At 37.6% G+C, this 144,179-nt stretch overlaps 1 protein-coding gene across 2 annotated transcripts; it reads right to left on the reverse strand.

Annotated features, from left to right (window-relative positions):
• Positions 1-60,407: 60,407 nt before the first annotated feature.
• Positions 60,408-104,566, reverse strand: GPR63 (G protein-coupled receptor 63). Of its 2 annotated transcripts, none has more exons than XM_069488283.1 (2): positions 104,387-104,566; positions 60,408-62,019 (listed from the first exon to the last, which is right to left on the reverse strand). In XM_069488283.1, the coding sequence occupies exon 2, from the start codon at positions 61,867-61,869 to the stop codon at positions 60,610-60,612; it is 1,260 nt and encodes a 419-aa protein (XP_069344384.1). In that variant the 5' UTR covers positions 61,870-62,019; positions 104,387-104,566; the 3' UTR covers positions 60,408-60,609. The 2 variants fall into 2 exon arrangements, with proteins under 2 accessions (XP_069344384.1, XP_069344385.1); XM_069488284.1 differs by lacking the exon at positions 104,387-104,566 and adding an exon at positions 70,024-70,076.
• Positions 104,567-144,179: the final 39,613 nt, after the last annotated feature.

The raw sequence follows: 144,179 nt of genomic DNA on the forward strand, positions 1-144,179 counted from the left end.
TTTTTAGAAAACCAGCACATATAATGACATTGGCTGGCTACCCGCCAAGGTCACTAGACAAAGTGGTGAAAGGATGGGATGAGCTCAGGGATTTGATTTCCCAGCTGAAGTGTTCCACAAGTGACCTAAAGGTTTCTATGTGTGGCCTGAAGAAGAACCTTATCTCCTGTAGCTGAAGGGTTCAGATTACTGAAAATAATATGCAGAATCTCATCCAGGAACTGGCTGAATTGCAATGCAAGTTGAACCGCCAGCCTCACAGGGTAACCTACTGTTAAAGTGAAGGTATTGATTGGGAAAGAATAGGATTCTGTAAGTTGCAAAAGGAGATGTGTAGGAAGAACTTGATGAATCTGGAGACATTGAGCTTCTAAATTCTGAGGAGTCTTCTTTGCCAGTGGTAGCAATCTCCCCACCCCCCGTGGAAATGGCTTCCCCACCCCTAGTGGTGCCCTTTGTCTGAGGGGATTAACTGTGCATTGCTCAAGAAAACTGTAATGGCATCTCCTGAGGCAGTTGCCATACAAGACAATGCTGATTCTCCTTAGAACCCACCCATAAGACCCCCTTTACTTCCAGACCCGTAACTAGACTCGAGTTCCAGCAAGTCTCTGAAGACGAGGTGCCAAGTATAACCCATAAGAAGGTATACTACACTGCAAAAGAACTACTTGATTTTTCTAATTTCAGCAGACAGAAACCTGGAGAACATGTATGGGAATGGATATTAAGAGTGTGGAATTATGGTGAAAGAAAGAAAAAGTTGAATCAGGCTGAATTTATTGACATGAGCACACTAAACAGAGATTTCTGCATGTTATATTGCATCCCAGAAAGTTAGAAAGGACTGTAACTGGTTTGTTGTTTAAAATGTGGACCAAAAGGTGAGAAAATTGGAAATGTCAGACATTTAATCCAGAGGGAAGGATTTAAAGGCTTGGGGAGATTAGAATGTTAGAGTAGATCTGCCTTTAAAGACCTGCTCACCCACCCTGGGAGGACCAGAAGACATACCTTTCACCAATACTATGAGAAATAAATTTTTGAGACAAGCCCCAACATCCTTGAAGAACTCTGTGATCGCCCTTCTCTGTAGGCCAGACCTTACAATGAGAATTGCAGTCACTGAATTGCGAAACCCAAATGCTATGGTATAATTGGATTCTGAAGTGGCTGGGCTAAGTGGCAGCACTCAGCCACAAAGGTAAGACGGGCATGGTTACATGTCCGTGTCATGGACAGCAGAGTCAAAGCAGCAATCGGAATAGTCTGTCTTGTGCAGACCTATGGCACTGGCTAGTTGATCACAGTGTTTCTAAAAATAAAATTGACATGAAGTTTACTGAATTCTTACTTGAAGTGAACATAACTCTAACCTGAATCATAAAAACAGAGATTAACAGTCCCTCAATCAATACTCAAACTTGAGCCAGTTCAAACCCAGAACCCCTTGAATGAAGGGGAGGCTGGGTCCCTTCAAAGAAGGACCCAATTACACTAACAAAAATTTATACTGTTAATCTTTCTCCCAGACTTCTCCAAGGGACCTTTGGCCTTTGACCAGGGGTAACTGTACATTGGGAAAAAGGAAATAATCAGAGCTTGGGGGATTATTGGACACTGGCTCTGAACTGCCCCTAATTCCAGGAGACCCAAACATCACTGTGACCCACTTATTCAGAGCAGGGGCTTATGGAGGTCAAGTGATCAATGGAGTTTTAGCTCAGGTCCATATCACAGTGGGCTTGGTGGGTCCCTGAACTTATCCCAGAACTGGTTATTTCTCCAGTTCTGTAATGCATAACTGAAGTAGATATATTCAGCAGCTAACAAAATCCTCACACTAGTTCCCTGACCTGTAGAGTGAGAACTATTATGTTGGGAAAAGCCAAGTGGAAGCCAATAGAACTGCCTCTACCTAGCAAAATCGTAACCTAAAAGATTAGTACCACTGTCAAGGACTTGAAGAATGCAGGGGTAGTGATTCCTACCACATCCCCAATCCAATTTGCCCATTTTTTGTGCAGTAGACAGATGGATCGTGGAGAAGGACAGTGGAGTATCATAAGCTTAACCAAGTGGTGACTCCAATTGCAGCTGCTGTGCCAGATGTGGTTTAACTATTTGAGCAAATTAACACATCTGGTAGCTGTTATGTAGCTGGTGACATGGCAAATGACTTTTTCTCCATAGCTGTCCATAAGGCCTACCAGAAGCAGTTTGCTTTCAGCTGGCAAGGCCAGCAACACACCTTCACTACCCTACCTCAGCCCTCTCCAGCCCTGTGTCAGAATTTGGTTTACAGGGATCTTGATCACCTTGTCCTTCCACAAGACATCACACTGGGCCATTGCATTGATGACATGCTGATTGGACCTAGTGAGTGAGAAGTAGCAACTGCTCTAGGCTTATTGATAAGAAAGCCAACAAAAATTTAGGGGCCTTCCACCTCAGGGAAATTTCTAGGAGTCCAGTGGTATGGGGTATATCAAGATATCTTTTCTAAGGTAAAGGATAAATTATTGCATCTGGTCCCTTCTATAACCCAAAGAGAGGTTCAATGCCTAGTGTGCCTGCTTGGGTTTGGAGGCAGCATGTTCCTCATTTCCATTTACTGAGAAAAGCTGCTAGTTTTGAGTAGTTCCCAAAACAATAAAAGGCTCTGCAACAGGTCCAAGATGCCATGCAAGCCGTTCTGCCACTTGGACTATGGTGCCTGAGGTGTCAGTGGCAGACAGGGAGTCTATTTGGGGCTTTTGGGAGACCCCTACAGGTGAATCGCAGCATAGGCTACCAGGATTTTGCAGCAAAGCCTGGATCCTCCACAGATGACTCCTCCCTCCTGTTTTGAGAAACAGCTCTGGCTGTTGGTAGAGACTGAATACTCAACCACGGGCTACCAAGGAACCATGCGACCTGAGCTGCCCGTCAGGAACTGAGTGCTGTCTGGCCCACCAAGCCACGAAGCCAGCACACACAGCAGCATTCCACCATCACATGCAAGTGGTATAGATGTGATCAAGCCTCAGCAGGCACTAAAGACACAAGCAAGTTACAGGAAAAGTGGCCCAAATCCTCCTTGTTTGGTAGCCCATTCTCTCTGGTTAGCATATCTCTTCTGGGCCGTGTTGCCTCTACTCTGGTGTCACTGAGCAGAATTTTAATAGTTCTTTCAACCAAGGCCATAGAGTCTTCATTATGACTTCTTTCAGGTACCAAAGGATTATTTTATATCTGTTAATAGAGAGATTTTAAGTATCACTGAGGAAAATTTTTGCCAGCGAGAAAAAAATATGCGCTTTTATTGTTCCCCGTGCTATACTACACAAGCAAGAGCTCATTTGAAATATGCTTATATTCCTCTGTCTTTGTAGTATTCTGGAGTGTCCTACAATACAACATCCTTGCACAAGGGGGATTCTTAAAACTAGCCGTCTTTTGAGATTGATGAATGAATGATAAAGGTTGGTGAGAGACTGAGGGAAAGAGATCAGGCAGCTGGCAGCAACTGGAGTGCTACACTTTAACCCAACACACTGGCTGTCTTGCAATGGAGAATGGCAGTCGTCAGAACATTGTGTGTGCTTATTGAATGATAAAAACCATAATTTGTGAACATTATTTTGGCTAGAGCAGACTATAATTTAATCTGAAAAACCTAGAGGAGGACAATGAAAGAGTTAATGTTTGGAAAGATATATGCTTTGCAACTAAACTACCAAACAAGATTAATTAGCCAGCACAAAAAAAGCAATATAAATAAATTTATGAGAGTCAGAAAAATATATCCATTTTCTCGTTCAACCACTCCATAAATTCCCAAAGGCCCCATTAAGCTTTTATAATTAAAAGTGAAAAAAACATAAAAAATAATTTTAAAAGGTAAAAAGCAATAAAGTACGTTTAAAGTAAAAGGAGCTAAAGAACAAAATAAATGATTTTTTGGACAACAACATCATTAGATCACTTAGATACTGATGACAATGAGTCTTGTTGGCTTGTAACACAGACAGCTGTTAATATCATTAAATTATTAATTTTACTGGTATTCACATTATAGTTCTAATACAAACAGTTCTTTGATTTATCAGTATGTTCAAAAAGAGATTTTACCATGTCAAAATTATTTATTCAGTCTTAAGAGTCTTAAAAAGTAATAAAAATAATCATCTTTTATTATTTAATTTTTTAGGATTTTTTAGAAAAGTATGTTACCAAAAATTTTGAAAATAAAGAAACAAAATAAACACTGAGAGTACTTTCTGCTCCAAGAAACCACTATTAATATTTTGATGTATTTCGTTTTACTCTTTTTTTCCTATGTAATTTTACACAGATGCAGTCCAATATATAAATATAAATATGTATAACCTGAATTTTCTATTTCTAACAAAAGCAGTTCCCTACATTTCTTACCTTCATAATCAGACTTTTTAACTTACAAAAATTCCAAAAAAAGATTATATAACACTCTACTTTTTTTTTTTTTTTTTTTTTGAGACAGAGTCTCACTCTGTTGCCCAGGCTAGAGTGAGTGCCGTGGCGTCAGCCTAGCTCACAGCAACCTCAAACTCCTGAGCTCAAGGGATCCTCCTGTCTCAGCCTCCCGAGTAGCTGGGACTACAGGCATGCGCCACCATGCCCGGCTAATTTTTTCTATATATATTTTTTTAGCTGTCCATATAATTTCTTTCTATTTTTAGTAGAGATGGGGTCTCGCTCTTGCTCAGGCTGGTCTCGAACTCCTGAGCTCAAACGATCCGCCCACCTCGGCCTCCCAGAGTGCTAGGATTACAGGCGTGAGCCACCACGCCCGGCCTATAACACTCTACTTAATCATGAACTTGTTTTCGGACTTTCGTTAGCTTAAGGCATTAGAATGGTTCAGAGTACATGCTAATGTTTAAGAGCGATATCTAACAAACTTGTTTCTACCACTAATTAGCTCCATGATATTAAATATACTAATCAATCTTTCTCCAGCACCTCACACGGAGAGACACAGGGTAGGTGCTCAGTCACTATTTGTTGAATAAACGGATGAGCCTCTGGTATGGGCTGAATTGTATGTCCCCCTGCTCACACACAAAATAATTCATATGCTGAAGTCCCGACCCTCAGTAGCTCAGAATGTGCTTGTATTTGGAGATAGGATGTTTAAAGAAGTAATACATGTTAAATAAGGTCATTGGGGTCGATACTAAGCCAATATGGCTCATGTCCTCATATGAAGAGATTAGTACTCAAGCATGCGCAGAGGGAATTCTGCCAGCAAACTATCTTCAGACTGGAGCTGCAACTCTTCCCTGGGTTCCTAGCCTACTGACCTACCCTATCCTAAAGATTTGTGATCCAATTTTTTTTAAATATACATAAACATATATATGTGTGTATATATGTATATATACACATATGTATATACATGTATGCACACACATATATGTTTATGTATGTTTATTCATTTATACCATCCTACTGGTACTGTTTCTCTGTAGAATCATGACTAATACAACCTCTCTAACCCTTAGTTTCCTTACCTACAAAATGAGAATAATATGGTGCTGACCTTGTAGCACACAGTAGAACTTGCAAAGTTCTTAGCACAGTGCCTGAATCTTGGTAGATACTGCTCATCATTATAAATATTACTGCAATGGACAAATTGATCTATTTAAATTTTTCTAAAATTTCTACTAATTTTTGATAGATTCCTGGCCAAGATTATTTTAGGTATTGATACATAGAAAAAACTTGTTTCAAAGGATGGTGCTTTTGAGTACCTGCCAAAGCAGGATCACTGTTGAAGCCAGGCCTAATGTCTGCTTTTTGGAAAATACACAATGATGCACATATTTTAAAACTGAAAGTATTTCAAAAAACAATCAAAAAGTTATTTAATTGTCCCTTTGTTCTCTCTGCAAAACAATATTACACAGCATGCAAGTATTGCCACATTGATTTAAGCTGTGTGGTTATGAAATTTCTTTCTTTTTTGTACGTCCAACATAACTGGACCCTCAAAATCGAGGTTCAATTTGTCACCTGGAAGATTTTTTTCAATCTCTTAAAATTCTTCTAGGAAATGTGATTGACAACAAAGACACCATGTCACTTGAGGCATCATTAAACCACAAACTCGCAAATAGTTTGAGTAATGCTTCCATAATGGCAGTTTGCAAGTATTACAAAGTTTGAGAATGCTTATTGTTATAATGATGCAACATTTCTTTCTGAGAAAGATGCATCGAAGTCTTTGTGGTAGCTAGTTAAGAATAACAAAGGTGATAAATTTTCTTCTCCCAAGAAAGAGAGAAAATAAATATACTGTGGGTGTTAAGAAGACTTCAAACCCAAAAAAGAAATTTAACCAAGGTCTCCTGGAATAACAGTAAACTTTGAACATACTGCTTCTAGTATTAGCTATTGTTAATTTCAGAGAAAATTAATTTAATACTAAAATATTATATCTTTTTATTTTTGACTTGCATTTATTTGATTCTAATAAGATTCATCGTTATCTATGAATTTACTAACTACAGTCAGCGCTCTATATCCAACAGTTCTGCAGCCAAAGAGTCAACCAACAGCAGATGAAAACTATTTGGAAAAAAATTAAAAATAACACTATAACAATAAAAAATAATACAAATAAAAAATTAATAACTATTTACATAGCATTTACATTCTATTAGGTATTATAAATAATGTAGAGATGACTTAAATCTGCGGTCCCCAATCCCCCAGCCTCAGAATGGTACCGATCCATGGCCTGTTAGGAACTGGGCTGCACAGCAGGAGGTGAGTGGCAGGGGAGCCAGCCAGTGAAGCTTCATCTGTATTTACAGAGGCTCCCCGGCTCCCATCACTGCATAAGCTCCGGCTCCCGTTAGATCAGCTGCAGCATTAGATTCTCATAGGAGTGTTAACCCTACTGTAAACTGCACATACTGGGTATCTAGGTTGCACGTTCCTTATGAGAATCTAATGCCTGATGATCTGAGGTGTAGCTGAGGTGGTGATGCTAGTGCTGGGGAGCAGCTGCAAATACAGATTACCATTAACAGAGAGGTTTGCACAATAAATGTAATGTACTTGAATCATACCAAAACTTTCCCTCCCCCCCCACCCCGGGTCCATGGAAAAATTGTCTTCCATGAAACCAGTCCCTGGTGCCAAAAAGGTTGGGGACTGCTGATTTAAAATATACCTGAGGATGTGCACAGGTTATATGTAAATACCACGCTGTTTTATATCAGCATCTACAGGTTTTGGTATCCACAGGAATCCTGGAATCAATATTCCATGGATACTGAGGAATTACTTTGTACATATTTTTTAACTTAATTATCTTCTGACCTGGGGCATTTTTATCTTGTAAAGTCCTAGTATCTTTCTTATGGTGTATAATCTGTTTTTAAATAGCATTTTGTTTGTGAGCAATTATCACTAACAAGGCACTCTTTGTAAAGCAATCTCTGAAGGTCCAGGGAGATGTAGAAAGGCCCTGCATTTGTGGTTAGGCAGCCACAAGTCATAATAATGAGTGTCATGGAGAAGTCACTTAGCTGCTCTGAGCCTTAACTTTCCTGTCTGTGGAAGGAAAAAATTGACTTAAATGACCACAGAGTATCTCATTAAGGACAATTTATTTGCAAAGAACAGAGGTTGCCTCAAAACAGCTCAAGTAGAAGGGTGAGATTCTGTCAATGTGTGTTGAATCTCAGAGCTCCAACGGTGTTGTCAGGGCTCTCTGTCTCTCTCTCCACCACTCAGCTTTGCTGGTCTATGCTTCTGTTTGTATTTGGCCTCTTCCTTCTACCATAGGCAACCTCTCAACATACGGAAGAAAAGAGCTCATTTGGAAACCTGCATCCTTCATAGCTCATGGTTTAAAAGGAAGAAAAAACATTTTTTTTTCCTAGTGTTCATGTACCAGATCTGGGGGGAATTCTCACTGGGCCATAAGCCCATCCTTGGACCAAAGGGCCACGGGGACACTGTAATTAACAGCCCCACCAGAGTTCATAAGTTGGGGAAGAGATAAATAAGTGCTGAGGAGACAAAAATGGGGAAGGGGGTATCCACCACACACTTAATGGGGTGTAAAGAGCAAGAACACAAAAACTGGGAAATTTTCAGGCACCTACTTTCTCTGCGGGTCAGTCTCTGAGTCAACATGTGCTTTCATTTCTACTCCTCTTTGAGCAGCTGCTGCTTTGTCCTCTCTGAAACAAACGGACAAACAAAAAAGCCTTTTCTTGAAAACTTCCGTTTCTTGGCCCAGTGACCTTGGCTCACTGACTCTGCTGATGCTGACACTGGCCACACAATGTGACAGTGCACCTCAGCTCCCCACTGTCCCTGACTGCCTCAGATTCTGTGTCACAATCCTAAATTTCCAAGGGAAAGAATCTGATTGACTTAAATTGTGTCAGGGGTCTGGTTAAGTTAAATTTACCTCTCCAGTGCTGTAGATGGCTAGGATATTCTGGGAAAGGAAACGTGTTTCCTATCTACCTATTCTACTTGCAGAACTCACATCCTCTTTCACTATGATGCAGACAAGCACACTCACACAGGTACCTTGCAGATTCCCCCAAGCACAAGCTCTCTTCTACCTCAGATCTTTCCCTGTGCTGTACTTTCTGCATAGAATGCTCTTTCCTCCAAAATTTTTATGACATACAATCATGTACTACACAATGACGTTTTGGTCAATGACAGATTGCATATACAACAGTGGTCCCATGAGATTATAATACTGTATTTTTACTGTACCTTTTTTATGTTTAGATATGTGTAGACATACAAATACTTACCTTTGCGTGACAATTGCCTACAATGTTCAGTATAGTAACATGCTGAACAGGTTTGTAGCCTAGGAGCAACAGGCTATACCATACAGCCTAGGTGTGTAATAGGCTATAGCATCTAGGTTTGTGTAATCACACTCTGTGATGTTCACACGACAATGAAACCACCTAAGGATGTATTTCTCAGAACTTATCCTCATCACTAAGTGATGCATGACTGTATTTCAATGCTTCCTTCAATTTTGATCTTAAATATCACTTTCTCAGGCAGGCCTTTCTTGCTTACATAATTCAAAGATATCTCCTGAAATTCTGTACCATTATACCCTTGTGTGTGTGTGTGTGTGTGTGTGCACGCACATGTGTGTAAAATCTGTTTATTGTCTTTCTCTTCCTCTCTCCCTCAGTGGTCTGTAAACTTTATTCTTTCTGAAACTTTATTCTTTTTTGCCTCTATTCCTCCAAGGAGCAGAAACTTAACCTCAATTTCCCTAGAGTTGCATCCATGCACTGATGGGGCGTGGGGCAAGAGGGAGGCATTGGGCGGCATCAGCTCGCCCTTGATATTGTCACCTATCCACATTGGGGTCTTGTGGAGAGGGTTTATTCAAGTCTGAACTTTAATCATCTATTCATTTCACTGCTCTACCCAGCCTAACTTCCCTTTGCAAGTTGTCTAAGACGGTATCTTCAAAATTAAAATTTTTTCATGAAAAATGTTTATTTAGTAACAAGCTACTTTTCTAGATTGAGAATAAAGAAAATCATTTTTTGTGCATCATGAAAATTATTTTCTTTCTTTGAATGGCTAGTAACTGACACCATTAAAAAGGATGTGGGGGGACCTCATGTAGCACAAGAGTTGGTCCATGGATTGCATTTAAACTGTATAATTTTTACTAAAGCAAAAATTTTGAAAAAAGAATGAAGTACTATGAGAACACAGTACGAAGTTGTCAATGGCAACAAAGATTTTAAGCATCTAATGCTCCCCAATGAAGTTTCATACAATCTAAATTTCTTTTGCAATCAATGAACTATTTAAATAGATTATATTTGCCTGCCTTGTACAACAGTATTTCTGTCAGCAAGTTGCTGCAATTAATTTGTTTTAATTAGGGAGAGTAATGGGCTGTCATTTATTTTGCTTTTCATATTATTCTCAACTCATTCTGTATTGACAGTCCTTTTAGGGCTTCCTAAAGTTGGTTCCTATGATGACACAAAGAAAGGACCTTCCTTTATTTTCAGACTACATTTGAATGGCATATTTAGGTACCTTTAGCAAAGGATATATGAAAGCTCAGGGTACTAAAAAAGTTAATATTTTTTTCATTGTTATTTTTCTTATTTTTTTAGCTTACTGATGAGCAGATCATGGTTTTATTTTAATCTATAGATATTATTTACAAAATTTGATGACCAGGGTCTTTTTTTAGGTTATGAGGTAGGTGGGGATATATGCTCCTTCAAATTTGGAAGTTGATTTTTTTTACCCAATTCTCTCTAAACAATGTTCACAATCCAACTAAATAATAATATTTAAAATAATGCGTTTGGTCTTCTAATTAGGTTACAATGTTATTTCTTAACCCACCTTGAAAATAAAACACAAATGGTTAATGATGAATCAAAATATTAAGTCTTTCATAATCAGCAAGAAGCTACACCAGACAGAGAGCAAAGCTGGCCTCTTGGTTTAACTATCCTTCTTATGAGAAAGCTCATTCTTTTAATAACAAGAAAAAGTATTGTTATTCTGGCATTCTGCAAGGTGAGTTAGTAAAACATGGAATTTAGATTCAAATATCCTGGAGTTGACTCTTATCAAACTTCTGGGGACCACACAGTTAATACGGTGATCAAGTGGTGCTTGTATTGAAAGTACCTACAAGAGCACCCTGTGTATTAAAAGTCCCTTCCTAGACCATAGCACCGGGGAACAAATGCCAGCATGGAGGCAGTGGAACATCAGGATTCAACTCTGAGCATCTGATTGCCCTGAATCAGACCCTGCCCTCTGCACTCACTGGCTGTCAAAACTCAGAAAGCTTAACTAATGTCTCTCTGCCTTAGCAGTTTTATCAACTATAAAATGAAAATAATAAAATAGTACCTCCCACATAGAGTGGTTGTGAGGATTTAATGAGTAAATTCACATAAGAGTCTGAAGATTTTGTGTGGGATACAGAAAGAATTAAGTGAATACTCACTACAATTACAATGATGCTGATGGACAAATGGTACCATTTGGTGCTGAATCATCCTTCATTTCATTTCATTTCTGCTCTATGGTTCTTCCGATTGCTGCTCCCCAAAAGCCTCCTACACCTTGTGGTTCCTGCTTTATGGATTGTGATTGATGACTGTGGGCTAACCTGTGTTAAAATTTATGACATTTTACATGCTAATTGTAAAGGGGTAATATATACTTGCAGAAAATTATTTCGGTAAAATTAATTTGTATAAAATTAGTAATTTATATATAGTTAACAAACTAGGGTTTATGCTTTATATATTTCTTTATATATGTTTTTCTAGGCATATAGATGGATGTTTAAATTTGCTTTGTTTTATATATACACATACATAGATTTGTATCTTGATTTTTTTAATTTAAACTTTAATGATGAGCACTGCTCCAAGTTGTTAAATTTTATTCAAGATTAATGCTAATATCTACATACTATGCCATCATTAGAATTAATTCACCAGTATCCCACAGTTAAATATTGAGGTTATTATCACACTTTTGGCTGGAAGAGATTATACACTAAGAAATATCTTTGTGCTTAAATATTTGACCACATTATGACCATTTACTTTGACTATATTTTCAGAACTGAACTTAATGCATTAAAACACATTAAAGACCTTGATTGAAATACTTTCTAGAAATTTTATAATCCTTTTTTACTACTTCAGTGGAAAACCGGTATCGTTATTTTGATTTTCAATTATGTGATTACAAGTGGAGTTGGACAGGCTTTCAGCTATTTATTTATACTTTGGATTTCTTCTGTTAATTGTCTATGTCTTTTGCCTTGTTTTCTATTATCCTTTGCCTAATCAGCACCATGGTTATTGTCTTCCTTACTGAACTGTAAGTGTGGGCAGGTTCCTTCCCACTCTTGCTGGTTCCCTCTGTGTGGGTGCAGCTCCACCACCTGACACCCTGGCTCTCTCACCCCATGGTCCCTCTCCCCACTCAGGAAAAGGAACAGCTGACTGGTAAGTTTGGGATAAAGAAGTAGGCAAGTACAGCTTAACATGCCCCCCGGTGTCCCTGTCCCTCCATTATAGATATTATAGGCAATTGCCTCATCTGCCCTTCTTTGCTGCAAGTTTTAAAGGGACAGCTTGATTTGGGAGGCTGAGAATTCCAGGGCTGCCTGGCACTCAGTATACAGGTCTGCCTAATTCTGGCGTTCAAAGTTAGAAAGCCTCCTGTTGCCACTCACAGAGGTCACCCCAAACCCTTCATCTGCAACAGAGGTAACATTTTGCTTTCTACTTGCCACTTCTCTGTCTCTCCCAATTGGTTCAAATCTTGGGTAGAGAAAGCAAGAGTATCTTTCACTGGGCCTCCTTAAACTCCAAGATCTGTTTGAAACTAGAGAAAAAGATACAAAGTTGAATTTGAGGGACAAAGTAATAATAAAAGATTTGGAACATTTGAGCAGGGAATGGGGAGATTAAAGCTACATGGATTTGTTTTTCCTTGACATGTCACTGAAGCTTATGGCAATTTTGTTCACAGGCAAGTAACTGTTTTGAACATTTTCACTGGGTTTAGGAAAATGCAAGCAGGTGTCAGCAAAAAGCACAGGGTGCCTTGGTCTTTTCATATCTCAGTTTCCTGGGCTTCTGGGCATCAGCAAGGGCATAGGCCTCAGAGTGCATATTGCTGTTGCTTAACAGTGAAACTACACAGGCACCAGCCTTGGCACATAATGCAGTTTGCAGGGTGGGGGAATCTCAGCAAATGCAGGGGGACCGTGGGGCCATAGTAAGCAAATGATTTGATTATAGAGAAGTCTTTCCATGTCAGGCTTTTTAGATATTTTGGGGTCATGTAAATATTTTGTGCTTTCACCTGGGTTTTTTATTGTGTTTTCTTTTGTTTGTATCATTTTGCCAATTAGATCAAATCTTAAATTATTAATACAACTATGTGCTGTAGGAATTACAGAAAAATAGGGTGTGGATTTTACCTTTAACTTGTTAATGTGAGGCCTAGGTAGAGAGTGGGATACAGTTCTCCAAATTCTGCAATGTTTTATGTCATTTTGAACTTTACTTATGAAAAATAGGAAGCAGTGGAGAACCTAAGCTTGGATACAGTGGCTTGTACAAAAACTCTTAAAAATCTACCCTCAACATAATCTCAAATTGGCTCTAGATTTGTTAATTGCTTCAGTTCTGAAATGGCTTAAAAGTTTTTGCAAGGCCTAAATTGTGGCTAAACTCATAGAAGGGTGGTTTATTTCAGTAATAAATAAATAAAAGGAATAGGGCCTTTAATACAGAGACAAACTCTGCCTTCTTGGGGTCAATGAAATACTGCAGAGCCAAGAAAGAAGGTGATTTAGAAGGCCTGTACTTGGAACACTTTGCTTCTAGGAATCAAGTTTGCTCAGGAATCAAAGAGGAATTGAGAGCTGTTTTTTTGTTTTTTGTTTTTTTTCTTTTAAATTAGTTCAGTCTTACTTTCAGAACAGGAGTACTGGAAGCATGACAATAAATCAAGAATGGCAGGTTGATTAAACTGGGGGATTGACAAGATTTCCTCAGGAGAAAGCTTAAGATCTGAGGAAATGAATTTTGTGGATATTAAAGGAAACATAAGATCTTGAAGGCCAGAATAGATCAATAATGAGGAGAATATAATAATAAACGATATCATATGTAATAAAGTAATAATAAAAGATCATTATGCCCAGTGTTGTGTGAATAAAATGAGTTAATATATGGAAAGCCCTTGAAGCCAGTGTCTGGGGAAGAAAACACCAGGCAGGAAACACTCAGCTCTGCAGCTAAGCTGAGTAATAGAGGAGAAGACAGCACACGCTATGATGTCCCCAGGTTAGATCAATGTAGTCTTCCCTTTTCTTCCACAGCATTTATAACACTGTATCAATGCTATAGTGCAACTTCCTTGCAAGACTTCCTCTAATCTTGCTAAGGATACTTGTCATCAGTTAAACACAGAGGAAACAATGTTTAATGTTACTTTGTAGATATTTGCTAAAGCTCAGGAATGGAAAGAGAATCACAGGAAAAATAAATAGACATTCTCAGGACTCCAAAATATGGGAGTTCAGGGTTTGAGGGAGAGACAAAAGAGTTACTATCCAAATACTTGATCTTTACAATACTGAAAAACCTATATCAATAATTTTTTGGATTTTAGATGTCCTCTTCATCTAATTCTCCTGTGACAGTTTTAAAACTTGGCCACAAATTCTTTGATCCTTCTGTCATCAAGAGGTGGGGATAGATGTCCTCTCCCCTTGAATCTGGCTAGGGTGGCTTCTTTGACAAATAGAATATGTAGAAAGTGACACAATGTGACTTTTGAGGATGAATCATAAAAGACCAGGCCATTTCTGCCTGGTGTGCTGGAAACCTCACTTGGGGGCCCTAACCTGCCAGAAAAGAAGTTCAACTACCATGAGGCCACTATGGAGAAGCTACCTACAGAGGCTCAGGTAAACAGACCCAGCCTTTGAGTCTTTCCAGAGGCGGCCCCAACATCAGGAAGGGAAGACAAGCCTTTCCTGTAATGCCCTGTTTGAATTCCTGACTCACAGACAGCATGAGCATAATAAAATTGTTTTATGCCACTAAGTTTGGGGGTGGAGCTGTGATTTGTTATGCAGAAAGAAATAATTGGAATATTACCAATACTCTTGAGTAGTAAAATAATATTTATTTTTATGTCCTCTATACCCAAGCTGCACATACACTCAGGCATGCAAACATTCATTATCTGCCTCTTTCCTTCTGAAGAGAAAAGAAAAGAAAATATGTTTTTGCTGATGAGTTTTCTCCACAACACTTTTGTTATTGTTGTGTTGTTGTTGTTGTTGTTGTTAGGAACAAATATTCAGGGCCTTGAGAACAATCATTCCCTAGGAAGATAAATAACCTATTCTTAAGGAATACATTTTATTCAAGGACATGTTTTGGCCTTGCAATGGCACTCAAAGGTTAAATTAAAAGATTATATCATTAAACCCCTACAAGATGGGAATCCAACACCCACACACTCTTTTTCCATCTGTCTGCCTTTGCCCTACTCCTCTCTGCCTCTCACAGCCTTATTCAAAGATCATCTGTCACCCCCAGTTCTGCATGAGGTAGACATTCGCTACGTCTGATGCTCAGATTTGGAGCTGCAAATCTTTTTTACTATGAACCAAGCAGATGGTATCTGCAAATCCAAAAACTAGACAAGAAATGGTTTTTATGTAGAAAAATCACTTTTAAACTATACTATATATCATGTTCCTGTGGTTCAGTCACTTTCTTCCAAAAATTCTCAGCAATACCTTCATAGATCAATTTTTAAGAAAGAACTGAAAGCATAATTTCTTTTCAAATTTAAGCCCAAGATAGGTGACTCAAGACCCAGATGATTCTATGACTTTGCCTTCCCATTTTATATTTTTTGAAGAAATATTTTTAAAGTAAAACAAAGATCTTTTGGCTACTTAAAAATTTATACATAAGAATATATATTCCTAAGGTTTATTCAGAACTACCAGATGTCAAAAAAATTGTATATTCTAAATTAAAAGGTGTTGATTGCTTTCCTTCTTGAATATTAAGTATATTATTAAAGGAAGTTATATAAAAATAATCCATGTTTCACAAAGGATTTATCATATCTCTGTAACACATAAAGAGAAAAGTAAATCCAGGGATTAAACATTCATAAATAAGAAAAGAAATGAAGTTATTTTACTGGCATCATATTTACTAGTAAAAAGACAGTGCTAATGGGTTTTAAGTAGCAGCTTAACTTAACTTATTAATTTGAAACATGTAATGGTGTTGACAATCCACCTCAACCAAGTTCAACTCTAAATCAAGCACTCAAGGCAGGGCACATGGTGTGTCCATTACGGGTTGGGGATGGGCACTTCCAAAGCACAAATGAAGAGTCAGGGATGGGCAGGACCTCCACAACCCCTGCGATGTTTCCCTAGACAAAGAAGAAAGTGATGAGCTCCTGCGAACATATTCTGACCCATGTGCCAGCATCACTTCCTGAGCCTGAGCCATCAGAAGAATGTGGGGTTTCTTGCCTTTCAAAGTTCTCTAATCATACTGAACAGACTGATCCCTGAAACAAACAACCCCTAAATCTCAGCAGCTTAATACAGTATTTCTTGCTCATGTAATAGTGCAGTAAGGGTGAGTGGTGAGCTCTGCTCTACGCAAAGGTTCGGGGACCTCAGATCCCTGTATCTAGTGACTGAACCATCTTCCAACACCTTGGAGTCTTGTGTTAAATCCTCTCCATTTGTACAGCTGACAAGTGGTAAGAGAAAGAGGGAGACACTTGCTCTGACCATCTCGGCCTGGATGGCGACACTCATCACTGCTCACATTCCTCAGGCAAGAACTAGTATCATGGCCCCACCTAGATGCAAGCTCTGTCACATGCATCAAAAATAAGTTTCTATTTTTTTCCAATTTCCACAATGGGAAGAGTCTGACTACAGCAGAGAGTGATAGAGTGGAAGATCACCTAGAATCATTAGTAGATACAGTAGACAGAATACCCTCCCCCCAGACATCCACGTCCAATCCTGGAACCTGTGAATGTTACCTATGTGACAAAAGAGACTTTGCAGAAGTAATTAAGTAAAGAATTTTGAGACCTGTTTTTCATTTTTTTTTTTCTTCACTTCTTGAATACCTCCTTCCCTAATCCTGACTAGGAAAAATCTTGATGAAAAATAACACACTTTCCTTTAAGATGTAGCCTGATTTGGTGGAAATATACCAAGTAACACTTGATGTAGATATCATTGACACCTCAATAACTTATTCCCATTATCTGTGAGAAAATGTAAAATTTTGGCTGAACAATTATAATGTGACATTTAAACCTTCTCATTTGCCAACCTCCAGTCTTAGAAATCATATTTAAAGTAAAACTTTCAACATGTTATGCTATTCTTAGCTCAGTTAGAAAACGATGCTGCTTATAGCAGCATAACTATGATGTTGCCATGGTTATCTACCTATTAATGATTAAAATTGCTTCCTTATACTCATTAGAATGTACATTTTGAAAATGGAATGGAAGTTTCAGTTTATAAGAAGATTATAAGATCCAGAGTTCTCAAACAAAAGTTTATATTTTAGAAGCCAGTTCAGGCTCTGATGTTCAGTTGATTGTTCTTGCATGTCCCTAGTATGGGTTTTATTTAGTTTTCCTCATCCACTACAGCCATACGTCCTCAAAGGGGTAAGCATTTTATGAATCATAGATTCATTATAATTTATGGGAAGAGATAGTATGAATTATGCAAAAGTATTCATTTGTTTAAATACCATAAAGTGTCAGCAAATTAAATGTTTATTTATTTCAATTATTTATCAGACCCATCGTCCGGAGTCTACATACAAAACTATCACCATCGATTACCAAGTCATGCAAAGTTTCAGATTCATAGAAACTACTACTTTTTAAGGAAATGACTTTGAGATTCATAAGGCAGATACTTCTGTTTATTGTATTTTAAATATCACTCAAATGCTTGTCTCTTTTCCAGCTTCCAGCACAGCAAATAATTTATCGCCTCACATTTACAGTCTTCACAATAGGCTTCTAGAAAGAGCCAAAACTTGAAAAATACAAGATATCATAGGCCATTTTGCTCTTCTGGAGAGGAAAAAAACAAGGAATTGTATGGTAGTGTTTATCTTCCTACACTTCTCTGTCTGCTTATTCAACAGACATCCCTGAGTTCTTAATATGTGGCAAGCACTGCCTTGATGCTAGGGATACAGGAATGAATACCACACTCAGTCTCCATCTTCACAGAGCTTTTAATAGCACAGGTAAGAAATGATAGGACCTAGACTTAAGGCTTAGAAATGAATCACTCCTTTCCGACACCAGGATGAACATCTAGCCTGGCCTTCAAATTCTTTAGCCTATATTTTAAGCCTTCCTTGCAGGAATCTACCATGCATCCCCCAAACCGGTTATTTGTGTACATCATTAGAAACCAAATTCCTAGGACAAAAGAGAGAGTTGAAGACAAGAACACAAACGAGAGTGAAAGGAATGAGAAAAATGAAGAATAAAGCTCAAGGAATTGGATTTTATACTTCAAATACTTTATTGGTCACTATAAAATTCACTAATACTTGTACTTTTTCAGTTAAATATTTCATCATAAAAATATATTCAATAAGGGAGGCAGAATATACTTTTCCATGTATGAAAGGTAGAAAAAGTATCTCTATGGGACTTTTTAAAAATATATACCTATTAAAATGGCTCAGGCTAGAAAACTGCCTGAAAGGAAGAGTGATCAACCTGGCAAATACTTATGCAAAAAGACTTATGAGTTCTAGATGAAGACACTATAGGCAAGATATTTAAGCTTTTGGAATCCCAGTTTCTCAGTCTATAAAATTTATACGAATACTATAAAGATTGAAGATAATGATGGGCATAGTTTATGTGCTAGACCAAGATATGGTGCATAAATCTTAAGTGATAACATGCTACTTTTTTATCATTGATTTTACAAAAACATAAAACATGAATTATAGCTTAGTCATAGAATGGTGAATCAGCAAAAGATTCTTAGATTCCCTCAGAATCACTTTCTCTCTCAACACAATGTAATCATTTCAGCACGGCGTTCTGTTGACATACACTCTGAGTATACAGAATATCAATGAAATCCTTGTGTCAGATTTTACAAAAATAAAAATTGAATCTGCATTACTCATTCTTTTCTTATTTATTTAATTTCTAAATAAAAGCTCATCCTCCTGATCAACAGGATAGCTGAGACTGTCAACCTCATTTCTTTTCCCAAAATTTAATAAAGCCTAACTGAGCCTCAACAGTGACAAACCAAAATTAGATTGAGAACCAGAAGTGTATTTGAGGGTGCAAGAGCTCATCCAAAGCTTGGCACATTCTAGTGAAATCGGACTCAGAGGAAGTCCTTGCCACCAAATCAGACAAACAAAAAAAGCACATAAGATTTGCAGCCTGGTATCAGCAATATCATCTAATTCACTGACCTGATTATGCTTGCAAAAAAGAACTAAAATATCTGGGGTTGAATAAGACTGAAATGAAAGAATAAAAAGCTTAGGTGACCACGGCAGCTAATGAGGGCACGCATTGCTATAGGTGTCGCTGGCTCATGGATTTCTGCCCCAGGTGGTGCACCCATCCTGCAGAACTACATTTAATGCAGAAACCAGCATGTGATGGTGCAGCATGTGGCTCTTACATTACTCTTTTTAAAAAGAAAAGAAAATAGAAATTTAATTTTACAGACCTCTCATTGACGCTCCCTGAACTTAAGTAGATAAATATTAGCGTGTGAAAACAAATAACTGTCCTTTCAAGTGTCTAGAGGTCCCAAGGGGAGAAAACAGCAACATATTCTGTTAGAAAAATGGCAGGCAACTAGCATGCTACTTTCCCAAAAAATAATTGGTGTGTGGGGAAAACACAATAAAGCACATATTAATAATGTAAAAGCTAGGTTTGAAAAACACTCCAACTTTCAATAGATAGTGAATTGTTAATGATTTCCTTCTACATTATCAGAGGAAAATCTGGGAAGGAATTCAGATCCATCTTTTCTATCCCTCAAGTAATTTTCATGAGTCTAATTTGCATATCAATCAGACGTTTACTACATTGTGGGTGGCAGCAACTATTTAATCAATATTTTTACAAGATTATTTTCCTTTCCTTTTTCAGCCTTGTCTTTGATTCAGAGTTATTCTCTCCCCAAATAAAAACATTCTATTCCACCAAAGCTCTATAAAATTCCAGATGGTTTCAATGACATTTCTATCTGGAGTATATTTTTTCCTTGAAACTAAGGGGGGTCCAACAATTAGTTTTGTTTGTTTGGTTGCTTGTTTGTTTGTTTTCATAGCATGCTTGAGTGATTCTTCCTAATAAAGCCATTTGAGTGTCCCCTTTCTTCTGAACTCTGCTTCCCTATCCTACAACTCTTTTTGATTGTGTTTCTGTATGTCCAGCAGAAGCATTATAAATACTGTTTATATTATGTGTGATGATGGGCTATAATTCCTCCAGATACCTTCCAATAAAAAGATATCATGAAAATTTAAACTTCTCTTCGTAAACACTACTGTACCACAAATAGCTTTCAACATTCTTTGGATAATTTATCTGTGTTGTAAAACGAGAACTATGGAAGCTTGGGCAGTCTGAACCTCTACCTACCATTACATGCACAGAATCAGAACTAGATGGCGTCTTGGGCATGATCCTATCCTGGGCTCTCGACACCAGCTGGGTATCTCAGTCACAGAGGGAAGCTTTAAAATACTCTGACTCGGGGTGGGGCAAAGGCAATATACATAACCTAAACATTTGTACCCCCGTAATATGCTGAATTAAAAACAAATAAATAAAAGATCGGGGACAGAATAGGAAAAAAAAATACTGTTGCCAGAGTCCTATCCTGACTAACTGAATCAGAATCTTTGGAGAGTGAGGCCCAAACCTTGATATTTCTCAAAACTCCTCAGACCATTTTAATGTTCAGCCAGAGCTGAGAGCTGCTGATGTAATCTGAGTCATTTTCAGCCAAAGAAACTGAAGCCCAAATAGGTTCAATCACTAACACACCTGCATTAAGAGAAAAGTAGCAAAGATGTGATTAGAGCCCCACATTTTTAGTGCAGGGTCCTTTCAATTGCAAAGTCTACAAGCTTGCAAAAGGCTTTCTGGGGAACATAGGAACAATTTCTTTCAATTCATCCCAGGTCAGTACTAGTTACATGATTTGCAGAGTCCAGTGCAAAATGGAAATGTGGAGCCCCCTTTTCATAAATTATTAAGGATCTCAAACAGTTGACAGTAGAGCGTTAAGCCAAGCACAGGACTCTTCTAAGTGCAGGCCTGGGTCCTACTGCACAGGACTCATATGCATAACGCTGACTTTGGTGCAGGTTTTGAAGATATTCTGTGTTCAATAACAGTACGTTAGTAAAAAAATTACAAGTTGGGACACAGTGCTGAACAAATCTTTGGTTTTGTTTTTAGTTTGTGTGCCTGTTTGTTTGTTTATTTTCCTTTCTAAATGCAAGAGTCATCAGGAAAGTTCAGTTAACTGATGTTCATTGTGCCTGCCTTAGCCTGCCCCTTCCCCGTCTAAAGCAGAATCTACGAGACACGGCTTTCTTTAGGTGATTTATTTTGAGAAGATATCCCAGAGAACAGAAGAGAGAGACTGGGAACAGTAAAATAGGAAAGGAAGAAATCAATACAAGGATGTTGTGATGGTTAATTTTATATGTCAACTCGACTAGACTAAGGAATACCCAGATAGCTGGTAAAATACTATTTCTCAATGTTTCTGCAAGGATTAACATTTGAATCAGTAGACTGAGTAAAGAAGATCTCTCTCACCATGCAGATCTCTCACACCATGGGCTTCATCCCATCTGTTGAGGGTTTGAATAGAATGAAAAGATTAAGGAAAGGTGAATTCACTCTTCCTTCTTGAGCTGGGATACCCATCTCCTCTTGCCCTTGGACATTGGTTCTCTGGTTCTTCAAACTCAGACTGGGACTTATACTATTGTCTACCCTGGTTCTCAGGTCTTCTGGTGTAGACTGGAACTACACCATCAGCTTTCCTGGGCCTCCAGTTTGCAGGCGGCAGATCATGGGACTCCTCAGTTTCCGTAATCCCACCAGCCAATCCCTCATAATAAATCTCTTTCTCTCTCTCTGTCTCTCTCTCTCTCTCTCTCTCTCTCTCCACACACACACACACACACACACACACACACACACGAGAGCTGTCTGAAAAGTATCCGGCCATGTAATATGAAAAATAGTATTAACAATGGCTGGATACTTTCTGGACAGACCTCTCATATATATACTATATGTATAATACATATGAGGAGATATGTGTATATCCTATTGGCTCTGTTTCTCTGGAGAATCCTGTCTAACACAGGTGTGTTATTGAGCCAGTCACTGCTGTGGGAAACTGGGCAAGATCTCCCTAGAACTCTCTAAAGAACCACAGACAATGTGCCTCAGCATTGTACATCCACCTGAGAGGGTCCTCTGGGTCCTGTTGCCAGCTGGCCAAGAGTGACCCTGTAAGGCAGGGGTCCCCAACCTATGGTGAGTTGTATAATTATTTCAATATATATTACAATGTAATAATAATAGAAATAAAGTGCACAATAAATGTCATGTGCTTGAATCATCCTGAAACCATCCCCACCCCACCCTATCCCCCATCCATGGAAAAACTGTCTTCCATGAAAACAATCTCTGGTGCCAAAAAGGCTGGGAACTGCTGCTGTAAGGGGCTCACTCCTCGGTCCTTCCGAGTTGTGTTACAGCATCGGGAGATGGAGTTCATGCAGCTGCGGCTGGACTCTGTCAGGGAGAGACCTGTGTGAAGCTAGCTGCAGCAGCAAGGCTGGAGGGGCAAAAAGCCCCAGTAGAGTGACCCTCTGAGCTGGGATGCAGCCAGCAACACACCCAAACTGATTTTCACTAAAACTCTTTACTTCCCTGAATACCTATTAACACCTTTCTGGACCTGTGCTATACATGGAACACAGTTTGGAACAAATTAGAGCAACTATTCTAAGAGTCATAATTCTTTCCATTTCAAAGAAATTACACACTACGAAAGGCAGATTGGGTATCTGAAAGACCAGAAGAAAGATTAGAGCATAGAGAATGAGAGCCCGCATCCAGCGGAAGGGCAGCTCTGTAACTGTTTTGCACGTCCTCCCTCAGACATAAACACAAGGAGACCGCCCCGCTGACTGGGTTCTGTGCCAGCTCTCCTGAAATTCTGGAATGTATGTCCAGAGAGTTTTACGAGCGCCATCATTTTTACGCTCTGTAAGTCAGACATTTTCCAAATGATTGCTAGATGATATAGAAAATAGCACTTCCTGCCTACAAACTGGTAATAGTCACAAGTTGTAAGTGAACTTGGCTGCAGCTAAAAATTACACAGAGAAAAACCATTTCCTTGTTTAAAACAATTCTAAATACATGCACCCTTGGTCCCTGAGACTGCTGGCAGTAATCTGCACAGACATATTGTGAATAAATGTCTCCTTACTATATCTGCTGAATTTCAACAGCAGACTCACAGAGCAATCTTAGCATTGAGGGGAAAAACTCCCTGAATATGTCTGGTGTGAGTGTTCCCACAGAAGTGATACAATTAACATAGAAAACAAAAACAAAATAAGTTTTACAAAACTAAGTTAAGATTTCTGCTTTTACTTAGGAACTATATATGCGCATTCATTTTCCATCAATAACGTGCCACAAAAAATTCCTCTTGAGCATCTTCTCTGCGGCACTTCTCCCATCCCCTGTCACCAGGCAACGTCTATGTAGTGCTGATGATGCCCAGAGCCCTGAACCTGAAAGCGTGTGTCAGCAAGATGTTTATATATTTAGCAAAACACGAAAATTCTGCCTCTCAGGGAGACTATAATTGAAATTTCAAAATGACAAAATTTCCTGTATTAAAGAAAACATTTTTTATAAGGTTTTCAAAAACCAGATTTATCTTAAGAGCAAATCAAAAGCTTTGAAAGAATGTTTTTATCAGTATTTTCAAAATGTAATTGCTTTACTCTAAAATGTTTATTTGTTATTGGAAAACATGACTTTAAATATTTAGTTTTCCATCTGTTTAAAATGTGAACACCCACAAAGGCTGTATGTTGCCAGTTTTCCCCAGGCTCCTTTTCATTGTCACAATCTATTTCCACTTGCAAACCTGAGAATGTCACACAAAGACAGCTCAATCGCACCGGCCTGTGAAGCAAGATTTCTTTAAAACCAGTGTATAAGTGTATGGAAAAAAACCACACAAGGTATTCTTTTTCTGCCTCTGTATTGTATTTAAATTTATTCTTAGCTATAAGATTTCAATAAAAGTTTCCTTATATCAATAAAGACATTATTTTCAGACTTCACATGAGCAGAAGTTTCCCTTACAATGCAAAAGCTAAAGGGCACAAAAAGAAATTCAAACTTAGAGAGAAACCTGGAATTCAGTGTTCTTTAGACTCCACTTTATTTCTATATTTCATATATTTTTCCTCCTTGCCGTTATGCTATTTGTCATTCAATAAGATAAAATATATATATATATATATATATATATATATATATATGTTAGAACTCTCTTTCTCTTTCTCTCTCTATCTCCCTGTGAGTCTGGGTTACTCTTTTTTTTTTTTTTTCTTTTCCAGCTCATTATGGGGGTACAAAAGTTCAGGTTATATATATTGCCCATGCCTCCCCATCCCCCCAAGTCTGAGCTTCAATTGTGTCCATTCTCTAGACAGTGCACATCGCACTCATCATATAGGTGTGCACCCATCCCCTCCCCCCACCCCACCCCCCCAGTCAGAACTTCAAGCGTGTCCATTCCTCTGGGTTACTCTTAACACAGCAAATCATAAAGAGTCTGAGTCTCAGTTACCTGATCTGTAAAATAAGAGTGTTACACCAAACAACCGCTGTCATCTTTAAGTGTTACAATTAAATGTCACTGCAGTTTTAATGTAGGCCTTCTTATGGAAGAGATAACCTGAAAACCGTTCTACATGTTCTAGATTTGGATGGAAGATGAAAATACGTATACCTTATTTCACTCCTTCCCTTTACTCCATTAAAACTATAGTAATTAAATGTCTAAAGATAAGGGGGCTGAATATATGAGGCAGAGTGAAGAGTAAATAGCAAGTACAGGCAGATTAAGTAACTTTGAATTTACTGAACGCTGACAGCAGAACCCACTTTTCCTCTATCCTGCTTGATCCCAGAAACTCCAGCAGCCTGACACTGTCCAGGCAGAGAAGATGACATTTCCCAAAGGAAATATCTAAGAGGCTTCCCCCCAAAATTACCCACTCAGAGCATTTAAATTTATGGATCAAATGTGAAAACTCCACCTGTATATTTAGGACCACCAATCACCTTTTTATCCCATCACTCTTGAGCAGACAATCAAGGATTACCAAATAGCTGAGGAAAATCTCTAACGTGGATGAAAGAGGCCAAGCAAACAACCTGACCAAAAGCAAACAAACAAACAAAAACCTAGGGGGAAACAGAATCTAGGCAACCATCTTCAATATCCTCAGATCAATAAAGAGGAGATGCTATATCCATCAAACAAGAACAGGAAGATATTTAAAAATCAAAGAAAAAAAGACCTGGGAATTTTTAAATATTCTAGCAGATTTTTTTAACCTATTGAAAGGCTGGAAGATGACTTGAGGAAATATCCTAGGGAATAGAACAAAAAGAAGAATAGCAAATAAGATAGAAAAAAAATAAAAAAATTTCAGCACTGGTCTTTCCATAAAGAGAGAACAACAGACTATAGAAAGCAGAAGATAATTTAATTTCCCATAATTAAAGACCATAACTTGCCACGTTCGAAGGACCCACCAAGATGTGGAAATAGAACCACACTAAGGAACAGCAATCTAAAATTTCTTTTCTTTTTTTTTTTTTTTTTTTTGAGACAGGGTCTCAACTCTGTTGCCCAGGCTAGAGTGCCGTGGTGTAAGCCTAGCTCACAGCAACCTCAAACTCCTGGGCTCAAGAGATTCTCCTGCCTCAGCCTTCCAAGTAGCTGGGACTGTAGCCATGCACCACCACCACCACACCCAACTAATTTTCCTATATTTAGTAGAGATGGTGTCTCGCTCTTGCTCAGCCTGGTCCCCAGCTCCTGACCTCAAGCAATCCTCCCCACCCAGACTCCCAGAGTGCTAGGATTACAGGCATGAGCCACCATGCCCGGCCAGCAATGTAAAATTTCTAAATTCTGAATGAAGACAAAGAGAAGACTTTATAAGATTCCAGGGAGGAAAGGTAGAAAAAAGGATCATGTACAAAAGATAAAGAATCAAGTGGTTTTGAAATTCTCAACAGCGACACTAGGAGCAGTGAAGCAATATCTTCAAAATTTTGAAGGCAAATAATTTCCAACCTAAAATGCTACAATAAATCAAGCTATCAAGCAAGGATATGGGTATAATAAAGACATTTTCAGTATATGTTTGGTATCAAAATCTCTCTCACCCATGGGCCCTTTCTTAAGAACTTCCTTTAGGATGTATTTCACTGCAATGAGAAAGAAAATCCAAGAAAGAAAAAGACATGGGATGCATGGAATAGGAGATATGGGTGAAGAGAATGGTGAGGATAGTAAAGGAAGACCTCAGGATGCAGCTGGGACCAGCCGGCATAGCATGACTCAAGAGACAAACAAGGTCTGCAGTCACCAAAATACCCATTGCTACATCTTTTTGACCTGAGACATAGTATTAATAAAATGTAAGTTTTTATCCAGACTTGGCAGGACCACGTGCTGATGAAGTTCTTGTCCCTCAATGCCCTGCTGCAGGGATTAGCTAAGCCACCCTTTCTCCCTGCAGAAGTGCTCTTTTTCCTGAAGACGATTAACAACTCGTCCCTTTTATAACAAAAGTTATATGTTGATTCATGTCAGAAAGCCCTGCTCAGTCCATCTTTAGTTCTAATATTAATGAAAAAAATGGGAGGAACTATAAAATATATTTGTAGAACTATTATCTGCAATAATCAGATTTAGTTTAAAATTACACAAATTCTATTATTAAAGGCCCTATGGATGGGTGGGGGGAAGAAATCACTAAAACATTTCCCTTTTTACCCTCATTATCAGACTAGACTTCATTTTTACTTTTGCTTTCTATTTCCTCCCTCCCCACTTTTCTAAAAAGTACGATGCTTTTCTCTAAGGAAGAAACATGGATGAAATATTCAGAAATAATTGGAATTCTGTTGGTCATCACCTTATCATATTCTGAGCCTTATAGCAGGAACAGAGTTCCCTTCAAGATCAGACTCTCACAGGTCCTTCCTGGTTACTTGCTTTTCCAGTGAATACTATTCACTCTGAAGCTTAGAGTTTTGGGTCACAATAATAATAATGGTGTCTTAGAGCCCACTTCCACACAATATACCCTAGTTCACACAGGTCCTGAAATGAGAACTGCCAGGCTCTGTGTCAGGAGGGTGTGATAACCTTTCTGTCATCCAAAAGAGGAGAGTCCAATGACTGAATCCATACCCTTTTCTTTCAATATCTGTTCAAAGCTAAACATGATTAGGAATCCAAATACTACATAATAGGAAAGAGGCTACCAAACTCTAGCACACTCTCACTCTGTCCAGGTGAATGAATAAGATTTAGTGTCTTCCTATTGATCTTTGAAAGCTATCAAGGCCACGTTGAACCATGGACTCTCCAAATGAGAAAAGAAAAAAGTTGATAAAATCAAGCTTTGAATTACTCAAGTATTATTTCTCTTCCTTTCTACATTTTTCCAGGCTTTAGCAGGTTTCCTATTTCTTAGACAGCTAGGGGAAAAAGCAAAGAGATATGAACTGTGCACAAAGTTGGCTTTCTAAAAATAAATGGATGAGCTTCTAGAAAAGCTTTACTGCTGCTTCTGACCATGGCAGCTTTCTAAGTAAGATTGTGCATTACGCACCAATATTAACCCAGCATTGTCATCACACAAGCAAAACCTCCCCCCAAAAAACTCACTTTCTCAATAGTATATCTCTTGGTTGGAGGCAGGGGAGTTAAATTATGTAAGTAGTTATGCAAATTAACTGCTATGATATTTTTAATGATTGTTTACTTATAAAATAATATTTGGATCACATTTCCAAAAAAATCACTGCCCTGGGGTACTATGAATCTTCATTGGAAGTAAACAAGAAATCCTGAAACTGATACAATTTCAAAGCAGTAAAGAGATAGAGTAAATAGATAATGCCCACTACTACGACAGCTCTACTTCTCAAAAATTCATTTGAATTTACTCATCTACAACATCTTTGGAGTAAGTAAAACCATTGGTTAAAAAAATAGATAGCACCAGTAATACAAAAAAGAATTTTCTGTACACCATCTGGTCTTGGGTTGATTATTAGCTGTGGCTTAATTACTTTACAGAATAAAGACAAATAGTCTATTAGAAAGCAGGCGACCCAGATGTCTAAAAAGTATAGAAATTACCAGTGAGGGTGTTTTGAAGGTAGAATGTAGCTGGTGATTACAAAAATAAAAACCAAAATATTTACACAGAGTCCATAATATGTAGACTACGTTTGAGAATGTTGGGGAAATAGAATGAAAAACCAAATCTCCCAACCCAAAAATACTCTCCATAGGGTAGTAGAGAAAAAAACTTTTATTACTAAATAAACATTAACCAGAATCTGATGTGCATCAGAGGCAATCGCTAAGGGATTGCAAAGTCAGAAAGAAATCGCACAATTTTATATAGCCCAGCAGACATAACGCATTAAACACATGTTTTCAAAATAAACAATAACTAGTCCTCAAGCAAGAGAACTTGATAGCACCATTTGTGACACACAGTTCATCCTAGAATCACCTATTACCAGGGTGGCCGTCTGTGTTAGTTACTTGGCTTTATCTAGAGAAGAAAGAAACTTCTCATGTCTTGATAACAGGAGATAGAATTGAAACTTGGAGCAAGATTTGAAACTTGGAGCAAGATGCCCACAGGAAGTCAGGCTCCTACATCACTCCCCCCCCCCCCCCCCCCCGCCCCCCGCAGAAACTGGTGGATATGAATGCTATCTCCTTTGATGATTACATTTCAAATGACAGCTCCCAGGTCCTTGAGAAAGACATTGCTGGGCCATTAAGCTGACAAAAGTCCTATCTAGTTTTCAAAAGCATATCTTTACATTTCAAAGAGAGGAGAAAGTACTTACAATTACAAGTTTTCTAAAGTAAAATGTTCTAAAAAAAAAATGGAGGTTGGGGGGTAGTTTCTTCCCTATATTCAACAGGAAGAATTAGGCCTCTTATTTTAAAAGTTTATTTGTCCTTAAAAGAGTAATTCTTTCAAGTTCCAGTTTACTCCTGTAGCTTCTTACTGACATACAGATTTTTGTTCTCAAAGTCACATGTCTTCATCACTTCCCATTCAAGGCTTTGCAAAGTTCATTTGCCTTGGGGCTTTTATGCTTCATGGCAAAACTCAGCAGTTGGCAGTCGCCAATAGGAAGGAAGATAATACTCATTTACTTAAAGACTCCAAGGGTTAGTTGTTGGAGTGTCTCAGATGTAGTTGGAACCAGAGTCTGCAGTGTATTCCAAGCAGTGGGGAAATATAAAGAAAAATATCCCCTCCCAATTTGGAAAACCTTTTTGCAAAAATAGAAGGAAAAGAAAACAATTTTATTATTGAACAATTTTTAACTAGAGTGTGATGCTCATCACAGGCAATCCACGAAGACATTGCAAAGACAGGAAGAAATCTTCCTCTTTTACATAGCTAAGTGGATACAATCCATGACATTCATGTTTTCAAGATAAAATTGTTAATTTTCTCACATCTTTGTGACTTTGAAGGCAAGTGACAGCTGAAGTTAGGCTCATCATCTCCCAGAGACTGGAGACAGGGCATTATCATCCTTGATAATTACATTTCAGAGATAACGTCTTTCAGGTCCTTAGGGGAACATTCCTAAGTTGTAAGACTGGCAGGAGGCTTACTTAGAATTTTACCTTCCACAAGAAGATGCGGGAACTAGGGGGTGAGGATGCTGCACAGTCCACCGAGACAGGCTGGACACCTCGTGCCCAAGCCTGGAAAGGAAGCAGTGGACTCTCATGCCTTTGAAGGATTTTGTGAGTTTGGAAACGGTGTCCATCACAGGTAACCAGTGGAGACTGGAGACCATTGTGCTCCTTCCCAAATGTTTTGTCTGATTTTAAGATTCTCACTATCATTGCATGGCCCTAGATAAAGAGAGGAAACTTTCATACATGATTCAGATTGAATTTCTTGTGAGCCAGGAATGGAAAGAAAGTAACTTAAAGCAGTTATTATTTTTAGAAATAGTAAACATGGTAGACCTGCTACATTTACTTAACTGCTTATTATATATATTAGTCACTCTTCTATGTAAACAAGACTGAGAAGATCTTTAATACTTATTAAAGTGTTTTGGGGGTTCCAACAGTGTTTAAGTTTTATTTTTTTTTCACACAAAAGATAAGTAGATATTACCTGCATGTACAATATCCTGTAGGTATTATACAATAATGGATTTTAAGTAGTGTCTTCCAAGTAGGAAAAAAATTAAATTCTCTGAATATATTTTTACAAAAGTTAGGATGTCTGGGCTACATCTTCGATTTCAATCAAAAATAGTGAAGCTTCAAAGAGGAGAGTTTTCATTATCTGGAAAATGCTTTTATTCATGATATCTCATTTCTTTAATGATGCCAGATTAAGTACTCTTTTATTTGTTTCTTGAACTTCAAATTTGATAAAAAGTTCAAAAAATTACTCGATAACAATGGCCAGACGTTTCTCCCAAGGAGCTCACAGACTAAGAGATATAGAAAGAAATAATGATGTTACTCTTACCGACCTCACAGTTCTTGGTCTCGGAGTCAACAGAAATTGGCGAGAGACTGAGAAAGGAATTTATGCAGGCAAGCTTCATGGCGGGCGGGGCAGGGGCGGGGGCTGTTGCTCTCCAAGGACAGGGAGACAGTGCTGGTTAAGGAACAACCAGACTGGCTCTCCAAACACAGAGCTGTGGAACTTTTAAAGAGGAGAGAGAAACCCAATTTACAACTGTCCCAGGAGAAAGCAAGAGGTATCCTACAGGAGCCATCCATGTCCTGCACACTGCCAGCACTGTCCATCTGGGACAAGAGGGTCCAGATCAAGACAGTCCCCAGGCGTGAGGAGCTAGCAGGTAGAGTCTCTTTATTCTCTCCCGAAGTCTGCTGGCATTCAAAGTGCAGAATTTGTGGAAACATGCACCTTGATACATGAAAAAGGCTGTCTGTGAATTAGGCTAGCCCTGAAGCCTTTTTGCAATATCTCATAAATGTGAACACCCTCCTCTTACCATTTAACTCACAAATGTGTTATAAAAATTTAATAAAATAATTTAGTCTTAAATGGTCTAACACAGAATATGTTCCATAATATAAAAGCTCACTGAATTTTTTTTAAATACCACTTATGGTTATTTAATCTATTAAATGGAAATGTCTGAACATACAACAGCACGGCACAGGGATGATTTCTAGATTGACATAATGTAGACACTGCATGACCATCACTCAAATACCACCAATCAAAGAGATAAAAGGAAAAAAGCAATACAAGTATCCCTAACCTACATGTTGGTTATTCAACTTCTTAATTATAAAGATAAGCTAAAACTGGAAAGAACAAGATGGTTGAGTGGGAGGAATTGCCTTTTACACAGGTAAAAAATATCAACTCTTGATTAGGTAACCACAACCTCTTTTCTCATATATTAATATTAACCACCACAATTCTTTAACTCTGGTGCAACTATTTCTCAAAGAATAAATACATGCACAAGAATAAAATTACAGTAATTAACTCAAAATACAATCACAGTAGTAATTATGCTCAATTTATTTGGAAATATGAAAAACAATTTTGAAAGAAAATATTTTTAAACATCTCAAAATCACTTCTGAAAATGAATCAAATGTTGTAGAAGACATTTAATTGAGCAAGAAGGATCAAAGGTGCCCCAACATAATGGTGTTCTTTAACAACTATTTTTAACCACCCAAGGATTTGATATTTATTGTTGCATTTTATCCTGTCCATGATTTAAGTAGCTACTTATACACTTCACCAGGTTTATTACCATCAGATACATTCTTCTCATTTCTACATTAAGATTTTTTAATTTAACCAAAGAAGTTACTTGTCAAGGATTTAACTGTGATAGAAAATGTTTTATTTGAGGGCATTTTTGCAGAGAGGGTTCAGTAAAGTAAAAAAAAAGACATCCAATTTACCATTGCCAATCAATGAACCAACCTTAAAATGGTTTTTAAGTGAAGTTCAAAACTGTAATAAAGCAGTATAATGTGTTTGGATAAGTTATGAGAGGATGATTCTCCCCATGAGTCCCCTAAATCCTTCTTTTAATGTTTAACACATTATGTGCTTAAGTAGTTGCTCTGTAATTGTAAAGGAGAATATACACTTAATTTCTGATTCTTGAGGAAGTTTATTCACATAGAACAGCTCTCTCCATTGTAGATTAAGGCTTGTTTCAGATATTCGTTCAATAATTTCACTGCTAATAGATTACAACAATCATACCCTTATATACAATAACTTTTCCTTGGAAGTAATAAATATATGGAATTTTAAAAGCTCCAAGGTCATAACCATTCACTCTTAATCATGTGGCTTCTGGGAAATTTCCAACAGATTCTTTGAGAAGAATTTAAGTAAATTAATGATTTCACACAGTCAGTAATTATTTTTTTGGGCTGAGGAGTTTTCAGCTCCAGACAAATTCCCAGCCTAATCATTTCTGAAAATGCCCCTTCTTTACCCAAGCTCTCCAAAAAGTCCTATCCTAAAAAAAACCTGGATTTGAGGTATGATCACATAAAGAAACTTCATAAAATGTTTTCTGGATGAGGCAATTGTAAAGATAAGTTTTATACTTTAAGAGAGAAGACAAAACAACATTTACCACCTACATTTTTAAATTTTCTTCAAATTCCAGATTCAATACCATTTGACAAATTTCATGTTTCTTTTTCCTATCTCAGTGCCTTCATATGTCCATGCAATAGGAAAACCACAAGACCTCTATCACTCTTCAATTAGGACTTGCAGATCATACCAATCTAAATCTCATTAACTTGTACCAGCAGTTCCCAAAATACAATTTCAATGTACTGAGAAAGATTAAAAGGCACATTTGGCATTTATACTGCAATGAGAAGTCAGTAGTGGGTGAAGGGCTATCAGTCTCGGAGTTTTATTCTTTATTTTGTAGGCTTATGTGCTAATTTTAAAAGGCTTATGATGTGAATTTTCTAGACAAGAAAATAGAGAACTAATCAATCCCTAGAAATTCCCCACTGAAAAAGCTTATGAATTTCTGCTGCCAGACCTTTCGGCTTCACTAACTCACAAATATATATACATGTCACCAAACATGACATGAGAGAATCTAAGCAGAACATTTTAAATGATATAGCTGAAAGAGACCTAAAATCTAAATATTCTCCTTGACTTCTCTCTCACAAACTCCACATCTAATCCAGCAACAAGTCCTGTCAGCTCTTTACATTTAAAATTTTTCAGGCCACTCCCTTTTCCTATAGGCTTGTGACTGAAACCCTGTGCACAAATTTTGAAATAAGGCATAAGCCTCAAGGCCTTCATCACTGCTCAGTAATGTGGGGCTCTCAGCATGACCACATTCCACCCTGGCCAAACCCACCTGCCACCTGAATTTCCCTGAAAATTGCCTGCCAGGATATTATAACACTCAGCAGTGTTAGACACTGTGTGGTTGAGAGCAAAGACCATCCGCTAGGTGAACAATGAGAAACTATGCTTTGTTGGCAGCAATACTATCCCTCCACCTGGTCCTCAGCACCCGGCCACACAAAACACCAATAAGCATATCTTGAAGAATGCAAAGAGGATGTCAAGTAAACCTGGGGGCTGCTAGAGGCTCATCTGAAGACTAGAAAGTTTCAGGTGGGTGGATATGACTCACCATCTATCATCACTATTGTCTGTACTCCACTGTGTGTCAATAAGGAGTTTCCAGAGCATTCTTTTCAGCAGGCTTTGCTAATACCAATCCGGGGTTCCATACCTGCATCCACCAATCCCAATTCTGGACTGTCTTGAGGAAGTGGTAACCATGAGAATATGGCCTAATTGATGCTAAAAACTTTGCAGAGAGCTGGCCTAATAAGGAGACCCCATGGAAAGAGAAAGGTCATCAGGAGAGGAAAAGCAGAAGGCTCAGGCTGAGAAGAAAGGAAAGAAGAAGGTGGCTTCACTAGATCCTGGTCTCGAAGAGAAGTTGCATAAATGAGAGTAGGAATTGGCCACTGAGCCTAAGGCTGAGGACTCTTTGTTCACCTGCCCAAGAGTACTTTTGTGTTAGACGAGTGTAGGAGCAAATTCTCCAATGAGAACACCCTCCCTATAGTGTTGCCATATTCCTGAGAGCATTTTAGTTGGGATGACTTGTCCTTGTGGTGGGCTGAACATAGCACAGCCAGCACTTGCCCAGACCTTCATGAGCTCTAACCTAATCACAGGGATGCTGGACGGTGGCCAGACAAACTGAGGGAGACACTTTGCCAGAGTCTTCCTCTTTGGAATCAACTTTATTTTTGGACTCTGGACCAGAATATTGCCTCTCCACTGAGTCCAGATCGGCAGGTGCACTGTGAGTCATTGACATGGTGGAAACTAGAACCTAGAAAGGAAGAGAACTTACCACTGATTTGAAAGTGTCTTCCAGAATGTGGGCAGAGTCTTTGATTGAGGCAAGATCATCAAGGGAGCATCCTTTGCCATCACCTAGAGTCATTGGTTGTAAAGGAAACCAAACATTGAAAATCTCCAGAATTTGATCACTTTTCTCCATTGCCATGGCTACCACCCTAGGTCAACCACCATCTTTTCCACCTCCACTAACATAGTAGCTTCTGAACTAATCTTCCTGCCTCCACACCTCTGCACTGTAGTCTATATTCACAAGACAGCCAAGGTGATTTTTTAAAATATATAAACCAGAGCATGTTATTCCTTTGCTGAAAATGCTCCAAAGGTTTTCAGTCACACCCAGATAAAATCCAAATTGTCACCATAATAAATCATATTCAAGTAAAACCCTGACAGAGTAGGTTGAGGCCCTCCTTGTTCTTCAGTGTGTCTCCCAAGTGATAAATCTTTTGTTTTCTTATATTAAAAAATGACAACAATAACAATAAAACAAACCCTGCTCCTGTGAGGGCCACTTCTCCTTACTTCTTCCCTGCTGCTTTCCCCTACAGAACTCCTCATCACTCTCCTTCCCTTGACAAAGGCTTTGGTGTGTAGCTCATGGTCTTCCTCTCCACTCCCAGCCCTGCATCATGCTGAGGCTCCGCAGTGCCCATTTTAACCCCTGGTCTCTGAGGCTTCAGTCCCCTTATGTTCAGTTATCCTCTAGGATCTTTCAAACTCTCTAATTCTACTACCACCAAAATTGGTTATTCAAATATCCCACAAATTTTCTCCTTCCAGCTGGCCAAAGTATTCCCACTTCAACCTCACTGAGATCTCTATTTCATTAACCAATCTTCTTCCAACCTATTTTTTTCTTTACTTTCTTCCTTATCCATTTCTAATTCCATGGCTTATAATTTCAATTATAGTCTTAAAATACTCTAAATTTTCTTGTTCTCTTATGACCACAATTTATTATATTCTTTATATTGGCTGGAGAAAGTAACAGAACGAGGCACAATGATTCCACTTTAAACTCATGTTCAGCAACCTAAACAGGTACCCAGCACTACCTGGTATTCCAATTATGATGCATTGTCCAAGTCATCCTCCCCTTCTCTACAGTGGTGTCAATTCTCATCTCCTCTCCTTGCAAAGCCAGTCCTACATGCTATATGTAATTGTGCAGGTAGATCTGAAAAATAGATTCTAAGAAGTGAGATTTCTGGGGCAAGGAGTAAAATGCAGCTATAATTTTGGTGGTTATTGCTAGATAATCCTCCCCAGGTGTTTTTGCTACATTCACCACAAGCAGCAATATGTGAGTCACTGATGGGATGTGTTGACAAACTTTTAGATTTCTGCCAATCTGGCAGGTGAGAAATGTTACCTCATTTTTGCTTCTCTTAGTATGAGTGGGGCTGAACATCTTTTCATAGACTTATGGGCATTTCTATTTCTTTTTCTACAATCTATCTGCTCCTACCTTTGAGAGATTTTTCTGTGGAGTTGCTCGTCTTTTTCTTCACAATTTTAGGAGCTCTTTATATAGCAGGGAAGTGACACGTTTGCCTGTGACATAAGTGGCAAATAGTTTTTCCTTGTCTGTCAATTGTCTTTTGGCTTTGCCTACTGGAGTTTTTTGGGTTTTTTGATTTCCATTCAGAAATTATGATCACATTGTCCTTTCTAAACTTTATACAACCCTAGAAGGCAGCACAATTATGTCCATTTTACAGAAGACCCTGAGTTATAAGAATATTAAGAAAATTGTCCAAGAATATACAAATCCGATCACAGATCTTTCTGCCTTTGAAGATGGTATAATATTCATTGTGTCATACTGCTCTTTCACCATAAAGATAAAAAATGAGAAAAGCAATAATATCTAACACTTTATATTGGCCATATTTTCATTCTCAGAATTCTATGAAGAATATATTATTCATTCCATTTCCATTACAGATGAGAATTTGAGATTCCTAAAGTGTAAATAAATTTCGCCAGGAAACATTCAGTGTTTCATTGAGGATTTAGTCCTCACAGTCTGACTCTGGAACAAGAGCGTTTCATCTCCAAATCATGCAGTCCCTATCCTCAAGAAACTTTTCTAGAGATAGAAAAGCAACCAGCTGCAATAATAGAGGTAAGTTAAAAGATAAAATAGAGCTGCACACAGGTACATTTGCTATCACCCCATTTATTTGGTCCCGTAAGTCATGTCTCATTTGTTTTAGAGACAATGATAAACTACCAGGCCCATGTCCAAGTGACTGGGCAGATGCCCCAGAAGCTGTCACCATAGCCAGCTACACTGATAGTCATGGCTCCTAGCTAAGCATTTAATGAAACACAAATTGCCACAGTCCAGGTATGCGTCAGGGACTATTACCTTGAATTGGTGATGTTCAGAAGCTCTGCTGAGAGGAGCAGTGTTTATGGAGGATGTCCCGAAGGGTCAGCCCTCTATCAATTCCTCTAATTATGCTCAGTAAGATATATGCCCAGAATAAACCAGACCAACCGTAAGGAAAGTAACTGTCTTACTTCATGGTTCTCTTGCCTGGGCAACTGTTCTTACTGAAATTTGATCTTAAGTGATGCTCTTCACTTATAGTGAGAGGGTTTAGAAATGCTAGAAAACTATCTCTTAAGGTAATATTAAGGATGCCATTCAACATGAAACACCCAGTGTCTTCTCTTTGGGAGAAAACTGAAAGCCATTTCTGGTCTCTGTGCCAGAAATAGTTGTATTTCTACTGAGATTGAATTTTGCTTAACTTATGGACTCTATAACTCATAAATGATTATATTGCCCTCATTGAATTGGCCATAAGGAAGCTCAGGTTTGAATCTGTGGCCCACACATGTAATTTGTGTGCTCACTTTACTCCTGGCTCTTATTACTACTACCTGCTTTTCCTTGTATTTCCTTAAATTATTTCATCTTGTTGAATTGTATGTATTGTATTGTCACCTAAATTAATTTTCAATAAGGCAAGGTGTAAATATATGTTCAAACCAAGTATTTTATCTTCATTTTTACCCTTTTAAACATTGAAAAATTACTGAGTAAAATGCTATTGAATCTAAATTATGACTCAAATTAAATGAGTAAGTAAAAGAACGTTTATTCCATCTGTACCACGATTTCACTGAATGCTTCTCACGCTGAGCAGACTCAGAAAACTTCACTAGAAACTTATAATTTTTATTGCTGGTAAGAGAAGGGTCAAGGCACATCAAAATTATTTTCAGCTTGTGGCAATTGTCCAACATGCTAATTGCTGCCTGATTAAATCAAACTTATTAAAGACAAGTTTTTTATTAATAACTGCATTGAAGCTAGCAGACACAGAGCCTTTTAATTAAAGTTAAAGGCTCCATGAGTTTTGATGCTCAAAATGTAATCTTCATAGAAATATATGGGCCCTTATTGTTACAGTAACATCACCCAAAGAGCAAACTAAAATTACATGGAGCATCATTTAAAAATATTACTTGTTACAGAACAGAAAACATGATTATATCACAAATAATGCAAATGTACTGTAGATCATATAATTAGTATCCTGTTTCCATTCACCTTCAGTGAATTCCAAATACAGCACTATGTAGAAAAATCAAGAGAATTTCTCTTTGTTCTCAAACATCTCTCTGTATCACTCCACCCATGGAAAGCTGCCAGCATATTCCACTCAGGAAAAGATGTATTACACAAAACAAAACCTCAGCTCATTGCGACAAAAAACCAAAACTAAGATAACCCAAATATTTATATCTATCTTAAAAATAAAAGCAAAAGGTTTTCTTCATTTTGTTTTGTCTATTTGTTCATTTGTTTTTGTTTCTGTTTCGACTTTTGTTTTCAGTGTCTCCATGAACAAATCAGTGTTTATTCTCCCTAAGCCTGGGATCACTCTATACTTAAGCAAGCTGAGCCCAGTTACCTCAGGAAAAATCAGGCTTAGACTTTTGCAATATTTCTAACTTCAAAAGATTACCAGTGTTCCTGCAGTCTAAAATTACTATACCCAGAGGAGCTAATTTTCATCTGTGATTTGAACTTATACAGAAACCACAGCCACCTTTATCTATCTGGCTGATAGGTTATTTACCCCAGGGTGTTCTGTTTGGTTCTCTTTGGTGTTATTTAACAGATAAAAACTGTGTGGAAATATTGTGATTACCCCTGTCTTACCCTTATTATATTGTCATATTGTCCAATATGGTTCAGACCATCCCATCTCTCTCTCTCTCTCCCTCTCCCTTCCTCTCTCTGAAATTAGATTTTGAATTTACCAAGGACGAATTGTTCCTTAGGGAAACAGACAAAAATCCTGATTGTATGTCACCTTGAGCGTAAGTGTGTCAGGCAATGTTAGTTTCTTCTCTGTTTCAGTTTAAAGTCACTGTTTTCTCTTCTTACATATCTTTGAAGGGAGATGGGGAGAAGAATTGATCCTTATAAAGTCATTTACCACTCACCTTTTCAACTACAGTGTTATCTGCTAACAAGGAATTAAACTATTCCCTATCAGCAAGAACTAATATTTAATAGAGCTATCAAAATAAAAAGTATGTCCTCCACTGGTGATAAATGAATTAATAAAACTAAGAGTTAAATCTGCATTTCAAAGGAAGAACACCAGTCCTTATTTGCTGGTCTGGGATTAAAGTCTCGGATCTTTCTAGTTTTCATCTAATTTCTGGGTCCCTTCAGAGCCCATTACTTTATTACTTGCAGCTGAAAAGTCTCCATAGGGCTGTTCTCCAGGTGTAATTTCTTGCAAAGGGCGCAAAGAACAAATTTCCAGTTATTATAATAAGCATAAGAAAAGACAACCTGCTTTTTAAAAAAAATAAAAATAAATCTTACCTTTCAAAATGGTAAACTAGATTCTCTAGCATTTGTGAAGTTTAGGTATCCTTCACATTGCCTGAGTCATTCCATCAACCACTGTTTTTTTCTAATGCCCTAAATTTGGAGACACAAAGTGAAACAAAGAGGAAACAAAGGTTCAGATTTATCGTAAAGAAAAGGATTTGAATAAAACTCTACAAGAAACATTTAAGCAGAACAGAAATGCAAAGAAAGTAGCCATGGTGTGTAGTTATTAAGAAGAATGAGTTGTATCTATCTAGACCTGTTAAAAACACCCTTGATCTATTAATTTGAAAAAGGCAAAGATATTGTTCAATATACACAATGATCTCATTTTTGTAAAATGAATAAACAAGCAAACAAAACAAAACACAATAGAAGTTCCTAAACCTCTATGAGCAAGAGGAAAATTTGTAAGTACAACAAGCCAATGGCTCACATTAGTTATCTCAGAAAGGTATACTTAGAAAGAAGAAAGTCAAGATTAAAGTTTTTTCATATTTCTATATTGCTTTGACTTTCAAAATTGAATGTTTGTTATCTTATAATTAAATAAAACAAAAAACTTGAGGGATAAAGAAATAATATACTAAGGAAGATGCATGTAACATACATGAGAGAGATTCTTCTATTCAGTTCAGTATTTGTTGACTGATAGGGACTGGGTATTTATGTTAGATATGATGTACTTTGCTAAAGTACAAAAAAAAAAAAAAATCCAACTCAAACTGTCTTAAGTAAGAACATTTACTGGCACACATAACCAGAAGTCCAGCCATGATGTGGGCTTCAGGAGTGACAAAATCCATAAACTCCAGCTCCACTTCACTGAGGTTCTCTTGGCTTTCCCTCCTTTGTGCATAGAGTTCATCCTCAGTCTGAGAGGAAAAAGAGGCTGAGTTCTGGGGTTTATCTCCATTTGTCACATGTCCAGAAGAAGGGAGAATTACTTTTTGGAAGTTTCCCCAGGAGATGAAGTGAATGCCCTCAGAAAATCTTTGCTTGTGCCTCATTGGCCCAAATTGTATCACACACATTCCCAATCTTGAAACTCACTGGCAAAAAAAGATGGGTAATTTAGATCAATCAAGCTATCCTTAGAGTGGGGTATGAGCATGGTCTTCTCTGAGAACCAGGGTGAATATCGGAACAAGTTTCAATTAGCAAAGAGAAAGGAGAAATGATGACTATCGTCGAACAACAATGAACAAATATGACACCTCCTTACCCTAATGGATTTTACACTGTCACATAAGGCAAGCAATAAAAAAAGCAATTCTAATTGCTAAGAGTGTTATGAAAAAGAAAACATAAAGGGCTATGCTTTGAGAAACTGAGATTTATAGTTTGTCAGTATTCCTTAATTTTTTATGCTTTGTAACATCTTTCAGATTTTCTATAATAAAAATGTTTTTATTTTACAATAAAAAGAGAAAAAAATTTAAAAAGAAAAACCAAATAAATGTTTGTTTGAGGCACTTATCTTAGTAATCAAAGTAACACCGTCTTTCTCTTTATTTTCCATATAGCGATATCAAATCCCAGCCTCTTAAAGATACAAACAGGGCTCAGAAATAGTGAATTCAAATCATCATGATGAATAAAGTAAATAATATCATATAATAAAGGAGTAAGATATCTGCATCCTATAATTTTCCCTTTAAAGAAAATATTTAATGTATAATTAAATTGGTGGCAAGTGAGAGAGAATCGGGGGGAAAAAATTCTTGTTTCTAGTGTAGCAACTGTTGACAGGAGAAACAAATAAACTATCATGTGGAACATAAATTCATCCTTGTTATTTATAATTCTAACTACCATTAACAGAATGAGCTCCGTGTACCAGGTGCCTTACAAACATTATTTTATTTTCAAATCTCTCAAGAACAACGAAGGATAGGTTTTCTTTTCCTTCCTTCTCAGATAAGAAAACACAGCCTCAGAGATTAAACAACTGGCCAAGTCAAGACTTAAGTCCAGATCTGCAATTCAAAGCCCATGTTCCTTCTTCTGTACTAATCTGCTTCCCCACAGCACATTTATTTATATCATTAACTCACACTATTAACATTGCCCAATAGCTGTATTTCCATATTTCAGCAATTGATTCAATATTTATTGAGGGAATACATATTTCCATTGACTATATAAAAAATTATATATCAAAAAATGCTGCTGTCCTCAAGGTGCACTGAATCTATAATAAACACTATGTGTAAGAATAAACAAGTGATTACAAGAACAACAACAACAAAAAGGGGTGTTATGAAAGAGATGAATGGGGTGTCATGGGAACCATGATGAGGAGCATCTACTTCAGGATGGCTATGAAAGGGAGGGGGAAGAAAAAGTTTCTGGGCGGCTTTTTTTTTTTTTTCATTTCAATGGATGAATCAGAATTCACCAGGTAAATACATGTCTTAGTCCATTTGGGCTGCTATAACAACAGCAAAAAAAAACAAAACAAAACCATAAACTGGGTGGCTTATAACCTACAGAAATTTATTTCTTACAGTTCTAGAGGCTGAAAAGTCCAAGATCAAGGTACCTGCAGATTCAGTGTCTGGTGAGGGCCCACTCTCTGGCTCATAGATGGCTCTCTTTTTGCTGTGTCCTCACATGGTGGACAAGGCAAGGAAATACTTTGGCCTCTTTTATAAGGGCACTAATCCCTCTCATGAGGGGTCTGTCCTCATGACTTAATCACTTCCCAAGGGTCCCACTTCCTAATCCCATTACCTTGGGGGTTTCAACTTCAACCTATGAATTTGGAGCATGGGGGGGAGGCAAACATTCAGACCACAGCAATATGTGTGGCAAACAAATACACCACAGAAGGACGAGCTTGAAGAAAGCATGTGTTCATGCAGCAGCATGGGGGTGCTACAGCATGACACATGAGGTAGGTGATAAACGGAGATGGGCACAGAGCAGCAGACAGGAGCCAGATCATATGCTGTGCTCCAGAGATTGAACTTCTTCCTGAAAGTCAATGGGATCCAAGCATTTTAGATCACATAATACTCCTCTAGGAAGAAAGAAAGAAAAAGGAAGGAAGGTAGGAAGGCAGGAAGGCAGGAAGGAAGGAAGGAAAAGAAAGAAAGAAAGAAAAGAAAGAAAAGTTTTCATACCCTGCCAATAAATGTAAATGTACATTAATCTTTACACTGTATACATATACTATGGTTCTAATAGACTTATTAGATTTCTATCTGAGGTAGATCACTTAAGCTATAGTGAGAAGGGTGGATTTACAGTAGGCAAGACAGAATTCTATTATAGAAATTAAAGAGAGAAGGAAAGACTGAGGGACTGGTCTAGGATAGGTGGGAATGGAAAACAAATGGAGGTACTTGAGAAATTTTAAAGAAAGAGAATTGATAGAACTTGGGGACCGACCAACTGGTTGATGGAGAGCTTATGATGACAAAGTGTCAAGGATGCAATACAGGTTTCTGGCCTTTAAGCTGGTTGAATAAGTATACCATTCAAAGAAATGGGGAATAAAGGAAAAAAGCAGGTGTGTGTTGGGATCAGTTCTTCTTCTTCTTCTTTTTATTTTTTCTTTACACTTTAAAGTATTTAGGGAATATCTTAATGAAGACACAGCAAGCCATACCATTCTGCTCAGGACTGAGATCTGGGCTAGAAATATACATATATTTGGGTATTATCAGCATCAGTGAGAATTAAAACTATAGGCCTGGATGAGATGACAAAATAAGAATGTATAAAATGATAAGAGAACCAAGGAAGTACACTAGGCATAGTAGGCAGAATAATGGTCCCCTTGAACACATCTGTGGCCTAATTCCCAGAATCTGGGAATGTGTTACCTGACATGGCAAAAGGGACTTTGGTAGATGTGACTTAAGCTAAGGATCTTGAGTTGGGGAGATTCTCTTGGATTATTTAGATGAGCCCAATATAATCACAAGGATCTTTATAAGTGAAAAACAGAGGCAAAAGGGTCAGAGTCAAAGAGAGATTTGAAAAAGCTACACTGCTGGCTTTGAAGATGGAGGAAAGGGCCACAAGCCAAAGTGGCCTCTAAAAGCTGGAAAAGGCAGGAAAGGGATTTCTCCTAGAGCCTCCAGAAGGAATACAGCCCTACTGACACCTTTATTTTAGCCCAGGAAGACCCATTTTGGATTTCTGACCTTCAGAAATATAAGGTGATAAATTTGTTGTTTTAAGCCACTAAGTTAGTGGTAATTTGTTATAGTGGTAATAGAAAATGAATATACTGGGGAAATACAGATTTTTACCAAAAATGAGATGTCAGGGACCAAGATGAAAGGTAGGCCAGGGAGGCTGATAAAAATTGAAGAGAAGGTGATATCCTAGAAGACAAGGCAGGAACAAAATCTTAAGAAAGGAATAGTGGTGAATTATAGCAAATGCTGAAGCTAGTTCAAGGGAAAATAAGGACTGAAAGTTCCCATTGCATTTAACAACAAAAGAAATAACTGATGATTGTAGCTTTAGAAGTGTCAGTGGGGTGACTGCAGTGGAAGCCAGATGTAGGTAAGTTGAGAAATTACTGGAAAGTGAGAAAGTATATACAGAAAGCTTAAACTAGTCTGTCCAGAAATTTGGCTCTGATTGGCAAGAGAAAGAATGTTTAGTAATTAGAGAGTAAACACACACACACACACACGCACACACAAGCACACATACACTGAGGGAAGCCAAGAATCCAGGTTTTATGAGAACATGAAACCTTTATAATTGGGATAGAAGGGGATTCTTTAATAAAAATATAACATTAAGAATTCAAAATAAATTACAAAATGAATATATATGATGAGAAAAGAAATCACAACCAATTACCCCCTTTAAATATGGAAAATAATACCATAAAAAATCCAGAGAAAAAATATTTTTATTAATTAATACCTGATATATTGCCACAATACTTTTTTTATGTGTTTTGGATGTATACTTTTTGATTATCTCTTTGTATGGTAAAAACTGCCTAATATAATTTCCTATAAGATAAAAAGAAGATAATTGAGTCCTTCCTCTAATGTGATTGATCAAAATTTATTTATTAATATTAATGGTCAGAATGTGTAAAATATTAGACTTTACACACAGACCTACTTGTCATTTGTAATGCTGCTAAAGGTTTCTACCTTGCAAACAGAGGAATTCAGATAAATTCTACTTCACTTTATTCCCATCCCAAAAGAAACATATAAGTAAGCTGAATTTATTATTGTACTATTGAATATGTTCTTCACAGGAAGAGAACTTCTGTTTTTACAAAGCTTCAGTGAGAGCTAAATTCCTCCCTTATACTTGGACATGTGTGAAGACTGGGGGAATTTTCCACAGACGAGTGCCTGGCTCCAAACATTTCATTGTTTCCCCACCACTATTCTCTCTTCAGGTGCGAGAGACCAAAAGACACACTCACAGAACCTTCATGTCACAATGCAGGTGGAGTTGCCACAGTGGGTAATGGGAGCATTCCTGGAAGCCATTCCTACACTGGGCTTGCTAGCGATAACGGTACTACCTGTGCATCCTGCTAAACCTACATTAAATGTGCCCCCAATTCAATTAGGATCCCAAAATGCCTCCAAACTCCCAAAGCATAAAGTAAATAGGACAGAAGGCAAATCAGAGTGGAAAGAGATAGGGTCCCAGAGTGAGTGAGAAAGTATTTATAGAAATATTACAATTAAAATGTCTTACTTTTGCACACTGGACAAATACATATCACCATGTTAACACACTGCTAAGTTCCCATGCACAGCCTTGTGACAGGCTCAGGCGAGTGAGAAGCCCCGAAACTTTAATAAGCTTTATTAGCTTTATGGTACATATAGCTCTGGCTGCGACAGAAATGCAGGCAGTAGGGAAAACTCTGCAAATATAGAGGAAAGAGGGCATAATGATAACTAAGGGCTTCCTATAGAGGAGAGAAAACTGGAGTGCAGGACACAGGAGCGGGAAAGGAGGTAAAAGCAGTCTCAACATAGACAAATTTATATATGTAGGAACAGGCAGCTGAGGGAAGTTCCACTTTCTATCCACAATTTTCTACAAGAAGTAAGAGGCAAAGTTGTCTGCTGAAGGTGAAAAGGAGTTGGGCCTAAGGAAGAATGATGAGAATTAGGAATAATCAGATTGGTAACCTATAAAAGAGATGACCCGGGCAATGTGAAAAGTTTGCTGAGTAGTGCTGAGGTCCAAAATAAAGCTGGAGACCATGAACTTGAAGTGGCACCAGTCTTTAGGATTGTGTGATAGTTTCCGGCAGGATTCAGCAGCTCAGTTGGGAAACTAAGTATAATGGAAATTTGCTGGGTTTTGACCACCCAATATTCAGAGACCATCGTTTTAGTCATTGTGCCTCAACTTTTCTCTAAGAAACCACTCACTCCTTCCCTCACTTTTGGCCCACACTCTTCCAGGCTCCCCAGTGCAGCATGGTCCCTGGCCCAAATGGATTGGTTAGTTTTCTCACTTATAATGGAAAGAGTCCTACCAGAATTTTAAAAAGAAAAGGTACTGGAAGTGGGATATTATAAGTGATGGAATAGGCAAAGATGTGGCAGACAGTAACAAGGACTTCCTATCTTGGGGAGAGATGCTGGCGATCCTTGCTAAGGAGTGGTGAGATATTTACTTGTATCTTGGAACTGAGACCATGTGCCTCCTGGAGCTTCCCCAATACAAGAACTGACAGGAAAAAGTTAGGAGTTCAGGGAGTGTTACTTATCGTGGTGTCAGTAGGGTCCTACATAGAAAAGAGTGAGTTAGACTGAAATTGGCCCATCTGAAAGCAGAAAGAAATGAAAACTACACATGTGCTAATGGAGACCATTTCTGCCTATGGCCTGCAAGTTTAGATGGCTAAAAATCTAATGAAATGAAACCACGGGTGGGAAAATGGCATGCATAGCTGTCAGTTAACATTCCTGCTGGAAAGGCAGAGAAGAGTCCTACCCAGAGACGAAATTGGGATGTGTTCCCACTCAACTGTCTGCTGTTATGCACCCCTAACTGATAAGCTTAGCAACTAACCTCATTTCAGGGAAGAAGCTGGGACGGAGCCTAGGGACAAGAGGCAAATTACTGGTGTTCCTACCACAGCTGCTGTTTGACTTTATCCTTAGGCAGAAGCCATTCCATTGAGGGCCAAGTACCTGAGCCAATGCTTGAGATTAAGGCAGGACCAGCTGCTGAAGAGATTGAATTCCCATGCCCAGTTTCACAATTCAAAAGCTATGTCTTGACTTCATGTCTGATTTTTGGTTACAAGTCCTTGGAACTCAAGAGAATAGAAAGGGGGGTTGTGGGTGGTAACCCTCATAATGTTTTAAGGAAGTTGCTTTTTTTGAGCTCTAAATCAACTCCCAGAACCTTGAAACTTTACAAACTTGAAGTAGACTCCTTAAAGATAACTCTTGAAAGGTCCATTTCCCCAATCCCCGTCTGAGAGGTAGCCATGGAAGGCAATGGACAAGAGAGGACCTCCTAGAGAGCAGAATAGAGATAGGTCAAGCTATTTATTAAACATTCTGATTCAGCAAGTCTTGGCTGGGACTCTGCTTTTAATAAGTTAAATAGCCTTATTCTATATACACACACAGACATATGCAAGTATTTGGAATATAGTACTTCAGGGGTAAAAGAACTGACATATAGACAGGTTCTTAGGGCATTCACCTTCATTGAGGGTTTGTCTCATCTGTTCAAATGGTCTCTTCTGACCAAGCCCAGTTCCTGCAGCCCCAGAAGCCTGAGCAGGAGAGCTGCTGACTAAGGCCTGGGTGGTCTACAGGAATCTGGAAGAAATCTTGGGCCAGATGATATATTTTCACAGGAAGCTTGCAGCCACAATTCCAGGGATACAATCTGAATTATGATCAAGAAAATACAACAGGAATTTAGAGCCAAGCATCATATCCGGGGAGTAAAGTCAAGTCATAAATGGAAGAATTAAGAAATGAGGTCAGAAGGTGGGAGAATCTCATGTACGAGTCATCACAAATGTGAAGACCAGGAGACACATGAGGATATTTAAGACACACTTTTATATGGATGCCTGTTTCCCATAGTTGACCTCCAACACCAGTTCCATGTGATCCTCCACCCAGACATTCATGAGTCATAAGTCCTACCCCTGCGTTACCCTGCGGTAGTAATCAGTGGTATTTACTCAGACTTGAACAATATAGCTGGGCTTACTCACCAGGACCCAGAGGACAGAATTTTCTATAACTACAATTCTATGGGGCTATGTTCAGCCCATATAGGTCCCATAAGCCTAGTGTCCACTGGCTCACTGGAATAAGTAGAAGAGTGAGGAAGACAGATGAGAAGAATGAGCTAGAAGAAGAGACGAGAAAAACTAGCAGTTGTGCTTATTAGGGAAGGCTGCAGCAGTTAGAAATAATTGGGTGGTGGACACCTTGAATAGGCAGAGGGGAATATTTACAGAAGTAGCTGGTTTTCCTGGGGTGTAATTGTAAATTCACCCATTGATTGCACTTTCATATGTCAGCAGCACACTTGCTCCCCTTCCACAGCTTACCTGCAGCCTTCACCCTATGAGAAGATATGGCTGGCTGGTCAGCTAACTTTCTATGTGCAGACCACTGACTTTGTAGCCTAGAGTAATAAATAATAGAATTGCCCAGAAAGCCTTCCTGATGCCAGACACTCTGGTTCTCATTGGCCCTGGGTAAGAGCTATGCCAGCAACAAGAACTTCAAGACACAGTGATACATTGACTGATGCTCCAGTAGAGGCAGTGGAAGGTGGTGTAGGCACTTGCTGCCAGGCTGGGTTGGCCAGAAATGGCCTGAAATACCTTCAGAAATCCTGCATGGTGATCCAGGAGGAGTCTGGCTGGCTTTGAGTATGGGATTGTTCATCTATTTGTCTTTCTTCTCAGCCAGTATATCAAGGTTTTCACTCATTCTGCCTCACCCATAAATTTCACAGACCAGGATACAGAGCTCATCAGTTGCATAAGGAAGTTGAGGAGCTACTGTGTCAGGGGAAAGCTTTCTGGCAGGGTATGAAAAGGGAAGCCAGGCCGCCACAGGGAACTCTCCTGGGCTACTACTAAGCAGTAAGGGAAACACAGAGTCTCAGGTGAAGGTTTCCTCTCTTTGGGACACTGTGGCCATAAATGAAGGGGTCCCTGCTGGTGTGACTGTGCAGAAAACACTCTCTTTTCACAAAACCTCATTTCCTCTTCATCTGGAGCACACAGCTCGACCATATTTCTGTCTCCATTGCAGAAAGGTATATGCATGTAGCCAAATTCCATCCACTGGAATATTTGTGAAAATGATCAATGCCACTTCTAGATTTGGCCCATAAAAGTCTCCCAGGTGTCCAGTCACAGTAACTCTTTTGTCCAGTCTAGTGGCTGGATATTGGTACATTGGAATCCACATGCTGAAGATACTATAGCTTTCATCATGCTGGATTCCTGACTGTTTGGAGCCAACAAAGAACACCTGAATTGGATTGTTGTATGAAAAAGAAATGACAATTATTATATTAAGCTACTGACTCTAGGGGTTTGTTGTCAAAAAAAGGTAGCACTGCTCTAATGAATATGCAGATTAATGCACATTTGTGGGACCAGGGTAATACGACCCAGAGTTATGATTGGACAATGGGAGATGATTACCAAGGTGGCCTGAGAAAACATGGCTAGAGAATTTCAATTTTAATGTACAAAGGAAGCAAAACTAACTGCTAGAAAAGAATCCCCCTAAATCAAGGTCTTTTTAAGGAAGTCAATCACAAAAGAGTAATGAAGTTTTAGCCAGGAGGTCCATGAGCGAATCGTGGAGAGCATGAAGACAATCAGAGCACATGGTGTAGGATGGGACAGAGAAGATGTGAGGGCAGCCAAGTTCTATTTTCCTCAGATGACAATAGAGGGAGATCTGAGGTGTAAAGGAACTGTGCAAGTCCAGACTTCAGCCCCTACTTCTGATAGCCAGCTCGGCACCCTACTCACTGACGGAGGCCTTTCTCCACTGGCCTCATTCTTCCTTGGGGTTGAGTCACTTCCCAGCTTCTTTTATCTAACCTTGGTCTGCACCTGTGTTTTAATATAGTAGATTTTATTACCACTTAGGTGTGGTAAAGCCAACAGATCAGGAAATGCCTGCCACTGAAGAGATCATCTATTCTACTGGCAGTTCCCAAGAGAGAGAGTACCTGTCTCGTCACGGGGGCCACATGAGATATCACTGGGGTCTGTCATGAGGCAGAGGGATGAGGGGACTGGGGATCAAAGCCTTTATTTTGTATTTCTCAGGAAGGAATGGGCGAGGCAGGGTAAGCAGATTTAGGAGTGGCTAATTTGAGTAAGTTCAGGGAGTTCTTGGACTTAGGGGCTGGCCCTGGTTGTCTTGCACCTAGTCCTGGGGTGATTAGGGCAGGTGGAGTGTACAGGTGACAGAGAATAAGAGTCCGATAGAGGAGGTGTTTATGAGTGTGGACATAAGCAGCTGCTGCTTTTACTCTAGTGTTACTCCTAACCTTCCTAAAACCCGCAATACCACTGCTTGTCAGCCACTTCTAGGATTCTATTACATGCACCCAGATGAGTACCCAGGCTGCAGAAGGGGGCAAATTCCCCTGAGGCCCTTCTTCTGAGAATCAGGACTTCATGATGAGAGCCAAAGGCCTCCAGGTCCTCCTTGATCCCTGGGCCGGGCTAGCACTGTGGGGAAGGAGGCATCTGGCCTACGCTTAAAGAACCTGAGCAGGAACTTTGCCAGCCTGAGTCCCTCTTTGCTACGAAAATTTTTCCTGCCTTTCTAGTGGTAACTGTTTCTGAACATCTACCCAGGAAAAACCCCACAACAGAGAAACTATCAACATGGATCTCAGAAGTCTTCTGTTGCCCTGGCTTCTAGGAGCTGTGTGTGCCTGCCTCACCTGCCTAGATTTCTGCCCTATATTCAGAACTTCTCTGAAGATACAAAGGCCAATAATGCTTAATAAGGATCTTAAGTTCACTTCCTGTGCCTCTTGCTTGCAAATGACTTTAGGCCACAATGTGGATATTCATGTTTATCTATGTCAGAACTTGTAAGGCGGCACCTATGCAAATTACCAGCACTGAGTTGTGCTTAGCAACACTGAACCTAGTATATACCAAGATGAAGAGGTGATAAATAATGTAGACAGATCACCAAAGCTTAGGGCCAGGAGACCATCGAAGACATAAGGACAAGCTGAGGGCAGGACCAGAGGCAACAGGATGAGTCATGAAGCACAAGTGAGGTTGAGTGGGACAATCAGATTCTAAAGGAAATCCTTCACAAATGAGGAAAAAATAAGGTGAAGGAAACAAGAAAGCACAGGTAAGCGTGGATAGACAGCACTATAATGTGTATTTTGTTGTCCATACAGTCGTAGGTTTGAATTCTTGTGTCTCCACTTTGTGAGTCCTGTGGCCTCTTAAAATTCAATTAACCACTTGGAGCCTTAAAGGATTTGTAAAATAGAATAATAATATCTACCTCCCAGAGTTATTATAAGAATTACAGATTACATATTATATAAATCTAGTATTTGCATCATCTAGCAGGCATCAAATAAATGATGGCTGCCATTAATCTGAATATTTGGTTGTACACTTTCTACTTAATAGCAATAACAGTCTTTGCCAGAACCTGATGACTGAAGTCATTATTTATAACACCTACCTTGCTTCAGCGAACACTGAATCTTTATTTAGTATTTAAATCTTTTAGTATTTATTTATAATATTTTAGTACTTATTTATGTCTTTTATATATAACAGTGTGAGCTAGTTGCAAAAACACAGTAAGTAGTACCCACCCTATGCACATACCATAATATTTCCTATTTTTCTGTGACTATCCATTTTGTTTTAAACTGCCAGTGTTTTAAAGATTTGTCACTAAATATAAATTTTCTTCACCTCTATACCATACTAAGCTGATTTGGCTACCCTTTTTGTTGTTCTAAGTTTTCTTTTTTTTTTTATTAAGCCAACTTTTTGTCCTTGCACCATGTTAAGTTACCTTTTTGTCTATTTATAAATGTCACATCTTAGATTGACTTTTTATTGCCAGTTTCTTCCTGGCAAAGACAGTGAGCACAGTGAGCATACTTAATAAATGTTACATAAGAATAACTATTAAATGTTCTTTTAAAATCTCAAGCAGCTTTTTATCTTTAGCTTCTACTTTGGGATAATTATATACTTCCCCAAAGTTATTTATAGCTCCCATCAGCAAGAACAGCTGAAAAAAATGTGTTCATAGTTCTGCCAAAACTATGGTGAAAGTGATTTAAACTCTGAAGATCTGTTGCAAGTGTTCAAAATGGCATTCGACATATGGATGTCTAATTCTATCAATAGAAAAGTCTTCCAAACCCAAATCTCTGTGATGGAGGTGGTTATTGAATACATCTTGTCTTAATCACTATCATCATTCATTTACCCACAAACTGCAGTTACACAAAACAGTAACAGGAACATACCTTTACATGCTGGTGTTTTCAGTCCATTTGCATCTGCACTCTTCAGCTGCATCGAGTCATGTTCTCCCTGTACCCTGTGAAGAGCCTGCACCCCAGTATATTTAGTCAAGACCACAAGATAGAGCCACAGATCAGCCTTACAAATAAATAGGTGGAACAGAGGACCTCCTCCTCCATAATGTGAATTGGAAATCACTGGGTCAAAATAAAATACATACATATGTGCACTACTCTTAGGGCTGCCTGGTTTAGCAAACAAAAATTTAGCAATCTTATCCACTCTACATGTTCCTCCCCAAACAGCCTAGATATGGTGTGAGAAGACTTCCGGATTACTTTCTCACTTAAGGAAGAAAGTATAGCAGGTAATTCACTGGACTTGGCGACTAAAGACCCAGGTGTGCTGATTCAGCTCTTGCTGTTAAATACTTAGAACCTATTTGATATGGATAAGTCCATTACAATTTTCACTAGCAAGATTCTATTACCAAAAGGTCCATTTCCAGACTTTTGGGGGTACTACTCTCAATGAGCCACCATGGTAGGTGCTGGGAAAACAATGAACAAGCACAGTGGTCTAGCCTCAGGGTGCTTAGCAATTAGAAGACAAAGTGTCATTCAAGGAGAAGGGTGGGGCCAGAAATAAAGATCTATCTGAGAAGTCTTTGGGGGGTGGTGTCGTATCTCAGTCAGATTACATTTCTATATTTCCCTTCAGTATGCATCGTGTTTTGCTGTGTATTTGTTGCCATGAAAAGCCTTTTACCCTCAAGAAAGATCAAATAGAACCCACTGCTTGGCAACAATAACCTTTATACAGATTAACATAAGATACTGTGATGTCTTGTAGTCCAAGTTATTCATAGCTTGTGAGAACGTATGTGTCTTTGGGGAAGTTGTACAAGAAAAATACATTTTTTTTTTCCTGTTAGAGAGAAGTATCGTCTGTGGCATTTGCAGTTACTTTGCTAATGAGTGCAGGAAAAGGAAATGAGAGCAGAAAGGAATCTCTGGCTACTGACAGCTTCCCAAGGAGTCCCCAGTATCTGTGAACAAAAAGTTCTGGTATCAGCCCAGGGAGGCAAACATGCTAGCAACACTTACCAGAGCAGGTGAGGCATGAAGGGCCAGCTTAGGTCCCCTCAGAAGCACAAGTCCAAGCCGAGGAAAGTAAACTACTGGCCCAAACTCTGGGAAGCAGCCTGGCCTGGTCACATTGGTCTGCCCATATGCCTTTCTCCATGAGTGCAGCCTTTTATTTAAGTGGTTAAGTTTGGGTGATGAACTCATAAAAATTATTATTTTCTTTAAAATGTTATAAAAATTCTATTATTCTTATTTCTGCTAATAAAAACGTACCTATTAGATTAAGATACTTTCTAGGATCATTTGTATGGCCTCTTCTTAATTGATTATTGGGTTTTCTTAATAAACCTTGCAACCTCACTATTCAACCTTTCTCTTCCTGGCAGTAAAATATCACTGACTCAAGGTGAAGTGGAAAGAGCTCTAAAGTTGGGAGCTGGTGAGTCTGGTTTGAATCCCAGCTTTGCCTCCCAACGGCTACAAGAATTTGGTCAAGTCATTTAATTATCCCAGAACTGTTTCCTCATCTGCTTATTAGAGTACAGTGCATTTGAAAACCTCTAATGGAGGTACTGTCACAGAACAGAAGATAAATTACATAATTTAAAAAAATTTGTTTCATTATTTTCAAAAAGATACAATAACAAAATACAGTAACAGAGTTTTTGATACCCTTTTTAATACAAATGATTCAATTGATTAGGCAATTCTAATTACCATACCAGTCATGACTTTAAGGGGATCTAAAAATATGGCCATTTTATGATAGGCTGAAAGAGCTCTGGAGACACAGCCGGTGTTTCAAAACTGGCACAAGGATCCAAGGGCTCCTGACTCCCAGCTCAGCACTCCAGGCTTATCCCATTTGTTATCTTTGAGAGTTACATACTCTCCAATGACGTTTATGTTATTAATTGATTTAATCAATTTTATTTAGATAGATTAATCACATACAAACCAGTGCCTACTCATCACAAATTCCAAACTGATGGGTCATTACTATGTTCCTATTTCATACATAGACTTTTACTGACACTCAGAAAAGTCCCACTGGGTCAGTTTATATATGAAGATGCTGATATCATTCTGATCCTCACACGCTGATCTCTTCTGAACACCCAAACATTAGTCTTCACCTCCTCTTCAGCCATTGTTTAATAGAAAAATGTCTATTATAATAATAATATTGAGTGCCTAATATGAACCAGCACTGAGGTCAACACTATTCATTGGCTCACGGGGCTCATGGTCTGGAGGGGGAAATCACTTCTCAGGGATGGCTATTACAGAGTTTTCCTCTGTAGAACTGCTAGAGTCCTCATGACAGTTTTTCTTTATTCTTTGGGTTTTTCTTCCCCAGTGGGCTTAGGCAGATGGCCCCAGCAAGGAAGGTAGGGTACAAGGTGGAGGTGTGATCAGGAAAGACTCACACTGCCTCTGCCAACATTTAGGTACCATTTTGCCTTGCCAGATCTGCCAGCCTTCATGACCTCCACCTCCTCTCCCTCATTCTTGGCTACTACAGGTAACCCCCAGTACTTCAGACATAATGGAACCCCAATTGTGCACCAGGGTGAAGGTCTTTCCAAAAGGGCTTCTGGGATCCATGTGATCTGAGGAAAGTGGCTAGGTGTCAAAGTGTCCCCCAAATTTCTGCCAATTGGCAAGTTCTATGAAGGTTCTATGATATTAGACATGGTTTTGTTCAAGGTTCCCAGGGGCTCAGTCAGCCTAAAAGTCTCATTTCTGACTTAGCCAAATACATTTAATGACTAAAAACCCAGACGGAACCAATCTAGGTTTAGCATTAATATCCATGGCTTGGAATACAGGTTCCACTGCTAAGATTATTTCTTACCTAATGCATGGAGAATAATCATTATCCAGTATGATGTTTAGTAAACTCTTCTCACTAGAGGCTCAGTTCTGTTATCTGTTATAGGGGCAAGGTAGCCTAGATCTGAATCCCAACTATGTGAACCCCAACTATACCTGAAAATTTACTTACTCTCTTGGGAACACAGCTAGAAAAGGGGAAATACTGTGGATTAAAATAGATAAAAGTGTATTTTGACCACAACAAGTGGCCAAAAAATGGCACCCATTATTATTCTATTATTGTATTTTTATGTTTAGAGTTAATATTGTTATAATTATAAATACTTTCAAATTCCTTAGGAGAAAAGTATCACCTCTGGCATGTGTCACGGATAATGGAAGTTTATATAGAAAGGACATTGGTTTATATAATCATCTGATCAATTGATTACTACTACCTTTCTCAAAATAAAGTGAAAAAGAAAAATATGGTGCCCTGTGATTATGCATGTTTGAATATAATGCAGTCAATGTATATCCCATACTCTACAACAAGTTTAACTTGGTCATTTTTTTAACCTCCCATTTATTCAACACTAAGATTTATGTGATTGAATTTTTGGACCACCACCTCCAGCATCATAGAAAGATTTTATTTCATATAGTATTTTAAATTTGGAAATAAACATTGGGATGGTCTTTTGATGAGTCAATTTGACTAGATTATAGCCCCACCAAACACTAATCTAAGTGTTGGTGTGAAGGTATTTCAAAGATGTGATTAAAGTCTATAATCAGTCCACATTAACTAAGATTAGCCTAGATAATCTGAGTGGACCTGATTCAATCCGTTGAAAAGCCTTAAGAGCAGAGCTGAGGCCTCCCTGAGGAAGAATAAATTACACCTGCAGTCTGGGCAGGTGGACAACACCTGCAGTCTGGGCCTGAGAGTTCTAATCTTCCCTTCCTGAAGGCCTGCCCCAGATTTCAGACTTGCCTAGCCAGCCCTACAATCTTGTAAGCTAATTCTGTGCAATAAATGTCTCCTACTAATTCTGCTTCTCTGGCTAAACCTTAACTGATATTGCCATGAAATATTTATTTTTTTCTTTTTTGCATTAAATCTAATTGTGCCTTGATATTTAAGATAGAAATTGCTCCATAAGGGTTCTCTTTATTATGGATGAATTGAGTGGGGCTCATTATTCTCTAGATGTGAATATGCTTTTAATTCAACCTGTTACTCTATTTTGCTATATCTTTCTTACCTTTCCATTTCAGAAGGAAATATCAAGTACAGATTCAATGACAACCTTCTTTTGTAAATCAACCTTCTTTTGTAAACTAAAAAGAACTATATTTAGTTATTGCATATGTATGAAAAAGAAAAGAAAACCCTCATGTTTAACTGGCACAAAATTGAAACCCTTATATATAAATAAAAGATGTTTCCTATGGATTTATAAGTGAATTTTAGAAGGCCTTAGGTTTTAGAAATGGAATTGCAGTATGAAATCATTTTATCAAAGAGAAGCAGACATTGTCATAGCTTGGCCAACTAACAATATAATTTTAAATGATTCAGTAGTAAAATTTTCAGAACTTCCCTAGACAGAATTTCTTAAAACTCTTTCTTAATGCTAATAGTTTTTGGTCAAGTTTCATTTCATCCTGAACTAATCTGAGTACTTCTAAAACTAAATTATAGTTACATGCACATAGGCTTGGAGAGCTAATTTGAAAATATTTAATAAGAACCCAAAGGAAACAGGATTTGAAACTAACCTTGGATTTTAATTTAATAGAAATTATTATTCATGACAAACTTTTCTAAGATAAGATGCAATAGTCCTTTAAAAGAAAACTCCACTTTAGAAATCTTAAACATTTATTCATTTTCTTATTGGGAGCTCAATCTTGGTTGTAATAAGAATATGCACAAATAACCATACTTTTTGATGTTTTATATTACAACCCAAAATTCAAGGTTGGTTTGTTTTCATTCAGGTCAAGTAGTATTGTGAAATAAATTAATTTTAATTACAAAGGACTAGTACCAATAGATATCTAAGAAATTTATTACCATTTACCTGCAATAACAAACATGTGCTTTGATATTTTTAGTTATTATTATAAAAACTGAGTTTCCAATGAAGGCAGTTTAGCAGGACTATGGTTGTCAAAGTAAATTTGAATTTAGTAGTTTTTTAAACTTAAACTAAGAATCATAGTAGAATAAAATATCAAGCAAGTGAAAACTTTTCTGTGACATATACATAAATATTTTCATGTAAACAAAAGCAAAGATCAAGAAAAAAATTAAATTAAACAGGTTTCTCAGCAATAGAAATACATAGATTAAAAAGGTTATTTTATTTTACTTCATGCTTCCATTGAACACAACTGGCATAAGCAGAGTAGTAGGAATTAGATGAATCTTTACATTTTCCTCATACTCTTCAGGGATTACATACAATAAAGACATCTCTCTAGGAGAAAAGAAAATATTAGACTAATTGGACTTCTGAAAGTTATGACTTTCCATCAAGTCACTCTTTTGGCTCTACTGTGAAACTTTATGGTTTATAAGAGTTTTGCCAGCTGAAAGAAAGCAAAGCTGACACTGGCAAGATCCAGCAGGAACACAGGTGGCAGCAAATGAGGCACAATGATATGTAGATTTTCCTCTCAATGTAGACCACCCATGCCTGGGAGATAATGGCCTCTAACACAAAACAAACATTTTGGGATAAAACAGACAATATTTAAATAGATGTATTTTCTACACTTCTTGAAGTGTGTCCCAAGGACCACCTGAGCCAGAATCAGGCAGAGCGCTTGACAAAATGAAAATGTGCATTCCTGGGCCCAGTGGAAGACCCTCTGGGGGCCCAGGAATCTGTACTGTTTAGCTCCCCTGGGGATAACTAAACACATGTTAAAGTTTAAATAACACTACTCCAAACTATTAATATTTGGGATTTCTCTTGACTCTTTCTTTAGACCACAAATATTTTATTATCTCTTTCATGCTTCCTAGCCAGAAGGAAAAGCAAAAATCAACAACCAAAAATCAACAACCAACCCATTTCTGATTATTTCAGTCAGCAGTGAGAATTAGTAGTGGTAATTTTTTTCCCCTTAAGAGAATATGGGGATTAGGCAACACATGATTTTTGCACCTAATTTCTTGAAGGTGCACCATAGTACTTGTTTTTTAAAGCTTTCAAAATGTATATGCAATAAAAATGTCCAAAATGATGTGTAAACTGTCATCTCATCAAGATTATCCAGTGTAAAGAGAACTGCTGTTCGGCGCTGTTGCTGGATTCTCACAAAGGCCCCTCACAGTCTTCTTTCACCAACACGGAGCACCTTAGCAGGCACTCGGAGCTCTCACCGCATGGAGCACTGCCTACTACGCAGCATAGAAGTACCTAAAGACTTCCCGTAAAATAACAAAGAAACGAAGCTCAGTTTCAACTCCAGCCACAACAGGAGTCTTATGACCTACCAATGTGTAAGATGAATACAGATCATGCTGACTTTCCTCAGAGAAAGTCTAATCAAAAATATTCCTATTGAAATCCAGTTTATATTGAAAATGGAAAGCATAATACATTTCAACGTGCTACTACTATCTACTACAGTGCTTATGTCCTATAAAATCCCTATGGACAAAAACAATTTTACCTGTGAATAATATAAATTAGAAATTAAAGAGGTAGGTGACTATCATCTGAAGATGATCCCAAAACAACATGTTGAATAATATGTTTGAGTCCCAAAAGAGCTCTTCAACTGGACGATGAGTTCTAATACCGCTGCAACTTTCCCAGGTCTTTCATGATGTCATCAGTCTTACAATGTCCTAACTCCGGATACCGTGCCACGAGCTTTTCAGACATTCAATTTTAAAAAATAGCTAACGAAGTAAAATGTAAAGAAGTAATACTGGAGACCAAAGAGTGATGCTGAAGCCAGCTGGGCTCTTCAAAAATCCATACTCTCATTTGGAAAAAAGCATATTAGAGTCACACAGGACCTTAGAGATTCATCTGATCCAACTCTCTGGGTTTACAACTAAAGAGAGAGAGGCTTATTTTTTCCACTGGCTCACTAAGCACTAAAATTCTGAAAAGATGCTATAAATCCATAGCTAACTTACCTATTTAGCCCAGGATGTAGCCAAGAGGCTACACTTTCAGCCCTTATGGCCTTAGTCTGCAGCCCTATTCCTATGGGCTATTTTATGAAGTGGGCCAGTGGTGACCAGGCCCTGGATGCACCTGGGGGGCAGATAGTCAGTAAGGAAAAATAATTTGAAACTGAAGACCTGCCCTGTTGAAACTTGCTTTAGGCTCAGACCACGGTTTATTTTCCCTTCTTTGTAGGAGACACATCTCTGAGCATGGTCACAAACACTATCTCTTTTAGGGCAAGCACTGGGGCAACAATGCTGTTCTTTCCAGAACATTTAGAACCAATGCAGATGGACAACTGGAAACCTCCAAACCCACAGGGGCAAGACCTAGATACAGCTGCATTTCTCAATAATTGTCAGTCACTTGTTTTGCAAATCAGAAAATTGACCTTATTTCCTTTATAGCCTTATTTATCTAAGGTGTTTTAAGTTCCACTTTAAAAGGTGGTTGTGATCTTATTTTTTCTTTTCCATTTTCCAGACATTCTGTAATGATTTCATATTTCTTTTGGTAATAAGAAAATAAAGGTATTTTTAAAAAGAAGGTTATAGTCTAAAAAAAGTTAAAGGATACAGACTTTCCTCTTGAATGTGAAACATCTAAACGGAATGAGGTGTCTGTGTGGCACAGAACAGCACAGTCTCAGGATTCCGACAGAGTTTTGGATCCCAGCTCTATCACTAACCTTAGGCAGGATTTTAGTCTTTCTGAGACGTGCTTTCTTCATCTGTAAAAGGGAAAAATAAAATACCGACCTCACAGGATCCTGTGAGGGTAAAATGATGCGCAGTGCCTGGCACATGGTAGGTGTCCATAAATGGCAGCACCTTCTCCCTACACCAGACGATAGCCCTTGAGTAAAAGGAATTGCCACAGCCTGCCCCAGCCACCCTCCTCACTGCATTCCCCTTTTAAATTTGAAAGAGTGTTGTCTCCTCCATTTTGCCCTATTGCTCTGAAGAGTTGGTATTGTGCTTAGAAAAATTTCTACATTTTTATGACCTCTCCTTTAAAACTGTACGCACAGATACATTTTTTAAAAAACTATCTTCCCAGAAATGATAATGCACATGTTTCCTAAAGCACATGTTCATGTATAAAAACAATTCTGAAAAATATGACTGAATTAATTTGTACATTGTTTCTTAAAGTGCACCAAAGTAAATAGTAATGACCTTTAAAATGTCACTAACCCCCTTGGGTTATTTTTTCTCAAAAAAACTAAATATTTATCGTCTGAGATGTATGGGTTTTTGGCTCTAATGTGATGGCAAAAAGCAGCAGTGTCTTCCAGAAAAAAAAAAAAAAAAGAATTGATAAAATCAACTAAGCATATCTTAGCAGCATACAGAACACCTACAATTCAATGTAACTGCAGGCTCAATTAAGCATAATTTTGATTCCTACTAAAAAAAACAAAATCAATTAAAAAAAATCTCTCCACTTTTCTTGAACCCTGGAGGTAAAATTTGTGATCACTTTCCTATTGTGTATGCTTGGTAACAAAACCATAACTAATTACCATTCTTTCTTTACACTGCAGACACATACACAAACCCTATAAAAAACAGTAAGTGTAAGTGGAGAAGCTATGTGAAAGAAAATTCAAAGTCAATCAACAATAACCATCACCCAAAATGTCAGATAGCTCCAATATTCACACCACCGTCCGATGTTCCCCACACACGTAGACGGCACTGGGGCGTATCCGTCGCTTTGTGTGGCCAGGGAGCTGCGGCAAAAACTTGAAGGACTTAGGCATCATGTCCAGGCAAGCGTCATGGAATTTCTTAATTCTCCAGTAGTAGATCAGTGGGTTCAATGCAGACTTGAGGTAGCAGAGCCAGAGTAGCCAGGTGCTAATCTCAAAAAAGTTGTGCTTATAGTAAAAGTGCTTACTGAACGTTGCCACAAGGCTGTAAGTGGTGAACGGGGCCCAGCAGACAATGAAGACAGCAAAGAGAATCAAAATGGTGGTGAAGGCACGTGTTTTAAAGCCCATGTCAATGCTCACCTGGAAGGGTCTCTGCAGACTCATGAGACCCAGTTTGCTGGCCTGGGTTAGGCATATACCTTCAGGGTAGCTATGGATCCTCAAGGCATTGTGCCGAAGGGTGTTGAGTATGCCCATAAACGAATACAGTATTACCAGGAAGGGTATGAAGAAAGAAATGAGAGAAATCAAAATCACATAAGCCTGGTAGCCTGGATTGGTTGTGTACCCAAACACACACTGGGGGGCTCTGGAAGGTATCTGCAGGTCAGGGTTTCCTACAGCCAAAGGGAAAGCTACACAAAAGGAAGTTGCCCAAGAAACTGCAATCAGAACCTTAGCCCTATATGGATTTAGCTTATCCTGCCTCTGAACTATAATAAGAAACCTATCGATGCTAATGATGAGCAGGATGGCCACTCCCTCTATCACAAACAACCAGAAAAACATAGCAGATACTCTACAGAAGAATTTCCCAAAAATCCATCTGGTAGTAAGAATAGTTACCAGGGCAAAGGGCATGTTCAGCACTGCAAGCAGCATGTCTGCAAAAGCCAGGCTGGCAAGGAGGATGTTAATTGCGGATCGCATGGCAGCTTTTTGGTAAACCATGAGGCAAACTACCAAGTTCCCAAGAAAAGACACAAACAGAATAAATATCATTATAGCAGAAAGGATGATCTGGAGGGGGAGGTTTAGGCTCTCAAAAACTGCTGGTGTTGGGGTCATAGCTGTGCTATTCGCTGTCAAGGGACTCAAACCAGTGGGAGCCATGGTTTCAAAACTATATCGAAGCAGCGGACTGATGTCGGGATGCTGGAATGGTGGAGGGACAGTAATATTCATGTAGGTGTTTTCAAAGACTACAAACGTCGTGTTGGATGCCCCAGTATGGGACGCAGTCAACAATGCTGAGAAGACCATGGTTTCGGCAGGATGGAAGATGCAGGCAGAGATGCAGGTGTTCTTCTTCAAGCTTTTCAACACAGAGCAGTATCAGGTTCCGTTGATGGGCCTGGAAACACATTCTGGAAAATGGACAATGAGTTCCATCTTCCACAGGAGTCTTTTTGCCTGAAAACAAAATCAAACACAGAAAGGAAATGAGAAATGAGATTTATAAATAATAACATTTGACTTCTTCCCTTTCATCATGGAGAATCAGTTTGCTCTTTTTAACCCTCTCTACTGTACTTGTCTCTCTCTACACTCCCGTCTTTCTCGTCCAGGACTGTCTTTAAGAATAAGGAAAATACTGATCTATTCATTCAAAATACCAATTTTACTACTTACTCTAACTTTTATAGTTTAATTTCTTTGCCCCTACTAGATTTTATTCATCCTCATGTATTTATTTTTCAATGCAACACATACCTGGATAAGATGCCGCACTAAGGCAGTGGCTCTCAAACTTAACCACAAAGGGGCCAATGGAGAGGGAGCAGTACTAGTTGGAAGGCTTTACACCATAATCACCATCAGCCTCTTTAGAACTACTCTGAATATATACATAGTTCAGAATAAAGCCTGCACTGCTACATAAATCAGTCTCAATGCATGTCTACCTCAAGAGAAAAATTAAATAGACAAATGTGTACCTTAAGCCTAATGTAACAGATAAAATTGTGTCTCACCAAGTAAACAAATGTATTTCCATCCAGCAGTAGTACATACTTTAAAATATTTAGTTTCTTTGACCATGTTGAGGAACAAAAACAAAAATGGAATGGAGCCAAAGCAAAATCATAATTTAAAACATGCTTTTTAAGTTGTTATATTTACAAATATAGTCATAATATCTTTTCTGTGATCAAAACCTCCCATTACTATAAAAAATTCTAACTCAATTCATTCAATTATTTACTCATCAAATGTTTAACAACCTACTATGTGCCAGGCACTAAAGAGAAAAAGATGAGCAAATGGTTCCTCGATTTCTGGTTAAAAATGGCAGACTGACCATTGACACTGTATCTTTGAAATCACACTGAAATGACGATAAAGGGATTTTTCTTTTAACAAAATGTGTAAATCCAAAAGGACAAGAAGTATTAATGAAAGGCAGACATATCAGTAGATAAGGAATTTTTTCTTTAATGTTTTAAGGCCAAAAGCAGCTGGTGTTGTGTTAACTGACTTAAAGAAAGCAGAACAGAGAACAATTTAACCAGGGAAATATGCTTTAAAGAAACTGAAACACCCTAGAGACCCTCAAAGAAGCTCTGGATACCAGTAACCACAGAAAGTGTGGGAGGAGCTCAAAACTGGAAAACTGACTGAAAATCAGAGCCACCGGAACCCCACTCCGCACCTAGTTCTCCTCTCCAGTGAACAATCACATGAAAGCATACATCCCCATTCCAGTAGCCCAAGTCTATGGCACAATTGAACCTGACAAGCACCAAACTCAAAAATATCAGGGCAGGGCTGAAAACAAGGGGACTGAGTAAGTGCACATTCAGTTCGAGAACCTAGTTCCTTTTTCCAACCTGTTCTCAGGCTGCCAGAAGCTGGGCATATACTGCCCATGCAGGGCTCGTCTTTTTCAGTAACTAAACAGCCCCAAAGGAGAAAAACACTAGATACGAACATTTGATGGCAGCCCAAGAAAAATGCCAGCTTGGTGCTCAGTCACCCTGTATACTGAAGCCCACCCACTGCCAAGTCCAGCCCATGAACACAGAGCTTCTAACCAACTTTTCAGTGCCTATTAAATATAAATGGTCAATTTCCCTAAGATATAAAGAGTCTACAAAGGGATTAAACAAAAGCAATTTTGTAGTTAAACATTAAGAAAAAGAACTTGAATTTAAAATATCAGGAAACTACTTAAAAGCATGCATAGACTTAATAATGCCTTTGCCCCTGTATCGGTACAGTGCTCTTCATTCATTGTACTCGTGACTCACTGGAATGTAAATATTTCTTGACCTTTGTCCTTTTCTTATTGAGAAGTATAACAACCAAAGCAGTGCTTTTTTTTTTTTTTTAATTTCAGCATATTATGGGGGTACAAATGTTTAGGTTACTTATATTGCCTTTGCCCCACCCGAGTCAGAGCTTCAAGCATGTCCATCCCCCAGACACTGCACACTGCACCCATTAGGTGTGAATATACCCATTCCCTCATCTCCCCTCCCACCTGCCTAACACCCAATGAATGTTACTACTATATGTGCACTTAACTGTTGGTCAGTTAAGTCGGTTAATACCAATTTGATGGTGAGCATATGTGGTGCTTATTTTTCCATTCTTGGGATACTTCACTTAGTAGAATGGGCTCCAGCTCTATCCAGGATAATACAAGAGGTGCTAGATCACCACTGTTTTTTGTGCCTGAGTAGAACTCCATGCTATACATAACCACGTTTTGTGCTTTTGAATGCTCACAGTAACTAGGTTAAAAGAGTCTTTCCTCTCAGGACTTCTCCTCAAATACCATTGTGACCTGAAGTTTCTTTGAATTTTATATAAGATTAAATAAAAATTGTATACTTAAAATTTGTATTTCCGAAGGAATGAGACAGTAGCAGCAGAAGAGCAAACAATTAGCTCAGGTTGGTATTAATAATAATTACACAACAGTCCTAACATTAAATCTAATCTAGACTAGTCTTTATCTGCCATTGTTGGAAATGCTTACCACATTTTCCAACTAAGAAAAACTTAAATTATATGTTATATGTAAATGTGTACATCAATGATATATTCACACATACACACTCACCCCAGAACTCATGCCACAGTTATTCTACCAGTTTTGAAAGGCAGAGTTAGAACAGACAAACTCAGCATATTCTCTTGCTGGTTCCCCATCTGCAGAGCAAGGGCTATAATGGTAGGAAAGGTCAAGTGCAAACCCTAGAACTACCTCTAACCATGAGAATAGTAAACCAAAAGCAACACTTCATTCCTGCAGAGACTGCGGAGATTAGGGTTAACATCAAGAACTTGGAGGATGAAGGTGATCATTCCTACCACATTCTCATTCAAGTTGCCTATTTGGCCTTGTAGAAAACAGATGGATTTTGGAGAGTGCAGGTGCTGTATCAGATGTGGTTTAATTGCTGAGGCAAATCAACATATTCCCTGGCATCTGGTATACAACTATTGATCTGTCCAATTCTATTTTTCTCTATATGTGCTACCTAAAGCAGTTTGCCTCTAGATGGCACCCTACTGTCCTACTTCAGGGCTCTATCAACCCTCCAACACACTGTCAGAATCCAATCCACAGGAAACTTGGTTGTCCTTCCATTCCAGAGAATGTCATGCTGTCCATTACATGCTGGCTGAAGAGTAAGTAATAACTATCTTTATACACCTTTGTAAGGCACATGTGTGCCAGAGGGTGGGGAAAGATTCCTACAAAAATTCACAGGCTGCCATCTTTGTAAATTTTCTAGGGGTCTAGCAGTATGTCAAGATATCCCTTCTACAGTGATAACTGGTTCCTCTTACCACTAAAGAAGAGATGTAGAACATAGTAGGCTTTTTTTCGATTTTGGAGGGAATATACATCTCATTTTGGTGTGGTATTCTGACCCATTTACCAAGTAGCTTGAAAAGCTGCCAGGTTTGAGTAAAAAGTAATAATAAGGGAAGGCTCAGCAACAGTTCCAGGCTGCTATGAAAGCTGCTCTGCCACTTGGGCTGTATGTGCCAAAAGATCTACTGGTGTTCTAAGTGTGGCGGACAGGGATGCTATATGGCACCTGGAAGGCCCCTTAAAGGTGAATCATAGCACAGACCTTTAGGATTTTGGAACAAAGTTATACAGCATGAGTGTTCCACATAAACTCGGTACTGTCTGACCTTCTGAAGCTATAGAGTTGGGGTGTGTATACAGCATTTACACTTTAAGCAGAAGTGGTACGCATGAAATCAGGCCTGGCAAGTCCTCAGGGCAAAGTTAGGCAACACGAACAAGCAGCACAGATTCCCATAGCTCCTACTCTTGCTATAATGATTCTTTAAACTTTACCTATGGTCTCACTGAGAGGAGTTTCTTGTGACCAGTTAACCAAAGAAGAAAAAAATTAGGCCTGATTTATAGATGGTTCCACACGGTATGTTGGTGCCACCCAAGCGTGAAGACTTGTAGCACATCAGCCCCATTCAGGAGCCTGAAGGACAAGGGAAAACCTTCCGGTGAGCAAAACTTTGAACAGCATATCTGGTCATTGCAAAGAACATATGCCAGAGGTATAGAACTACATTCATTCATGGACAGTGCCTCATGGTTTCACTGGCTGATCATGCAAATGCTCACCAAATAGCAACCTCAGAGAGAAGGAGCTTGATAATCAGGTAGACGAGATGAGCCACTCTATGGAGATCAATCAACTTTTTTCTCCATTCCTTCCTTTCCTTAAAGGGCTTATGAACAAATGGCCATGGAAGAAGGGATGGAGGCTGTACACGGGCTCAGCAACATGGACTTCCACCCATCCAAACCAATCTGTCTATAGCCACTGAGCACTCAACCTGGCAACACAGAGACCAAACCCCAACTTATTGAATACATTAATAGCATCATCTCCTGGGGACACCAGCCAGCTGCCTGGTGACAGGTTGATTACATGTATGACTTCCATGATTGAAGACTTTGTTCTGATTGGCATACACCCATATCCTGGACAATTTTATCAAATTAAACTGTTAAGTATAAAATCAGTATGCCTTGTATCCTATGACTCCCTTCTTTCACACAATATCCTACATATATCAAAGAAAAATAATCAGAAAGCCAATAATCACATGCAATATAGTTACACATATGGAATAAAAATAGTGGGAACTCAAAACACTTAGAATTTTGTTGTGTAGGTACCCAGAATCATAAAGGTACAGATGTAGCAAGATAGTAAGTACTCATAGGGGCAATGTGTATTCTTAAAGAGAATAACCTCTTTTCTCCTGAGTTTTGTTAGGGAGTATAATATCAAAGAACTGTCTTAAGTTCTTTGAATATATGGTAGCTTTTTAAAATTTCACAGCAACTCTATGAGATTATTAGTTATAATCCCCATTTTAAGGATGATGAAACTCATGCACAGAAAGGTCAAATAACTTACCCAAGGCCACACAACTAATATGGGTAAAGCTGAGATTTAAACCCAGGAAGTCTGCTCTTAGCCACTATACTATGTTGTAAAATTGAGAATAATGTACAGAAATGTCACTAGTATGAGAAAAACATAACACCTAGTTTGTTTTCTTTTACATATCACACATATTTTCAAAAACATATTACTACATTTAAAAAGCAACTATAAGAAATATAGGAATGACTAGGAAATAAATCAGGATTATGTTTATATTTTTATGAGGATACTCATGGAAATGTAGGGCTCTATGCCTTGATTACAAAAGTCTAGGTCTGCCAAGAAATACATGACATACGGAATCCAAACATGCATGGAAAATTCAAATACTTTTTTTTCCTCAAAAATGAGATTCAGTAAAAAGGAATCTTAACAGTGCTGAATTTGTTCAGTGTTTCCCAGTATAGATGGTACCAATATCTGGTTAAATAGAAAAAAAAAAAAATACAATAAAGCTCCAAAGTAATGAGATTAATTTTCACATATGGTCTCTAAAATCAGAATGACCACCTTGTAATCACAACCTCACGTAAAACAAACATACTGAGAAAGTGAAAATTCTAAAATCCTAATAGAAGTGAGTACTTAGTAAGTCAAATGAAAGACTTCTTCATGCCAATTCTTTCAGTGCCCCAAAGGATTTCCTGAGGCTGCAGTAATATAAATGCTAGCTGTTTTTCAGAAGAGTTCACAGGCTGAAGTGCTGAAGGGTTTCCATCAAACTTTGCAAAGCAGCCTTCCTCAAAACTGGAATTGCAGAGAAAAGGTGCAAAAAGTGGGACACCTGCATTGAACTCCAGTCAACTACACAGGGTCAGCTTCTTTATCTCTTCCTGCCACCTCGAGTTCTTCAAGACAGTTTTCTTCTCTTTCCTTTCCACTCCTTTTTTTCTCTTTTTCTCTTCTTCTGTTTTCTTTTTGCTGAATCTCTCCCTAAAAATTTTCAAAACGAACCTCCATGTCCAGTCTCAGATAAGGGAACATCCTTGGATCCAACATGCATGCTGGAGTATACTGGCTTTGCCAGCCCATTAGGATCGTTGTCTCTCCTACGACTTCCATCTCTTTCCCCTCCCTCTAGGAGAATCCTGCTATCCTTGCCTCACCAGCTTAGAGCCCCAAGTGGCCCAATATTCAGAGTGCATGCTAACTACCTCTGTGTCTCAGATTGCAAATCCTACACAAAAGACAGAAGCACCACACTATAGCCTATAGACTTAGAAAGAAACTCATTATAAAAAACTCTGCCTTGATGTTAAAACTCATTAGCCTGCTAATATGTATTCACATTATGTGTATGTATAATCAAAAATCCTTTCATGGCTCAATAAATATTTTCTTCTCTTTATATGCAGTTTGATTTGAATCATTTTCTGTATTTTTCTCTTCCTTTCAAATCCATAGTAACCTACATAAAACCTAGAAACTTCCACAAATGCTAAGAAAATGTCATCTAAGCATGGCCCGCCTGAAGACTTTCCTGACTTCATCTCACTATAAAGATGTCAAAAGCAGAGAAAACATATATGGGCAATAGTCTTGACCCTTCCATTTATTAAAAGAGATATTTAGGCAAGTCAATGAACTTTCCTGACTCTTGCATCTCAAAAGTGCAGACATAAAACCCCACTATAGGGTAGTTATGAGAATTAAATAAGATAGGTGAAAGTGAATTATATAATAAACTACAAAGCGCTATCAAAATGCAACGTATTATAATCATAATGTTCTACAGACTTTCAACTATTTTATGCAGTCAATATCTTTATTATATACTATTGGTAGGAGTGTAAACTAGTATAATATTTTGGAGGGTAAGCAGGCAGTGTTTTTCAATATTAAAAATAAACAATTTAAAAATAGTCTAGAATTCTACATTATAAAAATAATAGGATAAACATGCAAATAAGGATGTGCATTGCAGCATTATTTCATAGTGAAAAACTAACCCCCTTCTAAATGCTCAATAAGATAACAGTTAAATGAGCACACATACTAGGAACACCATGCAGCTATCACAAACAGCTTAATCTAGAGTAGTGACATCAGAGAGTGTTCATCATACACTGAATGAAAAAAATTAACTTGCAAAATGACATACAACACAGTCCCATTGTTGTTTATATATGTAGATGTGCATGTATATATACATGTGTGTATGTATACATGTATATATGTATGTATGTATATACATATTGACAAACAGAATAATATACACCAAACTGACAAAAAAGATTTCTTTTCTGATATGAAATTAAGGGAGTGAAATATATTCTCCTTATTCACTTCTGGTTTTGTAGAATTTTTTTCACATTGAACAAATACTGGTCTTTTATTATTGTCACACTTCTGTTTCCTGTATAAAAGTCCTTGAGGGATGTGGGCTGAAATCTATCTTCTTTGTAACCTAACAGCCCTAACACAAAGCTGTGCATCCTAGTGATGCTTAAAATGCAATGACTATGTATATCACCCTTTGACCATAGAGGAAAGGGTAAGAGGCAAACCATAGTCTGTAGATCCTCTCTACAACTGGGCCCAGCAAAGGACCTAGGCTGAAGCTTCTCAGGGTTCCCAGCAAAGACCTCCCACCATCCAAAGTGCTGTGCTCACTGCATAAAGGTTGGCCTTGATTCCACTGATCTCAGTCTGCTTAGAAAGAATCGAGTGGCACCACTTTGAAAAAACTGCTGCCTAGAATTCTTCTGTCCCTTAACAAGCGAAGTAAACGCATAATTGGCTGTTGGTAAAGCCCAGGAAAGGACTAAGGGAATAACCCAAGTGTTCCAGCAAATTCATTGCTGACATAGCATAACAAAACAGGCAGAAATTTGAAGCATTAGCATTGGCCTTACTCAGAATTTACAGTGTTGGCCTTAATCAGACTGTCTGCTTTTGTCTTGAAAAAAGTGAAGTTTAAAAGAAAGAAGAAAGCTTGAGAGAAAAAGAGAAAGGAGAATTCTTGGCTTACTGCGCATCTCTCTCCCATTCCAGGCCAGAGGATACACTTGAGGAAAAAAGGTGTCACATCATTGTCATTTGCTACACTCTTACCCAAGAAGAATTTCACTTGGTCCTCTCTGCACTCCTGTATTTCCTTTCATCTGGGAAAGAAATAAAATTGAAAACTAAGAGAGAAGATGTATCATATTAATACATAAATTTATATTCCTTGCCTGCATTAGGCCCGTGCTACACAGCTAGAAATTCAAATTTAAAAAGGGTATTGGTAGACAAAGGACACATCAGGATGGAAGCAAATATACTCTGAGCACACTCCTAAGTTCTTTTATGAAGAAGGAAGAACCAGAAATAAAGAACCAGCCATTTCACCTCAGAAGCAACCCAAATTTCAACTTTATCTCATTAAAAACAAAAAAGGCAATCACTTTCATTGGGTAACCTGCTTTACTATGAAACAGAATAGTCCACAATAAATTTGTATCACTATAACGACGTCTACCTTTTCTTAGTTGAATTCTGTTATTCTTTGGTTTATCCATAAATAGAGTAAAACAAAGTTTTGAGCAAACTAACCAAAAAAGAATATACAATAATCATCTGGAGTGTTATGGGGTAGGGGAGGGCTTACTTAAAGTTATTTTTATATAGAACACATAACCATTGCATCAAAATTTCATTTATTTCCAAGGTATATCTAACTTAAAACCTATGCACAATAAAGATAAAGGGAAAAATGCTGTGTGCACATTTTAAATATGAACCACAAGCAGTGTTCTATTTATAACACTGTTCCATTCCTAATATATTTCTAATACCAACCAGAATATTCACCACAAAAAAGAGAACTCTTCTCACCAATGTTCAAGAGAACATTTAGTTCTTCCACAAATATTTTTAAAATTATTATGCACAAGGATTTATTTGCATTCCTATTACTTTTCCCTGTAAATACTAAGAAGAAATTAAACTAAATGTCAGCAAGCACTCTGTTCACAGAATAACCCAAGTGACTTCTGATGACAATTAAAAGCGAAATTCAAGTGGCAACAAAGGTCAGCATTTAACAGAAAAGTAAATTAATTATAACTGAAGACTAGGAAAATGTATTTTTTAAGTGGCCCACAGAAGATTAACCTTCTGGAACCTTTCTAGAAATACAAAAAGCAAAAGAAATGATGAGTCCCATGAGTGACAAGTTTTGTTCATATTCCCTTTATCACCTAGTTCTATTTCTTTTTTAAAAATTTTATTTTATTGATATATAATATTTTACATATGTGAGTATTTGTTACATGTTAGAATGTATAATGACCAAGTTAGAGTATTTGGGGTATCCATCATATCTTGAATATTTATGATTTCTAAGTGTTAGGAACATTTCAAGTCTTCTAGCTACTTTGAAATATATAATACATTGTTGCTAACTATAATCACCCTACTGTACTATTGAATATTAGAACTTACTTCTAGCTAACTGTATGTTGGTACCCATTAACCAACCTCTCCTCATTCCCCTCCCACATCCTTCCCGGCCTCTGGTATATATCATTATATTCTCTACCTCCATGAGATCAACTTTTTTAGCTCACACGTATGAGTGTGAACATGTGGCATCTGTCTTTCTGTGCCTGGCTAATTTTACTTAATAATGACTTCCAGTTCCATCCATGTTGCTGCCAATGACATGATTTCATACTTTTTTATGGCCAAATAGTATTCCATTGTGTACATACACCATGTTTTCTTTATCCATTTTCCACTGATGAACATTTAGGGTGATTCCATATCTTTGCTTTTGTGAATAGTGCTGTGATAAACAAACAAGTGCAAGTGTCCCTTTGATGTGCTGCCTCCTTTCTTTTGAGTGTACACCCAGTAGTGGGATAGCTGGGTCAATTTTTAGTTCTATTTTTAGTTCTTTGAGAAATCTCCATACTGTCTTCCACAAAGATTGTACTAGTTTACATTCCTACCAACAGTATAAGATCGCCTTTTCTACATCCTTGCCAACATCTATTATTATTCTTTTTAATAACAGCCATTCTAACTGAGGTAAGATGATATCTCATTGTGGTTTTGATTTGCATTTCCCTGATGATTAATGATGTTGAACATTTTTTTCATATACCTGTTGGCCATTTGTATGTCTTCTTTTGAGAAATGACTCAGTGGTCCTTCAGGAGTATGTTGTTTAGCTTTCATGTATTTGTACGTTTCCCAAAGTTCCTCTTGTTATTGATGTCTAGTTTTATTCCATTATAATCTGAGAAGATACTTGATATGATTTCAATCTTTTAAAATTTGTTGAAATTCTTTTTGTGGCCTAACATCTGATCTATCCTGGAGAATTTTCATGTACTGATAAGATGAATGTGCATTCTGTAACTGTTGGATGACATGTTCTGTAAATGTTTGTTAGGTACATCTGGTCTAATGTGCAGTTTAAATCCAAAGTTTCTTTGTTTATTTTTGTCTAGGTGATCTGTCTAATGCTGAGAGTGGGGTATTGAAGTCCACAATTACTATTGTGTTAAAGTCTATCTCTCCCTTTAAATCTAATATTTGCTTTACATATCTGGGTGTTCTGGTGTTGGGTGGATACATCCTCTTGCTGAATTGATCCCTTTATCGTTACATAATGACCTTCTTTGTCTCTTTTTACTGTTTTTGACTTAAAGCCTGTTTTGTCTGATATAAGTATGGCTATTCCTGCTCACTTTAGGTTTCCATTTGCATAACATCTTTAACCATTCCTTTACTTTCAGTCGACGTGTGTCTTTATAGGTGAGATTAGTTTGTGGGCATGATATAGTTGGTCATGTTTTTTTATCCATTCAGTCAGTCTATATCTTTTAAGTGAAAAGTTTAATCTGTTTACATTCAAGGTCATTATTGACATGTGAGGATTTATTCCTTTCATTTTATTAAATGATTTCTGGTTGATTTACACAGCCTTTGTTCATTTGTTTCTTTCTAGTTGTTTATCATTGTGGTTTGGTGGTTTTCTGTAGTGATAACATTTGAGTCTCTTCTCTTCCTTGTTTGTGTGTTTGCTCTAATTGTTTTTCATATTTTCATGTGTTTTCATGATGTTAAATAACATTCCAAGTGTAGGACTCCCTTTAGCATTTCTTGTAGGGCCAGTCTAGTGGTGATGAATTCTCTCAGCTTACACTATTGGCTCTCCTAGGTCTCAGGCCATTGGACTCAGACTGAGTTACACCACTGGGTTCCTTGGTTTTCCAGAAGAAAACATATCTTGGGGGGCCGGGCGCGGTGGCTCACGCCTGTAATCCTAGCACTCTGGGAGGCCGAGGTGGGCGGATCGTTTGAGCTCAGGAGTTCGAGACCAGCCTGAGCAAGAGCGAGACCCCATCTCTACTAAAAATAGAAAGAAATTATATGGACAGCTAAAAATATATATAGAAAAAATTAGCCGGGCATGGTGGTGCATGCCTGTAGTCCCAGCTACTCGGGAGGCTGAGACAGGAGGATCGCTTGAGCTCAGGAGTTTGAGGTTGCTGTGAGCTAGGCTAACACCACGGCACTCACTCTAGCCTGGGCAACAGAGTGAGACTCTGTCTCAAAAAAAAAAAAAAAAAAAGAAAAAAAAAGAAAACATATCTTGGGAATTTTAGGCCTCCATAACAGAGTAAGCCAATTCCCATGATAAATCCCCTCTTATGTATCTGTAGATAGATAGATATTCCCATGATTCTGTTTCTCTAGAGAACCCTGACTAACACACTACCCTTCCACCAGAGTTCCCATGCTCAGGGACTGGATCATCACCCATTTGCTTATAGAAGCCAGAAACCTAAGAGTCATCCTAGCATCTTTCCCCTTCAGCGATAATTCATTCCACCTGTCAAGGACTGTCCATTTTAACTCCTAAATATTGTTCAAGCCACTTCTCTCCAACCCCTCTCCATCATCTTGGTCCAAACTACCAACAATTCTCATGAGGGCAGGAATTTTTACTTTATTCCCAACACCTATGACTGTACCTGTGCCACACAGTCAGTGTTCAATAAACTTTTGCTAAATGAATAAACAGCTTCCTGTGAACTATCCACCCAACTCCATTCTCCTTTTACCTTGTAATTCTTACTCTTCCATTACTATTATTATATTTATTATTACTACTTCTCTGGCTTCTGACCAGGCCAATCCCCACCCCAATTCTAGTCTACCATGTCAATATGTACTTTTCTGTGACAATATTAAGTGAGCAGTCATTTTAGAGTTATCCATGTCATTCCTTGATTCATGCCCATGCCTTCCCCATCCTTGCTGGGGAGCAAACTCCAGGAAGGCAGAGATATGATATTTTTGTCCAGTACTGTATCCTTAAACCCAAGTGAGAGCCTGGCATATAGTATACAACAAAAAGCTACTGAGTCATTAACTTAAAAAAAAAAAAATCTTATCATCATATTCATAATCCAAGGTCTCCTTCTTTTATTCCCTATCTTGAAACCCTTAAAAGAGTCTGTTCTACAACATTGCCTTTAGAAATGCTAAGTTTATGATTAGGTATTTGTTTTCAATAGTTCTTTATTGAAACATTCGGTGTATCCTGTCTGTAAGAAGCAAGCTACAGAGATTAGCATAGTAATAACCAGGGAATAAAAGAAATCAAGTACTTAGTGTAGTGGGATCTGACCAGCAGGGCAATTTTCTGTCCTCTAAGTAATGAGTCAGAAAGTAAACAGAGGAACACAATTATAATAAACCCCAAATTGGTAAGAATTCAAGGGCAGAGGGGGATAGAATGATGGTTATCCAAGAAATGTGTATCAGAATTTGTGAAGGATACATGTGTAGTTCGGGAAAGCTGCCCTCCTCTCTTCTCTCCCAGATTATAATATGCCCACCTGTTTTGGTTTTTTGTTTGTTTTTTTACTAGCATCCGTTCTCCCATCATTGGGTAAGGACAGGGTCCCTAGCCCATGTAGGTAGTCATGTGATTGCCAAGTACTCCATCTCTGTGCAGTGACAAGTCTGGTGATGGGCCCATGACAACCGTTGGTCCTTCTACCTAGAGCGGGTCACTCTCACTCGCTCTACACTTCCTTTAAGACATCATTCTCTCCAGGAATCCTTCTCAAGGCTACAGCTTGGATGAAGTACCCTCCCTCTGTATTCCAAGTGCACTCTATGAACACCTGTAAGTTAGCACTGTGGTACAGTGACATTATCTCCCCAGGGACAAAGTATCTGTTAGGAAGTTTTTATTAGGTCTTTACGAACTAAGACCAGGTAGTGAGGAAGAATGATTTTTTTTTTTAAAACCTCAGCAATCTGATTAAATACATTCTGTTAAATATAACTACCCATGTAGTAAAATACTCATCTCAGTGTGAATCACTTTAATGAAGTAACAGAACTGTCTCACATCTCAACCTAAATGACCAAAATTTAGTGACCTAATTAATTAATTCAATAAGACATGATTGAGCTACTCTAAGTGTTAATTATGAACCCTGTAAAAACATAGGGAAATGCTTATAATTTTAGGCCATAAAAATGGGATGGAATATTGCATGTATAGTATAACTCTTTTAAACATGCACACATACACATGGTTTCAAAGGAAATAATCACCCAAATGCTGAAAGTATTAATAGTATGCTACTGGTGGTTGGAATGTGGGCTTTTTCTTTTCTTTTTTTCCTATATTTTAAATGTACTTTTATTATTTTTGTGAGAAAATAAAATTAACTTGAATACCAAAGAATATTTTCAATGCATTTAAAAGAAAGCATACAACCATGCCTTGTTGAAATTCTAATATAGTAAAACCTCAGTCTATAACAATTACTCTTTATAGCTGACTAGCCCAGGTAACTGAGTTTAGTGCATGAACTTAACCACCTCTTTGATGAACATATTTCAACAACTACTATTCACTTTCCTAGCCTCTTTAAATTGTGGTGCAATGTCATTAAAGATGCAAATCAGATGTGAGGACACAGGGCTGAAGGACTCAGCTTCACCGCTGGTCTGCTACTACACATCTTGAGAGCTCCCAAATGACTGCAAAAAGACAGGTTCTGAATGGTTTGCTTTCCTCAGTGAGACACATGGTTTTCTTTGGGGGTTACTGAACTCTATGGGAAGCCCACACTGAAGCATATATAGGCTAAAGTAGAGAAGTGCAGGTGGCTGTTCTGCCCCAGTCTTCCCCATCCCAACTAAGATATTCCAATATCTGCTTCTGGTTGCTCCTCCAGCTTCAAATGTCTTTAGCCTCTGCCCTCACCAGTGCTTCTGTATCCTGCAGTGCAGGCTGCTGATGCTCTTGAAAGGACTTCAAGGTTCCGGCTGTATGTTCCTCTTTCGTTCTTCTTTTTCTTGTGTCTTCTATCTCCTATCATTTCACCCATGTTCTTTGATTTGAATGAAAGGAGCCTTTAATATGAAACCAGTTGCTATCTTTGTTCCTTGTCTTCATTCCTTGCAAAACTATATACAAAAATTAGGAAACCTGTGGTATTACCTAGGAACTTGCTACTCAAAGGGTGGCCCATGGCCCAGCAGCACCTGCACCGCCTGGGAGCTTGTTAGAAAGGTAAAATATTAGGCTCCAGATGTACTGAATCAGAATCAGCATTTTAACAAGATCCTGAGACGATTCCCATGCACATTAACAGAAGTATTGGTTTAGGAGGTCTCTCTGGCTAGGTTGTTTTCTGTTACCAAACCTCTATAACTCTACTTATGGACTTAATGCTGTTCTAACCTAAGGAAAAGTAAATAGACTATAACTTGCCTTCCCCCCACCACTAAACTGGAAAGCATGGTCATTACTGATAGTGAGTCTAGCAGTAGAGACAGAGCCATGAATATGTGTAGACTGACCACAACTGTGCTCTGGGAATAGTGTTTGTATACATCAAATATTCAGAAATTGGAGAAATTTAGGGGAAACACAGAGGAAAAAAATACGTACTCATTGATTTATTCATGGCCTCACTGGTGAGGTAAACACTGAAGAAATGCAAACAGCCTCTAATTCATGTATGAATTGATTCTTCATATCATCAAACAACTTATAAGTGGATATATTAAATTAATTTTTAAATCAATTATGAAACCTTTTAGCTCTAACTTAAATATATCCTCTGCAGGATTTAGAATAACATCTATACTTATATTAGAATCTCAACCAGATACCAAATCAAGTAATATGTCTTTTAAAAATTTTTAATTAAACTACATTTTGAGATAATTGTGGAGATCCCATTTATTCAGTTTCCTGCAAAACTATAAACAGTATCACAACCAGCATATTGACAATGATACAGTCAAGACACAGAACAGATCCATCACCACAAGGATCCCTTTTGCCCGTTTATAGCTACACATACCTCCTGTCCACTTTCCTACCCTTCTTGACCCCTGGCAACCGTTAATCTACTCTCCACATCTATAACTTTGTCATTTCAACAATGTTATATGAACGGAATCATACAGTATGTGATCTTTGGGACTGGCTTTTTTTCACTCAGTGTAATTCTCTGGATATTCATCCAAGTAGTTCTGTGTACCCCAATGGTTTGTTCCTATTTTTTGCTGAGTAGTATTTCATGAATCTACAACAATTTGTGTAACCATTCCCCCACTGAGGGACACCTGGGTTGTTTCTAGTTTTGTATATATTAAGCTTCTATGAACATTTGTGTACAAGTTTTTGTGTAGGTATAAATTTTAATTTCCCTGGGATAAATGCCCAAGAGTGCAGCTGCTGGGTCATATGGTAGCTGCATGTTTAATTTTATAAGAAAATGCCAAACTGTTTTCCAAAGTAGCTATACCATTTTACATGCCCACCAGCAATGGATGAGTGATTTAGTTTCTCCTCATCTTCACTAACATTTGGTGTTGTCACTGTTTTTTATTTTAGCCATTCTGGTAGGTGTGTCACAACATCTCATTGTGGTTTTACTTTGCATTTCCCTAGTGGCTAATCACATTGCACATCTATACATGGGCTTATTTACCATCTGCAGTGAAATATCTCTCTATATCTTTTGTCCATTTTCTAATTAGATTGTTTTATTTTTTATTATTGAGTTTTTGAGTTACTTGTATATCTACACACCATCTTTTGTTGAATATATGGTTTGCAAATATTTTCTCCTGGTCTATAGCTTGCCCTGTCATCCCCTTAACAGAGTCTTTTGTGAGACAAAAGCTTTTACCTTTGATGTGATCCAATTTATCAGTTTTTTCTTTTTATGAATGGTGCTTTTGGTATCAAGTTTAAGAAATCTTTGCCTAGCTCTAGATCCTAAAGATATTCTACCCTCTTTTTTAAGAGGTTTATAGTTTATACATTTTACATTCAAGTTCATGATCCATTTAGGTTAATTTTATATAACTCAAATGTGAGATTTAGGTAAAAGTTCATTTTTTGTCTATGTATGCCCAATTGCTCCAGTACCATTTGTTAACAAGGTTATCTTTCCTCCATTGATTGGTTTTGTACTTTTGTCAAAAATCAGTTGCGCATACTTTATGGATCTATTTCTGAGTCTCTGTTCTGTTCCATTCATCCATGTGTTTATTCTTCTACGAATACTACACTGTCTTGATTATTGTTGCTATATAGTGTTGGGTAAAGTGATTCCTCCCACTTCTTTTTCAGGATTGTTTTGGCTATTTTAGGGCCTGTGCCTTTCCACTTAGATTTTAGAATAAAATCTATGTGTGTCTGCAAAACCACAAGAATAGGGAAGTATTGATAAAAGGTTTTACATTCCTTTGGTTAGGGGAAGCATATATATATATACACACACATATACATATAATGTGTGTGTGTGTGTGTGTATATATACATATATATATATATATATATATATATTTTTCTTTTCCTTTGGGCTGCACCCAGGCTGAAGGCCTCTGGTGCAGCACCATGTCTGGGATATAAGAAGACACAGGGAACTCACGGCTGTGTTGTTCCCAAAGTCCCTGGGCAGCCTGCTTTCTTTCTACTTTCTAGGGATGTCTTCTGCTTATTTGTGGTATAATGTCCAAAGGGAGGGACATGGGAAGAACAGGATTATTTCTCTCAATGGAAGCATAAGTTCTGATGTGCATTTTTAATGCTATTTCTAGAGCAAGGAGACAAGGAAAGAGAGAACAAAACCATGGATATATGTAGAAATGAACTTCCAGACACCTCCTACTATTTATAAAATGTCATCTTGTGGTCATTTCCAAAAGACAAGTAAAACAAAAACAAAACAAAACAGGAACTGTGTTGGTAGTGACATTTGGTAAAACTATTTTGTATGTTCATTGAATAGAATATATATATGTATTCCAGTTCTAGCCAATGAAAGGGTCTAGAAGTCAGAACACTCCACACACAATGGGCACTCAGGTCTTGGTTTCTAAGCACCATTCACCATCGAAGGAACCAAGGCTCTTCAGAAAAATGTCTGACTCCAGGTCTGGGATAGGAAAAAGTCTGAGATGAGGATGGAGTACCTTATTGTACCAGAAGTACTCAAAGACAAATGGGGACTTGACAGTCTTACTTTTTACTCTAGATACTTTTGGGATTTTTTTTTTTTAATATTTAGAGTTCTTAAATTTCACAACAATTAAACTGAGTTTAAAGTTGTCTTCATCCCTCTTGCTGAACCCTCATAACTCTTCAATATAAAGATTCAGATTATTTCCCACAGCACAAGAAGAACTTCTGTCATTTACTTGATATTTTCAACTCTTCATTTATTCAAATGTATCTTCTGGAATTCCAAATATTTAGATATTAGAGCAACTTAACTGAAGCTATCTCTGCTCTTCATTTCATTTTCTGCCTCGCTTTTTACACTGTTATAGATTTCCTTATAGTCATGTTTTAAATTTTCCATTGAATTGTGTTGATTTCAGCAAACAAATGTCTAATTTTCAAGAGTTCCTCCTTATTCTTTGATTGTTTCTATTTTATTCCATCCTGTTCTTATTTTCCAGATGCCACCTTCCTGAAATTCCCCTAAAGTTTTCTTCCCGGGACATTAGTTCTATTTATTTTGTTCTCACTCTTTTGTGATAGTTTGTTTCTGGTCATATGCCCAGTGCATATTTCTGAATAAAGAGCAGGATGGCTTTTTCCTCTAAGGCTGCTGTGGGTTTCTTCTGCCAGCGGATGCATGGCTCTGCTCCTCTGCTAGTCTCTCCTGTAATAAGGCAGCTGGCAGGGATCTCTGCGTGTGGAGACGTTGGACTTGTCAAGACAGGCTTCATTTGAGAATAAGCAGATGGTGAGTCTACAAATATCAGGAAGAGGAGGGCTTTTTTGGGGTATACAGACTCCCCTCATAAACCCCAACTATCCCCAGGTAGTTCCTATTATTCCTTTCATTTCTTGAGAAAAGAAGTCTCTAGTGTTTAACTCAGGGGTAAACTGCCAAGCTGCTCTATTCTACTAGCTAGGGTTGCAGGCAGAGGGAAAACAGCGCACGTATGGGGTGCAGCTTAGCTATTCAATCTCCTCCATTCATTATACTTGTGAATCTTTCTCTTAACTTAAAATAGCTATTATGGTAATAGAAATCTGTGGAAAACAAGGTGTGGTGAACTTTTATAAAATTCTCAGTAATGAAGGCACTCTCAAAATTCATTCTAAGAAATTGCTGAACCCGTCTGTTTTTATTCTTTCTCTTTCTAAAAGTCTCTGTAAAACTTGAGATGGAGAAAAATCACTCTGCCGTAATAAGCACTTCTTCTCTCATTTTAGAGACATGTACATCTTCTTGAGTCTCCCACTCTGATATTCCTACTTACCAATATCAACCATCTGAATTTGTGCCAGCTTCACAGTTGCCAATTTTTATCTCATTAAATTTTGTGATGCCTATTTCTCCTTCTTGCAGTCCATCATTTAACATGCAGCAACGCTGCCTCTAGTGCCTCTAATCCCATACTTTTATGAATAACAATAACCAATGAAAGCTGGCTCTGAGTGTTTACTTTTATTTATCAAATACTTACGTAGTGCTTACATATTAGCCAGACACTATTCTCAGTTCTTTATAAATATTAATACAATTAACATCTCTAGAAGGTGGTCATCATAACCATCCTCATTTATACATAAGGAAGCTGAATCACAAGGAAACTAAGTAACTTGCCCGAGGTAACACAGCTAGTAAACAGTAGAGCTCAGATTAGAACTCAGGTAACCTGGCTCTCATCTGCGAATCATCATCACATTAAGGGGTGGGGGAAAGTCTTATTCCAGAATAAGAGAAAAAATTTAAGATGTGCAATTATAGCTACAATTTTTTAAACACCCACCAGGTACCAGACCTTAAAATATATTATTGCTAATCCTGACAAACCACCTCAAAAGCAGAAGTTATCTTCCCTACTTTGAAGAGAATTAAACCTAGGCTCAAAGGTGACATGCCCCTAATCACACAGATGATGGAAAAGCTGGAATTGGAACCCTGGCAGCCTGGCTCCAAAGTTCCTTCTCTTTCCAAAATGCTTTACTGCCTTTCACCCTAGTAAAGAGAAAGGGATTTTATTCCATCTAATATCACAGTTTGCAATGTTAAAAATGTTGTCTGTAGATCTGGCCTACACCCCTGGTCTAATACCTTGAGGGTTTTATTTTTAGACAAGCCTTCCCCAAAGGCTTCAATTTTTCTTTAGAACACCATTCCCTGAGGGCCTGAGGCAGCATGAGAACAGACATTGTGTTTTATGCAGAGTCAATGAAATGACCAAAAAATGTAGGGCAGTGACTGAAACAAGGACATTTCTGTGAGTTATATCATACTTCCACAATTAAAAGAGCCAAAGTATGGATGAGGAAAATTCCACTGTCCCTCATTGTCAGACACTATTTTCACACTGCTGACTAAATATTAAACTGTTAGGATGATTTCTTGAAATCCAAACAGAGTTGGATAAACTATGTGAATGAAGAATGCTTCAGGTTTTCTAAATTTTTATGTGCATGCTTTAGAACTTTGAATTCAGTTTAAAACTATCTTACTCTTAAACTTACTCTTAAACTCCTTCAAAATGCAACTGGTAAGGTTGCCACTCAACATTTATATGATGCTTCCAGGAATGAGAGTAACTTAATTTCATGTGAGGAAGTTAAAACATATAATTCCCCTTATACATTTGTGGATATTTTTAGGAATTAGGTATATTCAACAAATGTGGTCTATCACAAAGGAGAATCTGATCTTAAGTTAGCAATTTGTATAGATGTGAGAAAGAAGATAATGACTCAAAATTGGTATGCCTCTGATTCCACTTATATGAGGTATCTAAAATAGTCAAATTCATAGAAGCAGAGAATAGAATGGCAATTGCCAGGAACTGGGGGAGGGAGAAATGGGGAACGGTTCTTCAAAGGGTATAAAGTGTATTATGCCTGATGAGTAAGTTCTAGAGACCTGCTGTACAACATAGTACTTACAGTTGACAATACAATACTGCGAACTTTATGTTAAGAGGACAGATCTGATGTTAAGTGTTCTTCAAAACATACACACAAAAAACAATACAGGAAATTTTTGGAGGTGATTAGTACCTTGATTGTAATGATAGCATCATGGGTATATGCATATGACAAAACTCATCAAGACGTATACATTAAATGTACGCAATTTTCTGTATATCAATTATACATCAATAAAGCTAAAAAAATGGAATGCCTCATGACCTTAGACTTGAGGCCAGGCTCCTAATGACATAATATAAATCAATAACTACACTAACTTTCATACAGACTAATCACTGAATATAACATGACATAAGGAAACATTCTTCAAGGGCTTCCTGCTCCTATCTCTACATTATTTTTTTAAATGCAATCTGCTTCATGTTCTATGAACTATACCACATACCAGATACAAAAAAAGAATACAAAAGAAAAGAAGACACAATCGTTGCTTGTGAAAGTCTTGAAACATGAAGATCAATGGAAAAGCTAATTATTTTGAAGTCCATCAATAACTGCTTATCTTCAGATGCATGAATCCTTATTTTTTAATACAGACAAAGCACACATTAAAAATTCTTAAAAATCAATGAAAAGTAATGAAGGCTAACAAGTAAATCATAAATTAAAGATGCAAAGTATCCAACTATTGTTTGAAACAGTGTTCAGTCTCATTAGAATAAAAATCAAAATTAAAATAACAATGCAATGTTACTTTTTGTCTAGCAAATTTTCAAAGGTTTAAATAAAATGAAAATAATTCTAGCAAATAGATATTCCACTAATGAAAATGCAACCTTATAGTAATTCAGAAAGCTATAGCAACAGCCTTAAAAACATTCCAGGGACTTTGTCTTCTGGCAAAGAAAGATAAGCTTGTGGCAGACCAACACTCCCACCAAGAACAACCAAATAAGCTGGGTAATATTTTTAAACCTCTTTGAAGACATTAAGGGCTACCAAAGCAGGGAGGACCTGAGAGGCCAAAATCTCAGAGAAGGGAAATATGGAAAGGTGAGGTAGCTCTGCAATCGGTGACACTTTTCCCCTGAAGGCAGGAACCAATGCTAAAATGCCATCTCAGAAGTGGTCTCATGGCAGCTGAGACACTGAGAGCCTGAAAAGTGGCAGCTGAATGGCTTAAAAGCAACAGAGAAGCTTAAAAGTTGAGTAAAAGAGGCAGCTGAAAAGCTGAGCAGAGCAGAGTCTCAAGCAGCTGGAAGCTGGTGTTCAGGGCTCACACCACTCATCAGGAAAATGCAAATAAAAATCACAATAAAACAAAACTCCAAAAGAATGGCTAAAGTTAAAAAAAAATACCAAGTGTTGATCAGGATGTGGTGCAAGTGGAACTTTACACATTGTTACTGGAGGTGGAAATTGGTAACTGTGGAGAACAGTTTATGGTAAATTTGTATTATCATTACGCCTGCTCTGTCACCCAGCAATCCCACTCTTGAGTATATACTGAACAGAAATGCTTACATTTGTATACCAAAAGCCAATTACAAGTATACTCCTAGTAGCACTATTTCAAATAACCAAATATTACAACAGCAAAAATATCCATCAGTAGAACTGATAAATAAATATGATATATTCATATTATGAAATACTGCAGGCTGGGCACGGTAGCTCACACCTGTAATCCCAGCACTCTGAGAGGCCAAGGCAGGAGGACAGCTTGAGCTCAGGAGACCAGCCTGAGCAAGAGCGAGACCCCATCTCTACTAAAAATAGAAAAATTTGGCCAGGCATGGTTGTACATGCCTGTAGTCCCAGCTACTCGGGAGGCTCAAGCAGGAGGATTGCTTGAGCCCAGGAGTTTGAAATTGCTGTGAGCCAGGCTGACACCAAGGAACTCGCCCAGGGAACAGAGTGAGACTCTGTCTCAAAAAAAAAAAAAAAAGAAAGAAAGAAAGAAACACTTCATAGCCATGATGAAAATGAGGAAACTGCCATAAGACAACACATAGAACACGTGGATGAATCTCACAAATATAATATTGAGTAAAAGACACCGACACAAAAATGTATATATTTGTATACATTTGTATAACATTATATGTCATTCAATTTATATAAAGCTCAAACAGATAAAATTATTCTATGGTGTCACTAATTATTGATTACCTTTGGGAAGAGTAGGAGTACTGTATGGGAAAGGGCTTCTGGGAGGTTCATGTATTCATTTTCTAAAATTTCATTGAGCTATGCCTTTGTGATTTGTGCATCTTTCTGTTTGTACCTGAAACTTCAAAAAAAGTTTATTAAAAATAAATATTTTAAAACTTTCTAGAAATTTTACTTTTCAGTATCCACCCTTAAGGAATATTTTTAAATATTCTTCAAAAGCTCAAAAATTAAAAAATATATTTAAAACCTTCAAGACCTTGGGTCAAGCAAAGAATTTATAAATATGACACCAAAAAACAGTCCATAAAAAATTGATAAATTGGACTACATCAAAGTTTAAAGCTTTTGGACTTCAAAACATGAAAAGAAAACTTAAAAAATGAAAAGCCAAGCAACAGACCAAAGCATTTGCAAAATACACAAGACTTGTACCCAGAACTTACAAAGAATACCTATAACTCAATAATACTCAAAAGCAATCCAATGGAAGGAAAAGTAGACAAAAGCTTTAAATAGATATTCCAATAAAGAAGATACTAAATGGCTAATAAGCACATGAAAAGATGTTTAATACCATTGTCATTAGGGAAATTCATATTAAAACCACAATGAGACACTATATCCATTAGAATGGCTATGATAAAGAAGACAGACAATAACAGATGTTGTTGAGGATATGGTGGGGATGTAAAATGGTATAACCACTATGGAAAACAGTTTGGCAGTGTCTCAAAAAAATAAACATAAAACTCCCAGACAACCCAGAAATTCCAGTTCTAGGTACGCAAAAAAAGTGAAAATGTATGCCCACACACAGACTTGCACATGAATGTTCATAGCACTATCATTCATAATAAGCCCAAAGATGGAAACAATCTAAATGTCCATCAACTGGTGAATGGATAGACAAAATGTAGTGTATCTACATATGATGCAATATTGTTCAATAAAAGGGAATAAAGAATCGATATAATGCTATGTCATGGATGAACCCCAAAAATATTATGCTAAGCAAAAAGAAATCAGTCACAAGCAACCACATATAATTCCATTTATATGAAATGTTCAGAAAAGGCAATTGTATTGAGACAGAAAGTGGATTAGTGGTTGCCTGGGATTACGGATGGGAATGAGGATCAACTATAAGTGGGCATGAGAGATCTTATGGGGGTAAGAAAATGTTCTAAAACCGATTATGGTGATGGTTGCACCATTCGGTCAAATTACTTAACACTATGAACTGTACACTTGAAATGGCTAAATTATATGAAATGTAAAATGTATCTCAATAAAGTTGTTAAAAAATTTCATGTACATAAGAAATTTGAACCAAGCTGAAGGTTCACATTTAAGGAAATGAATTACATGATTTATATAACAGAATATTATATAGATATTAAAACTATTTTTGAAGAGTATTTAATGGCATATGAAAATATTACACTAGAATGTTGAGTGAAAAAAGCTATATATATAAAATATGGTCTCACTATATTTTTTAAAATTTTAAAAGGAATTGGAAGGAAACATGTCAAAATATTAAGATATTTCTGACCAGTAGGATTATCAGTGATATATATTTTTGAACTTTTCTTTCCAAATCCTACAAAATGAGTGCTTAGTTTTCTTATATTCAGAAAAAAGTTCTTAAACATCTCACATATTACTACAAACATATATTATTATTTCCTTTCAGTGATCATAAGACATATTCCTTTAGAAAAATCACTATTCCTTAGGAAATACATTAAGAAAGTAAAATAAGCATTCTCCTGACTATTTCATCATGCCTGTTGTCCACAGGTAGAACAAAACACAATATTTAAACATTTGGAAACTGGTGAAAGGAGGAATTACTCAAACATACCTTATTAGTTAAGCAAGTGTTATGGTTATTACTCAAGACTTATGAGAAAAATAGGACTTTGTTAGCCCCAAAAGCATAAAATTTAAATATGGTACTTTATCTTGTCACTACTTCTAAAAGTACCTCATATTCCCTGCAATTGTTTACCACCTAGTAATTTAAAAAACAGTTCCTATCGTTTCATATTAATCTCTACTTTAGCTTTCTGGTTCCCACATATCCCAAATATCCCTTCAGAATCAATGCAATTTTAAAGAAAAGAAAAAAAATTGCTTATTTTTGTTATTTTCATGCTATTCCTCTAGAGTTTTTAGGATTTTTTTTTAATCTAGCTTTGGAGTCAATCTGAATTTCTGGGTACAGCTCAGCTTGCCACTCACTTTTTTAACCTATTTCCTTAGCAACTCTGTACCCATCTGATCCCATATGCCTATCTACATGATTAGATGTTTAATTTTTCTTTAATAGTCACAAATTTAGCACAAGTTTTCAAGGCCTTAAAATTAGTTTAATCAAAACTAAATGTTTCTACCATCAACTGTTATTTCTTCTAAAAATGTTGGCACTCTCTTCTCCATTGCATCTCACTTTTGACAAGTTCCTTGGAGGGAATAAAAAGTCAGTCAGGGCCACAGTTATCTTTCTATTGAGCACTTCCATGTTCTTCCTCCAGAGGCCCGCTGTGCCCACCTGGGCAGCGGTCACAGTGCCTGCTCGCCATTTACAAAGTGTGTCATTGGGCAGTTTACTTAACCTCTTGGTTCCTCGGTTTCCTCATCAGAAAGACAGAGATGATCAGTTGCAGTGCACCTCAGCTCATGAAGCTTTGTAAGCACCAAATGAGACAGCAAATGTAAAGTACTGGCACATAAACATGGCAATAATAATAATATTGGCAATAAATATGAGCTAGTTACACAGTGGCATGTCACTAAATAGAAAAAAAAAATTTATATATATATATATATATATATATATATATATATATATGCGCTAGCAGTTTTACTTAGGTCAGAAAAGAAAATCACATCCTCTACCACACCAACCCTTCAGTGACATTTAGGCTTCCACTCCTTCATCACTACAAATGACTATTTTTCCATACTTCACTCCAAACTGAATTTAAACCTATTTCTCATTTCAAGATTCTACACAGTGATTTTGACATGATACCTTTGTTTCTCTTCCTCTAATCCCCTTTATTTCAGAATAGTGACTTTCAAACATCTCTTTTCAGAACAAAGAAGATGCAGCTTCTTTTGTCCTTTCATTGCTTTAAACATGGTGGAAGTCTATATATTCCTTACCAGACTTTCTAAAATGTGTATCTACATACAATGGAATATTGCTCAATAAAAGGGAATAAAGAACCGATATAATGCTATGTATGGATGAACCTCAAAAATATTATGCTAAGCAAAAAGAAATCAGTCTCAAGCAATCACATGCCCAGGCTGAGGCTGGGCACCCCCATGCCCAGTTTATTCCTATATCTCCAAATGCAACTGTAGTACAGCTTATTTGTTTTTCATAACAATGTTTATTGTTGCTGACTATGGTTATCCCTGATCGCTCAAACCAAGTCAACTCAACAAATACGTCTCAGGCATCAAGCATGTACCAAGCACTATGCTAGTTGAGATTCACATAGAGCATGTTGTCTACTAAAAACAAGTGAGGGACACGTATGCATACACAATGGTCTCCCCTTTCCTCCTGCAGAGCAAGACATCATTGCCTGAGATGGTTCAAGCATAATCTCTTGGTGTAACACAGACACATCTGGTAGACTTCCTACCCCAACACCTTACCTACCCTCATCAACCGGCACATCTTCTGGTATTGGTATAATAGAAATTTCACAGAACATACAAGCAGAAAACCTTCATGACATCACCAGACTCTTCAAATAGCCCCACACACAAATATACACGCTTTAAAAAAAAGAATCAAAGGATGGATCCTCAGTGCTTTGGCCCTGCGGTATGTAAATGTTAATTCATTACCATAGGAAATTCCAATAATAAATGCAAAGGGAAAATATGGAATTACAACTTTTTTTTATGAACGGAAAGCTAGAAAATAAGGCAAGAGAAACATCACAGACATAAAGATCATTCTGCTCTTAGTGCACCACTTCAAAATAGGATCGCTGAAGAGCAGCGCTGACTCATCCTCAGAAATAATGGCAAATTTGTTTTGACCTTGATTCACTGCCATGATCAAAATAATTCTGGTTAACTTGAGAAGGTTCTGAAAAATCTAAAAGTCACATTTAACATACTTAGAGTTTTAAAATCCATAAAATAAGACTTTAGTTTTAGTTTTCAAAATGGCCACCAGACAAAAACAGAAGGAAATGTCAACAGAGTCATCATGTGCCAACTGACTTTTTTTGTTTTTGAGACAGAGTCTCACTCTGTTGCCTGGGCTAGAGTGCTGTGGCATCAGCCTAGCTCACAGCAACCTCTAACTCCTGGGCTCAAGCCATCCTTCTGCCTCAGCGTCCTGAGTAGCTGGGACTACAGGCATGTGCCACCATGCCCGGCTAATTTTTTCTATATATTTTTAGTTGTCCAGCTAATTTCTTTCTATTTTTAGTAGAGATGGGGTCTCGCTCTTGCTCAGGCTGGTCTCGAACTCCTAAGCTCAAATGATCCTCCCGCCTCGGCCTTCCAGAGTGCTAGGATTACAGGCGTGAGCCACCGTAACTGGCCCCAGCTGATATTAACTTCACTTGCATATCTTACTCTGATACTCAGTATCACCATGCTAATGCTATCCATGTATACTATACGAATCTTTGACATATACTTTTCCACTTGACTTATACACTTAAGTTCACTTCCTTCTTTCCTTTTTTTTAAAACAAATAGTTATTAAGCATCTGCTCCACATCAGCTTCTAAGCACTACATATAATACGGAACAAAACAGATGCATTTCCTGATCTTACGTAACTTAAAAGTCTACTGGGGATATGCACACTAAACATACAATAACCACTGGGTTACACCAGGTTGTTTGTGCTATGAAGAAAAACCCAGGATGCTCCAAGAGTGAAAAACAGAAAACACATAATTCCTCATTTACAGTCATGCACCGCTTAATGACATTTTGTTCAAGGACAGACCACATATAGGACAGCAGTCCCAAAAGGTTACAATGGAGCTAAAAATTACTATTGCTTAGTGAGCAATAGAAACTTTTTTGCTTAGCCATTGTGACTTCGTAGTGCAACACAATACTCATGTGTTTGCGGTGATGCTGATGTAAACAAACCTACTGTGCTGCTAGTCATATAAAAGTCTAGCACGTACAATTATATATAATATATAATACTTAATAAAGATAATAACTATGTTACTGGCTTATGTATTTATTATACTATATTTTTTATAATTATTTTAGGTTGTACTTCTACTTATTAAAAAAAAAGCTAACTATAAAATAGCTTCAAGCAGGTCCTTTAAGAGGTATTCCAGAAGAAGGCATTGTTACCATAGGAGATGACAGCTCCATGTGTGTTACTGCCCCTGAAGACCTTCCAGTGGGACAAGCTGCGGAGGTGGAAGACAGTGATATTTATGATCCTGACCCTGTTTAGGCTTAAGTTAATGTGTGTGTTGATGTCTTACTTTATAACAAAAACGTTTAAAATTAAAAAAAAATAAAGAAAATATTTTTGTACAGCTGCACAAAGTGTGTTTTAAGCTAAGTGTTACTACAAAAGAGTCAAAATTTTTTTTAAAATGTAGAAGTTAATAAAGTAAAAAATATACAGTAAGCTAAGGTTAATTTGTTATTGAAGAAAGAAATTTTTTTTATAAATTTAGTATTGCCTAACTGTACAGTGTTTATAAAGTCTACAGTAGTGTACAGTGATGTTCTAGGCCTTCACATTCACTCACCACTCACTGACTTACCCAGAGCCACTTCTAGTCCTGCAAGCGCCACTCATGGTAAATGTCCTACGTAAAAGTGTATCATTTTTATCTTTTATACCATATTTTTACTGTACCTTTTCTATGTTTAGATATGTTTGGATACACAAATACGTACCATTGTGTTGCAATTGCCTATAGTATTCAGCACAGTAATACACCATACAGGTTTGTAACCTAGGAGCAATAGGCTATACCATATAGCCTAGGCATGTAGGAGGCTATAATATACAAGGTCTGTCTGGAAAGTATCCAGCCATGTAAGATGAAAAATAGAGACATTTATTGAAAAAGAAACGAGATACAAGAAACACTGTACATAGGACAACGACGCCTCCATCCCTTTCTTCAAAGTAGGCACCTTGGGACCTCACACAGTTCTCCCAGTGTCTCTTAATCTAACACGTTCAACATTCTTAGGTGTTCTGCTTCTTTCAGGCCTTTCAGAACATGGATCGCTTTCAATTGATTCTCAACCATCTTTGAAGCGTTTGTGCCACATTTTTATTTGCACAGCACTCATTGCACAGTCCCCGAAAGCCTTCTGAATCATTTGAATATTCTCCACGGAGGAATGTTCAAGCTTAACGCAAAATGTGATGCAGATTCATTGCTCTACTCACTTGATCATTTTGAATGTGATGGCCACACTGTGCACATGACTAATGACCAAGTACAGTGAAGCTGTCACTGCTTGTACGTATTACAGTCCACTCTTCTGGCTGCCAGGTTACATCGATGTCGTGCAAACCATTCTGGTTATATTAACAACGGTTGGATACTCTCTGGACAGCCCTCATATAGGTTTGTGTTAAGTGTACCTCTGATGTTCACGTAATCAGACATGCACCTAAAGGCGCATTTCTCAAAACACATACATGTTCGTATTTTCTTGTGACATTCTCTAAATCTCATGCTGTACAAAAATATGATATTACCCCCTAAGATGAATCTATCAGTACCAGGCTGAAGGCTAGTATATTTTGGTTTTGACATTATAGTTTATTTTTTATTCCATTTAACTTTTTGGTAGGGAAGGAGTGGGAAAGAGTAGGTCATGGGGAATAGAGGAGAAAAAATAAATAAATAAATACCAAAAGTAGTAGTTTTTCACTGCAAGAATAGATAAAATTTTACAAAATGCAAGCAGACCTCAAAGAAAAGTCTTCTAAACCAAATTGTTGACAAATAATTATAAATTCAGGAATATTTAATATTTCTTGAAACCTCACTAGTTTATGGACTCTACTAAATCCTGTCATAAAGCAGACTTCTCCTGTAAAAATGATTATCTCCCATAAAACAACCCCATTTCTACCATTTCTAAATTTTAATATTCAGTCAGGTTTGCTGTGCATCCAACAATTGGGAAGAATTGCTCCAAGTAAAAAGGGATACATAATTGTCATTCTAAATGCAAAGTACTGCATATCACCTCCCAACATAAACCCTGCTCACCTTCCCCCAAAAAATGCCTTAGCAAAAAAAAAAAAAAAAAAAAAAATTTAAGAAAATCTACAATATTCACCTTGAACCTTTAGAAATTAAAAATAAAAACCCAAGGAGATAAAATGGCCATATTCTTAATACCAAAGAATAATTTCTCATCATGCATCACAAAATCACAGTGGAAAAACAGTCCGGAGTAAGTTGTGGCTTGGTTTTACTGGGTTTCCTATGGATAGTGTCACAAGTGATGTCACCATACAGTAAGACACCTGCCGCTTGTCTTCTAGTTCTCTGCTCAAAGATGAAAGCATCAGTAAAAGCTTTGCAAGTTCACAAAGTGCTAATACAACTGGTAAGATGAAGGATCCACAGGGAATTCACTGGCCCAATATCAACTGTATACACAATAGTCAAAATTGCAATTCCTGGATTCTCTCTTAAAAGAAGGGGAAAGAAAAGCACTAGATGATGCTGTATAAACTTACATGGAGTTTCTCCACTTTTATTATACCTCACTCTTTCCCACTTTTCATTTTATTTCTTCTAGCAGATATGGCCTATGAGAGAGTGACTGACAACAGAAAGTGGTGTGTATCTATACATAAATAGGTGCACTCAATATGTATTTAATAATGGCAAGAACCATTGTAACAACATGGCCCAAATGCAGAGTTTGCCTAATGGCTTATAAAACAAATGTGAAAATTCTTCTTATATGTAGAGTATTTATTATGCTGGAATTGAGTAGGAAAAAAACAGACTTTAACAAAGGTTCTAGGAGGAACAACATTTAGTGAAATGATCAAGTCTCAAGTTTATAGTGGATAAAAAAGAAAATTCCCCTTCCTATAACAGCCACAAACTAAATGGATGCTTTATGAAATGTGGCTTTTGATATGAGTGTCCCCTGTTTATCCACTTTAAAAAAAGTGGATCTACTAGAGGGATCTATTTCTGGAACTTTATTCCAACCTAGAATCTAGATATGAGCCAAGAGTAAGATTCTAATGTGTATGTTTCAGAGATCATTTCTATTCTGGTGCCTCTTTAAGCAAGATGAGGAAATTAGAAAGACAAGACGGACTTTAAAACTGAGAATGCAAAAGTAAAACTGTTTCTTAAAAAGAACACAGAAAATAGTAAAAGTTTAACTTTACGACATGGATAATCATTACCTGATGAATGGCATCATTGTCCAAATGTAATCAAGCTAATCACTTTAGTCTTTTTTTGGTTTTGTATTTGGCTTCATTTTACCACTGTGTTTTTATTGCTAATCCACAGCAACTGAGTGCTAAGAAATATAAATGATGAGGTTCTTGAACTTTTTCTATTTCACTATTCATCGCAACCAAAGCTATACTCACATGTAGGGTTATAAAAAAATTTTGAGGATGCTATATAATACCAAAAGAAAAAAACTAAATATTTTTTAAATGTTTACAAAGATGTAACCATTTGAAATAAGCACAAAATAATTGTTCCTTTTCAAAAGTTAACTACTGAGAAGAACTCCAAAGTTTGCCATCTTTAACTTGTTTTTGCAAATATAAATAAGGGCAATGCAGATGGTGGGTGGCTTTTTAATTTTCCTTAATATTGTAAAGGCAAAGCCCAGAAATCTGAAGCAATAGAAAGATAAAAGTGACTAGCACTGCCTTTCTAGCTAGAAGATGAAACCAAATAGTTTAAAATAAGGAGCTGGCATGAACTTCCTAAAGAACAAAATATAAAATTAAATACTGAATGACTACAAACAAAATGAAATATGGGACTTAGGAAGAGAAAGGGCTGATACCAACATCCTAGACAGAAATTACAAATTTATCAAGGGAAGAAATTATAGTTCAAATTATAAATTTTATAATTAAGAAATTATAAAATTGGAATAAAAAAGAAAAAAGAAAAGTAAGCATTTTGCTATCATATCTTGATACATTAATGTCTGCTTTTTCTTTTCAAAAGCAAATACCCTATAGTGATGTTAAGGTTTGCTTATTGACCTGAATAACAAAGATATCTCATTTTATACATGCTTATAATCTGAGAAACAAAATAGTTGTTTGACAAAAGTCAAATTTAAAGGATTTGAGTTGGGATTAGAGAATTATATTTGTCAGAAAACCCCAACAGCAACCAGGGACTTCAGAGGGCCATATTCATTATTTTAAAGGTGAATAAGAAATAAACACCATGCTGAAAGAGACAGAAATAAAAATTGCATTTCACTGGATGAGGGAAATGCATCAGGGATAAAAGAAAATAATCTCCCCAGAAGATTTGTAACCACGAGCTACCACTGAGATATAAAAGGAAAAAAAATCCTCAAACAGAAATCTTATTTAACACATTAACTGTCATATGAGTTATATTTAACTCATGGTAGTTTTGAGCCCGGGGCCTCGTGAAGCACATGTAACTCACACGTCTCTTCACCATGGGAGCTATGAGAACCATTTTTCAAGCTGCATATAACTTGTGCACAGAAAACAATAAAAAATAACAAATTTTTCATTAACTTAGAAAGGATCGTTTTGTTTTTGAAGTTTTTATTCTATATTCATAATAAAACACTGTGGGCTCGAAGGAAAAAAATTTTTTTTCCAGTGTGACAGTCAATGTGTTAAAATGTGCCCAGGTCAGTACAGCACTCAAGCTAGTAGGCAAGAGCAAATATATTTACCATCAGTAGGAACTCACTTTCAACATACGCCTGAAAGAATTATCATAAAATTCCAAGGTAAGTAAACAGCTCACAGTCAAAAAAATCACAAAAACCTCAAAATAATCAAAGCAACATAAGTGACTAAGAGCAAGGGGAAAAACAGACAGAAACAAATCTATAAAAAGACTTCAGTTATAAAAATTATTAGACAAAAATACAAAATAAAATTTGGCTGAAATGAGCAGGAGACAAGCAGATTTGAAAAGGAACAAATAAAGTTCTAGATATAAAAAATATAATTGATATTAAAAACTAAATCAACAAAGTGGCATATTAGACACAGCTGAAGTGAATTAATAAAATGCAAGTTACAACATCAGAAATTTCTCCAAATACAATCAAAAGAATACAATGAAAGATAAGAGATAAAAGATATGAAAGAAGAAAGATAAACATAGAAGGTCTAATAGACATGCAATTGGAGTTCCAAAAGGCAATCATAAAATTAAGAAGAAAAGGAAATATTCAAAAAGATTAATAAAATTTTCCAGAATTCCTGAAAAATGCTAGTCCTTAATGTAGCCCATCTAATGCCAAATAGGATTTTTTCAATTCATATCCAGAAACATTAGATTGAAAATTCAGAATAGAAAGAGACGGTATTTTTAAGGAGAATATCTTTGAAAGGTCTCAAAAGGAACCAGAGTTTGGAAAAGATACATTCCCTGACAAAGAGAAAAAAAAAATGGGCTTGACTGCTTAATTCTCAATGGTAATAATAAAATTCAGAAGACAATGGAATAATATTTTTTGATGTGCTGAAAGAAAGTAATTGTCAAAATAGAATTTAATACTCAGAAAATCTTTCTTTCAAGGAAGAAGGTGAATTAAAATGATTGTCACAAACAAGAATATCTCTTCTCTCCCCCACTCTTTCTTTCTCTCTCTCTCAAACACACACACATACACTCAATAAAGGAAAAGTAAAGGATATACATCAGGCACATCAGACAAAAGAAAAATAATCACAGATAGGTCTGATACACAAGAAGGAATGGTAAGAAAAGATATTGATAAATATTGATGAATACATGGTTAAACATAACAGACACTATACACAACAATAAAAGTAAAATCTAACTTATGAGCGAAAGAAAAGACTAGAAATAAAACACTCAGCATCAATGACATATAAATTCGAAGTGAGTATCACAGGAGTTAACAAAGTCTTAGGAATTTGCATTTTTTAAAAAGGAATGTATATTAGCTAGGGTTGTCTCCTGGTGACAGGCATACTAAAAGCCCTGACTTCAGCGTTATATAATTCACCTATGTAACAAAAACACTTGTACCTCCTTAATATTTTTAAATAAAAATTACTAAATAAAAAGATACCACAGACTGGGTGGCTTAAACAACAGAAATTTATTTTCTCACAGTTCTGGAGGCTGGAAGTCTAAGATTAAGGTGCCATCAGGATTAGTTTCTGGTGAGGCCTCTCTTCTGCCTTGTGGACACGTATGTCTTCACATGGCCTTTCTGTGCACGCAGACAGGGAGAAGGATCTCTGTATCTCCACAGAGATTTTACTGGATCCGCTCCCCACTTTTATGAACTCATTTAACCTTAACTACCTCCTTATACGCCCTTATCTCCAAATACAGCTACATTGGGGATTAGAAGCTCAGATACGAATCTGGGGGGACACACTTCAATTCCATAACAGAAGGAAAAAGTACCACTTAATTTTGAATTACATAAAGATGAGTATGTATCATAAAATTGGCTGGGTAACCACTAAAAAACAGATATACAGCTTATAGCCAGTCCCCTAAATAAATAGAATAGTAAAAGAGGGGAGGAGGGGCAATCAATCTATCCAAAAGAAGGCAAGAAAGGAGAGAAAAAAAGATACACATAAAGCAGAAGAGAAAATACACAGTAATATGATAATATTAAATAAGTAAATCCAAATATATCAGTCTTCATTCTAAATATAGAGACTAAACTCTCCAGTTAAAAGCAAAGATCCAGCTACATGCTATTTATAAGAGACACATCTAAAATTGTAAGGACACAGATACAACCTTAAGGCCAAAGAGTAAAGAAAGGTATATCAAGCCAATCATAATCTACAAGGAACCCTATATTGTTTTGTTAATATCAAGGAAAAAATACTTTAACCAAAACAACACTATTAGAGATACAGAAAGTCATTACATATGATATAAGGTTTAATTGACCACAAAGATATTTAAAAATGTAAACTTGTATGCATCTAATAACAAACCTCAAAATATTGCAGTAAAAGATGAATTATCCAGATGAAAATAATAAAGCCATCATTATAATGTCTCAGTAATTGAATGATCAAGCAGACAAAAGCATGAAAAAGGATAAAGATTTAAACAGCACAATTATTTTTTTTTTTTTTTTTTTTTTTATTTTTTTTTTTTTTGTTGAGACAGAGTCTCACTTTGTTGCCCAGGCTAGAGTGAGTGCCGTGGCGTCAGCTTAGCTCACAGCAACCTCAGACTCCTCGGCTTAAGCGATCCTACTGCCTCAGCCTCCCGAGTAGCTGGGACTACAGGCATGCGCCACTATGCCCGGCTAATTTTTTCTATATAGATTTTTAGTTGTCCATATAATGTCATTCTATTTTTAGTAGAGACGGGGTCTCGCTCAGGCTGGTCTCGAACTCCTGACCTTGAGCAATCCACCCGCCTCGGCCTCCCAGAGTGCTAGGATTACAGGTGTGAGCCACCGCGCCCGGCCCAGCACAATTATTAATACAATTTTCATCTTATGGATACAGATGAAACACTGCACCCAGAAACTAGAGAATATACAATGTTTTCAAGCTACATATGGAACATTTATTAGGAGAGAACACTTGCCATTATCTAGAAAGCTAACCTCAAGAAGCAACGAAGTACTGGTATGATACAGACCACCTCCTCTGACCATATCACCAACAGGTTAGAGATCATCTACAACAACAAAATATGTTTGAAAATTAGGAAACATCATTCTCCAGAAATCACAGAAAATACTTAGAACTGTATGATAACATAAAAAATTGTAATAAACAGCTAAAGTGGTGATTCCAGGGAAATGTATAGTCTTTGAATGAAGCAAGAGTAACAATTAACAAGTTAAGCACTCAACCTAAGAAATTAAAATAAGGGCAGAATAAACCTACAAGCATGACAGAAAGAGAATAAAAGAGTAAAAATGGATACACTAGAAGCAAATACATAATAGAGATGATCAGCAAAGGCAAAAGTTGGTTCTTTGACAAGATTAAGAGAAATAACATATCGCAAATTAAAGAAGGAAAGAGTACACAGATTAGCAGCATCAGGTGGAAAACATAGGACATATCACAGACACAACAGTAACTAAATAGATAAAAAGATATCATGAAAAACTTTATGCTTACGCTTTTTAAAATGTAGTTACAATGACAAATGCCCCTTAACAACAGAATGGATAAACTGTAGAATTCAATACAATACAATACAATAAACAAAGAAAAACAAACTACAGCTACATACATTGATGAATCCCAAAAATATAACAGAGAGCAAATGAAACAAGCATAAAAGAATATATATATACATATATACAGCAGTATGATTCCCTTTAGATAAAGTCCAAAATAACCAAAACCAAAGAATATACTGCTTCAGGGATAAAGCAAGATTTAACCTTAGGTGAGGAATTAGTAGACAGAGGGACTCCAGTGTGTTGTATTTTTTAATTTTGGTAGTAGGTCCATGGGTATTCAATTTTTTTTAACTTACGAATATGTTTCACACACTTTTATATGTACAAGGTACTTCACAATAAATATTCTTAAAAGTAAAATTGGTTTCAAAAGAATATTCTGTGAGCAGAGAACCTAAGTCTCACTTAGAGAAAGGAGGAAAGGAGACTGTTTCACAGTGAAAAAGACAATATCTGAAAATGAATAACTGGCCCAGAAAATATGTCCGTGTGTGTGTGTGTGTGTGTGTGTGCGTGTGTATTTACTTTCTCTTACGTTTTACAGCCAAGAACCAAATCTTAAAAATGAAAAATGAACATGAAAAATACAAATAAGACTGCATTAATTATGATCATGTTTAATGGCTAAAGATACTTTTATTTCTAAAAATGAAAGGAGAATTTCTCTCTCTATTTAGCTATCAGTCTTTACATTTTTATAGATATCCTTTTCCTGGTTTTTGCTTAGTTTGTATCTCTAATTCTGTTCCTGGAAGTTACCACATGTTTTTGGGGTAGCCAGAGTGATATTCAACTGGTTTCAAAAGGTAATTTCTGGCTAAGGTGAACTTTTGTATTATTGACAGAAAGGAAGAAAGATATAGATAAATATATAAATAAAATATAGATATTTTATTTATAGATAGGACATACACGTGCACGTATACACACGCTCACACACAGAACTCAAAGCTAAATTCTGTAAATATAAGGAAGACTATTTTTAGGTCTACAGATTTTATATTGGGAATAATAAAGTGCCTTGAGGTTAAAGAAAAATGTTAATGCCTTTTATTCTAGAAGTAGAAGAAATTCTACTTGTAGAGCTTTACCCAAAGGGAATAACCATAGATATGTATAAAAATGGAGCTGTAAGATATTCACTGCTGTAAAGTAGCAAATATATATATATAGAGAGAGAGCCTAATACAATGGCATATCCCCAATAAATTACAATATATCCATAGAATAATATTACTCTGCATTTAAAATGTTATAGATCATTCCATGACAAGGAAAGTGGTTTCTCTTTGTGTGAAAATTAAAAGACAACATATATAAAGTGTCCTTTTTAGAAATTAAATTATAATAGTATTTTTCTATATGTATATAAAATATATTCTAAAATGTTAACAATAGTTATCTCTGGGCATAATTCTTTTTCCCTTTTGTTTTATATTTGTTTATCTGGATTTTCTAAATTATCTATAATGAACATGTATCACTTTCATAAGAAAAAAACTATTATAGCTTAAGAATAAAGAATAAAGACTTGAAACCTTACAATAGCAACTATGCATGAACTATAGAAATAAAAATGATAAGTTCCCTATATCATTAAATCTTTAAGTGGGAGGAAATTTACCCAATTTATAGAAAATAGAGAAACCTTATATTCAAAACTCCTATCATTAGAGAACTAGATAATGCAAAAAAACGAAATATGTCTGAAAAAGTAAGAACAAGCTGAGAGAATTCAAGAACAGACTTTCTGCTAGTGCTGGACAGTATGAAACTTTAGAAGGCATGACAGTTTAAGCAGCATTAATCAAAATAGAGTAGGAAGCTGTGTGCTTCACATACAACCTGGAGGAAATGAAAAAATTAAGCTACAATGAAAAGAATGGATTTTATCACAAGTACACACTTATGCGAACATTTTACCTCTGGAAGGCAATGAATGCTATGCCTACACAACTCCCTTTGTATCTACATCCTTCCAGGACCAACCTAGAGCAAAAAAACCTGCAGCAGACACCCTCTGCCAGATACCAGACCGAACACCTGGCACAGATGTTAACTGATTCTTACGTAATTTTCAGTTGAAACTTTTATTCTGACCCAAACTTCAGGCATCTTTAAATGCCCACACTAATGTTCTTTCTCTAAAATTACCTACACATTTGTTTTTGTTTAAAAAACAATAGGAAAGGATAAAGAAGCCTCATTTTGGAAAGTAACAGCTAGAGTATAAAATCATGTCCCTTTTGCACCCAACCTCCCCAAGGCAGATCCTTAGAAGTTTCCACAGAAAAGAATTTGCCTAAAATACTTTTCAAATGTTTTAATATAGACTGAGCTAAGTGAATTGAGAGAAAGAAGTTAACCAAGAAGCTCTTTGCTCAAAAACCCTAAAACGTATTTAAAGTTTATGACTATAATATCACATAAGGGTTTCAGTTGAAAATTATCTAAGAATCAATTAACATATATGCCAGGTGATTGGTATAGTATCTGGCTGGTGATGTTTTTAATCTAAATTGGACCTGAGAGGATGTAATTTCTTTAGTATTATCACTCAAAAGAATTACTGATAACTGTGCTATTATTAATTTCAATAGTTGAGCACTAGATTATCCCCCTAACTGCAAATGTACACTCTTTTGCCCAAGACTTGACAGCTGTGCTAGAACCCAGCCTTTCTAACTCTTCATTACATTTATAACAAATATGAATGAGCTTTCTTGTGTATTAAGCTAGAATTTCTTCAGTTTCTGAATCTCCTGTAATACAAACAGAAATGGGCACAAATTACTTTTACCAATCCTGTCCATATTTTCTGGTGTAGAGGCGAAAAGGCATTTTATTCTATGTGTCAAACTCAAAGACTGAAACAGCTTTCCTGTCAGCTTCAGAAATCATTTTTACAAGCATGGCACACTGCCTCAAGCCAACCAAACGCTAAAGCATGTTGGGCTGCCCACACAGCAAATTATTTGGGATGTTCTCCATGTTTTGTGGTTACAAAAGAACCTATTTTGCAGATCATCCAGTTCAACTTAAGGACACATCTGACCTTAAGCAGAAAATTCCCACAAAACTGGAACTATAATTGACCAAGATCCTATCAGCTCTAGAAGTCTATGATCTCAGGCTCATAGTTACACATCTCAAATGTTATGTTTTGAAAGCTGAAGAGACACAACATAAACTCTGTGAAATTCATTAATGTGTTTTCGAGTAAACACTAAGAATTCACCCTAAATATACATATGTCATAGGTGTATGTATGTGTGTGTGTATATGTGTGTGTATATATATATATATCCGTATGCAAAGGGCATTTGTAGCAAATATAAACACATTTCTCGAAATAACTAGCAAATTAAAGGAAAGTCTCACAGATCATTTCATTTTTAATTTTCATACATATGCTGAAATGCAGCAGCTTCAGCTGTGAAATGTGATAACAAATATTCCAAAGGTGCATGACAGTTTTGTTTGCAGTGAATGGAGCATTGTATTATAGGTATTATTTTCCCAAGCATTAATGGATCCTTCTCTCAAATCAAATGCTTAAGACATCCTTTCAAAAATTGGAGTACCAGAACTTCCCCAAGGTTTGCCTCTCATGTCTTTTTGGTCTAGTATCTAAGTCCCTAGGGAGAATGTCCTCAAGGTGATTTTTGAAGTGTTAAAAGAAGAAAACACTACATTGACCAGCTAAATTTTACCTAGAATTTGCCTATTGAAGATAAATTACAGAAGCTTAAGAAATGCCTGGTTGAATGATAACATTGAATGGGGCAATTCAGTCCATTTTAATAGATAAATATGTGGTTAGGATCATTGGGATATAGCTCCTTGGTCCAAGCCTTATAAGAGTTCAGGAACGTACTGGAAAACAGTATTTTTTAAGTTATCTGATATCTACAAAAATTCTGAAAAGATGACAAGCCCTAACAAGAACTATTTTTAACTGCTGATCTTTTAGACCTGCTGTTCTTAGAGTGTATGTATTATCAAATCCAGTGGTTTTCCCTGCTATAGAAATACAGACACACACACACAGAGCATAGATTTATAGATGTAGATATATGTGATATGGACATATCCATATGTATGTGTGTGTGCAGATACATACATAGATATATAGTTTCAAAAAGAATCATTCACACAACAATCAACCCAAATCAAATAAACCGTTATACAAAATCTCAAGGTACTCACATTAATCAATACAATTCTAAGAACTAAGTTACATCCACCTTAGAACCCTAAATTCTTACTTTCTTGCCTAGAGTCCAGCAAATTTAAGGGGAAATGGTAACTGCAGTTAGAGTTTTCAGTATGTGACTTTTCTAAGCAAATTTTTCTCCAAGAATGTTCAGTTTGCTGTGAATTTTCAGAAAATGCTAGAGATGTTGGGTTCTTCTTTTAATTTTTAAATTAATTCATTCATTTACTTATTTATTTTAAGACAGAGTCTTGCGCTGTCTCCCGGGCTAGAGTGCCACGGCATCAGCTTAGCTCACACGAACCTCAAACTCCTGGGCTCAAGCAATCCTCCTGCCTCAGCCTCCCGAGTATCTGGGAATACAGACAAGCACCACCACGCTCAACTAATTTTTTCCATTTTTAGTAGAGACGGGGTCTCACTCTCACTCCGGCTGGTCTCAAACTTCTGACCTCAAGCGATCATCGCGCCTCAGCCTCCCAGAGTGCTAGGATTACAGGTGTGACCCGCTGCACCCCACTAGTTCTTTTTTTTTAAAGTTTCAGTTCTCGTATATTTGACAGCAAAGTGACAAAATTGTAATCAGAGATGAAAATCTATATCCCAAACAAAATTTCGCAATATTAATGATTATTCTGGAATGATTTTCTTTCAAAACTTCCTCACTGCAAATAAGATGTTTCCTACACTATCCCCTAGCTATCTCTGCAGTATATTTTTCACACATAAAAATTACATCTAAAGTATATACCTGAGAATTTACTTTAAATACTTCTTGACATTCTTTCCTTTAAATAAGCTCCCACATTCTATTTTTATTGTTCAAAATGATCTGGATGATGTAACAAATTATGTCACTAAAATCTGGGCTATGCAACACTTAACAAAATGAAGGGACGTTTCATCAGCACCTTCAATTTGTAGTTGACATCAGATGTATGCAATGTGAATGGAGACGACATAAACAGGCATAGACATGGGGTGGCAGAGAACTGGGGCGTGTGAGAAAATGAGTCTTCACCCACAGGACACATGGAAAAAAACTTACCCATTTGTGCAATAAATGTACTTACACATTAGGTTTCATCAAATGACTACACGTGTTACATACCTCACCCATGGATAAAAATGCCTGAAGCAAAGTCAGATTATGCAAGAAACATCAGGTTTTATTTGATTCTTAGCTATATTACTCCTAAAATTAGTTGTAGCCTTCTTAATCTAAGACATAATGAAAAACAAATTCACCAATAAACAATGAGAAAACCGTATTTTTTAAAAATACGGCTAAAACCTCATCCTACCTCACTAAAAAACATCATACTACAGAAATACCTGTATTTCATAAGTGTCAAGACTGAGTCTAAATATTTCATTGAAGACTAAAATGATCACACTTCAAAAACTTGAGCAAGCCCTGGGGGGAATTTTTCATAATGATATGTTGTTGGGGTTTTTTAAGTACCCAGAGCCTCCAGGATATTTTGTCTTAAAAAAAAAAAAAAAATGTTCCAAAAAGGGGCGGAAGAGGGAGAACTAAAATCAGGGCGACGACGAAAACCTACCGCGGCTGAAAGACAGACACAGCGCCGCAAGCCTAACTGCAAGAGAAGGAAGCTCTCACGACTGTCGGAGCCCCAGGGGAGCCTCCCACTTGGGCAAAAGGCGTGAGTATCAGCCCTGGAGAGCGGCGAGACCACAGTGTAAAAGTTCAGGAGGATCCCTTCCTCCTCTCACTCCCAGCACTCAGCTTTCCGACGCGAACAGCCCGGCGGGGAAGAAGCCAGCACGGGGTGCCCGTCTGCAGCCGACCCGTTTCCTCGAAGGCCTACACGGCACGGGCGCCCGGCCGTCCGGGGGCGAGGCGGCACCGGAGAAACCGGGTCCCCGCCGGGCCCCCGCCGGGTGGCGCTGGCTGAAATAACTCCAGCCCGGCTGCAAAAGCCTTCCCGAAAACCCAAGCTTCTCCGGCACAACTTCAGTCTCACCAGCCTCATCTCACCCACGCACTCCGCCAGACCGCACACTCCTGCCAAACGCCGCGGATCAAAGCGCTCCCCGCCCCCGGCCGGCTACCTGTCCCGGGGCGAGGACCCCACGTCTCACCTCATACAAAGGGCGGCGCGCGGGCGCCCGCAGCAGAGCCCAGGGAGCATGGCCCCACGCAGTCCCTCCCGGAACTTTCCTGACATAGCACTTCTCTCCTCCGCCGCAGAGAACAACGCTTCCCGGCTGAGGAGGAGGAGGATGGCGAGGAGGAGGAGGAGGATGGCGAAGAGGAGGCGGCGGCGGCGGGAGCTGGAGCAGAAAGTGTGGAGCGTCGCGGACGAGCGCCGCCGCCCCGCGCTCTGCCGAGGGGTTCCCGCCCCCAGGGTAACCAAAGCTCCCTCTTAAAGGCGCCGTTCCCGTTGTAGGCGGGAAGGTGAGGGGGAGGAGGGGAGAGAGGAGGAGGCGGCAAGCAAAGAGGGAGCAGGCAAGTCGAGACGGAGAGCTCCCGGAGGCCACCGCCCGAGCCGCCCCAGGGCGCATCGCTGACCCCTTTCCGGCAGCTCAGATTCCCAGGGCCCCCCCAACTCAGGTCAGGTCGTTCTTCCTTCAGGGCAAAGGCACCGAGGGTAGGACAAGTGCTCAGACCCGGTACGGGAGGCATCCTCGCCGTGGCCTAAGCCCCAGACGGCTGAAGGACCCTCGCCTCCACCCCAAACCTCCTGCACTCCTCTTCTGGGGTCTTGGCTTTCCGCCCCCATCCCCTCAAAGTCCGTGTACGCCACTAGCCGCTGCCCCGTGGAATTGAGTTTCCCAAGGCTGGTCACATTTCTTTCCTGGTTATTCTTCCTCATCTCCAACACAGTGAAGAGGGTCTCACCAAGGCGCACAGGAGACTGAAATAACAGCTGGGGTCCCTGAAGGTGTCAATGCTGTGTGGCGTGGGGGATCTGCCAGATGCCCGGCGGTACCCGGTGCTGTGTTCTCTTCCAGTGGACAATTGCCAGGTGGCCTCCTGTTGGATTTCTGGAACCACTGACTTTCATCAACAAATACTGGCTGTAGGGCCGGGCATGGTGGCTCACACCTGTAATCCTAGCACTTTGGGAGACCAAGGCTGGAAGATCCCTTGAGTTCAAGAGTCTGAGGCTGCAGTGAGCTATGATGATACCATTGCACTCTAGCCCAGTCAACAGAATGAGACCCTGTCAAGGAAGGAGGGAAAGAGGGAGGAAGGAGGGAAGGAAGGAAGGAAGGGAGGGAAAGAAAGGGAGGAGAGAGGAGGGATGGAGGAAAAGAAAGATAAAAGAAAGAAAAATATCCTGGGTGTAAAGGTAAAGATTGACAAACTGAACTCAGGAAGTTCCTCCAGGAAAGATACCACCTTAAGATCTACATGACAGTGGGAAATGTTGCTTTCAGGTGACAAGTGATACTGTTTTTCCAGCTGTCATCAACATTTGTGATAATTGCTGAGACCACAGCGTTGATGCCCAGGAGGCTCACAGCATCAACAGCTATCATGGTCCTAGGAATAGGACACGTAACAGTGGGTGTGAGCCACAGAGGGTCTGCTACAAGCCACGGGTTTGTTTTTCTACCTCATGGCTACAACCCTGGCTTCTTAGTACCGTGGGGCCTCAACATAGTGTTGTGCCATTTGCATCCTACACTGTGTCCTCTGGCTGAGGTGGAGGTGGGCAGGCAATTTGCAGGTGAGATCCAGGTTGGTCTCCAAGCACTGGTCCTAGCACCGTGCTCAGAGGGAGTGACATTTTATAATTCATAAAAAGGCACTTGCATGGACCATCATTGGCCTGAGACTGGACCTGAACATCTCAGTTCTTCCCCTCCTGCCACCTGCAGCTGTGAAACAAGCACTTGTGTTGCACTAGTAGAGGAAGAGGGCAGGGAGATAATATGCAAAAAGTTGGAGCAATTTATGTTACCAGATGGAGAGGAAATAAGCCCTGGGCTCTATAAAAAGCAGGAGACTTGGTCCTGTGTGAACCGAACTTTAAGATACGAAAGGAGGTTAGCAGTGAGTTAGGGTAAAGTCAGGATAGTTGAATGTGACAGGCACACAACTCCAACTGACTTAACAAAGCCTACAGCTGAAGGGATTGGAATTTATCGGCTCACATGTTTATAAATCCCAAGAGTAGAACTGACAAAAAAACATGTTTTTAAAAATCTTTTTTTCTCTCTAGATGCTCAAAGAGTGTCAAGATTTAATTTCTCTCTCTCTTCACTATGCTTTCATTGCACTGGTTCTATTTTCTCTAAGCAGGAACAAGACCTACATCTCCAGGCATATATCCAACTTCCTTAGCAGTTGATACTGTCAGTAAGAGAGCAAGCCAAAGAATGAGTCTCACTGGACCCACTTGGATCCTGTGCTCATTTCTGAACTAACCAGTGTAACCAAGGGATGGAATGCACATGGCCAGGCCAGGGTCATTTGCCTCTATCTGAAAAAGGCTTCATGTACACCCAAATCATAGAGACTGAGTGGAAGGGAAGAGGTTTCCCAAGGGAAAATTACAGTGTGGTTAACAAAGGGAAAGGAATGTTGAGTAGATAAAGACTATAGATGCCCACTACAACACATTCTCTGTCCCCAATACACACAGACACATACCACCATCACCACCACCACAGAGACTGACTACTTTTCTCACCCCTTCACCAGTAGCCTCCCAGGATCAGAATGAGAATGCTGATGGTCATGGAGATGCAAGTAATTAAACCAGCCAGCCACATCCTTTGGCCCTCAGGAGTAACTGGGAAGATCCTCAGTGATGTTTAACAAACCACTTGTACACAATATCTAAACTGTAATTGTATCCAATGATTTTTTTTTCCCTAAAAAACTGTGATAACTCTGCCTCCAACTAATCCAACCCCACACTCATTGTTAGGCCTTGTATTATTATGTAATCAATTTAATTTGATTAGAGTTCATAATATTTGTTACATAAATATTCATTCAACTTGAAAATGTAGCCTATGAATAATCACATTTCAGTATCCAAGTGCCACAGGGCCCAACTTCTTTTTAAACTTCAGTAACTTCTGTATCGTTTCAGAGATAGCATGGAGGAGTTTATAGTTTTCCTACCAAAAATGCCAAACACTTTCAGCGTTTTTTAATTCTCACTTAACAACTTTTCTTGTACAGTATTTTCTAATAAAAAAGTTTTCTTCCTTCATTTGTGCATTTTATAGAAGTCCTTATATATCATAGAAAAATACTTTTATAAACCCGGAAGAGACTTTAGAATCCCCTTCATTTCAGAGATGAAGAAATAAAAGCTTAGAGGTTGACTTGTGTAGGGTCACATACCTTCTTGTTGTTGAAACCATAAAGGGGTTTCAGTCTAGGTCCAGTTGCTCATCCCACAAAAATCCAATTATTGAAACAATGATTGCCAAGGAAGAAGGGAATTTTTAATATGACAGACTTCTTGTCAGGAGAACCAGAGAAGCTGCCTCAAGTCCATCTCCTGGACTAAGGGAGGTCATGTGCTTTTTAAGGAGGGGCCATGTGCTTTGGGGCAGGTCATGGTGTAAGTAACAGGGGACTATGAGCACTGGGGCAGTTCGTGGGGAATGGTGATTCTTGGCATCAGGAATCTTGCTCAGGGGCCTTTGGAATCTCAACTCCTTTGTCTTGTAGAAAATCCACCATTTCTAGGAAACAACTCAAAAAGTTCAAGTAATTAATTCAAGGAAGAGATTATAAAGCATATAGAGGTTTATAGAACCGGTTACATTTTTAGCATCTGTAATGTGCCTAATGTGCTAGACCTTTTGAAGAGTACAAAAACAAAAGCATAGAATGTGGTCTCTGTCATCAAAGAGATTAAATTTAGTCAATGAGACATAACCATCTAAGATGTAAGATGATTATAGAGCATCGCAATATATCATATAATTTAGTGTAAAAAAATGTGTGATGAGCTCTGTGTGTTAAAAATAGGCATCAGAATAAGAGGCACTATGAACTGGAATAGCCTTGGAAACACTTTTTAGCGAGGAAGCAACTTGATGCTCTTTAAAAAATGTAGTGAAAAAAGGAAAGAGCTTTCCAGGTGAGAAAATAAAATGAGAAGGCATCGAGGGGCAAAAGATCTTGCTATTTGTAGGAACAGAAAGGAAACCTTTACTGTTATGGTTTGGAAGAGTGATCCCAACTGCAAGTCATGAAATCACATTACTGGGTTTGAAACAAAATTAAGTATTATTTGTTAAACTTGTGTCTTATTACCATGTGTGTTCTGAGTTATGATGTAGATCCCATGACCCTTATTTTTCATGCTCAAAATAAGTTCAAAAGCCTCTGGTTTGAAGCTAAATTGACTGGGTGAGAAACTGTTTTGTGGCAAGACATTGAGCAAATAACATCTCTCCAAGCATCAGTTTATGTGTAGAGATTTTCCACACAACCCTCTACACACAGTGACCTGCAAATGATACCTCTTATTTGCTGACTAGATTGGAGATTTTCAACCCTGACTGCACATTAGAATGATCTGAAAGTTTTGTTAAAATTACCAATACCTGGGGCCCATCCTCAGAAACCCAGATTCAATTGGGGGTTGGCTCTGGTCATTAGGGAGATTAGATGCTCCAGGTCAGGGATGGGGAAACTTTTCATGTTGGAAGGTTACATTAATTTAGCTGTAATCAAAGAAGGCTGCATTCAAGAATCTCCAAGTAGATATACCTAAAATGTACATTATTTTGTAAAAATGTAACTACTCTGTACTTAGTAATTTCAAAAACTGAAAACTATTTGTTAATTTTAAAGTTAACCAACCTTTTAATGACTTTGTTGTGTCTGCTTTTTGTTGGAAAGCATTTGCAGCATGGAGGTCCACAGTTTCAGTTCACCCTCTAGGTGCGTACCAGTCATCTGTGACCTTAAGGATGTCTTGATTTGGGTTAGGTTGGAGAACGTAGATTCACAGCAATAAGTGGTTGAAAAGCAAGAAAGCATTTTGGGGGTATGTTGCAGAAGGCATAGGTATTGTACTGCATTTTTCCACATTTCAATTGGATCTTTCTTAGCATCAAACAATGACTTTAAAATATCATCTACTGAGAGCTCAATCAATTCCATTGGTAGTTCTTTAGGTGTCTTGGTGATATCAACTACGTGACGCTAAAATGCTAATTTGAGTGTGATGTCATGATTCTCAAAGTCAGTGAACCTTTCATTGTATTCTCCAATTAAAAGGTCTGTAACAGCTATGTACTCTTCAAATGATTCACATATGTCACCCTGCTCATTAATGACCTTTGCTAACTGGGGAAAATGTTCACCTGAAATTTCCTTTTGAAGAAGAAGTGTTTTGAAAAAAAGTAGATTTTTTTGAAATGCATGGATTATTTTTTTGCCACATACCATATATAGACTTAGTTTTATCTTGCAAAGAAATATTCAAGTCATTTTGATTTGACATGATATCACACAGAAATGCTGCATTCCTGTGGAAATATTCTTTCAATAATTCACATTGGTGATTCTGTTCTTCATAAAATTTAACTATCTGTTCTCACAGAGATAAAAATTTTGGCTAACATCTGTCCCTGAAATAGCCAATACACTTTAGAATAAGGCAAATCCACACTGAATACCTCATCATTCAGCTTTAGCATGTTATGAAACTGGTGGTGTGTGTTGCATTTGCATGAATATAATTAACAATACTTATAACTTGTTGCAAAGTGTCACTTAAAATAGCAGCTTTAGCACACAGATTTTGCTGATGCAAGATACAATGAAAAGAAATTAGAGCATCAGGATCTGTTAATAATTTTTTTTATCTGTGCAATAAACCCCTTATGTTTTCCTGTCATGGAAGATGCACCATCTGTACATACACTCACTAAATTTACCAAATTCAGTTGCACATTTATCTTGAAAGTTGTTGAAGATATCTATTCCCTGTGTTCTGTTCGCAAGAGTGCCTAAAGTGAGTAACTCTTCATAGCAAAGAAAATCTTCTGTTATAACCCAAATAAAGTATAAAACCTACACTGAGGCAGTAGTACCAGTTGATTCATCCAAAGCGATTGAATAATATATGTATTTCCTTTTGAAGCATTGCATGAAGTTGTTCTGTTAAGTTGAAGGCAAATTCATGCTGCTGATCAGTTCTCCTTGATGGTTCTCCTTGAAAGAGGCAATCATTTGTACTTTGAAACGTTATCCAGGTCTAAGCATCCTACAATTTTGACAACGTATTCTTTCACAATTTCTATATCACTGAATAGCTTCCCTTTTCCCCCAATTATATAAGTTACTTTATAAGTTGCTTCAGTGGTATTATTTCCCGGTCTTATTGCTGCTTGAAAGAACTGCCTTTGCTTTTGCTTTTCATCTTTTAATTTCTTCAGTACAAATTTTCATGCCTCTCCCTCTAATTTAAAATATTTGTGGTCCTCATGCGTGTTGTAATGCTGATGAGCATTGAATTTCTTTAATGTTGATATTGCAGTATCACAAAGCAAGCAAATCATCTTATCTTTAGCAGAAACAAGATAATATTGCAATTCCCAATCCTCATTAAAAAAATGTTTTCTTCCTTCGAGCACTCTCTTGGTCTTTTTTGACAGGATGGGCTGTTAAGCAGACAGAATTAAAAAATATTGTCAAGCTGTACAACCATTCACAAATTCCACTTCAAACAGAAACGCAGTGCACCGCTGTCAAAAGCTGATAACAGACTGGCATACTGGACCCCTATAAACTCTCACCGACCAGCCTCGTGCAGTAGTGGCAACAGTCAGGCAGCGAAAGTTAGAACTGAGCATAGCAGACATCGATTTAGCCCTTATGGATTACTAAGGTTCTAATTGTGCTGGTCAATCTGGGAGGATTATTTCATTGAAACTTATTTTATTCTCTGGCATTTTAAATATGTTCCATTTAAAAATAAAATATAAAGGATGAGAAAAATGTATTAATAAAAATAAAAGGATTTGTTCTGTAAAATTTGGATTCAGTCGAAAGGCCACACCTAAGGACCTAGAAGGCCATATGTGGCCTTAAGGCTGCAGGGTCCCCACCCTGCTCCTGGTGCTCCAATGTGCAATCATCGCTGAGAACTTCTGGGTAGGACCCATATCAGAACACATTCAGCACTCTTTCTTCAGTGGGCACATTGAGCTTCATGATTTATGTTTCTACTTCTTCACCAAGCCATAGATAGCATGTTAAATATTCGGTAGAATTTTAACCACTTTCTACTCTGCATTGCCCCTGAAAAATCTTCAACTGTGGTGCAAAGTGATCATGGTTTATCTCAGTCAGTAACACAGCATGAATTCTTGAGTCATAATCTCTTACCTGTCTTTCCACATGTACATTTTATGGTCATTCATCAGCATACAGTAGTTTCTGGAAGTGTTAAAAGGCAATAAAATGCCATCAAAAACTCCCTGAGGAAGAGGAGAAGGGCTGGAAGCAAATGGCATTGGAAATCCATATGTTGAATAATTAGCAAATGACTCATTAAATTTCAGCTATTTTCATCCTGAATTTTAATAGTGTAGCTTCTAAATATAATAATCAGTGATGTGCTTTTTAAAGTTTTACATTGAGTAATTCCTCTTTAAGTGTTCATAACTTACACATTTTTTTCCTATCTACTCAATCCTTTTGTGTATGAAGCGGAAGAAACTTTTTGAAATACAACTTGTCCAAGAGACTCAGAATCCAAACCACTAGTCTTTTGCCTGGTTATTTTGTCTGTGTAAATACATATATTTTTGAACTTTGGTTGGGGAAAGATAATAAAGGTAATATAATTTTGAATCTCCCCAAAATGATATAGCAACAAAGATGGGGTGAAAAAAACCCTAAAACTTACAAGTCTGATAACCAAATATTATGTGCTTCATGATATGACAAAATCAGAAGTACCCAGAACCACTATGAGGTCTTCTTGCCTAAGCAACTGAATAGCAACTGAATCTGAATCTAATCAAACCTCTAGACCTAACAGGAAATACAAAGGACAGATGAGCAAGTTAAAAATCATCCCAAGGAAGCAATCAATCAAATCCAGAATGTAGAACATTCAATAAGTAAACTGGTTTCTATACCAAATCAATGACATAAAAAAAAAAAAAAGGGACAGGGATCAGACCATAAAAGAGTAAGAAATTTAAGTATTATAATAATCAAATGCAATGTGTGGACTTTGTGTCCTGTTTTGTATAAACCACCTGTGAAAAGAACCTTTGAAATAACCAGGAAAATCAGATCATGGACTAACTACTAGATATTATAAATGAATTATTATTCATTTTGTTAGATGTGATAATGATATGACAGTTACATATAAAACAAAAATGTCATCAGAGGTGAATACTGAAGAATTTTATAATCCTGCAAAAAAAAAAAAAAAAAGAAAAGAAAGAGAAATAGATGGGAAAAAAATGATTGATAACTTTTGAAGTTGCCAGATGGATACACGGAGGTTTATTGTCCTATATTTGCTATTATTGTTTGTAAAGTTCTTTTAAAGTTTTTTAAAATAAAATTTTTAAATAAAGTTTTTTTTAAAAACACTGCTATTTGATGTTGAGCTAACTTTTTATTAAAATCTTTCTCTTGGTTTTGCCAATAGGACAGTGATAAATATGTGAGTTTAGGCCTGGTTGCATGTCAAGTATCTTTAGAAACAAGATTTTAGGTTCAGAAGTCTTTTATTATCATATTTTTGGCTAATATTTGCTAATCACATTCAAGGTATCTTTCGACTCCCTCTCCGTCACACCGTTTTCTACCCCCAAGAGTGCACACACATGTGCACACACACACTGTTACACACACACACACACCAAACAAACACTGCAGTGGTAAATAAGATCTAGCAGACCAATGACAGGAGATGAAGAGCAGCCACTCAGCCTCCTTTTAGTCCATTCCTTAGTCTTGTTTCTCCAGCACTGGTATCTGGACCATCATTGGCACATGATTCCTTTTTAGGAGGGGGTAATCCTTCATGTGTCTATTTAATTTATTATGGATTAGAAAATATAACATGTCAATCTCATTATTTCTTAGATATTACTTCTTAGGATGAGGCTAGGTAATTTTTTTAAATGAGTCAATTTTTTAAAAATAATAAGTGAATAAAAGTGCAGATATTCTGAGGATATGCAAAATTCCTGAAGGTGTTTCCTACATGACTAAGGTTTTGAAACTCTGCCTTTATCTACAGAAGCAGAAGGAGGTTTCGTAGCTCACACACGGCTAGCCCAATTCAGCAGCAGCTTAACTAGAAACACAAAATAATTAAGTAAATGCTTTAGCATTTGATAATCACGAGTTCTACTTCTAGCTCTACCATGACAGAGGGATATTATGCAGTTACTTAACTTCTCCAACCTTTAGTTTCTTCATCTGTAAAACAGGAATAGGAATGAAGTGTTATACGGATTAAATAAGACATTCATCTAAAACACTTAACCCAGTCCCTCACACAAAGTTAATATTAATGCATGTTACAACCATCGCTAATGACACCAAGTTTGTATTTTTTCTGATATTCTTTTGATCTCATTCCCTTTTAGAAATTTATGAAATAGTAAGCAACTGATTTGAAAATTTTCCATTAAAAAATACAACTAACAATATTCAATAACAGTGTCACAACTGTGATTATTTTTCAGTATGAATTTTTTTCGTAAGTGGTGTGGTTCTTACCCTACTGGTAGTAAGTTTTAGGACTTTTAATCTCATTTAAAATCACTCATTTTTCATATAATTGAAATTTTTAAAAACAATCCCTTACAGAAAATATTACTTCAAGAACCTTTAAAGAATATTTAGCAGTTATAAGAGTTCAGTATTTTGTCATTTTTTAAAAAAGATAATGGATAAACATTCATTTGAATTGAAAGGAATTTCATTCAAATTGTTTGATTTTCCTAGAAGTCGTAAGTTAAAATCCTTTTTTTAAAATAAAAATCACTAAGAGAAAGTAATTTTTCTCCAAATTACTATATAAAATAATTTTTTAAATTCCTTATTATACATAATTATTTGACTTATAATATTCACTTTCTAAAGATTTTCTGTTGGTGTTAGATATAAAATTTAGAGATAATGGAAAAAATAAATCAATATACCAATAGAAAGGAAAGTGTTTGAATACCCCAATGCCCAATGTGGTGGCCATTAAAATGCACCACTAAGGAAAACCAAACACCATATGTTCTCTATAGTAAGTGGGAGCTAAACGGTGGGTACGCGGGCACAAAGGGATATGAAGGACATTAGAAACCAAGAAGAGGGGACGGGGGAGAGGAAAGGGGGCAACCGATAAAAAGTTACCTATTGGGTACAATAAACACTATTCTGGTGACAGGCACAACAAAAGCCCTGACTTAAGCATTATACAAGGTATCCATGTAACAAAAACATTTGTACCCCCTTAATATTTTGAAATAAAAAATAAAATATTCCACTCAGATGCCCTGCTGCAGAGATTCCAGATCACAGCCAGGCTGCCGTCCTAAAGATCCACTACTGCTTTCACCAAGACCACACTTCCTCGGCCTACCCCAGCCAATGACAGAGTGGCAGGGGCACAAGTGCTGGCCTGTTGCTGCAGACATGGACTCCTCTAACATACAACTTCACCTTGAGGACTTCCCATTGACCTGGCCAAAACTTTCTTAGAACTTTTCTGTTTGTCTAAGACTCCTCTTACCTGATCCCCTCTCCTTGCCTCTATCCTTCCACAGGTGTGAGACCGGCACCGTGGTCTGAAGGCTCTCCCTATTTACTGCTTCCTCCCATTTATCTTTCACAGACCTTTCTACCTATAAATCTCTGGCATGCCTAATCCCATCTTAGTGCCTGCTTCATGGTGAGCACAGACAAATACAGGCAACATGAATTTAACAGCTGAGATATGATATAAGCATAACTGAGGTTTGATTAGAAACTGCAGGGAGGTTATAGCATAGCCATCCAAGGGAAGCCAGAGGGAATTAGTGTGTACTTCTTTTTCTCAATTCAGGAAGACTTCTTTGAATGACCATCACATGCATTACCTATGGAAGCCATCTGCAACCTTAAGAAAGGCATGACATGGGGCACAGACCAGCAGAAAGGACTGCCTGGAAAAGAGGACTAAAGATATTCGCCATGTAGAGAAAGAAAAGAGTATGAAACATAAAAAAGTGAAAATTAATTTAGGATCCCTGTTTTGGTGAGTGGATAACAGAGATAACAGCAGTGCCCACTTGAGGAAGAGAAAGGAAAGAACTATTTCTAACATATGAGAAAGGATCAGGGGAGAGGGAAGGGATGATTAGTTGAATAATTACCTCCAGAATTCTTCCTAAGTAGGAAGTGTCATTGTTTGGGCCATTTGTTATAAGCAAGGTGCTAAGGCTTAGATGAGAACCATGTGCCAAAACATTACAGAAGGAAGAAGCTGAATTGCATGGATGAGGGAGGGATTTATTGCTCCTAAGAGTATCAGAGGGGAAAGAGGAGTGAAGATCCAAAAAGGAGAAGAAGAAAGAAGGAGAAGCTTGAAGCCAGGTGAGGGGAAGGATCAATGAAACTTCTCAGTAGTGGGATCCTCAGAGAACAGTGTAAGAACTGTGGTTAAAGCTGCTCTACTTGTACTTATTTGTGTTACTGTAACCCAATCTGTTCCTTCACCTTCTCTCCAAGAATTCGTTAAAGTCTGACCAAACTATAAATGTCTTTTGGAAGTTGTTTTGCTTGTAGTTTATTTGAAGAGAAGTCAAAGAAGTTGAGGTCCCTGTCTAAGTTTTCTTGGTACAGAGTAGAGTAATTAAAGAAACAGAAGCCAGAGAGCTTAAGTCCTTTAGGAACTTAAGTCTCCTCAGAACTCTTGAGGAGACTTGGGACTTCCATGGCTGTGAACTTGGGGGTGGTAGTGTGGGGCTCATTTTATCTGGCTCATAAGAGACAAGAAGGCCCCAGTTGATGTCTGGGTCACATTTACTATCATATCATAGAATTATGAAATTATTTTAATTCATCTCAACAGCTTCACTTTTTATAGTTAAGAACTTAAAGCATATGAAAGGTCTTAGTTCCTTTAGACAAGGATTTGAGTGCAAGTAGTTAATTTAGGAGATGGGAAAATGAGATGAGAAGTGAAGAAAACCATTAATGGGTGTACTTTCAAGCAAGTCTCCACTGTGTAAAACTAGAGTTTAATGCTGCTGAGGAAGTCTGAAGCCAGTGCACAGCAAGCACCTCAGAGTTAAGCTGCTCAAAAAGAAGGGAGCTGGGGTACTTCTCCACCAATTCCTGTTGAACACTAGTTGAGGGCTGCTCCTTGGGAGTGTTAATTCCCTGGAACCTCTGGCCTATCTTGTGATCAACATTATATCATCTTCAGCTAGCTCCAGAGGCAGGTGAGAACTCTTAGGCAGAGATTCAAGGTCTTACAACGGGGAGTGTAGTTAGCATGCATGGAAATATTATATGCCAAGGGGACTGAGCAGGATGATGACAGCATCTGCTACCTAAAGGTAAAGAGACTTGCTAGAGTCTCACAGAGGAGTCAGGGAGACAGCATAGTATATGGGGCAGGGGTAAGGAGTAAGTAAGAGGGAATCTAGCTAAGAGTTAAGCAGACCCGGATTTGGATCCTAGCCCTATTCTCTAGATACTGTGCAATCTTGGAAAGTTACATAGCCATTCTGAGCCTCAATTGCTTTATCTGTAAAATGGGGCTACTGACTTGTACAGTTGATGAAAATTGAATAAAGAAATGTTTATAAAGGAAATAGCAGATTGCTTAGAACAGAAAAGACAGAACATTAAATGGTAACTAATATTAATAATAATTATCATTGCATTAAATGGGCTGAACTTGATAGGGGTACAAACAGGAAACAAAAGGAAAAAGCTTTTTTTTTTTTCCCTCAAACCACTACCTTCAGCCATGCTGTGTGGACTCTCCCGCCTCACCCCTTAACACCATGTCAAGCAGAGCCCTTTGCTCCCTGCTCACTTTCAATTATTAAAATTTTTCACAAATTCTAAGATAGATTGCTGTGACATCTAAATATATCCTACAATCTAATGAATCTTAAACTAGAGGTAATACTGAAAACAGGATTCATTTTGGTCATGAAGGCTCATATTTTCATTTATTTAAGTCTAATCCAAGGATGATATAATGTTGATGGATGTTGAAACTAGTGGAGAGGCACGTGGGATTTATTGTATTATTCTCTCTACTTTACTGTATGTTTGAAAACTTCCATAATACAGGTGTATTAAAGTTTATTCCAGTCCAATTAAAATTTTGAATTCATAACCAACACTTTTACAAAATTGGTCATCAGAAAAGTTAGACACAGATTTTGATAAGTTTATTTTTTAAAGAGATGAAACTAATATGTGTTGTATTATTTTCTTCTTTTTTATTTCTGTTAGTTTTTATAACATGTTAGCTTTGTTGTGACATGCATGAATATCAGCATAAATGAGTCAATTTAATTAAATTACATGGGACAGGAATTCAGTAAACCTTTCATTTACTAAAGGATGGGAGAAGAAAAAAGGGGAGGAGGTACCTTTTCTCAGGTTCACATGGCCCTTATTAAGGATATATTTCTGTATTGAATTAATACTAAGAGATAATATGGGGGGAAGGATGAATTTAAGATCAAAATAAGCAGTTCTTCTTGGCTTTTCTCTAGATATATGTATCTTTTCCTTTTGGACTAGTGCCTCATTAGCTTTGAAAAATAACTTTAGAGCTAGGTCTACTTCCTTTTTATCTACACCAAACTCTCCATTATCAACAAGCAAAATCTTGGTAAGGCAAGTTTCAGAATTAAACAGTAATTTTCTTTTGAAAATTGCCTTAAATTAGTAACATTAAAGGAGGAGATCCCTGAAAACCAGGGAGCAATATTTTGTGAAATACTCAGAGATGAGAATAATATTATAATTGTTTAGAATTTGAAAGTTATTGTATATTATGTCTCTTATTCACTGATGACTAGACCAACTCTTTCTTCAATCATTTATTCAGGGCCAAGCACTGCTGGAAACCAACAGTGAACAGTCAAACTCCTGCCTTTAGGAGCTTACATTCAGACAATACACAAAATAAATAAGTAAAAATATGATACGTTAGGGGTGATAATTACTATCAAGAAAAGGAAAGTAGGGAAGAGAGATCAAGAATGTTGGAGGTGGCTGGGCACAGTGGCTCACCCCTGTAATCCTAGCACTCTGGGAGGCTGAGGCGGGTGGATCGTTTGAGCTCAGGAGTTCGAGACCAGCCTGAGCAAGAGCGAGACCCCGTCTCTACTAAAAATAGAAAGAAATTAGCTGGACAACTAAAAATATATAGAAAAAATTAGCTGGGCATGGTGGTGCATGCCTGTAGTCCCAGCTACTCAGGAGGCTAAGGCAGAGAATTGCTTGAGCCCAGGAGTTAGAGGTTGCTCTGAGCTAGGCTGATGCCACGGCACTCTAGCCCAGGCAACAGAGTGAGACTCTGTCTCAAAAAAAAAAAAAAAAAAAAAAAAGGAAGAAGAAGAAGAAGAATGTTGGAGGAGAATTTAACAATAAAATCACCATAGAGTGGTCAGGAAAATGCATTTCTTGGGGAAAGTGTCCCAGCCAGGACTAACATTGAGGACAAAGCCTCTGGACTACAAGCCTGGAATAAAGAACAACAAGGAGACCCCTGTGGCTGGGGAAATGGGAAGAGGAGTAGATGAGGACAATGTTTCCTCAAGTGGGTTTCAAGGGGACATTAGTCCCTTCGTCAGTTTGGGAAATGCAGTACTCTCTGTTGCCCTTGGAGAATCACAATGTCATTCACGTATTAAATGCTCTAAGAAATCTTGCCCAAAGCAACCTGTTTTGTGTGGATATCCCAGCATTTACCAAACCCTCCCAATCACAGATCTCTTCTGCATAAAACACCTGTTTTTTTTGGAATACGTAGTTTGAGAAAGATGCTTCTAGTCTGTGAATTCTTAGAAGAGAGATCAAGTGTGGTCTTCTTGATAGCTGGTTAAATACATTCCCAGTAAATGTCTGTTGAATGGATCAACCCTCATTAGGCCACACTTATTTAATGCACAAACATATTCTACCTTAAAGGAAGTCAAACTAATTGTTTTTTGTAGGTCCTGTTTCTATAGCAGTGGGTAAGTTTTCAGTCCCTGTGTAAACACATATGTCCTCCTCTGCTCACTTCTCTGTACTCTACTGGGTAAGTTAGGAGGCCCAACAGCCTGGATATACTAAATTCAAGGGCTTAGCAGATCCCTCTCTAGCTCAGGCAATTCTGTTTTTACTGCAATCTTGACCTGAAGTATCCTTATTATAATAAGTATGTTACTTATTAATAAATGAACCTAGTCATTATTTCCCAATTGGCTTAGTCTCTATTTATACCACTCTATCAGCAAGGGAACTCCAGAGGTGAGAGGGCTGAGTACTGGAATTTGGGGAAACCTCATACGAACAACAGTCATTCCTCATTCTTGCCCTTAAAACATGGGTAATAGAGAGTTAACTTATGTGTACAAGATATCCACGTTTTAAATGATTTGTAATAAAACTGAAAGTGTTTTCAAAATGTCTGTGGTGTATATAGGCTGTCTTCATTTCTAAAGACATTACAATGGCATTTGTTTCTGAATATTTAAGAAATTCACAAAATAACAGTTACTAACATAAGTCCTGAAGAATGATTTGTTGTTAAGATAGTGCTATGGCTTGGATAAGGTTTGTCCCCACCAAAAAGCATGCTGAAATTTGATCCCCAAAGTGTTGGGAGGGGGGCCTCGTGGGAGGTGTGAGGCATGGAGGTGGATCCCTCATGAATGGCTTGGTGCCCTTCTGGCAGTAGTGAATTCCCACGCTGGGGAGACTGGATTAGCTCTCACAGGAATGGATCAGTTATAAGAGCAGGTTGTTATAAAGCGAGGTCACCCCTCGGATTTTGCCTCTTCCTATGCGTCTGCTTTCCCTTTGACCTTCTGCCACATTGTGAGGCAACACGAAAGCCCTCGCCGGAAGCTGAGCAGATGCCGGCACCGTACCCCTTGAACTTCCCAGCCTGTTGAACTGTGAGCTAAATAATAAACCTTTTTTCTTTTTTATAAATGTATAAACATATGTGGGTGTAATTAAAATAGGATTCTTAATCTTACCAGAATACAAATATTAATGAATAGTTAATTTTTGAAAATATTCTTTCGTCTTTAAAATTGTAAATTTCTTTATAAATTATCCAGTATCAGGTATTCTGCTATAGCAACACAAAACTGTCTAGAGACAGATAGCAATTAACTCCATAAATATTCTTAAAGCCTCTAATACTGGCCCACAGCTTCTGCACTGACAACCGGTAATATATTTACAAAGATTATGCTCTTGTCAACTATCTAGGGAATTCACATTCCCACAGGGAACTGCACTCTTTAGCTGGTGTCATAGTTCCTATAAACATAGTTTATAGGAAAAGCATCAATTAGTACAGACTTCAGTAGAAAATATCATAGCTATTAACAACTAATCAGTTGTGTGACTTTTTAAATTATATTTGTTTCAACTCCAAACCCTAAAATATGAAGAATAAAAAGAAGCTGAGACAGAAGAATAATCAAAATTTTCCCTTTTTAATTTTCACACATACCCCGAATAAATTTCGTTTTTCCACCTCTCAAGAATACAGCAGACTCATAGCCCAATGATAGTTCTTTGTTAACTCTCTAACTTTTGATCCTAATATCTCTTCAACTGAGAATATACTCAACCTTACCAGGTAAATTTGAAAATTTCAGGAATTTTAGTGTTTATGAAATGGAAACTGAAGATAATTGATGGAGAAGGAAGTTTGCTTAATTTCTAAAGGAAATTGCTACAACAAAACAGATTATGTGATTGTATTTTAATAAATTTATACCATTATAATACTACTCTCTGTTTTCAGATTTATACTTTAAATATTAATAATATTTTTTATTGCATCATGATGAAAGAAGACTAAATTTCAGAACTTCAGACCTAGTATTGGTTACACATAATTTTTATCTGATACTGTGTGTGTGTGTGTGTGTGTGTGTGTATAAAAGAGAGACAGAGATTGAGACAGAGAGATTCAGGAAAATTTAAAGATTTTATCTATTATCTGGTCTTCATAAATACCTCCTCTTACTGGTGGATCACTCTGGCATTTAGGGTCTCCAGGAATTAAGAACCACTATACAATAATCCCCAACAGGACTGAATACTTTCCTTTCCTCATTGTACAGTCCCACTTATAAGTGGACAAGTTCCTTTAGGGAAGGCTTTGAGGAAGATTCATAGCACTCACCTGTGACCATTCATGGGCGCAGTGTCTTTAAGACCTGGCTTCTCCTTATCAAAGGCTAAAGCTATAAAACTAGCTTAAATCTAGACACTAGGAATGAGATCATGGAGCTCCAACACAGTGACTGAAGTTAGATTTCTGCCACTAACCTTGCAATTTTTCTGCCTATATTTTTCAAGTAGTGCCTTAGAAGGTGTCCATTTATTTTATTTCTAGAAAACTCGTTATCAGTTAGCTCCTAAGACCAGCAATGACGGCATCACCTGGACACCTGTTAGAAATTCAACTTCTTGGACCCCATTTGACCTACTGAATCAGAAACTCTGCAATGAATTCCAGAAATTTGTACTTTAAAAAGCCCTCCTACGATTCTGCTGGATGCCAAAGTTTGAGAACCGGTTTTATACAGCATGTCAGGGAAGATCATCTGTCATTTACAACTCATTAACAGTAGGCTTTTGTTGAATATAAACTTTAATTAGCCAACATAGCAGGCTATCAATGCCATCACAAGTACTTGAACCAACCATTAAATTCAGAATTCCATGTGATCACACCCGTGGCAGTGAATTCAGTCCAATCAAGCCTTATGGTTCATCCTTCTTGAATGAGACCATTAGAATTCTCTCCCATACATGCTCCTCACACTTCTGACAATATTTGGTGAGGTTTTACAATTCTTTTAGGTAAAGACTAAGTCCTGATATTTAAAAATTCTAGATCATGTTGGGATATATATGAACCTGAGGGCAATAAAAAATGGTGACGGGATGGGACTTGAGAAGTATCGTATCTACATGTGAAATAGCTGCCCAAAGTGTAGTCACTGAAAGACTTTGATTCAGAGGAAAGCTGATTTCCTGAGGGCAGGAGAAGGAAGGCTCCTCGGTCAAGAGAGATTTTCAAAGACTAGGGGTTTCAAATTTCTCAGCTTCATGGCTGCCTGCCCAAATATCCTCATCCACTCCTTTCCACTAGCACCCTTACTTCAGTGAGAAATCTATTTCTCACTGAAAGGGAGCATTTCACTGATGGTGCAACTCTGCAGGCCTTCCAATTAGGCCCTGGGATTGGGGCTCTGCCATATCTACCTACAGCCTGCAGAAGAGGGGGGACTCTTCCAAAGCTGCCATGGAGGCTTTTGGATTCCCCATGCATGTTCTCAGCTGGACATTCAAAGTCTTCATTTCTTATTTTCCTTGTTGTAGACCATCTAAATCAGAAGAAGCCAGCTGATGCCACTCTTTATTATCATTATGGATCATATATGATAATACCATCTTCAAGTGACTAATCACTGCAATATTCATAACAGAGAAAAACAAAAACAAAGGAAACAACAAATGTCCATGAAGACAGCAGGAGAATGGATAGATAAATTGCAGTACATTCACACAATGGAATATCACACAAATGTTAAAATGAACTCAGCAACACAATTGATTATTCTTGGAAACATAATATTGAGTAAAGAAAGCAAGCCCAAGAAGACTACTTACAATATGATACTATAGATATTTTATAGCTCAAAAACAAGCAAAACTGAACAATATATATTTAAGTATCACAGGGAATTGAAACTATATTAAGAAGTATATAATTCACATACACTTACATATAAAACAACATATTTTTAGAAACAATAAAGGGAAAAGGCTCATAACAATGTTCCATGGAGATCTGTGATGGTTCCCAAGTAGCTAAAGAGAATGAGTCACTCAGTCCTCTGCATGGAAAGGTAAAGAAAATTGGTGGAATATATTGTGATGGATTGCATGGGAGGTGGGTGAGTGTAATGAACTAAATTCTGTCTCTCAAGTCCATAAGTAAAATATAAAATTGATAAATCACCAGTGGTCCCCAACCTTTTTAGCACCAGGGACCAGTTTCATGGAAGACAATTTTTCCATGAGCTGGGGCAGGGTGGGCGGCTGAGGTTAGGCAATGATGTGACCTGGTTCTTAACAGGCCATGGACTGGTACAGGGGTTTGGGAACTGCAGCATTAAGCAATAAACATACCAGTATTTTATTTTGGGAGAAAGACCAAAAGGAATACAAGAGAAACAGCTCAAAGAATTAACATAGCAGTATTTGTAGAGTGAGTTAGAAGAAACCTGGAGCAAAGGCTTTTTAATTTCCTTCTGTGTTTTTTGTTTTTTATAACTTTGTTTATAATGTACCTTAATAAAATATTTTAATTATGTAAAAAAATTATAAAATGCAGAACTATAAAAGAAATGCTCAGGCTCAGAGTTTAGAGACTCTTGGACAATCGGGGGTTACTAGCACATTAACTGCCATGTGCGTTGTATATAACTCATGCTAGTTTTGAACACAGGGCCTCGTGAAACACATGTAACTCACATGTCTCTTCACCTTGGGAGCCATGTGAACTATTTTTCAAGTTGCATATAACTCACACACTGAAAATAATAAAAAATAAAATTCCCATAAGGCCGGGTGTGGTGGCTCACGCCTGTAATCCTAGCACTCTGGGAGGCCGAGGCGGGTGGATAGCTCGAGGTCAGGAGTTCGAGACCAGCCTGAGCAAGAGCGAGACCCCGTCTCTACTAAAAATAGAAAGAAATTATCTGGCCAACTAAAATATATATAGAAAAAATTAGCCGGGCATGGTGGCACATGCCTGTAGTCCCAGCTACCTGGGAGGCTGAGGCAGTAGGATCGCTTAAGCCCAGGAGTTTGAGGTTGCTGTGAGCTAGGCTGACGCCATGGCACTCACTCTAGCCAGGGCAACAGAGCGAGACTCTGTCTCAAAAAAAAAAAAAAAAATTGCCATTAAGTTAGAAAGGATTGTTTGTTTTTGAAGTTTTTGTTTTCGTAATAAAATACCGTGGCCCCAAAGAAAAAAAAAATTTTCTCATATGGCAGTCAATGTGCTAGAAATAGAAGGATCTAGGAAATAGAAGGGTTAGGTGCTAATATAATCAACTCTGTCACCAACGAGCTGGGTTACTTTGAATAAGTAATCAAACCATCTGATCAGACCACCTCATCTGGAGTTTGAATAGGTCATCCAAAAGTACATTTCAGTTCTAAAATTTGAATTTTCCATTATTCCAGTGTAGTTTCTAACTTTTGACCATAATTATTATTGTATCTTAGCATTCACTTGGGCCCATCATCCCTTTGCTGCCATCTGTTAGATTTCCATGCCTAGTGGCACTGAGACGTCTGCTGGGGAGAAGTTCCCTTTACATTGAGATCTCACAAAAGTAATGGGGAAGGACTGCCCTGTGTCCCCTGCTCTATCCCCCATCACAAAGAACTTTATTCCTGAGAGAGAAAGTGAAGACGGGAAGGAGAGAGGCCTGGAGAGGCAGAATGGTGCACAGAACTCTACTTCTCTTTCATCTCTATGACTCAACATTAAAACTCTTTTATCTTGTCGGCAGAACAATTTATGTGCCTGTTTTCAGACCTCTTCTGCTTCATGCTGAGATTGTACACTTTAAACTTCAAAGCTTAAAAAAAAATAAAACGTTCTACATGAAAAATTTCCTTCTTTTTGGTTTCCAAGTTCTGGAGGATCTGCTTACTCTGAAGTCATTTTCCCCACAAAACCCACAGTATCAGCCTCAGAGAGTGGATTTTGACAGCCTGGATGAGTTAGCACACCCAGACACCAGGCGAATCCTCATTGAACCAAAGAGACTGGGACACAAGTTATTCTATTAGACCTACACTTGTATGAACTTTCCTAAAAATGAGGACATCAACTCTTCTCAAGGAAAACTGAGGGCTTGAGTTTTAAATTGAGCAAAGCCTTTTATATCTGTATGCCTGATGAATAGCCTGCCATTAAACCATGTACTGTCCTGTTTATTGGTTATGTTTATCATTCTCTTCTGTATCCTTAAAGGCCCTGGGTACCAATAAAACAAAATTATACCATTCATAATCACTCCTGGCTATTTCAACTCAGCACTCTTGGATGTTTTGTTGTTTTGGTTGTTGTTTTCGTATTTTTAATCCCATTAGAGGTTGTGATTAAGTGTGCCTGTCTAGATTCTATTTCTCTTTTTCATAACTGTGTCACATAGAGTGGTTTTACTGATATATTTCTCCCAGTGAAATTTAATTATATGGGCTCAAGGTTACAGTTTAGAAAAAGCTCATATGAGTGACTAACTTCAGCCAAACTATTATACCTACGGGAGTCATAAGTCCCTACAGCCTGTGATAAAAACCTTGGCTTATAAGGGGGAAAAAATCATTGTTTTTTTTGTTTGTTTGTTTTTTGATTCATGCAGTTGTGGCTTATTTTGTCTACCACACTTGTAATTGCAAGATGATAGGGATCTACTGTCTTTGAAAGTTAAGCTATAATGATTTTGATTTCATTACATTCAACACAAGAAACATTTATGGGACACTCGTACTGTAAGAGATATTATCAAAGTGAGCAAAACAAGATGGTTACTTTCCCAAGAGGGAGCTTTCTTCTAAAGCAGATGGAGGAAAGTTCTATAGAGTAATAAAAAGACCAAATATGGTGGCAGTGTGGAAGAAAAGCTTCATTTTACCTCAAGGGTCTTAGAAAGCGTTTAGGAGGAAAGAAGATTTGACGTGCCCCTTGAAGAATGGACGAGAACTTCACAGGATGATATGGATCCGGGACAAATGTATACTTCAACAAAGACAAAGAGTTAATATTCTTAGTATAGAAGCACATATGTGCTGGACAATTCATAATGTATATCACATAACTATATATTTTCAATATATAAAAAGGTTCAATATATAGTGTTAAGAAAACTTACTAAAACCCCCAATAGAAAAGCAAGTAAAAGACATTTACAGAAGAGGAAATGTATGTGATTACCAAATATATGAAAGATGTTCAAGCTCACTAATAATCAAAGAAATGCAAATTTAGTTTCTAACTATTTCAAATTGCAAAGACTTTTAGAAGGTACTACTTAGGACCTTCAAGGCATAACAAAATGGGTATTCTTTTATAAACTGATATGACCGGTTTAGCAAATGATTTGATAATATAAATTAAGAGCCACAAAAAAGTTCTTTTATGCCCCCAAGTAATTTCACATCTAGGAATCTGTAATGAGGAAATAATCTAAGGTTTGTGTGTAATGATTTTCACTATGAAAATATACTTTAGAGGCCGGGCGTGGTGGCTCACGCCTGTAATCCTAGCACTCTGGGAGGCCGAGGTGGGCGGATCGTTTGAGCTCAGGAGTTCGAGACCAGCCTGAGCAAGAGCAAGACCCCATCTCTACTAAAAATAGAAAGAAATTATATGGACAGCTAAAAATATATATAGAAAAAATTAGCCGGGCATGGTGGCACATGCCTGTAGTCCCAGCTACTCGGGAGGCTGAGGCAGGAGGATTGCTTGAGCCCAGGAGTTTGAGGTTGCTGTGAGCTAGGCTGACGCCACGGCACTCACTCTAGCCTGGGCAACAGAGTGAGACTCTGTCTCAAAAAAAAAAAAAAAGAAAATATACTTTAGAAAGCAGATTAATTAAGCAAGTTATGATATACACTTGTGATAGAATATGCAGATATTCAAAATATTGGTGAAGAATTTTTAAAGACATGAAAAAGGCTAATGATTCACTGTTAAGTAAATAAAACAGGATACAAAACAGTATCTACAGTATATTCTAGTATATATCAGGATATGGGTGTGTATGTGTATGTGTATGTGTGTGTGTGTGCATACAGAAGGACTCATAAAAATGCACCAACATATGTATAATAGTTGTTTCTGGATGGAACTACAGTTGATTTTTCTTCCCTGTTTTATTTTCTACATTTTCCTCAACTGATCACGTAACTACTTTTATAATCAGGAAAAAATAACTCTTCAAACAAATTCAGTAACTTTCTGTCCTTCCCTCATCCACATCTGATTCAACAAATGTTACAAACAGAACTGCGTATGTCCAACAGTGCTGGGCTCCACCTTGGAATTTGTTCTTCCTTTGCAAGGCTTTTAGCATTTTTGTAGCACTTGCCCAACTTAAATTCAAATCTGCCCTCTGCTGCTTCTACTTCACAGAAATTTCTCTCAAGGCAAGACTTCTGAATTATCATTATAGATTTAAGACTACTCCTCCATGCCCTAGGTCTTTTATCTGAAATTAACACAAAGAAGAGAAAATCGGTTTTGACATCACTTGATAACCAGAAAGTACCTCAGCCAAGAACTGTTTTCTTTAAATTCCAGACTTCTGTTTATGCAAAACAAATCAGTTGCTTGTATAAATCTGAGTTCCATATATCCAGGCTACTTAGAAGGAGAGATATCTAAAATTTGTGACCAAACACACTGAAGACTGACTCTATCAAATAAACTCTCATCATATATATCAATACCTAACCCTTTAAACCAGAATTAAAGAAATGACAGGTAGAGAGTACTTCTGTCTAGATGGGGAAACATAGTCTCTTGCAAATCCAGGATGATTTTACTCACTCTCAGTACTTCTGCTAGATTCCATAAGGGGGGAAAAAGCAGATGTTGGGTTTCAAGGGAAGAAAATGCACCCTTTCTATAGAGGGTGCACCTGAATCATATTACCTTCACAGAAAACAAGAGCAGATGCATTGTTAGTGTTTGGATTGGGGCCAATATTGGGTAAAACTATGTAGCTGGTAAGAAACTCAGTCTATGATCTGAAGCATAAGAGAAAAATCATTTAATTTACATTAATTCAACCCAAGTTCTGCCTTAGGTCCTATCCCACTGGAAGTAAATTCTACTTGGGTCATTGTTAGGCCCTCTAATCCCATCACAGAGCTGGGTCAGAAACCAGAAAGCATTAATGATGTCTGGAGAAAGAAGAAGGCCTCTAATTGCCCTGGGTCATGGTTGCTGCAGGCATCCTCACTGATATGGGCTCTTAAACTCTCTGCTTGCATACCTGGAGTAGGACATGGGAATCTTCCAGGAGTCTGACAACTCTGGTCTGTAGGGTATCTCACCTCTATAGACTCATCTCACAGCCATTCCGGCACCAGATTCTGGATGCTCTGAGCCCCTCCTGCTGCCTGCTCACAGGGGAATTCCATTCCAGGCTGAGGAAGTCCCTCCCTGTGTCGGCTTCTCCATGCCACTCTGCTTCTTTCTACACACCCTATGTTCTCTCTCTCATTCTTTCACAACGAGCCATGAAGACCCATTCTACCCAGAGCCTAACTCTTAAAACCAGCCTTCTCTTTCTATGAGGTCAGAAAGGATTGACTCTTCAAACTGTCCTGGAAGGTGAAGGAATTATTTCAAGTTGCATCTCTAGGGTAGTAAAGAGAAGACAAAGCAAAACATGACGTGTCTAAATTGAACAAATCTGAACATTCACAACCTGCCCTCTCCATTTTACTTTAAGTCTCATATTCTTTTGTGCCTTACAAGCACACTAGTTCCATGTTATCTTCATCCACACATTCTTTCTCCTTCCTCACACCATTTTCAAGTGCCTGAATATACATACCTCATGCCCCTTATTTGTTTACCAGTGGAAGCAACTTCAAGAAAAGATATTCTTTTATATTTTACCTATATAAATCTTATTTCTTTTAAAGTTATTCTAAAATCTTGATTTCCCTCTCCTTTCATTCTCTATTTCTGGTTTCTTTTTCTATTTTAATTAATCATTTTTAATTGGCAAAAATTGTATATATTTATGGTTTACAATATGATGTTTGGAGATATATATATATTATTTCTGGTTTCTTTTGAGCATTTTATGGAATTAGGAAGTGCTGTCAGGATAAGAGATCTGGTAGGGATAACATCTCCCTGCCAGTATTTGTGTCCCAGGCCTTTCTGTATTCTTCAGTTGTACTCATGGGATCAATTCCCTGAGTCCAAGGTAACAATGGGCAAACAGAGGTAATTTACTTTCTCTTATCCTCACAGGACTGTGCCTTTCTATAGTGACCCTCTGATCTTTCCCTACCCTTAAAGTACTCTCTCCTTCCCCTCTGTGGATGAAGGTCTGGCCTGAGAAATGCTGTAGTTGAGTAGCAGCTCTTCCATCCCACTAAGTCATTCTCTGCTCAACCTCAAAAGGCAAAAAAATCTCAGTGTTTGAGTGTTTCCAATACACTGCAAAAGGCATGTCATAAATCTCATGTTTAAGACTTTTTTGTTTTACATATTATTTATAATACTGGTTAAGACCATGTTAGCTGCAAGTAACAGAAACCAACTCAAGGGCAGAACTGAAGCCAAGAATCAGCAAACACTTAGAATCTCTCATTCTCTTCTCAGGGTTGTCAGTGACTTTTTGCCTCTTGCTACAGCCTGAGTTTTTCACTCTACTCATAAAGTAGCTCTTATTCACAGGAGAGTTTTGTCTCCTGTTTTTGCAGTTGTTTTTACTAGCAGAATCTAATTGGTTATTTTTAAGGATTATTGCTTAAGTTCCACATTATTTGGAAGCATTTGATTTATTAAACCAAGAAGAGTCCAAGTCCAAATTTGGAAACTTTAATAATTTGTTCCATTTCCTGCCTAAGATAAAAAGAAAAAAAAAAGCAAATCCTCAAATGCAGCAGCAGTAGGCTTGGAATTGTTTCTTCCATCCATACTGAATTTCAGGAAAACAATACAGGATTGCTCAGGCCAACTTCACAGTGGTTTAATAGAGATGACTTATTTCACCATTATTAAAGGACATGCAAAAGTGAAATGATCTGAATTAGATAGGAGGAGTATAGCTTTGATTGGCACCTCTGAAGGAATCCAAACAGCTGAATCAGAGGGAAGCCAACGCTCCATTAAAAGCAAGGCTCCTCCCTCTCAGCTGTTGCCAAGTGAAGAGGAGGAAGATGCCTGGAGCAGGAGGGAACAGTTTGTTGAACACTGGGAAAAATCCAAGGGAGGATTATTTTTCTTCCTTGCATTCGATACTGTGTTCCTAGTACTTTTGTTTCTTTACATAACCACCTCAGAACCTGAAATCTGCTCCGGGGTCTGTAATTTAAATTTACTCCTAAATATCCTAATGAACTTTTCTTGGACTGGGCTCTAGCTAACCTGCTGAAGCACAGGTGTTGACACATAGCATGACAATGAGGATACACATTATTTCATGATCATTAAATGGAGGGAAACACAAGGTAAGATGATTTATGTTGAAAAGAGATGACAGGGGGCGAGAGTATAGGTCGTGTTATTGTGTGAAGAGAATGAGGGCATGATCTGGAAACTACGGTTAAAATGCAACCTGAAAAGGGTTTCCACCCAGACTCCCAAAGGCACTTTTAATGCCACGGCCCCTCTTCCACTTAAGTATCACATCCAAGTTGTTTCTTCGCATTCTATGCAAGGTTATGAAAGAGGAAAGTCTTTGCTGTATTTCATAAATAAGTAAACACTCAAATATCTTTTGAAACATTCTAAATTCATGCAGATTAGACGTTTCTATCAATGCCCATTTCCTATTCATACAACTAAGGTTTCCTTAACAAGTATTTACAGATGTCTCACTGTGCAAACAACTGTTCTTGGTGCCCTGCTGCAAGGGGGAGGCTGCTTAGCACGTGGTGGCTATTTCTTAGGCTCTGGAACAGGACCACCTGCTTCATCCTCCCAGATCCTCCACTTAAGCCAGGCAAGTTATCAGAACACTCTGTGCAACAGTCATGTCATCTTAAAAATGGTGAAAATAACAGTGCCTAATTCACAGGATCAAATGAATTAAACAAAAATTCCTTAGGTGTGCTTAGCATCTCATAAACTCTTGATAATCTATGGATAGTGCTGCCACTTATCTCATAAAATCAATGGGAGTTTGGCACCCACAAGGAAAATTTAAAGCCTCGATGGTACAGAAAAAATTTTAAATCTTGATTTTAAAACTAAAAATGGCCTTTTCCACAAATTGCTCTGCAGTACAAATCTAGTCAGATTAATATTTGAACTCCATTCAGGGCCATCTTAAAGAAAGCAGTAAACAGTAACTCTTGTCCTGCTTTCAAGGTCACTGTATCTTAGAGAAACAAACATGTTGGCTTCATGTCTTCCCATAGCCACAATTCCTCGTAGCCAGAAAAGACAGGATGAAGCATGCACCTCACCAGGTCATCCTGGACCACTGCCCTCAGTAGCCCAGTTCTGCAGCTAATCACATACCTATGACTTTTTTCCTCTCTTTCTTAGCTAAGATGAACTTGCTGTGCTGATAGCCTATAAAATTTCAATTTCATCCAGTCTCAAATACTTTAGGTTGGCAAGAATATAAATTACATGTTTTAAAACAGAAATTCAGTGCGTATCAAATTACAATATCTGAAGAGAAGGAGCTCCAAACATACTTGGTTATCCAAAAAGTCAACAGATTCAAAATTTGAGAGCTCTCTTGCCTTTTACTTTATGGAATTAATGAGGGATAAGACCATGTGAAATGTAAATTCAGTAAGAGTAAACTGGAAAAGGAGTTTGGAGCAGATCCAAAAAATTTCAGTACCAAAACAAGAGACCATGAGAGAAAATGATATTTACAAAGATTTGTATCTTGGTCTTGGTCATGAAATGTAAAATATAATTCCTAACATACTAAAAATAAACATAGTTTTTCTCTATTACAGTATAATTTTTAAAAATTTCTGTTACTCATAGACAAGAACTTAAAGAAAACAGATAAAAATGAAAACAGATTTATATGTTGGAGGGTAATATTGTGAGAAGACAGTTTTCTGCCTTTATTTTGATTTTATCTGGTTTGGACAATAAATTTTGAAAACTTAAAATTATAAGAAAATATCATTTGCTTTTTATGAATTTGAATGTTGTTTAAGTCATTTCATTACAAAGAATTGAATTTAAATTTAAATGTAAACATTTTCATGATGATCATTAAAGGCTTTGTAATTTAAAACAGAACTGGGAACTTGAAATAGTACTGAAAAGTCAAAAAGTACCCTCGTAAGAGTTAAATTCAGTCCTTAATATCAGTAGCTTTTTAAGCTTCAAGTTCCTACAAGAGTCTATTCATTCAAGAAAAAAAGTGGACTGTCAAAAGTAGAAATGCATCTTAATTGCTTCAGAAATAGAAATAATTGTGTAAAATAAACATCTTTGGTTCCCAGCAATTGAAACATCTATTTTAAATGCCTTAAATTGCCATGTGAAGTGGTTCTTGTCAGTAAATAAACATTGAGAATAAATACAAAGACTTAAGAAATACCAATCCAATGAAAAGTGTGGGAAACATTCAAGAGAGAAAGCATACATCAGTAGAGTAAAGTGGTTCTATCTGTAGCTCTTAAATTGAAATGAACCTTCAGCCCTGGACTTCTTTCTCAAGCAGAGAGCAATGTTTTATGCCAGAATAAAACATCACTTGGATAGCCATTTGCCTGACAAGGATGAATGGGAAGATTAGTGAAAATATTTGATTACTAAATAAATTAGAATGAATGTACTCATTTAATATCATCAGCATGTTATTGCCATGACTGCAACCAACAACGTCACACTGCAAAGACAGTGACCAATTCTACCTGAGGCCTCAAGGACGACCTTAAAGCTGGGATGGAAAATGAGTTTCCTCTCACATACCAATATTCACAAATGACGGCTGCTGGAGGACTCTGTTGAGAGGAATTGCGAGGTCACCTCCATAATTAATAGGTGATGTTTGCCACGGGCACAAGGTGGCTGTGTGTGTGTGTAGTGGAGGGAGGTGTAACTATGGCCTTAAGGGCACATAAAGAGAAAGCAACAACTCCTTCAAGCCATGCCTAATTACCTGCAGTACCCTCAATGTACCCTGTTCTTTCTGAACTTTGTGCTTTCAGTTGTGCTTTTACCTCTGCCTGACACACGCTCCGGGGTCTGGCTTCATTGCTGAGTAGCTCTGTGAGTTACAAGTAAAGATGGAAATGTGAATAGATACAGACAATTCTTCTTCCCTTTATGATGCAGGCCAAAATGACTAAGGAACAAAGCATACATCAGCCCTGGAAATGAGGTATTGAATTACCAGAAATTTCAGGCGGTATCTGTCAGATACAACGCCAGTGGGTCCAGATTAAAGAACGGGAAAGTCTGGATACACAACTCATTATGCTAAGGCAGCAGCAAGATCTCTCAGAAAATCAAATCGAAAAAAATCTCTCAAATCACTCCTTAGTTGGACAGGTAAAAGCAGGCAATAAGAGAGATGGGAGAAACTGGGGAGAACAGTTCAGTCTGTCTTGCTCACAGTGTTGGACAAGAGGGTGTTTGAGGGGAATAGGAGCTACACCAGGGTAGGGACAGCTCCACTGAGCAAAGAGCAAGCTGTAGGAGGGGTTGCACGAAGCAGCTGGAACACAACTAGAATTTGGGCCAAGCTATGTTGAGGAGCCAGGAGCAAAGCAGGGTAGGTCTGTCTGTATCAAACTGTGACCCTTGTTTAAATAGAAATTCCCTCCAACTTCTTGCCCAATATATACATGTGCCCATCCAATAAACTTTACAAAGATCAGTTTTCATAATCTGGTTTATATTACCCTAGACATGTTTCATGCATATGTAAATCTATACTCGCATATTTAATAAAAGGGCTCATACTATTCTGTACTCTGATATTTTTATTCAAAATATTTTAGATAGCTTTCCATGACAACATATTTGGATCATTTTGATGGCTGTAGAGTATTCCATTGTATGAATGTAGCATGATCTAACTAGCTTCTAATTTGTGAATGCTTAAGTTGTTCCCAATGCTTCTTCAAATATAAACAATACTTCTGTTGTATGCATATAATTATTTCTAATGAATAAATTCCTAAAAGGAGAGTCAGTTGTTCAAAGAATATGCATATATTTTATTGTAATTGATGTTGTCAAATTTGTATTCTCACCCACAATGTACACAATATTGGAGAGACCTTTTCCCACACCACTGGCAATATAGGAATATCATCAACCCGAATGTCTAATAGCAGAGTACTGCTTAAGGCAACTGTCATACCTATATTAGGAAATGTTTGCAGCTATTTAAAATCGTGGTGTAAAAGAATATTCATATAAGAATGTACTGATGATATCTTAAGGGAAACAGAAAGCTGTAAAGAAGAATATATGGTATGATACTCTTCTTATAAAACCTTTCTGAGCTTTAGTCTCTTCACTAATAAAATTAGGATAGTAACACACATCCTAATTTGTTAGGAACAAAATAAGATCATTTTCATGAAAATAAGTAAACTATAAAGTTTCTGACAAATTATAAGATACCCTAATTGAAACTAATGCTAACATTTTTCCAAAAGCTCTAAGTCAATGGTATAACACAGACCAAATCCACTGGGTTTTGAACACGTAAGGCCACCCAGAGGCTCAGTTAATGGAATACAACGTTTGCTCTGTGCACAGGCTGTCTGCCAATATTGGCAAACATGAAGACTCTGAGTATTTATGGACACCATATGAAATAGCCTGCACAGATCTGCATAGGGTATAAGTTTTCCCCTTTCAAAGCCTCCTTTCTTCACATTATCAACCTACCACTTCTAAGAGTGCTCACCTTTTCCATAGAACTTTCCCTGACCGAGCAAATCTGGAATTGTTTTCCCTTTTCTTGTATTCTTCTACACACCTGAAACTCAATCACCCAATGCCTTGCAGTTATTTTAATACACGGTGCACGTATGTCAGCTTTGAGTCAGACAGATTCAGTCCAAGTATCTGTCCTACATGGGTCCCATGTAATCTGTGTGATCTTAGCCTAGTTATTTAACCTCTCTGGGCCTTGATTTCTTTATCAGAAAAATGGGGAAAATTGAATTTATTTTGGAAGATTATGAATGTAAAGTACCCTAAACTGTGTCTGACACAAAATAAGAATGCGGTGTTAACATTATTATTATTGATATTCTTATTTCTATTAGATTATCTGCTCCCTAAAGGCAGTGGCTAGATCTTAACTTCACCAGATTTGGTACACAATGCTTCTTTCTAAATAAATTTATCTAGATTTATATGCCTTTTATAAATTTGGCCTAGTATTATTTTCTTCAGACAATTTTTTGTATAGGTTCATACTCAAACTCACAGTATTAAAATAATAAAACATCCAAGATGTACAAATAGGAAGGCAAATATTTCTTTGGAGATAGAAGGTGGGAGGTGGAAACTTGAAGTAGGAAAGAACATGTGGAGGAAAAAGAATTCACATGCTTCTCACAAAAAAACATGCCTCAGATTGGAGACACCATTAAGTAGCCCCAGTGTATAGGGAGAAAAAAATATTATCTTTACAGCAGAATGTAAAACACTGAAGTTGATATACATATTATATATCATACATATTGTAAATATGTATCAAATATATATTTAATGTCACAGGGGAAAAAAAGTCCAAGTTGAACACTTCAACATTTGTATTACATTATGAGTAGTTCCCAGATACTGTTCTCTCCTCTCAATCAACTGAGCAAGTGTCATTCAGAGTTTAGGTCTGAACAAAACGTCTGGACTAAAATTTGACTTAATGATGTCAGAGAGTCTCAAAGCAGTTTGCACTGAGTGAAGCAAAACAACGCCTCCAGTCTCCAGGGTGTTTATGCTCAGAGGACAGGTACTGAAGCACACAGTAAGATTTGCAGCGAAGGTTCTCAGTTTTACAATGATTTAAACAACCTCGAAGCCATCCTTTGTTTCCTATAGCTCTACCTACATGTTTTCAGCACACTCATAGAAGAAACGAGTTGCCTGTTTTTAAACAGCATGCCTCCTTTGTGGCTGGCAACAAGCTGCATCTGCGCAGGGCTGCTAACTGGCAATTTTAAAGACATGTGGGGCCAACAAGGTTTCCTAAGCAGTGATCAACAGGGCTAATGTGTAATAGGAAAGGGAACACTGGGGATTAATAGTAGAATGTGTCTATTTTATCAGATTTTTAAAGGGATGCATTTAAAAGAGTAAACAATACAAACATTCTATCTCCTTGCAAAAAGCACAAATTATGTTTTAATGCTCTATCCTTAACATGAAATAAGTTGGAACGTATCATATGAAGTTAATTTTAACCCCACTAAATACTTTGATATGGAACTGCTCAAGGAACTTAAAATCATTAAGCTTATCCAATTTTTGAGTGTTCTCAGATTCAGTAAAAAGATATTTCAGATGTAGGAAGAACTAAATTTACAAGCAGGATTTCAATGCCACCTTGGGTAGGGACTAAATATTTGCCTAATTACTAACTAATAATCAATTGTAAAAAATACAGTTGATGTACTCTGATTACACTCAAAAGTTTAATTCTTCATTTTAAGGATTGATAACCTCATGGGGGAGGGGCAGCAGAAAAAAAGAAAGCAGAATTCTTTTACTCTGCCAGGGGTCAGTAGTGATGCACAGGCTTAGCATTCCTGATACCACGAGTCTGGGTTCACCTGCTTGCTAGCACCACTACCAAAAAATTCCACAGCCTGAACATTATAATGCCTAGAAAAGTTATAGGATAGGAAAGGTTATATGTCCATCTTCCAGAGCCATCCTGGCCTATTAAAGGATTTCAGTAGATCCTCCCTTCACAGAAAACTCTTGGGAGACAATTATAAAGGAGGAGGCATCTTCCTTTGTTAACCTGGCACCATCCTGCCTGACATTGCCTGAGGGGAAAGTTTGGGGTTAGGATGCATTTTAATTTGTACTAAACATTTTGAAATTTTTAAAAACACATTGCAAATCCATGTAAAATTTCCATGATTGATTCACATAAATTTCATTTTACTCTAAAAAAAATTTATGGTAACATTGAAGGTACATTTTACACACAGCTTTTTTTTTTTGTTTTTTTTAAGAGGCAGGGTCTTGCTCTGTTGTCCAGGCTGGAGTGCAGTGGCCAGATCATAGCCTACTTCAGCCTCCAACTCCTAGGCTAAGTGATTCTCCTGCCTCAGCTTCCCAAGTAGCTGGGACTACAGGCATGTGCCAACACACCCAGCTAATTTTGTTTCTTTATTTTTGTTGGAGATAGTATCTTGTTATGTTGCCTAGGTTGATCTGGAACTCCTGGCCTCAAGTAAGTGATCCTCCTTCCTCAGCCTTCCAAGGTGTCAGGATTATAGGCATGAGCCACCATGCTTGGCACAAAGCATTTATTCATACTAAATGTCTGAGGGAAAATATACCCAAATCAGAGATCACTATTTTTATACTTATCTATTTTCTATGGGTTTATTTCTCTACAAGGGAAATTTTATGAAATCACATTTAATTTTCATATTTTAAAATCATATGTCACATTAATTTTCAGGGCTACAATTCTGTATATTCAAGATTTAGAGAATAAACATCTTTTACTTTGTAAATTCAACATACTGCTTTCTGCTATCGTTTCCTTATCACCTAAATATGGAATATAATTATCTGTTTTAAGGTTAGCAAAGTTGAAGTTGAAATTGAGCTATTTCAAACATAACTAAATTACTAAACCATAAAATAATGTTTAGCAAAGAGTGTATTTGATAAAATATTTCAATAGTCTCCATCTTTAAAAAGTTTCAAGAGAATTCATGGCTATCCTAGAGAGCTCAGCAATGCATCTGCCTGGACGTGTAGAATTGAATGAGAAGATCTTTAAGGATCCTTTTGAGCTTCTGAGTCTATAAAACTCCAGGAGTAGAAGCAAACCATGAATCTCTTACATTTACTTGGGATCACATAGCATCGCCCACATGTTACTTAGTACACTGAATCTGGACTCCTCCTCACAAGGAAGAAGCCTCTAACAGAGCCAGCAGCTCTCTTAAGGCCTGTTAATAAATTAACAGTTGATGAGTTACATACACATGGTATGATGCTGTATACACAAGGTATGATGTTAAGTACTAGGGGGCAGGAAAGATGGACACAGTTGTCTTCCCGAAGAAGCACAGATGATAGAAAAGGATTGATTACTAAGTGCCTGTTTTCATGTTTGCTGTAAGAAGCAAAGAGCTATATAAAAGACACCAGAGACATAAGACAACAAACTTTTCTCTTTATACACATATGTATACAAATAGTCCTCCAATCTACCAAGGGAAAAAATTGAATTGGAACTACAAAAATAAACATACAGCTACATGGATCACACACATATATTTACACATTTGTATACACATACACATGCGCAATACACGTACAGAGAAGTGTGTGTACAAAACACAGAAATAAAGCCAGATGTTCCCAGTGGGAAACTGAAGTTGGTCAAAATAGTTTTCTTTCTTTATACTGCCATATTTTCTAAATATTCAAAATTGAGTGGCTATTACTTTACAATTAGAAAAATAGTTATTAAAACAAAATAACCTTAAATCTGAACTTTAGAATTTTCATATTTTTAAAAATTCATGTATCATCAAGGGATTAAAAAGTGCATTTCTAGTCTAGAAATCAAGTAAGAAACATAACTACTAGAATAAACCCTGCATTTTGGACATCATATCTAATCTATCTTATTAACATGATAAAAGAAAAACAGAAGATAATGTTACAATTTGTATTCTAGTCTAAAATCTTTCTGGGCTTCCAGACACTATGATAATGAGTACTTTAAATGCATGAATGAACCAAAATTTAATGTAAAATTACAAGTGCTTCTATCACAAATACAACCAGCTGTGTTTAGAATTTACATCTTGATATTTTCAAAAACCAACAAATTTAAATGGACTGTAGAAGCTAATTACTTCCACAACCCATTTCCTGTGGTCAGTGACAAAGAAAAATTTGCAAATAAAGCCAGTTTTATTTACTCTCATTGTCTTTTTCAACAAACATTTGAAAATATTTGTTAATTGCCACTCACTATGCCGAACACAGTATATTTAAATAGTGGCATGATTAATAAGAAAAGACAATCTAGTTTTTTAAATGTACAAAATTCTTGAAGAGACACTTTGTAAAAGATATCCAAATGACCTATGAGCAAATGAATAGGTGTTCAACTTACATATCCACCCAAATGACTAAAATTACAAGACTGGCCTTACCAAGTCTTGGTGCCATTGTGGAGCAACTGCAACACTCAATAATGGATTCACGGTGGGGGAATAAAATGATATAATGGCTGTGGAAAACTGTGAGGCAGGTTCTATTAAAGTGAAACATATGCCTACCGATGACCCAGCAATTCCATCCCTAGGTACATACCCAAGAGAAATGAATGCATGTGTCCCCATAAAGACACATATATGATTGTTCCATTTATATGAAGTTCAAGAACAGGCAAAATTAATCTATGCAATAGAAGTTAGAATAGTGGTTACTTGGGGTGGGGCTGAGGCATTATTGATTGAGAAGTAGCAGGAGGGAATGATCTGAAACGACTGAAGTGTTCTGTATTTTGATCTAGGTAATGGTTACCTGGGTATATACATAAGTAGAAAGTAACTGAGCCGTACACTTACGGTTTGTGCATTTTCCTGAATGATAATTATACCTCAATTAAAAAAAATAACAGGATTAGGTCCCCACCTTCAAGAAGTTATAATAGGAATGAACTAATAGCTATACAATGTGATAAGCAAAATACTATACTTAGTGAACAGTGTCCATGGAGCTCAGAGAAGGAATCCAAGCATTGCCTGGGGAAGCCTCAAAGGCGACATAAGCAAGTGTAGAATTGGTGTTTAATTATGACCCTTATCCATAGGCTCTTAAAAATATCACCATTTTCCTATTCACTGGTATACTGGAATCATTTTTTAAAATATAACTGAATGTTCATCCCAAATGATCCACCATAGGCATCGTAGGTTTTATTTTTTTATAATCCTCGTTTGCTATGTCTTCATAGCAAGTTCACCGAGTTCAATTTACGCCAACATATGTCTACTGGGTTCTTAGTGCCCCTGACATTAGGGTGATGGGGCAGGCACAGAGAGAAGTAAAACAAAATTCTAGCCTTCAAGGAATTTATAATTTCTCAAAATACCTCTAACACCCATCTTTCCTCCATTTCTACTTATGCCATCTAAGACCAGTTCTCAATCCTGCACTACCTGGACAAGTGGAAATAAATTCCTACCTTTTCTCCCTGCTTCCCAGCACTTTCCCAGTCCCAACTGGCCTGTACACAACTGTTCTCATCAGACATCTTTGAAGTTCAGCATCCTCTGGGGGCTCCCCAGGGCCTAAGGCATCAAGTGTCAGCTCTTCAGCATGGTTTATCAAGCCCTGAACAGTCTGGTTCCTTCAATATTACTCCAGAATGAGTAATGTTTACTAAGCAGCAGTTGTACTATGAAGACACATAAGAGAAGAACAACTCATAGCTTATATTTGAAACTCTTTTTTTAATCAAATGGAGCACTTTGAATTGATTTTCCTTAAATGTGTTAATATCAATTTGAGGTATGATACACGCTGACTTCTGTCTATGTGGAAAAATGCTATCGTCTGAATGTGTTTATTCATTCATTCAAGTATCATTTACTAATCAGTTTCTCAGTGTTCCATATTAGAGAAATACAGAAATATAAAAGACCACTCTACTCAAAGAAAGAAACACCAAAATCTAAAACACGTATACATAGGTTTTTGTTTTTTTTTTAACCTTCATCAAATCCTTCTCCCTTATAGGGGCAAGCACCCACAACTAGCATCCACAACAGGGTTCCCTGCTGCAGTCCTAGATTCCCAAAAGTAACAAACATATAAAGTGGCATGCTGATAAGTGCCCTGAAACAGAATCCCCTTGTATTATAAGATGTTAAAAAAAAAAAAAAAAAAAAAAAAAAAAGGCAAAAACTTGATGGGTCAATCTGGTACTTTCTGCTATAGGGCTTTCAAGGATACACTTTTCCTCTTTCATTATCTTAGATTTTATGATCATCATGCCTTATCATCAGATACAAGAATCAAATCGTTTTCAAGAGCCTAACATCATTAAAAACAAGGCACTGACATTCGAAGCAAAAATAGCTTCTTATGTAAATGTCAGTATCTTTTAAAATAATCTGATTTCTCTTTAGCTAGGAACCTCATGTAAGGGTCTTTTTTCAGCATCTAAGGCTGGTAATGTTGTCTACTAAGAGAAGCAAAAATACAGTTACCAGGTTTGCTTTTCTGTCAAAAAGGCAGATTATTTTTATACATTCAATGTTGACGCTGTGCATCTTTTTTCTTACTCTGCATTCTAGTCGCAGCGTTCTAGCAATATAAAGATGTTTTCAAGCACAGATTTGATATGCATAAGCCATCAGTTTTTCTGATGATTTATAATCTGTAATTTTAGAAAGATTTGGTTCTTTATCATTCATCTTACTTTAATAAAAGATTTATGTTAGTATTTTCTTAAAGTTCTTTTGGAAACAAAATCCCCCAAATGATTCCCAGTTTGTGAAGGTGAAAAACTCATTTAAATAATCAATTCAGAACATTTCTGTTTAAGAATGCTGTTCTGATATTTAAAGTGGTTGAAGAAATTCAACCAGTGAATATAAAATTTAGCATAATTTTCTCTTCCCTAGAGCACGGAAGCTGCGAGGGAACTGGCAACTCAGACGACATGGCATCATTCCTTGCTCCAAGGAGTAATGTTGAATGCTGAGAAGGTTTTGCACTTCACAACCTATATTTGTGAACTGGATATTCAAGCTTCCCTTTTCCCGTTTCTTGTGGAAGCCCACTTGCCTGTGTCATCATTGTTCATAGTGAGGCTCCTTGATCGCTCCCCAAATTCCACTGTAACCCAAGTATACAATTTCAAACAAAGACAGACATTTTCCAGTCCCAAGGCCACAGCTTTGAAAGTGTGGAAAACTCAAAAGCTAAAGTTGTGCACCTTGACTCATTTTGTTGAATATTCATTTGATTATTTAAGAAACATGCATACTGTTATTTAGGGGGATAAAAAGGGACTGCAGGAAACTCCAGTAGACAACACTCAAGCAAGTGTTCAGGCAGTAAAGGCTGGATATAGAGAAGGATTTTCCAAAATACCTAGGAGAGCTCTGAATTTACTGGTGCTATGCAAAGGAGTCTCTGCCCCAAATGGTTTGATTCACCACGGAGAGTACCACTTTCTGGGTCTTAAAGGGAGGAACATGTTAGAGAGGATGCTGGCCCAGGCCTCTTTGATACAGGAATCATCCTCTGCGGCTTGCCCTCCTTTCCAAGCCAAAACTCCCATCATTTTTGAGGGTGGGAGGGGATTGGGATGTAGGGCAGGGATGGATCCCGTGGAGTTAGGTTGGAAATTTAGGCCTTGCTTTGGGGATCCGACCTCATCTTCCTGGAAGGTTTCCTTACCATGGAGTAGGAAGTCTGAACACCAGCCAATCACACCAGTAAGAATAGAAGCTTTGCTTATTTCTTTCATAGAGGAATACACAGAGTAACACCAATCTTTTTCAGCCATTTCTCCACAATTTGAAAACCACAGCCATCTTTTTGCCTTACATCTTTTCCTTTCACGCTCATTTGTTGAAAAACTTTAATGGGTGGCCAGTACAGATGTAAATTACTGTCTCTGACTTCATTTTCTTCATCAAATTCAACAATAACTCATTAGGCTTTGAAATGTTTATTCAGAACTGTTGAAAAATTACAGCTGGTTGGACAGCCAGAAGGCCTTTTTCATTATAATGAGAAATAAACATTGAATTCTGATGGTAACAAGCCACTTACTGCCTTGAAAAAGGCATTGCATGAATCTGATTTCAGGAAAATCTGAAATCCTTATTCAGGTTAAAGTGAACCAGAAATGTAGCAGCTCTGGCCTGTGTGCAATTTTAGATTGAGTGTCCTCATTATGGGGTAAAAATAGAAATATCTAGGTAATATTACTGTGTTGTTCTGAGGTAAAGCAGGGAAATGAGCTTCTCTGACTTCAGTTTCTTCTGGAATTCTTCTGAGAACAAGATGTTTATGAAGTCCTAAGTATACAAAATTATGAGTGAGGCTAAACGATTTGTTAAATTGTATACCACGTTAAAAAAATAAACATGAAGTTGGGATTTCACAAAAAGAAAAAGAGACTCCTGGGAAAGAGAGGAGTTTGAGCCCTAGAGGAGGAAAATAGCTTAATCTCTTTTCTTCATCCCCTCTGCCATAGCAAATTACTCTGCCATAGTAAATCAAGACTGCTGCAGACATCTGAATTATTTTTAAAAACTTTGTAGTTATATTTTCATTCCTAGCTTGCCCTACCTCAAAAATTATCATTTTCCTTTTATTAATATAACACTTTTAGAATAAGTAAAAGTATATACACAAATATTATTTTTAAAGATCCAGGAAAAAACAATTCAGACCATCTTCAAATTCTTGGCAACTTTTCATATCTTCCTTTTCAAAAAGAGACCTATCTTCCCTTCTCCTTCCCGACAACAGAGAAGGAACACTTTCAGAAGATAAAGGATAAACTGGCTTGCTTCTCTACCTTCACTTTTTGACCAAAGATGTTTCTAATACTATTGGATCCAATTGCTTTGTCTCATTCTTTGATGTTTCAAATAGGCCAGAACAAAATCTAGGCCAAACACCCACCCCCCTGCCTGCTTCTTAAATCCTAAATTAATACAGCAGACAGTGTTGGCGGGGCAGTGGGGGGAGGCTTTTTTTTCATT

Source organism: Eulemur rufifrons, chromosome 15, assembly GCF_041146395.1.
Source record: "Eulemur rufifrons isolate Redbay chromosome 15, OSU_ERuf_1, whole genome shotgun sequence".
Lineage (NCBI taxonomy): Eukaryota > Metazoa > Chordata > Mammalia > Primates > Lemuridae > Eulemur > Eulemur rufifrons.

Bases quoted from the DNA above. Each gene is read 5' to 3' on its own strand.
- GPR63 (XM_069488283.1), bottom strand. From the start codon at position 61,869: ATGGTCTTCTCAGCATTGTTGACTGCGTCCCATACTGGGGCATCCAAC.